This window comes from Nelusetta ayraudi, unplaced genomic scaffold (assembly GCF_046127955.1).
Source record: "Nelusetta ayraudi isolate G7.1 ecotype Tasmania unplaced genomic scaffold, CSIRO-AGI_Nayr_v1 ptg000052l, whole genome shotgun sequence".
NCBI lineage: Eukaryota > Metazoa > Chordata > Actinopteri > Tetraodontiformes > Monacanthidae > Nelusetta > Nelusetta ayraudi.
In genome coordinates, this window is record NW_027466102.1 from 4,431,654 (window position 1) to 4,553,549 (window position 121,896).

General features: G+C 47.1%; 1 protein-coding gene across 3 annotated transcripts; it reads left to right on the forward strand.

The window, feature by feature from the left end:
* Positions 1-19,872: 19,872 nt before the first annotated feature.
* On the forward strand, positions 19,873-121,157 carry gphnb (gephyrin b). Of its 3 annotated transcripts, none has more exons than XM_076037709.1 (25): positions 19,873-20,009; positions 53,483-53,561; positions 65,638-65,695; positions 65,802-65,894; positions 70,007-70,101; positions 70,744-70,810; positions 76,385-76,657; positions 79,830-79,964; positions 98,023-98,064; positions 100,147-100,221; positions 105,977-106,033; positions 109,258-109,300; positions 110,861-110,998; positions 114,077-114,169; positions 115,689-115,744; positions 116,229-116,348; positions 116,439-116,497; positions 116,626-116,779; positions 117,582-117,703; positions 117,812-117,899; positions 118,359-118,432; positions 118,520-118,587; positions 118,732-118,835; positions 119,762-119,858; positions 120,524-121,157. In XM_076037709.1, exons 1-25 carry the CDS (start codon positions 19,946-19,948, stop codon positions 120,655-120,657), a joined length of 2,388 nt encoding a protein of 795 aa, XP_075893824.1. In that variant the 5' UTR covers positions 19,873-19,945; the 3' UTR covers positions 120,658-121,157. The 3 variants fall into 3 exon arrangements, with proteins under 3 accessions (XP_075893824.1, XP_075893825.1, XP_075893826.1); XM_076037710.1 differs by having other exon boundaries at positions 118,520-118,584; XM_076037711.1 differs by lacking the exons at positions 98,023-98,064; positions 100,147-100,221; positions 105,977-106,033 and having other exon boundaries at positions 19,874-20,009; positions 118,520-118,584.
* The last annotated feature ends 739 nt before the right edge of the window (positions 121,158-121,896 follow it).

Sequence of the window (121,896 nt, forward strand, 5' to 3'; positions counted from 1 at the left end):
CCCCGGATCTGATTGGTCGGTTTGTTTGGTTTGCACACTACAAAAAAAAGAACTCCACCAGAGGAGCCTGTTAGCAAAAAGGGCAGATCTCAGAATTGTTATGTGGAGGGGGGAAAAGCAATACAATGTGAGCACGGTGTGACTTCAGCACTTGTCAACACTGTTAGCCTGCTAATCAGGCAAAAATAACACTCCTCGTGACAAAGTAGCCTCTGGCCACAAAGGTCAGCGTTGTGAACGGAAGCGGGTTAAATGTTTGTTTGCGCAGCTCAACCTGCAGCAAGAGACACGAGCTTAGCAGCGTAATAATAGTAAAAAAAAATAAAAAAAAATAAAAAGTCAAGTGGGGTGCTTGACCGCTGCCGCCTCAGTGCACTCTTCACCCTCCTCCAGCTATGGCCATGGGAAAAGTCGCAATTGTTTGATGACTTTAAAGTCCGAATGGGAAACTCGTCTCTCTCTCTCTCTCTCTCTCTCTCTCCCTCTCTCTCTCTCTCTCTCTCTCTCACACACACACACACACACACACACACACACACACACACACACACACACACAATAGCGTGTCGGACCAATTTACGTCCTGGCCATCAGACGCCCGCTGATGGTTAGAGATGAGTTTCTGTGAATAAGTCATGGGATACTCGCAGTCAGGCGGCGCCATAAATCCTGGACCGGACCGCGGCTCGCCCGACCCGTTGCGACTGGGCCGGGTCTCATTCACAACAATTTAACCTGCCTCGTGTTTGATGCAGTGCGGCTCCGCTGCAGGCTCTGTAGCCCCGCTCAAGGTCCAAATCCTCCGCACGTCTCAGCCGGGGTTAAAGGCTACAGTGACACCTGCTGGCCGTCGGCGGACCTGCATTTTTTTTTTTTTCCCCCCTCCCTCCTTCCCCGTGTCTACATTAACCCGTGCGGTGATCTTCGCACTGGTGTGATGATAAAAACGTAGCTCAGTGAGAAAGGCTATATTCATATGGTGATCTGACCATTAGCCTTTGACTCCGGACAAACGGCGGCCCATTACTGAGGTGCGATGGGGGAGGACTAAGCCTTTAAGAGTGGCTTAAAATCTCCCCTAAGACATTAAATCATGCCCTACTTTCCGTCTCTCTCGTCTCTACTTTTGAAAGCGTGGTTGCCTTCCATGAATTACAAGGCCGAGGCGGTCCACCGAGTGGTGTCCTACTCTGGCTGCGATACGTCTTTTTTTCCACTCTTTTTCCTGCCCTTTTTGTCACTCCAACCTCCTCCCCTAACTCACACAGACACACACACTCTCTCTCTGTCGGTCACACACACACACACACACACACACACACACCCTGCCTAATTTCTCACACACTTCCAGGAGGAGAACTGTGTCGAGACCGACTTGTTCTCTCCGCCGCTCAATTTCCACCCCAGCCAGTCCTCTGCCTGCTCATCACAACAACCGCAGGTTTAATAAAATTGATTGCTGAGGAGCAGCAATATTAACTCCAGTGCGTTGTGTGTGTGTGTGTGTGTGTGCACACGTGCCTCTGTGTGTGTGTGTGTGTGTGCTGTCTGTGTGATTCCCTAACTTGTAATGTAAGTACCTAGGTAGTTCAGAGCTATTTCCCCCCTGGGGCCTCTTCATCACTTAAATGTCTTTTGCACTCCCCCATCATCTCTCTGAGCACTCATTTTATCTCCCTCTTTCTGGCGGGCACACACACACACACACACACAGGCTCCCTCCCACCAGGTAAATTAAAGCTATTGGCTCCGAGGCAAAACAGCAATATCAACATGTCATCGTAAGTGTTTTTCAGAATATCAGCAGGATTACATTGACAGAGAGGATTTAATAGTCATACGTGGAGGATCCAGCGAGGGAGCGCGTCGTTTGGAAAGAGAAAGAGCGCCGTTAAAACACTTAATGCCACCGCCCTCTTAATACGGCGCCCCGTCTCCAGCACGCACTCTGCAGCGAAAAGCAGAAGTTCATGCGATTTGACTCGGAGCGGTAACGCTCAGCGCACTGTCACCGCCGTGTCAGTGGGAGAAGGCTTAATGAACGTGGCGTATTGATCCCTCCGCTGGGCCGTGGTGAGGCCTCTGCGTGGTTTGCGCCAAATGGGTGCAGAGTCAGGCCCTAATGCATGACTGCGGACTGCGCGCTGTGCACTTTATTTATTAATAGCACTTCACTCTTGCAATCCCGTCGACTACATGCCATTGATTTATTTACAGACTGCAGAATGGTCACTTTGTTCACGGTGTCATATTGATCTCTCCCATTTGCCTCGCACAAAATTCCTTTTGAAGGGGAAAAAAAAAAAAGAAAGCGAGCACGAGTTGAGGCTAAATATTAACCGCAAAGTAGTTTTACATCAGTCTGTTTGATATCAGTGTAAAAGTGGCACGTGGAAATGTGACGTCATGCAGGTTTGGTTCATTTCCAGATGGCTGCCACGGTGAAGGTGTCTGCTCGGCTGCCGTCAGTGACCCGGTTCCATGAACGCAAGCTCTATTAGGTGCCTTTATGAAATATTAACACAAGGGGGTGCTCTTGTCCTCTGAAAGAACAATCCAACCCGTCGCTGAGGACTTTGTATGGACGCCAAAGGAAGCTCCCTGTTTGGCGAGAAGAACTGGCTACCTGATGTTGGTAGAAAAAAAAAATAAAATAAAGTATAAATAAAAAAAGAGAGGTCCAAGAATACATCAGGACAGGTAGAATATTTGACTGACTCTCGTTGTGTGGAGTATATTAAAAATACACCTATTATCACAATAACATGTATAGTTAAGGTATGTCACGTGCAAAGCAGTGTTTTCGAGAGAATTTGTGTTCAATATTTGCGGTGTTTCCTGTCTAAAATTGCTTTAAATAGTTCCACAGGTCCTTGGAAATCAAACTAGCGTTGCTCTCCATCCGATGCCCAGATCAAATCCATGAACGCAATCTGACTGGATAACCACAGGTTCATGTGAGACTACTCTTATGAAATAGCAGCAAAAAGTGATGGCAATCATAACCTTTCACATTGTTGTTGTTTAAAAAAAAAAAAAAAAAATCCAAGCGGCGCGACATTGCTCGCAAGAGAAAACTCAATCTGAAGTGGATTTAAAGGAGCTGATGTAACACATCTAGTTTCTATGACATTGCAGTTGTTGGTTCTATTTGCGGGGGATCGGCTTTTTAAAGCTCTTAATCTCTGCGGGTTTGAATCTTCCAGAGCCGCCGCGCAAAGTCATCGGGACTGCAACACCGGCAGCGATTATGGCAGGTAAACAACGTGTTGTTTAATAGCGCCAATTATTGACAGCCGCGATGATATCAAAGGGGCGATAATTGCGCGAGGAGGAATGAAGTCCTCGCGCTGACTTCCATTAAGCGGGCGACGCTCGATATTAGGACGCGGCTCGTGATATTGTTTAGAAAATTGCGCGGAGACGTTTTCATTCAATTAAGCCACGAGTGGAACGCGCTTGCCCGCGCGCACATCACCCCCCCCCCCCCCCCCCCCCCCAAAAAAAAACAACCCGGAAGTCTTCTTGGCCTCTGGACGATGCAAACATCAGGCACGTGTCGTTATACCGTGGATGATAAGAACTGGATACCGGACTGGACCTTTTTTCCAGTGGCCACTTGAGGTACTGCAGCTAGTAAAAACAAAATTGCCACTGGGCCCAAAAGGTATTTTCCCCATAGACCGCAAAACAAAAAGAAACGTCTCTAAAACGGCTGACGGGCCGGCTGGGACAGCGGCATCGTGTGAAGTCCTCAAGCGCCGTGAAAAAACTTTTTCGGCGTCCACGCTGGCTGAGCAACTTCAATCAAATGAATTGGCCGCCATAGTGGAGTGCGCGGGTTCTGATCGTTGCACAGCAGAGCGACTTGACCCGGAAAGCAATCAGGAAGCAACTGCTCTCTGCAAAGGTGTGTTGTTGTGAGATGTGTGTTCTGTGTGTATCTATCTAATTTTATTTTTCTGTTTGTTTGTTTATTTATTTATTTATTTATTTATTTATTTATTTTTGCAGGGCAGCTCTGCCGCCACCTCCCTCCCTGCCTCCCCCTTGTCCCCTCCGCGGCCCTCTGCGCTCTCTCCCGGCCGTCGCCAAAGTCGTTCCAATCTAAATGCAAATTTCATCAACCTCCGACTTTAAAAAAAGAGGAGAAGAAGAAGAAGAAGAAGAAGAAGAAGAAGAAGAAGAAGAAGAAGACGAAGACTCATATCGGTATCAAAGCCAAACGTGTCATTGTGCTCGCGTCGTGCGCTGACGCCTCGCTCTTGACAGACGTCTCTCTCTCTCTCTCCGGCGTCGGGAAACCTGCCAGTCTCCTTCACTACTGAGGGGATCTCCGCTCCCTCCTCCTCCTCCCTCACTCCACCCCTTCCCCTTCCTCTTTCCCTTTTCCTATCCTCCATCCTCTCTCAGCAGCCTCGGCCCTCTTTGCTCACTTTGATCCTTCTGTTTTTTGGGGGTATTTTTTGTTGTTGCTGTTTTTCTTGACTCCTTCCTCCCTCCCTCCATCCCTCGCTCCCTCCCTCCTCGGCAGCCTCATGCTTGCCCTCGACTAGCCCTTTATTTCTGGGAGAAGCCCCCTCCAAATAGATCCTCATTAAGTCCCCCATGTGCTGCGTTTCGCATCCCTGAGCCCTCTCGCCACTGCCGCTGCTCTGCATCGCCGGGACTCTGCAGACAAACACGGGCAGTCAACACACACTCCCCCTTCCTCCCCTCCCCTCCCCCCGCTCCCTCCCAAACCCCCCTTCCTCCCTCCCACCCTCCTCCCTTCCACATTCCAACCCCCCCTCCCCCACCGCTGCCACCGCCCCCTGCTCGCTGTGCTTGCAGTCAGGTGTGGGATGGAGGGATGGAGGGAGGAGGCGGGGGGGAGGGAGGGAGGGAGGGGAGGAGAAGCAGAGCACCCCCGGGGAGCGCTGCGCTTCAGGGGTTGTTAACATGCAGGTTGCATATTTCTGAATTGCAGAGCAGCGTTATCTCGCCGCTGCTGGGTCACTGAAGCACTTCCTCGCTCGCCCGCCCGCCCGCCCGCCTCCTTCCTGCATGTGCAATTTGGCACGAGCTCGTCCTGCAATTTTTAATTTTTTTTGAGGGGTTGGGGGGTTGACTTGTGTACGTGCCGGCGCGAGCACGAGCCCGCATGCGAAAATGCATTGCGTGTCATGCAAACGCAAGCCGGTCGTCAACGGCAGGGAAACGGGAGAGTCTGACAGAGAGGAATTCTCGCTCCCGCCCTCTCTCTCTCTCTCTCCCCTCTCTCTCTCTCTCTCTCTCTCTCTCTCTCTCTCTCTCTCTCACATTCTCGCACTGCAGCAAGAAACACTCATCAAACTGCAACGCGCATCTCGCAGAAGCCCTCGGATACAGCAGTGGCAGCAGAGGCAGCAGAGGCAGCAGAGGCAGCCGCTGCCCGGGCCTCCTGTTAACACGCAGACATGACACGGTGACAGCCGGCAGCTTAACACCCTGCTCCCCCAGCTGCCGCCGCTCTCAGGTGGGCCACTAAAGGTCTGGCAGATAAAAGCAGGCACCGCAGGGTGTTGGGAGTCCAACCCCCGGGAGGAGGCGGGGGAGAGGGGGGATGTTGGCGAGTCTCAGCGTAACCGCGCCCCCCCTCCAGGTCCCCAATTTAATACCGGGTGTCCTCCCGCCTGTCAGGTGTGAGCTCGGGACTCAGGCGTGTGCTGTAGGCGCCTCCCCTGCGACCGCTTACGGGCTGCTGGCCATGTTGTGCATGTGGTCACATTGTAAAAGAGCTTCCCCAGCGTATAGCACGTGTCATTGTCCAGATCCAGCTCCGGCAGTCGCCCTCCAAACTGAGCCCCAAGAACCCCGAAATGCACAGCGAACAACCCGGGCTCCCACGCAGCGGCCGTGGTCTCTTGTGCACAATGTCTACTTTGATTCACGTGCAAGCGCGTGTCAAAACTTTAGCTCGGAGCCCCGGGGAAGGTCAGCGGCAGCCGACTCTCTGCGCCATACAGTATGTGCGCAGAGACTTTAGGCTCAGCTTTTCTGTCTGACAACTTTCTACATTTACTCCCTACATTTGTACACAAATATGGAAAAAGAAAATCTTGGAAAAAACATTATTGTTACTTTTGTGTTAAAAAGATGCAAATTCTGATCAATGTAATTCTCTTCTATTATTTATTATTTATTACAGTTGTTGCTTGAAGTTGAGCTATTTGACGGATGCTGTTGTGTAGTTCTATATAAATGTGGATGCTATTTTAGAGTACCTCTGCTTTGGGGTCCCTGTTCAGTACGTTTTCAGCACGGACATTTTTTATTAGAAAATAACATTGGCCATTGTTATTAAAAATGTAAACATAATGTCTCATAACTATTCCTGATTACAGTTTGGTTGTGCCTCAGTTGAAAACTGAATTCATTCATAGTTGCAGAGAGTCACTGAGAGCACCAAAGCTGGTATGATTGAAAATGATTCAGATGTTTATGCAAGATCATTCTGTCACAGATTTTTCATTTTTGCAAAATGATCAATGAATTTATTGTATCACTAATAGCAAAAAAACATTTATATCATTATTTATTTATGTTTCAGTACATTTCAGAACCTGTACTTTCTTACTTTTAGCAGTGGAGTAAAGTTTTTTTAGTTGTTTTTTTTTGCACCTCTGCTCTTCCGACCTCTGCCACAATCCCAGCCATTCTCAGCGTTGCAAGAGTCTCTATCATTATCCAACACTCAATACATTAATGAGAGACTGGCACATCGCCCTCCAAATCCTTCCAGAGCCTGCGAATGTGCAAGCAAAGAGCCAATATTGCAGCTGTGTTTCCGTGGAGGTTCCGTGGAGGTTGATCCCACAGCGTTGGCTGCTGATTGAGGTCAGCAGCATCTGGTGCATTACAGGCACAGCTCAGGAGTTTCGCGCCCGTCGAGGCTTTATTCTCCACTTAAGGCCGCGTGGCGCGACGGGCCTATACATCTCCATCACGTGCCGCGCCGCAAATGAGCCCCCCCCGCCTTTTAACATCTCTGTCACGATCGCAGCCATTTGTCATGGCAGCGGCGCCGGCGTCGCACACGTCGCAGTGTCATTATCCAATAAGGCGGCGTCGCGCAGAGGTCAGAGTTTAGCCGGCGAGTCGCGTGCGCCAGAGGACAGGATCGGGGTAAATGAAGGGGCTGCGTTGTCGCGTGACCGGAATGCGACGTGAGTCCTGTTTGTGTTGCGAAACCTGCGAAGATGCAGCGGCTAGCACCAAAAAAACATACATGTAATGAACGATGAGTCCCAAAAGCTAAAGGAAGATACTGGTTGACAATTCAAGGGTGGATCCTTGACCTGTGTCTGATGTTAAAATAGTATTCACTAGGTCAGACCAGGTTTGGGCAACCTATAATACCTATAATATAAACCTATAATAGGGGAACCTATTGCATGATCAGTTTTCCTTTTAGGTAAAACGTATTTTGTTTCCCTCTTTTTCCAGGATGATTTTCAGATGCAGGTCGAGCTCTCAGACATGGAATGGAAATATGCAATCCGAGTCAATGATAATAAAACATGCATTTCCGTCACTATAGCATACGTGTTGTCAGTGCTTGAAGTCATTCTGCCAGAGGCACAGCTCCATGCTTCTGTCTCAGCTGGCACATCGTTGATCTCTGGCCTCGGCAAACACATTTGTGATGTATTTGCCACATCCAGGCCAGAGCGTTTTTCTCAGAGGACTCCTTTTCAGTCGCTGATGGGGCTTAGTTTTAATCCCTGGGCCTATAACAACACACCAATGGAAAAAAAAAAAAAAATGCTCAGAAAAGGAGTTTTTCAGGGTTCGGGAAGCAAAGGGAAGAATTAAGCAGCTACTTTTTTATATTCATTTTGTATTTGTTGAGAAATAAAATGATCTGCATTTGTCAATCAAGCGCTCGCAACGATTAGGTTTCATTTAAGTACAGAATAAGACTTCATTAATATGGCTTTTCATTTCGTCTTTTCATTTGTGTTGCTTGTGAAAGCTGACTCTTGTAGGATTACATATCAGAGGAGGAAATATTCACGGCTTTCATGTCAGAACTGAGGCAAGTTTGCCATTTTAAGTCTCCTTTTGCACCGACTGCATAGCCTAATGTGGCAGTCAAAACAATCTAAACTGAGAATAAAAACCTACATACAGGCACTCCCATAGATCTGCCCCTGTTAGGGAATAAAGCTTGTTTTCACCCAAAGTAGTCAGGTAGACTTGGGCTCTAGATTTGTTTTTGACACTGCATTGTGTCAGAACAACCAAACCTTCACGTGTTGACATAATGACATATATCCTTTTTTTTTTTTTTGCCTTGTTGGTCGTGACCCATCAAGAATTGCTGAAGAAAAGACAAACTCTACACGATTTATTCTTGTAAGAGTATATCAGCAGTTGTGGTAACACAGTGCAACACATTCGCCAGTCTGCAGCAACCCAGCAACTGTAAGGTCGCTGGCAGAAACTCAAACTGCCTACGACGCTGCGACCCAATCAAAACACCACCAGCACAATGGTCTAGTGCTAGAGTGTCCGCCCTGAGACTGGTAGGTTGTGGGTTTGATGCCTGGCTGTGTCATACCAAAGACTGTAAAAATGGTCCCCATTGCCTTCCCTGCTTGGCACTCAGTATTCGGGATTGGAATTGGGGGGGTTAGATCACCCAATGATTCCTGGGTACAGCACCGCTGCTGCCCACCGCTCCCTCAGGGGATGATGGGTCAAATGTGGAGGACAAATTTCGCTTCCTTCGGGATGCGACAATCAGTCGGACTTTAACTTTTTATTTTTTCAAAACAGTTCCACAACCAACTGGGCTAGAAATGCTGGGCTTAAGGAACCCCAAGAGTCTGTCTTTGCTTTTACTGGATGAGGCTGTAAGCTGTGGATGAAATAAGCTTCTTTACATTATACTCTAACTCAGGACGCGCAACCTCAAAATATACATGGTCAAAAAAAAAAAGGGAGAGTGTGCCTTTAAAATCCAAATGAATTACGCCAACAGTAAATGTTTTAAATACTGCTCCCCCGACCAGAGTGGACGGTTAATATCTTTGCATCGATGGATGATGTATTTTTATTGGTTGCATGTTTTCCTCGCTGCATCTCATCATCTTCTGCATGGCCGGCTCATTTTTCTGACTGGTCCGGCTATGACTCAGTGCTGAGTCCTGCAGTGAAATGGGAGACCATCGAAGGGGGTTGATGGTCAAGGTTGTGCATGGGAGACTGTGGGAGCAAGAGCAGGCTCAAGAGCCGACCCCAGGGGAGTCCCTAATTCCGGGTGGTGTTGTTAAAGGAGGAGGTGGTGGTGGTGGTGGATGGATGGAACGTGGGAGTAACCGCACCCCTGCCTTGGTAACTGGCAGGAAGGCCGGCTGGCTGATTGACAAGTTAACAGGCAGAACAAGAAAGACGAGGTCCACAGATCCAGATTCCCACCTGCTCGCTTTTACGGGCTGGATTCCTGAGCCGTGCACCAGCGCAGCTCGGCCTTCTGCAAGCAGTCGTTAGCCTAATTGCATAATAGCATAGTTGCCTAAGTCATATTTGAACGTTTTCGGAAATCAAGAAAAAAACACATTTTTTTAGCAAGCACATTGGTAAAGTTAGGCAGATATCACAATTTGGCCAAAAAATGACTTTGACAATTATGATATTAGGCTAACAATATGAATCATGATAAATTGCGGTTCTCGATTAATCACGATTAATTGCATCATAGCCATCGGAATCGGAATTGAATTGAATCGTCAGGTACCGAGCGATCCCCGCTCCTAGGTGGAGGGTTATCAGAGAGGTATAATGGGAAGGTTGGAGGGGCGATCCCACATGCAGGAAGGCGGCTTGGCGTGTTCGCCCTGCGTCTGCTGGTTTGCGTCGCAGCTGTGTTTAGGTCCATGTGACACGGGGTGGTGAGGAGGGGGAGGGAGGAAGGGGCGGAGGCACCAGGAGACTGCCAACTGCAAGGAGATGTCCGATCCGGTTAGGCGACGCCGCTGATCCCAGGCCTGGCGACTCTGCTCCCAGGCCCCTGTCAGCTCCGACTCCTCCATGCCCCCCCCCCCCCACCACCACCACCACCTCAACCACTCCTCCTCCCCCTCCGCCGCCCACTGCTAACTCTGCCGCGGAGCTGACAGCTTGGCCCCAGCAGCGCTCTAACCACATTACCTGAGCTCACCGCAGTCATTATCCCGCTCCGGACCCACTGGAGCTTGAAAGTCATTCCAACTTTTCTGCTGGTAAAGGTTAATAGGCGTGCGGACGTGAGATTATATCCCCCAAAGGCCAGGCGGCGTCCGTCAAAATCCAGAAATGCAATTCTTTTCCCGGGAACGGCTTCGGAAGGACAGGTGCTAGGGGGGGTGTTTACTTCCCGACTTCCCTTTTTTTTTTTTTTTTTTTTTTTTTTTTTTTAATGAAATTCAGTTCACGCTTCCATGACTCCCATGTCTGACGTGATAACGAGAGACGGCCACAAGTGTTTGGAGCATTTCTGTACGTCTGAAGGGCATAAATACAGTATCAGTACTGCATCTGGACTCCCGGAGGAGAGAGATTATTGCCTGATGTATTAGAAAATAAATTAGAATCGATGGATTTACAATTAACGTCAAAGGAGTGCTTTAAGCATAGCGTTTTCATTAGCATTAGTACTATTATTAGTAGCTATAGCTCGTGCAGCTTTGTAAATGAATGCATGTTGCGTGCATGTGCATGCATGCACAAGCGTTTCTGTCCAAAATTAGAGGTCGGATAAAAAAAAAAAAAAAACATCAGGAAGAGAAGGCACTCAGCGCATTAATTAAAGAAAAACTGCAAACCTGTCAGAGTTTGAACTTTAATCCCCAAGGTGACAGAGAACTTTGACCAGCAGTTGGACTCGCACTGTTAAAATTAGCTCAGGCAATATTACGGAAGGTTTATCGGCGCATTCCGAATGATCTGTAATATGTCGGCGGGTCATTAACTTAATTAAACTCTTTTATTTAATTCTCTGGGACGGCTTAATAAAGAAAATGGAAAAATGCTCCCCTCCCCTCCCTCCTTCCATCGCCCGCCCGCCACCCTCCCCCCGTGAGAGTGACCTGTGGTGCCGCTTGCTTCGCGTAAAGTTTTATTCCACGTTCTGACAATTTGCCCGCGATTGCATGTCGCTGTCAAGCGGCATTTGTTCAGGACGCGGCGCAGACGCGGCGCGCCGAGCCAGCTGCGCGGCCGCCACCAGCCGCGCTTGCTTACACAAACGTTACATCAGACGCGTCGCCGCGAGTGGAACGAGCGGGCCCTTCACCTTCGCTCTGTCCCTGGTGAAAACAAAAAGGGTTTTTTGGTTTCGGAAATGCCGGCCACGTTTCGCTGGCTTTGTTTCGCTGCGGTCGCCGCGAAAAGAGTCGTGAGGCCCTCGGTTCAGTTACAAAGCGCTATGACATCACACATGAAAGAGAACGAAGGGGCGGGGGGAGGGGGCGAAGCGAGAGGAGGGAGGGGGAGGGGGAGGGGGGGGTACTTCCAGAAGTCCAAGCGGACTGATAATCACCGGCAGGAATCTGGGAGTGCTGAGCCCATTAACAAGAGGAGATTTTTTTTTTTTCTTTTTTTCCCCCTTTTTTTTTGCTTTCAGGGCAGAAAATCTCTATGTTTAACTCGTCTGCATTAGGAGCCAATTACACGGCTGAAAAAAATGACCTGAGGTAGTTTGGTGTCCAAGGTTGTTTGTGCTGACATTCTGCTTTTCAAATGCCACTCTGTTAATTATGCAAATGGCTTACACGACCACCTCCATAAACATATACCCCGGCCCCTTTATGTGTACACAGTCCGGTGTATCCTGCGATTCATTAAAGCAGCCAGCTCTTGTATCAGTGCAATAAAAAAAAGAAAAAAAAAATTGAAATATGAAATGACCCCTCTGGCTGCAGCGAGTCTTCCTCTCCAGTCTCCCTCTCGCAGTCTCAGGCCCTCACTCCTCCTCCTCCTCCTCCTCCCCCTCCTCCCCTGTCCTCTTTTCTTTTTTTTTTCCTTCCTAGTGGTGCAGCTCTTTGCGCAGCGATGCTATGCGACACTGGGCAGCTTTAGAGGAGGCAAGTCCACATTGCATTACTTCGGAGCGCGGAGAAATCCAGTATCAGATGTAATGGGTTTGATTCCAAAGCCCCCCGGGCGACGTTCGGCGCTGCTGTAATGGTGGTGGGAGTCGGCAGAGATCCCGCGCTCATCGGAATGCCTGCCGCGCACGTTCGCGCGCGTGCGAGCCAAGCGAGCCAGCGAGCCTCTCGCAAGCTCCTCGCGCTCCTCCCTTCATTCTCATGTTTGCCTCCTCATTTGTTCCCCTCTCATCTATTCTCTCCCCTATCTCCGTTCCTCTGCATGCACTCGGGTTGGACGATCAGAGGCACCCCCCCCCCCCACCACCACCACCACCACCACCAAACCCTCTCCTCCTCCATCGCTGGCACTTCCCAGTCTACTCCCCAGTGTTGGCCCTAATCACTGATCGCGCCAGCAAGGCTTTTTGTTCCCTGTAGTCATGAATTGTCAGCTGCTTATTCACAGATGGATGATTGTTTTTGTTTTGTTTGCCTGTTTGTTTGTTTGTTTGTTTGTTTTAATTTGTGCATCGCTGGCTTCTTCCCAACAGTTGAGGTCCAGAGTCGGTCTGGCATCCTGACCAAACTGAACAAACCCCCCGCCACTACCCACCCTACAGGTCATAGCATTCAACCAAAAGCCATATGTAACCTCGCCGTCCATCTTGCCAAGCTCCGCTCTGAAGCGTTGCCTGTCAAGTCTTGGCGCTATGCAGTCATCGGGTCGCCCCTTCTAGTTCGGGCACCACCAGATGGCCCCCGGTGCAGCTTGGTGGGTCTAAGGTGGAGCCAAGTGTCTGCCGTTATTGTTCGTGCGCTCTGCCTGCATCTGCGAAAGTAAAAAGGGAAAGTCACAGGACACGAAAAAGCCAGTACAAAAATAGCTAAACCTAATAAAAAAATAAAAAAAACAGTAAGAAATATCCGCTATGCGTGTTTGTGCATGCGCTCGCACACGTCGGTCGTGGGAGGCGTTGGAACAGTTCGGTTCACAATGCACGTTACTTCCGTGTCGCGGCCGAGGACGACGTCACGCTCGCGCTGCTCACTTGTGACAGTAGTCACATACACACACTGCCACCAAATGCCGATTCGTAGCGGGGCTACATTACGGTTTTTGGCCAGTGGGAAAGGGGCTTTTTGCAAGCTTTGCTTAAAGGCTGCAGAGGAAGATTCCGATTGATCGGTTCACACATGATAGAGGTTTGACCAATCACCTTTCAAGTTTTGACTCTGCTTTCCAAACACTTTAGTTGAACCCTTTGCTTCCTTCATTTCCAAAATCAAAGTTAAGTTAAGTCGATCTTTCACATGCGGTTCCAGTCGACACGCGTGCTCTGCCTCAAAAAGATTGAAAGAAGCAAATGAAGCGTTCGTCCCGGAACAAAATGATGCCATACAATGGGGAAGCAGTCTTTCCATGTGTAATACATGTGTGACTCACTCGAACTCGGTCGAATCTGCATCTCACAGCCTCAGCTGGTGTTTCTTTCTAGGATCGGGTCTGGGTCCCCAGCCTGCTGGGGCGGAAGAAAACCCTCGCGGTTCCTGGTTCAACGCATTGCACATTCATGCAAAGATAAATGTGCACCCTTTGCGAGCCTCTCCACGAGTCGGGAGCGCTGAGGGAAAACATGACACAGAAGTAATAAAAAAACACATCCAAAAATATCTCCTGCAATCACTCTTGTTCAATAAATGATGCTCCCTGCGGCGTGTACGCATCGGTATAGAATGCGGTGGATGCGCGGTGCATGCATCCCTATAGCCTGAAGCAGCTGAAACACAGAGCTTACACACGCTTGCGCGTACTTCACGAGTAGCCAGGGAGAGTTGCCATCCGCTGGCCACCTTCCTCCTGTATTTGGAATCCGATCTGAAAATGAGGGGCTTTTCCCGTGTTAGTCACAAAAGAGGCGAAAGCTACATCTGCAGCTGCTTCTGTCTGCCGGGTCTCCCCTTATTATTGTGATGGATGGGGAGGGGAAAGGGAAGAGCGATGGCCCCTGCCTCCTCATCACCTATCCATGAGCAGCGAACAGCTCGGCCCGGCGATGAGGTAATTACACCGTCATTAGAGCTGCGGACTCGCACGCGGGCCGCGCGCGCACGCACGCTCTCTCGCGACCCGCAGACTGCTCCCTACACACCAGATGGGGTCCCGGGTGTCTTCACCCAGTGGCTATCTTCCCCCTCACACATCTCCGCTCCCACTATCTCCTCTCCTCAGTTTTCCGGCGCTGCACCAAAGGGGGAATTCCAGCCTTCCGGGAGGGAAGGGCTTGCCAGTTCTGGACCAGTGTGTGTGAGTGTGTGTGTGTTTGTGTGTGTGCATGCCAATTTGCATACTGGCTCCACCCCATCCTCTCCATCGTTGACAAGCAGCTGTGGATGCTACAGCTATGCCACACAACAGCAAGCAAGTTTTTGCAGGACAGCCCTGAAGAGGAAATTAGTCAGAATCTACTTTTAAAGCTTTTATGATCCGTTTGGCTCGGGCATGGTCAAGCTGTAGGACTGTGCCGGTTTTCTGGAACATACGAGCCATTAGGGAACCCAAGCAAAGTGCAGATTGTTTTCATATCAAGGTTGAAAACGTCTCTCTTTGCCGGTTTGGAATTAATTCAACAAGTTTGAGACGACAGAAAAATATTTTGCCCAAGTAAAAACCAAAGAGGGACAAACAGGGTTTTCATATGACGTAAAGCACTTTAACGTCCGGCGAGATGTACTTCGCCGCTCATGTGAGCTACAACATAAGCATCAGAGCTTTTTAAATGCTTTTTGTACTCGTTCAGAGACCGACGCTTCAACTCTTTAATTCCCGTATGCAGCCGAGACTCAAGGCCGTTTGCGTCAAGCTGGAATTCTTGTTGGCTCTACTTTGGAATGCGGCCATCGTGCTTGTGGCAGCCATTCCACTGGTCCTGATGTTGTGGTGGCAAGTAACGATCATATCACCGCTTATGACAACCAGGTCAAGGACAGTTTTCTTTCCCCACTTGATGCAAGGCTAGATGCAGTCTTCCAGGAGGACTGATGAGCTTCCTTCTCAGCCGCGTGTCTAAATCTCTGCCATTAGGAAGATCAATACAAAAATGACTGTTAGACTTAAGACAATTAAACTTGCTCTGTTTACTTGCTGGCAATTACTGGGCTTACAGCACTTGCACATACACGATTTGAGCTTACTCTCCAACTGATTACAGTACTTCATCGCCGCTTTGCATTAACAAACTCGCACAGCAACTGGATTGCTTGGATTTCACGAGTGGAATCCCGCTTGACCTTCTCAGAAACCCACAAAAGAACTGTTGTTTTTTTTTCTGTGAGGCACAAGAGTGAAAGGCTGCAGCTTCCGAACTCTCTGACAAACCACAGAGGAAGACCAGGAGAAAAAGTCGTAAGCAACTGCTGCTAAAGGAATCTGTGTGGTCACTGCATTATTGGTTTTAGACTTGGGTGACATATTTGCAATAAAAGAAAAAAACAACAAGAAAAAGCCAGCACATCTCATTTCTCTTGACTCCGGACCGGCTTAGGCAGGAGTTACATTAAACACCAGAGCCAGCTATAGGCGAACGAGGCGAACGTCTAGGGCCCCCAAGCCACCAGGGGGACCCAAATCCCCTTGTGGCCCCAAAGCTGCATTTTCAACCTCTTCTGAGGAGAATTAAAATGTCTGTTTGTATCTGTAGCTATCTCATGTGTTTATAACAACCCTTATATGCTTCAAAATAAACCTTGGCTATGAATAAAATAAACTGCAATAATAAGCTGTGGCTGGTGTCTTTACTTTTTTTGTTTGTTTGTTTTTTTTTTGGCATAATTGGATCGTTGGACCGCACTGTCACACAGTTAGTGACATATCGGGCTGGCGACGCCAACAGGTGTGATGGGAATGATTGACAGCTACCATTCATTCCCGGTAGCAAGAGGATGAAAAAAACAAACAAACACCATAATGGCATCAAAAAGGAGTTATCCCAGCGGTGCGGAAACACGGAAGAAAAAGAAAACTGATGAAGAGAAGGGGCAAAGGATAAAGGTAAGTTATTTGTTGGTGATGTGGGCTGGAGAGGTGGAAGTGAAACGCCGTTTTGCCCCCCCCCCCCCCAAGTTTGTTCATTTGTCCTGCTAGCCTACTAGCTAGCGTCGGATAACTGTTAGCTGGCTGGCTAATATTTGTTCGTCATTAACTCGGCTTTTTTGTTTGTTTTATGAAAGTTGGCCGTGTTCTGCCAAGTTAACCTGTCCTGCCATGGGAATGACTGATTGACTCCAGAGCCGTTTATTCAGATTCTAACAGGGAGGGAGGGCATGTTGTTGTAGTCAGTGCTCTGTCATTGTTCAGTGGAAGTTGTCTCTCACATATTAGTATAATATTAATGTTATTTTAGCCTTATTTAGGATTAATTTACTAAGATTAGTGTGTATTGTATAGGCCCATAAATAGAAGTGAAGTGTGCTACATTTATCTTAGTTTTATTACTTTAACTAGTACAGTGTGTAAACTAACGCAAAAAACTCTTAAAAGGGACAATTATGTAAGTGGGTAAAAGCTTTAAAGGGACACTGCAATCACAATGTTTAATATAAAAACAAATTAATTTTAATTTTCCTGCAACATCACTGTAATAATAAAATAGGAATATGCACTCATGATCTATTTTGCTTGATGATCCAATGAGCTTTGTCTTTGCTGGAGCAATTCTAAAATATTTTGGAGCTCCAGACATTGAACCAGAGGGATCTCCTGAACATCCTGACCAGGAAGCTCAAGGACCGTGATGGTCAGGTGGATAATGTGTGTTTTTATTAGGTGTTATTCTTTTAAGTGTTGGTTTGCTTTTATTGTTGCACTTATTGGTTTGTTGGATTTTCTTATTTAAAGTAAACTTTTTTATATGAATACTAAATTTGTTCTATTTATTGACATATAGAGGTTTTTTTTTAATCAGTTGAACTTGCTCGAGTGGCTCAACTTAAGATGTTTAATTTTACCTGTAGCCTGTTTTGCTCATGAATTGTAATAGATTGTGGCATCTTAGTACACCATCTAAAGGGACAGGAATCTCTTCATCACAGTTTGACAAACTAGAGGCCCCCAAACAGCATCTTTCCCCCACGAAGCTAGAGACAGCCCTGTTAAACACTGCAGCGCACTGCAGCTACCGTTCACGATGCACTGCTAATGTTAACTGGTAAAAAAAAATAATAAATAAATAAAAATCAGACTTAAATGTAATATACAGGGTTTTTTTTTTCCCAACCTTAATGGTTCAAAGTCCCCCGCAAGAGCTTTCTGGGAGCTCTTTGCCGGATGGAAACATTGGATAATGTGAAACATTGAGGAAACACTTTACAAGGTTGACTGAGCAGATGACCTTCAATAATTAAATCTCAATCATATAAATTTTGAAGGTAAGAAAAAGTGCTACTTGATGTATGCATAGTTTGTACTAAACCTACGAAGGTGACGTTCCTGTCTTTGGTCAACACAGACTCACTGTTGTATCTAGCAAAAGAAAAAAAAATGGATTGTGGGGTTCCGATAAAGTGTGAAAATTGTGCCAGTTCTTTTAGCCAATGGACACAGATGCAGTGAAACCACCGAGGTAAGCCACTCAAGCTGGAAGAGCTGCCCCCATTTCTTGCCACACTTACTGTTGTGCTCATCTACGCATGTTAATGAATTATGTATATTGATAGATTCCCAACTGAAGCTGGAGGATGGGCATTTGTTTTTCCGAGAGAATAAACAAGGGAAATTACACACCGTGCGAGCGTGCAGCCGGTCTATGAATAGCAGCAGCAGCGTGTCTCTCGCCTGGGGGATGGAGTTGCATTTTTACAGGTCAGACTGCGATCTTCTCCAGAGCCTCCGCCGTTGTGACGGAGCCAACGCGTCTCAGAGCTGCTGCGCCGTGGCTGGCTGCTAACGGAGGGCCACTGAAAGCAGGGCTGCGTGTAGGCTATCCATCTGTCCGTTGCACTCAGGGTTACTGGAGCCCATGCCCAGCTGTCGTGGAGCGAAAGGGGGGTTGCACGAATCGGGGGGCGCGCATACACTGCCGTTGAAAAGTTTGGACCCACTGACTCGTTTTTGCATTAAACTCCATTGTAATAACCAGTTTTATGAAATAAGGATCTTGAGTGCCCTGCGATCATAATGAGTGCACAAAATTCCCTCAAAAGGTACTGAAGAAGTAAGCACATTTTGAGTTGAGTTTGAGTTACCATCCTTGAGAATAAAATATAAAACATCTTGTTTTGCTTACTCTTTTATAGTTTTATAGGCAACAAAGTCCAAGCCATCCCATAATGTGTTCAGCACATCCTCACTGAATGTCCTGCACTAGAAATTTTCTGAGAGCATTCTGTTTGAGTTCAAGGCAGAAAAATGAGTCAGTCACCCCAAACTTGTGTGTGTGCATGTGTGTACATATATATATATATATATATATATATATATATATATATATATATATATATATATATATATATATATATATATATATACGTATATATATATATGTATATATATATATATATATATATATATATGTATATATATATATATATATATATATATATATATATATACATATATATATACATATATACTTCTAAATCAAGTGAATTCTCTGAGCTCCATAACAGAAAGTCTCGACTTTCACAGTGAAATCCAAATGCATGAACCTGATGACCGGTGTTGTAATCCACTGATGTAATTGAGATAATTCTTTTGAGTCATGGAGTAATGTAACGGGATTACTGTGGCAAAAATGGTAATTATATCATAATTACTTTATTGTTACTTCTCTGAAGTATTTTGCAAGCTAGAAATGTCTTATTATCCACAAAATGTCTTGAACTATAGAAAAACAACCGAAAACGCCAGTGATACGCAACGACGCACCAAAACAAGCATGGCGGCGGCAGAAGAAGAAAAAGCAGCGACTGCGTTTGATTGCAGGAAATACAAACATCATTTTGAGTTCATCTCGTCTAAATCAGGGAACAGGGCGCTTTCAACTTCAAAAATATGCACGCTGAACCTCATAAATTGTCGAAAGCCATGTTTACAAGTAAGTCAGCGGTACTTTGTAATTATTTTAACGATATGGGCTGTGCAGAAAGCACCAGGGTTGTACATGAGTTGGTTCTGTGAAGTGTGCAGTTTGTGTTCAGAGGGCAAACATTCATTTATGTGAAGAGGACAGAGGCAATATTTGGAATTTCAAAATTTGCACTTTAATAAAGTTGATTCCAAAGTACAGAGCAACTGTTATTTTAGCTTTTTTTTAAAAAATAAAATAAAATAAAATAAAATAAAATAAAATAAAAAAGTAATTATTAATTGATTACTTACGAAACAAAGTAGTTTAAGAAGTAATTCGATTACTTTTAAAGGAGTAATCAGTAGTTGAATTACTTTTATGGAGTAATCCCAACAACACTGCTGATGACACAGTCACTCGCTCCCTAAAATCTCTCAGGGGAGTTCAATAGCGGCCTCCACGAGACTTCAACGGCGGGATCCAGACCACAATAGTCGTGGCGGGCGGCCAACTGGAGCGAGACGTGCTGGTTTTTGAACGTCTCTCTTCTCTACTCCAGTCGGTGCCCCTGATGATCGCTCGGCATTCCACTCATCTTGTCTGACTCGTCTCTCCCCCCCACCCCCTTCCACTCCTCCCCCCTCCTCTCTGTATGCCAGTCGGCCGCCGCCGCCTCCTCCTCCTCCTCCTCTTCCTCCTGCTCCCCCTCCCCTCCCCGCTCAGTTCGATGCGATCGGCTCTGGGCCCTGCCGCGAGTTCTCGGTGCGGGTGACAGCGCTGCTGAACATGGCGTCAGACGGGATGATTTTAACGAACCACGACCACCAAATCCGGGTCGGAGTCCTGACAGGTAAACGCACAGACTCTTGCTTATTTTCGCTCGCGGTCCGGTGAATTGCTTCCCGCCCGCTGTCAGCCCCGAAATTCTTCATACATGTCGGCTTGGGGTTTTTTTTTTTTTTTTTTTTTTTTTTTTGGCGGTGGCGGCGGCGGCGGCGGCGGCGGCTGCTCTCGGTCTCTGGGCTTGTTGCAGGGAGCATCTCGAAGGCGACGCTGATTTAAAGCCCCCCCCTCCTCTCGTTCTCGTCTGTTTCGCCGGCGTGCATCCATGACAACCCGCGTCTTTTTTTTTTCCCCCCCCCCCACCCCCCTTCTCTCTTTATTTGGTGCCGGTCGAACTTGTTAACGGGGGGGGGGGTGCGCTCTGCGTCGGGCTTTGTGGCGCCTTAACGCGGCTCGTCGAGCCATTTTTCACCTCCGCCGAGGAAGGAGGAGAAGAAGGAGAAGGAGAAAAAAGGAGGAGGAGGAGGAGGAGGAGGAGGTGGAGAAGAGGGGAAGAAGAGGTGCTCAGTTTATGCGCGCTGAATAATTCATGCCGCCACGCACCTCGTCCGCCGGAGCTGCGAAATTAAACAGCTGACCGTGTGTTGTGTCGCCGCCAAAGACGCTCCGGCGCGGCGTTTTTGGTCCTTAAGACTGCGACCACAACCCTCCCCCGACCCACCCCACCACAATCACCACCGACACCGACAGCCCGACTGACCGCGGCCCCCACCACCACCACCACCCCTCCAACCCCCCAGTCACAGTGTCGCTCACGACAGTTGCTGAGGGGCGGATGTGGTGTCGGCAGCGGCGGCAGGAGGCAGGAGGCGGTGGTCGTGATGAGCGCATCCTTGGCCTGTCGGCGGGGGGGGGGGCGTGTGAAAAAAAAAATTGCGTGTTTTGTGAATGACAGTCAGTGACGGTGGATCAGTTTCACGGCTGCTGATCCTTGTGTGTGTGTGTGTGTGTGTGTGTGTGTGTGTGTGTGTGTGTCTTCATATCATCATTATTATTATTATTATCATTATCATCATCATTATTATTATGACTGGTTTGTTTTGGCGGGGCTGATTACACGCGTGCGCGCGCGCACACACACGCGCGGGTAAATCCTCCTGACATTCCTCCAAACGCAGCGCGATGACGGCGCGTCTCTCACTCAGCAGAGGTTGGAGCGGCGCTGCGCTTTGCTGCCGCTGCTGCTGCTGCTGCTGCTGCTGCCGCGGCGGCGGCGGCGGCGGATGGGTGTCAGATCTGGCCTTCCTGTTCTTTTCTTTCTTTCTTTCTTCATCTTCTTCTCCCCTGTCTTATCTGTGCGCGTGTGTGCGCGTGCGTCGCTTATTGCTTTGTCATGTTTCCGATCGTCAGTGGAGGCGCGGGGAGAGTGGAGGGGGTTGGGGGGGGGGGGTTTGTGATTCGACACTCGAGCACCGTCCGTCCGTCGCCTCCGTCCGTCATGACCGGAAAGTAAATGATTTTTTTTTTCCTTTTTTCCCACCGAGGAGGGGGTGCGGGAGGGGGGGGATGCGATGATGCCGGCGCTGGTGCTGGTGCTGGTGGTGGGTGGATGCATGATAAAAAGCTGTCCAGAGGAATACCCTCCGCACTCCAACCACCACCACCCCTCCCTTTCCTCTCTCTTTCACACACACTCTCTCTCTCTCTCTCTCTCTCTCTCTCTCTCTCTCCATCGCTCCGGCCATTCTGTTGCGAGGCTCGCTCGATCAATATTTCATGAAAGCCGCGATCTCTCACATACGGCTTCCCTCCCTCCGTATGGATGTTCGGCGGCGGCGGCGGCGGTGGTGGAGGTGGAGGTGGAGGTGGAGGTGGAGGCGGCCGATGTTTTGTTTGCCGATGGTGGATCGGCCCGAGCAGACCCTCTCCGAAAATCTGCCAGGAAACCCCCACTACCACCACCAGCCTCCTCTTCATCCTCCTCCACCTCCTCCTCCTCCTCCTCCTCCTCCTCCGGATCCCGTTCCCGTGGTGCTGGAGGAAGAGGAGCTGTCCGTGGTGCTGAAATCCAGCGTCGGTCTCACATCAGCGCGGTATTGACCTGAGCGTGTTTATAGCTACTGCGTCGGGAGGATAACCCCCCCCCCACCACCACCACCACCCTCTCTCTCTCGTTCACTCACACACACACACACACACAAAAGAAAGCAAAAAAGTGAGCCCCCCAATAAAGATGCCAAATGTCTTCCCTGTATGTAAATCTGGGTTCTGACGGACGGTGGCTTCATTTGGAGGCTTCCCTAAATTCTGTTTTGTTTTGGGTTTTTTTTACATCATGTGGGCGGCTGTTTGTTTGTTTTTTGTTGTTGTTGTTTTGTCTTGCTGAAGGTCAGACACCGAGCTCCTTTTTTTTTTTGTACCCCAAAAAAAAAACACCACTACATCATTGCCCACGCCACATCGCAGGGGGGGGTTAATTTCCCCATGTGTCATCAGTCACCGGTGTCCCCGGCTGAATCCCAGGCTGGCGTGTCGGTTGACAGATTGGCGTCCACCGCAATTCCCGCATGCATACGGCGATGTTGAGAGGCGTGAGGTCGGTTGGGGGGGGGGCGACCGGGGTAATGTGTGTGTGTGTGGGGGGGGGGGGCTCGACCGACAGGCTTATTTGTCTTTTTTGATGAGTCTTCTGTGTGTGCACGCGGAGGGTTGGCGCTGTCAGGGAGGCAAGGCGTCGGAGGCGCTGCGTTAATGTTTTCACCTGACCCTCAGCCCTTTAAGAGTCCAGTGGTGGGCGGATTACTCATGGCTGCGCTTGAGGCCTTTTTTTTTGGGGGGGGGGGGGGTTGGGGGGGGGGTTGGTGAGATGATCTATTTTGACAGCGAGAGCTCCCCTGCCGTGCTCCGGCGATGAGGAATCCGAGCTCCAGATATTCAGGTTGACTCAGCCTCTCCCGTTCGAAAAAAAAACAAACCCGGAAACTTTTGCCCCCCTCACCCCCCCCCACCCTTCCACCCCGCCCTGCGCCTTGCTCGTTTTTCTTTTCTTTTTCTTTTTTTCGCTGGGTTCTCACGTCCGCTGAGCGCCCGCGCCGTTAGCTTGCGGTCTTTATCGCCGCCGCGTGAGCGGAATGCTAATGGAGTTCCGGGAGCCGTGCTCGCCGGCGTCCTCCTATCCCGCGGGGGGTCAGAGGTCGGCGGCCCCCACTACTGCATTCAGTCACCGGGGAGGAGATGAGACCTTGGCTCACCCTCCTCCATCATTTAGCCCCGCGTCCCTCCCGACAGGTGACAGAGCCCCCCGGGGGGACGTCTCTGTTTAGCCCCCCCGGTCTGCCAAGGATGTGAGATTAGCGTGTCTGTGTGTGTGTGTGTGTGTGTGTGTGTGTGTGTGTGTGTGTGTGCGCGCGCCTTTGCCGCAATGTTTGAATAATAGGCGGGGTCTGTTTGTGAGAGGAGGGGAGCTACTCGAAACAGGATAATTGAGGTGAACACGCCGTCACTTATCGGGGACGTCTCGCCGAGGATACGACCTGTGTTGGGGGCGGCAAGCAAATTACCTGCGTGCAGTGTGTGTGTGTGTGTGGGTGTGTGTGCGTGTTTGTGTTTTAACTGCCTGAGCGCTCGTAGGCCATTTTCTATCCGTCTTGTGTTTCCTCCCGCTGAGTTTTAATTGTCCTGGGTCTCTCCGTCTCTCCGCCTCAGGCGCTGGCTACTTAGCCACACCGCTCGCACGCTCCCCTCTAAACACGTGCGCCGCCGCTAACGCTCGGCGGATGCGAGTTTTGAGTTGGAATTCATTATCTGCCAAAACAACAAAAAAAAAAAAAGGCACAGGGGCGCGCCAAATATAAACTCTGTCTCAAATGCATTAATTCGCCCTCTCGCCGCGATGCCGCATCGCCGGTGACTTTGTCCTTTGTGCAATTAAGTCTCTTCCAAAATTAAAATAAAAACTCCCACGTGAGCTTAAAACGCCGGGCACGCGCGTGTCTCCGTGCGCGCGCCGCCGCGTTTTACCTTTTCGCACGCGCACGTGAGTCTTGCGGCGCTCTTTGTTTTTGCATTAATGCTGATCTCTGGCTAGGAAACGTAGCAAATCCCCCTCTAGTTCCAAATATAGCTGCTAGATGCCTGCCTCCTCTGATTTTAGTGGCTTGCTCCCTCTTGTACGTGTTCATTCAGTGGCTTTTAAATCTGTGCAAAGCCTGCGCATGTGTGTGTGTGTCAGTGTGTGTGTGTGAGTGATCACCCCAGCGTCAGTGTGTGGCAGCCCAACATGCCGGGGCCATGCGTGCTCTTGGATGTGTGTCTTGATTCACAGCCCATACAAAGGCTCATTGATGCCCCACTGCTGCTGAGAGTGTGCTAACTCCAGTCCTTCCTCAAAGACACACACACACACACACACACACACACACACACATGCGCGCTTGGTGACGCGCCTTCAGTGCGGAGCCAAGGTAGCAGAGCTCATCTCTGCGACAGACAGCACATGTTTTTATTCTTTCTTTTTTTTTTTGGTAGGTTTGATTTTTTTTCTGTCTTCACATTCCTCCCGCCCCCCCTCATTTGTCCGTCTTCCTCGGTTGTAACAGCTGAGAAACGGCCCTGGGGTGTGTGGGTGGCTCTCTAAACTTGCACGTCTATCAGAAAGACGTGAATCGACAGGCAGGCTTCCCAAAACAACCGCATTTAGATCACATTCTTAATCCCTTTATTAAGTAGAACAAATCCTGTGACTGCCTGCAGAATGGATGGAGGAAAAAAAACGGCTGGGGGAAAAAAACGACATGAGAATTTAGTGTGATATGCAGTGAGAAAAATCTAGTTGTTTTTTTTAATTATATGTGCAATTCTCCACTTTTTTAAAACTTTTTTTTATGAAAATTAACCATTCTATCTCCGTGCTGACGCAGCAGAACGAATAGGTTTGTCACGTGTGCATGACACATAGAATAGCTAATAGAAGACCAGCAGCATAAATAAGACTGAGTAGATCAAATTTAAATCACAACGCTCAAATCCATCAAAGTGAGCGTCATCGATTTTCTACCTAAAACTCGAGATCGAGATCAGAGCAAGTTTTTCCCAACTCAGCATCGGTGAGAAACGGGCAAACAAACGTTGGTGGCGGCCGCACTTGCAGCCCCTCTCGGTGTCGTGGGTCCACCGAGGAGCATCAGAAGAAGGCGTGTTTCCACTGGTGTCAGCTGTCAAGGGTTACCATTTTGGTACCTGCTCCCTTGGGGTTCCAAGTGTGCTGAGCAGGGACCATAGTGGGGACGTAGCACAGAGCAGGGCACTGATTGGGTAAGAGTTTTGACAAAAGCCGAGTCGGAGTCTTTGACAGAAGACAGAAAACCGCCATTGGATTTTTACATTTACACATATTAAAAACTGAAATGTTGGCGTTTCTGTTCGGTTCGGTGGCCGGAGAAAAAGCTCAAAGAGAGCTGGACGACCCGAGCGACACGCAATGAGAAAGTCTTCCTGAGACGGCCGGCCTGAGATGGTCCAATGGTCCATTGCTGCACCATTGGGAAAGTGTGTCGTCAAACGTACTGTTCCAGAAATCGGTGCTTTGTGATGTCACAAAGGGAAACTGGTGATGATACATCCCCCCCCCCCAAATAGCACTGAATCGGCTATATTTGCCGGAAGCTAAATTTGGGTGTGTTTTTTTTGTTTGTTTTTTTGTTTTGTTTTTACGAAACCCTAACATCAGAATGCTGTGCGGTCGTGTCAACTCTGTTGTCCGCGCTCCGCTGCACGCTCAAAACGGCCCTCCGTGCAAATCCCTTAACAAAATCAATAAAAACAAGTCAACATACTGGAGATTACGGCAAATAATCTGGTAAATCTGCAAAGCCGCAATCAACAGTGCCCGTGGATGCGTTCCATATTTTTTTCTCCCAAGAAGTTAAGTGTGCTGTCGTATACATTTACGTCAAAGGGCCGCCTCGCTAATCCAACCCTTCCTAGTAGCGTTCTGTGACAACAAATCCAACGTGGAGCGTTTGTCTGTGATTACCCGTCACTTTTCCCCCGCCGACGGCCGTCCCGCTCGCTCTCAATCCCTCGCCGCCTTTGGCTAAGTCTGTCGACCAATCAGCCCTCCTCCCAGCGCAGCGCCGTGTCCTGAGCTCGCCTCTCCCCGCCCAGCTTGACATCGCGCTCAAGCAGGGAGCGCCGCACACTGCATGACATTGCGCATCCTGTGGTGTGGTGAACTTTCTGATGTACATGCAGGACGAAGTTACCAGGAAACTCAGGAAAAGGTTTCATATGTATGTGTGTATATACCATATATATGTACTGTATGTGTGTATGTATGTGCACAAACACACGTACACACACACACACACACACAAAAGCACACATTCAAAAGTTTGGGGTCACTGACTCATTTCTGCATTGAACTCCATTATGAGCAGCCTCATGAAATAAACTACTGGAATGCTCTAAGAACATTACTAGGAAAATTAGCAAGGATGTGCTGAACAAGTAGGCTGTTTTAAAGATCCTAAAATATAAACCATCATTCTTTATTCTCTCTTTTATGGTTTAGCACACTCAACCAAGTGTGATTATAATCCAAAACCTTGTTTTAGAAATGTTTCCTTTTTTTTCTTCTTTTCTTTTTTTTTTTTTTAGCAATTTTAAAGCCTTCAACTACTGCAGTGATGGTCGCATATTGCACACTTGATGTTCATTCTCTACAATCACATTCAATTAGACATTCAAGGCAACTATTGTCAAAGCCATCCCATAATGTGTTCAGCACATCCTCACTGATTTTCCTGCACTTGTAATGTTCTTGGAGCATTCTAGTAGATTATGTCATGAAGCTGGAGTTCAATAGAGTTCAATTTGTAAATGAGTATAAATACACATATACATATATGAGTGTACATTTACATACATGTGTGTATATATGTATCTATACATATATTAATGTGTGTGTGTGTGTGTGTGTGTGTGTGTATATATATAAATATATATACACAATCGCATATGTATTAAATACCATCGTACATTGTCTTGTATATCAGTCCGGTATAGTTTGAGACACCCCCCAAATATATATCGGCAAAGCTTCTGCTTCCACAGCGTTAACTCTCCTGTGTGGTCGCCCACAACTTGAGCGTCTCCAACCAAAAAGTGGTTGCGACAACGATTACCCTCTGTGAGCACGTCGCGTTCGCAAAAAACACGCGTTTGTGCACTGTGTACTTGTCCCGGCCACAGATGGGATCATAACGATTTAATCTCCTTTTCCACATAATTTAATCCCTGGAGCCGCTCCCAAAACTCACCTTAACTGCTCAGCCCGCTAAGGAGGATCGCTCGAAAAACAGGAGTCGAGTCAGCAAGGGGCGGCAGGGCCGTGCCAAAAAGTCTTGACCGGAATTAGACGGCGCCGTCATCTGTCACCGGATGGCGTGGCTGCCGTCCAGATTATAGAGCAATCCCTTCTCAGTCTCCTTGTGAATGGCTTGACCTGCTGGATGAATTAAGCATTTTTTTTACAATCAAAGCAAAAGCTGCAGTCGCACATAAAACGTTGTCGTCGTCCTTCATGTCCTGCCATTGTGGAAAAATAGTAACAATGCGGAAGCCTGTGACGTTTGCGTCAAATTAGCGAGCTAATTTGCGAGCTAACGCCGCTAATACCACAGGAGAGCGTTGCACCGTGGACTTGAAGACCCCCACAGCTGGAGAATAATGACATGTGTTGCCATTATCTCTCTGTTATCGATGCCATAAAGTTCAGCCAGGACTGTTGGACTAAAGCCTCGTCCAGCCCCAGTAGTGGATTTTAATTTTACCCCTTCAATTTCTTTGCTGGGGAGAAAGTGTTGAGCGAGAGTGTCAGAGAAAAATGTGCCTCGAAGGTTGTAGGATTTTAAAGATCCTGGAGCACTGCTGTCATTTAGGCGTTTAGTCGAGATGTCTCACTTATTTTTTCCTATTACATTTTTACCCACGACTGGGAGAATTGATGGAGGTGGGTGGTGGGGGGGAGGCTTCCGTAATGTGATGAAAAGTGTGACATCTATTCATGTCAAAATAAGAGTGAATTGGCTTGGACAACAGCCAAAGCCAAGCGGACTTTGATATTCCAAACTGGAATTAAAATGACAAAAATACCTTGAAAAACCCGTCTCCTTCAAACTTAATATTAGAATTGTACTGCCTATATTTGGCTGCTTATCTGTCAAGATGATGAAAAATATATATATACATATATATGTGTATATATATATATATAATGTATATCGGTATATCTATATCTATATGTGGATATAGATAGAAGTTTAAAGAAAGCAATGGAAAAAATACATTAAAAAAGAAGTGAAAAGTTTCTTGTCTAAAGATGCCTCCAAATACTTCAATCAAAAAGCATCAATCTTGTCTCCCTCTTAGCCAGGCATCTGTGAGGCCGAGGCAGCAAGAGGTGGTGCAAAGTACACATAGATGTTACGGTTCACCTATGGTACAGTTGATAGGTGATTTTGGGAGCCAATCAGTGCAGCCCGGGAAACAGTTTCAGTCCCGGTCGTCCTCTGCACTCTGACCCCCAACGATCTGCGTCTGTCTGCAAATGAATCATATCTCATCTGCTAACGGGATGTTCCTGTGGAGACAACAAGTGGGCATCTGTTTGGAAAAGCGTTCAGCAGGGTTTAGAATGGAGACTTTTGGTACAGTGCTGCTAAATACCACCAGCACAAATTTTACACAATCTTAGAGCAACAAATGTCGCAATTGGTTTGTGGGTGATGGTAGTGAAAGAAGTTGTTCTTGGAGACTGTAAAGTGATTCTTAGCCTGATATATCGTGAGTGCTTTGGGTGTCAAACACTTTTTTTGTTGTTGTACCACTGTTGATTCGTTGATCCATAAATGGAAATTAAATTTGTCGCAGTAGCAGCAGGGATGTTCAGTGCAGGACATATAGGACTTTTTTGGTAAAATAAAGACATACAAAACATCTCAACGGTATCTTTGTAAAAGAAAAAATGTCACAGTACATATATTGCAGACAATAGGAGGTAACCGACTGATGGTCGGGGATTCGCCTTTATTCTGAGGACTTTTGGATTCTCAGCCAGGTCCGACCAAAAGTGCAACCTCGTTACGTCGGTACCCAAGCCCAGATAACTGAAAGTGTTGTCATCTCCATTTCATGGAGGTGTTGTCATGATGGCCAGCAGTGTGGTCTCCAGCGCCTCCTCTCGGTAGGGACCCAGTAGTTCACTTCATAGTTTATTCAGTGTGTTTCATGGCTGTTGTGTCTGCGTTCTAAATTAAATTAAATGAATGAATTTCTGCAACCACCCTCCCCTTTCTTCACACGCCCGAGAGGCTTTTTTTTTTTTGGCTGAATACTTCACAGCTTCTGGTCGCCAAAGTTGGACGTCTCACGATTGAAAAGTTGTGGTGATTCTGAGTGTACGTTGTCCTACTAAGGGGAAAATTTGCATACCTTTGGTGATGACGGTACACGTGTGACCACACCCCAAGCAGGAACTGACTGGAGACCACAGCCTGCCCTTGTTGGCGGGACGAAATGCAAGAGAAAAGGACATTTGGCTCTTGCGCTTGTATTCTTTTCATCGACAACCATCCCTCACGTTGTATTTTGTGGGAACGCTTCGATCGGGCCACGGTGCCTGTGACAACCTTGACCCAGCGCCGTGCTGTCGCGTCAGAAAAAAAAGAAAAGAATGTCGAGGGGGTTTGCGACAAAATTGCGGCGAATACACAACGAAGCGCTTTGCGCGTCGCCTTTTTTGTTGCCCGGCTGGAAAGGCACGTGATCCTCTTCGTTTGCATGCAGCAGGACGAGGATTTATCCGTGGGATGGCTGGCTGGCTGGCTGGCTGGCTGGCTGGCTGGGTGGGGCTGGTACTGTAGCAGGAATTTAAACACAGGCTGACCCTCTCTCTGCTGCTTGTTCTCTCTCTCTCTTGCTCTGCATCGCGCACACACACACACACGCAACTGTGACAGTGGACAGCACCGAGGCAGGCGGACCACGTGACCAGAATAGACAATACGGGATCAGGGACACGAAAGCGGAATGAGAATTAAGCCTTCACCGCAAAGGAATTACTTTCAGCGTCGAGTAGCGGAGGGATGGAGCGCGGCCGGACGGGAGGGGTCGACTTCCCTCCCAGCCCCCACCCCCAAAAAAACCCTTTTCTTTTTTCTTTTTTTTTTGCACATACCCCCTTTTGTCCCTATCTCGGTTTTGTTAGCCCACGGAAATAATCCTCCCTCGCTGTAAACACCCTTTAATTTGGGATAGGAGTCAGCAACGGGAAGGCAGACGGCGCTTGGCAGACGGGAAGCCTGCGCTCCTCCTCCAACGCTCTCGTGGGCTCTTGTCGTCTCTCCAGAGGAGAGCTCCACCGGGGCTCCCTGGAAAGCTCGCTTCCCCGGACGTGGATGCAGAGATGGGAAAGAGTCAGCTCGCCACTCGCAGCCTCCTGGCCAAGAGAGCCGCGTCACGCAGTCTGTCGTTTGTTTCCAGGTGATAATCGCAGGAGGCGGCGGAATGTTTTTGTTTTTTGAGCCACGAAAGATTTGCAGTTGATATTTCGGGACCGGGCAAAAGAGTGGGAACGAAAATGATGCTTTTTTTTATTTGGTGTCAGCACTTTTGACAGAAACTCAGTGGTCGGTGTAGAGGTGCAGAGCTTGAAGCTATTGTTTTCTATTTTTGTATGGTGGTGATAAACAGGCACGAGTGTTCTGAAGTGAGTAGGCCCGGTAGCACCTTCGGGCGAACGTGTTATCTGTGGCAAGGTAGCCACTGTATGTCCAATCCTTTAAAATTAACACAGTGTGCAATTTATTCATTGGGCTACCACTACATTTACTACAAACCCCTAGTATCACTTTCCTTCCCTGGCCTACTTCTTTTTGATTGCCATAGTCATCAGATATCCTATGAAGATTTCCATCCATGTTTATTCCAGTCGAAATTTTACACATCTGGGAAACCTTGGGAATCTTTCCTTGGCATCCCATGATTCGCCCATGTCATTTTTGTCCGCGTTTAAAGTCAAAATACCACAGCGCAACCTTAAGAGGTGACGCACGTGTGTCTTGCTAGTGTCAGTATTGGGGGCTTGGGTACATTTGGGTACAGGCGAACCAACTGGTACGTTTTCAGAAACAGTTTTATTCCCCGCATCCGCGCTGTCACAGGCGTTCAGCTGCTTGTGCCACTCGTCTCTGCGACTTACGCTCTTAGCCCGTATTTGGTGGAACAGCAACAGCCTCAGGGTATGGGCAAACATGTGTGAAGGCAGGTGACTTGCCAACGCCTGGGGAGGTGAAATGTGGGCACTGCCAGATGTGACTCACTGCACTGGTCAGTCCATTTTAAGGATCATCCACCCGAACATTTGCGTTGGCGCTTGTGCTCTTTCTGTTTTTGTTGGGGAGCAAAGGTGCACACTTTCTTCCCTACCAGAAGATAATATGAAATCTTACCCTCTGCCTCGTCATTGGCTGTATGTAAAGATGGACCAGAACATCAGCTTTCAAAAGGCAGGCCAACCCGTAATTACCAAAAACTTGCATCCTACCATTTGACCAAAAGGTGCCGCCAAAAATGGTTGAAAAAAGACTTAAAGGTAAAGGAAAGGAGCATTAAATCCAGAGCTTTACAAACCCGTAAAAAAAAAAAATTGGTGGTCTAAAACACAAGTAGAAACATTATTAAATAGGCCCTAATCTCCATTTTGTCCAATTTGGTCAAACTGAGGGCGTGGCTCCAGTTTAGTAGTCAGGTGTGGTGACCTTACCAGTGAGTGAGCAGACATTGGGGGACTCTGGGATCACCCTCACATCCAAATAAGGAAACATCTGGGGTCAAAACAAACTGGAGATGACTCAAGACGGCGCTGACCATGAAACCAGTGCCTGGGCTTCAGAGCAGGGCTTCGCGAACCATTGGGTGGCGTCACGATGACTCTGTTCATCTTTATGTACAGTCAACGTGCCACATTAAAATAAAGCAAAAAAGAGTAGCATCCTGCATACGATAGAAGAAAGAGAGGTCAACTTCAGGTTGCAGTTTGTGATTTCTGTTTTATTCTTACTGCATGGCGGATGGGGGAGAGGAGCTGAGTTCCGAAGACTCCTGTGACAATGAGTCTTTACTTGTTAATAGCATTTCGACAGGTATTGATTGACTCCACTGTGCTCAGGTGCTGCGGCATTTCGCTGTGTCTTTTGGGGAACAAAAGGGTCACCTCACCTTAAGTGGGAACACATTAAAGAAGTATTACAATTATTGGGCTCCGAAGGAAGTTTAGTAACGATGCTTAACACACGGGGTGTTAAAATGTCCTCTGTGACTAGAGGTGCATTTGTAAGCATACACGGGCCGAAGAAAGATTTGCCGTATGCGAAAGAGACCTTTCACCCGTTGATCGGGAATTCGGGATGAGAAGGTGATTGGACAGATTGGCTGTCTCGTTGTTGGGGAGCAGAGGGGAGCAGATCAGATTTCCTCGCCGCCAGTGGGGCCATTTGGTAAAAGGACATGGTTTGCTGCTAGTGAGAGGGGTGACACTTGATGTGCGTCAGGGCCCCGTAGCGAGCTGCGTCACACTGTGATGCTAAACTGAACCTTTTGCCAAAGTCAGTCGGGAGAAGAGAGAAGCCTTGAGTGTCATTCTTCGCTCTTCTCTCAGTGAGGATACGTCACGTCCAGACTTGACACAAGTGACACCTTTGCAGCCACTTACGCATGTTTAGTAAAAGTTTGAAGCTGGAAAACTCTGCTGCCGCGTTTGGGGTTACTATCGTTTCTTTTTCATGTCTTCAACTGATTCTGATTTCTAACTTCTCTCAAATCCACCTGCAGACTGTTCTGCAGTTTTGGAGCATCGTGGCTGAAATAAGCATCGGCACATATTTGTGTTGTACTCCGTGGAACAGAGAAGAGCCAGAGGATCTGAGAGGACTTCCTGGTTCATACAATAAAAGCATCTCTGAGATATAGTCTGGTGCACGTCCAAGGAGTGCTTTAAAAACTATTAAAAGAACTTTAAAATCGATACAAAAACTAACACACAGTAGCAGCCAGTGTAAGGATTTTCAAATAGGCGTTAATGGTCCTGGTCCTAGTGAGAACTCCTGCTGCAAATTTTTGAATCAGTTGTAGCTTCTTGATTGTACGGTATTCTTGGGAAGACCAGAAGGAGAAGGAGACTGTCACTGTCGTCCAGATGGCTGGACTTCTTGCTTGTGGAAAAGCCTGCATCAGTCTCTCTGTGTTGCTCAGAGAGTGAGACTTGTTTGTACACTGCTGTTTATATCTGTATAACATCACTATTTGTTAAAGCGGAGGTGGAGTTTGGAACTGCTAGTAGGTCATCTGTGGCATAAAGCCATGAATGTGTTTTTCAAGGGAGTCAAGGGGTACAAGGAGCAAACATCAAGCTAATTGTTAAAAAAACAAAACAACAACAGTTCTCCTGAATGTCTAACCTAAAACGGAAATTCAGACGATTAAATCACACATAATAAAAACACACTTTTCCCCTGCAAGTCCTGAAAGCACTAAAACCAAAATGATTTGAAGAACCAAAGAATAAAATGCAACTGACCTTGCTGACTTGCACTGCGCTGCATGGCTAGGTTTTGTCATGACCAAAGATGACCTTGAGGGCATCTCGTCTTTCTGTGATCTACCATGACTGGCTTTTTGGCTATGCAGGCCCTGGATGAACTTCACCGACTGACCAACCGACAGACCAAGTGTTTCATTTGAGTTTTTGGTAATACAAAGAAAGACTTAACTGCGCGTACTACTCGGACTTAGCTTTACGCTCTTTGACCTCGTCACTGTCCGTGCAGAATTCCTTCTCGTTAATTTCTGTCTTCCCTAGCAGAGCGCAAGCAGCGGCAGCACAGCCGACCGAGGTATCAGACGATCCTCGCACACCTTTTGCAATTTCCTGCACATGCTTGTGGAGATGTGGCACGGCAGTGCCATCTATGGCCACTTTATGGATGGCCGTCTCTTTGCGCTTGCTGCAGATTTGCCCACACATTTGCACTTTGGTTGTTCCAGCAGACATAATTAAGTAGCTTTTGCACATCAGACTGGGCATACGCGGCCACTGAGGGAGGCAACAGGGGCCTGCATGGGACACTTTTGAAAAATGTAATTTAAAAATCAAACCAGTTGAATCTAGGTCTCCTCATTATTTTACAGAATCCTATTTTTTTTCCCTTTGCATGTGTATTGTTGAGTTCCCCCTCAATATTGCAGCGTCTTCTGCAAGAGAGACGCTTCAGATGATCTTCACTTTAATAATGAAGCATCTTCCAGAATTACTTCTTTCTCAAATTTTACCACATTTGTGACACAGTTTCAGAGATACCGAGGTGGCTTGGCCCCGCTGAGCGACGCCGATACAGATTGTGATAAAAGATGCGGCCGAGGGTTTTTAACTGATGAGTCACTGCGCCAGTCGCCCGCCACTGGATCCCGTGTCCAGGCTTGATGTGTTAATTAGGGCTGCGGGGGGACGAGTGGAAAGGGGGGCGGGCAGGACAAGGGAACCAGTCATTGATTCATCAGGGCTCCTCGTATGCCGCTGTGGTGCGTCCGTCCGCCTTTATCAGTCCACATCTAGTAGGTGTCTAGCGCGGCGCTCTCAGGCTTCACTCATGGGAGGAGGTCACGTGAACTCTGTGCCGACCTGACGGGGTGCTGACACATGGAGCTCCCCATTTATGGCCGATCCCATATAATTATTTGTAATAGGGGACCGCAGGATATTAAAAAAAACAAAAACATAATTTAAAGCTTTGGAGTCATTCTTGCATTTCTTTGAATGTGACAAGATATTCCAGTTCTGGAGTCAGATTTTTAATTGATGTTTAAATCTTATTTGACACACATTTATACATTCTTTCTTTTCGACATTTCTATTTTACTCTATAGTCTGGTGGAAATGTTTTTGGACACCTCATTTCCTCCCGGAGTTTTTCCTGGCCACATTGCTCTGAAGGGCTCAGTTGGTTTTCCTCTGGTTGTACAAAACGCTTTGAGACGCTTTTGGATGTGATTTTAGCGCAAATAAAAGTTCATTGATTGATTAACATTAACACACATGCTGCACGTGGCACTGTTCCGTCCAGCTCAGAACTGGAGAACACATCTAGACTATAAGGTACATTTAGTTTTCTTATTTTGTCTTATTAACAAGAAACAACAAAATAATTCACTCTTGTGTGTGTGCCTATAATGCAGCTGAAACTTTTGTAAAATAAATTCTCTGACAGGGTGTCAGAAAACTTTTCAATTCTTTTTTTTTTTTTTTTCTGGATTTTGAAAAATTAATTTTGAATTTGTAGAAAGACGTTGTCCTAAAAAGACACTCGGTACAACCCCCATCCCAACAAATAAAGAAATCATTAATGAGTCAAGTGTGCGAAAGATTCTTGGTCAACACCTTTCGAGAATTTCATTTCTGAAGAAAGAAAAAAAAAAGGTTTCATTTGCTGCAGTCAATGCGGAGGCTCCAGACTGAGGGCAGAGTGCATCCTGTGCGTCTTGAGTGCCTTTTGGAAGCGGTGAACCCACAAGGCCTTTTCCCACCGCCACCACCGAACCGGTGCCTGCATCTGCGTTCATAATCGGCCGTGATTAAATCAGTCACCGGCCTGCTCACGCGTCCACATTGACATCGCTGCGGCCAATCAATTCCGCATCAGGGCATGATTGAAATCAACTCAGACGAGAGTTACAAGAACTCAGCGGGGGGTGGGAGTTGGGGGAGGGGCGTGAGGTGACACACGTAGCCTTGCGCTGCCCTGCTTCCATCTCACATTTTTATCTCGCGCCGCCCCCCCCTTTATCCGCTATTTTCATCTCCACCTTTGTCGCTTTTTACCTGTCCGCCTGCGAATAACTCACTCCATCTCGGCGGGAGCGTGTCCGTGTGAATAATGGAGGAGGCCGGCTTCGCCCTAACGAGGTGTGTTTGATGGCTGACCTCAACCCTTCTCATCCGTGCCCGTTTGTGTGTGGGTGCGTGCGTGCGCGCGCGCTCCGTCAAGGTGTACTCCCTTTCCGCTCCTCAATTATTCACCGTCAAACCTCTTTCCGCCTCTACCACGAAAACCTTTCAGGTGGCGGCACCTGGGGCTCCAAAGTGTTAATAGACGACGGCGCAGGCGCGGCCGCGGGCACGGGGGAAAAAAAAAAAACACGTCGCCGCAAAAAAAAAAAAAGTTCGGTAAACACACGTAAACGGCGGCGTTTGATTGACGCGGCGCGTTTTTTGTTGGCTTTTTGCATCATTTATGCTCTGGCATCAGGGATGACTGGTGTTTATATGTATTTATATATAAAAAATGTACACGCCCGGCATGGCCGTGTATGTTTGAACGGGACGTTTCTCACTCGATTTCCCCGGTTCCGCTTCGCCGCTCCGCCCGCCTGTTCTTTCGAATGATGTCTTTTTCTTAATATGGCAACAGATTCGCAGAGGGCAAACAGGTACCGGCACTTGTGACGTACACGTGAACGCTTTAGGAATGTGAGACGACGGCAACGCGCGCGCGCAAGCATTGTCTCTCTGGATGCGACAACAGGGATTATGCGACAGGACCAGAGATTTAGACAAATCGGCGAGGGAAAGGCGAGAACTAATCCCGAGCGGCCTTGTCCAAGTTATTTGACAAGGATTTTTGATTTATTTATTTTTTCCAGATTCATCAGGCCAGCCTTAGATGTTTGACTGTTGAACAAAATGAACAGTAAGAGAAAAGTAAGGGGGGGGAAACTATTGATGAATAGATAGTTTAAAAAAGGAAGGTCTTGCGTTTTCTAATTTCTTTAATGGAAAGTCGCATCATTTGATTTAAACAGAGAGAGTAAACAGATAAAATGTTGCTTTGTTATATATGATTAATGAAAACTCCATGCTCATATTTATGGCGATACTAAAACTATGAACTCAATAACTCCGTAAGTGTTGTTTCAAATAGATCAATTTGTGTGCAAAATCTGTAGCTTTCATTTGATTCATCGCTTAAGACTCCAAGTATTGAAGTATTAAGCGACCGTGGAGCAAGTCCAAGAAGGTGTCATTGCTTTACTACAGTGTCAGCGGCGTAGAGGAACCCTGCAAAAGAGCAAAGCCTGTCTCATGGAACGCGGGCCAAGCACAGGAAGTCCAGCCTGCACAAAAATGCCTGAAAATAATGAGCAGATGTGGTTGTTGTGATGCCCGTTTTTACACCATATTTCGTAACAGGAGTGTGAAGCCTCTAACAAATTAGATTCACAGCTGGAGCTGCTGCTGCTGCTGCTGCCGCTGCTGCTGTGGCAGGATAAATGAGGCCTCGCCTAAATCAACTGCCACCAACGAAGAAGAACAAAATGGAGAAGGAATTCCTTCCTGCACCAACATCAGCTAGCCTTGAGACCAAGGACAACTTTTCATCTATCTGTGTGCGTGTGTGTGCGTGCGTGTGTGTGTGTGTGTGTGAGTGTGTGTGTGTGTGTGTGTGTGTGTGGAGCTTCTGTCAGTGGGAAGCTGCAATGTAATTGCTGACGCTGTCCAGAGGATTGAATGTAATGAAGGTAGCTGCTTACAGGCTGCTTCATTAGTACAGCCGGGCCCGGGGCATGCCTTCTGCGTGTGTGTGCGCGCGTGTGCGTGTGAGTCAAGGCAGGTAGAGCTGTGCATCCTGGGAAATAAGAGTGGAATGGGTTGCGCAGGCACACGCGCGCACGGCGCCCTGCTAGCACGTTAGCGGACCCATCAAGGAGCTGTGATGCACGTGGAGCACGCCAGGTTTGTTTTCTCTGCTTGTTTAGAAGAAACAATAAATAACTGTGACATATTAAAGGCATCAATATCCAATAATGCCGATGCTTAGGGGAAAAAATGCACATCAGCGTTTTTATTTTTTTTTAAGTTTTTTTAAGTTTTATTTACCGGAACATTGTTTTGCATATGTAGTCGCACAGTCGCTCGAATCAACGCAGGTTGGAAGTTAGAAACCCATGTGGCGTTCAAGGGACGCGGTTAACTCGCACATACACAAAATCCGCTCATGGTCAGGGTTGAGTGCGCAGTGTGAACAATGTGGGCATCGGGTCTTCAGGGAAAAAGGTTTTGTTTATCAAAAACAGCTAAATGGAAAAAAAAAAAAACATATGGGTTCCGATGAATCTATGTATTCACCAACGTGTGAAGGTGAGGTATAATTTTGGAGGACGTTGGTGAACTTTCGGTCTTGTTCAGGACGGCCAGTGAGATTGGGTTTAACAGGTGAATTGGCCAAAATGTTGGACGAGCCCTTCAAGGTGGATCAAGGGTTCCTGTTCATCTCAGAGAGGACACTGGCCACAGGTGGGCAGCTTGTGTTTCTATTCGCCTCTGTGCTTTTCAATTGTCAACCAATTTTTTTTTTTTTTTTTTTTTTTTTCAAAGTCCAGTCGGGAGTGAAGCACAACAAATGTTTGCCCACTGAGAAAAAGGTTTCAGTGCTGTTCTTCAAATTAAAAGATAAAGTAGCAAGGTAGCAAGCAGCTTCTTGCTTTTTGTCGCTGCCTCATCTCTCTGAACCACCTCTTCACCAAAAGAAGCCGTTTGGATATGGAATCCATGGAAAATTTAGAAGCTAAGATCAATGGAAATGACTCTTTGAGTTTGAGTCAGCAAACATACAAAGACGTTCAGGGGTCGTAGCACAATTGTTCAGAAAGTGAGACAAATCTTCCAACGTCGCCCGTTTTGTTTTATTTTTATTTAGTTTTGTTTGTTCAGCGTGCAGGGAGTTCCACTTTTTTTTTTTTTTTCCCCGGGCGCTACAGTTCCACTCCCCCCCCCCCCCCCCCCCCGCCCCCCCGCCCCCGCCCCGCCGCCGCTTTTGTCTCGCTCATTTCACGACGATTGCCGACACAATATGCCAAAGCCGCGGCTTTGCTGATGGGGCTTTTTGTCTTTCCTTTCGAGAAGTGCCGCTGGCATGAAATGGGATTTGCCACGGCAAAGGGGGAAGTGGGACCGGTCACGAGCGGTCGCGGGGGGGGCCCGAGCCCCGGCGGAGCGGACGAGATGTTAGCGCCGCCGCCGTGGCCTTACGGGAACCCGGCGGAGATCCGTTCGGATCGATGGATACCACGGCGATGCTCCCGGCGGCGAATCGTTCATCCCAGGATCTGCATCTGCCTCACTCATCAAATTATCTCCCTACATCAGCTCGTCCGCCAAAGTTAAGTTTGATCGGAAAACCGGCGATTGATCTGATGAGGTCTTTTTTTTTTTTTTTTTTTTTTTTCTTTTGGCAAGGCTAACCTTGCCATGGTAAGACACACCGTGACACTATGGCCTCAGATCTTTCGCCAGTCCCCCCTTTTTGTCCTTCGCTCCGACCGAGGGATCACAGAGAAGGCAGGGAGAACATTAAGCTCCTTCTATGAAGGCCAATCAATACCCAATCTGATTAGGCCTCGGCACATACGTTTCGCTACGTCTCCTAAAAGCCAACAGACAAAGGACCCCCCCCCCACCCCCCGGGTTGCTAATGTTAGGCCATCTTTCCTGCAACACTTCTGTCCTCCTGATGGAGCCGAGTCACGTGAGCGAGTCGGTTATTTATTTATTTATTTATTTTTGTTTTGTTTTGTTTTTTTCTTTCCTGATGCAAATTGCACGGGCTTTGCACCCGGATGCAAACATGAAAACGCAGCTAAACCGTAGTTGCACCGGCGCAGCTCCGGCTTTCCCTGCATCAGCAGCTTGCGGAGGATAAGTGGGAAGAAGCAGGAGGAGGAGAGGGAGGAGGAAGAGTGGGGAGGAAGGGGGCTTGAGGGATGAAGGGATGTGCAGGTTCGGACGGAGGGGGGAGGCGGCGGGGGGAGGGGCAGGGGGGGTGTGACTGCAGGTATCAGAAACGTGGAGCCGCACTTACGCCGGTGTAAGCGCTTTTTTATTGAAATCGATGGAGACGCTTTCAGGCTCACTTTGGCTTCTGACGAGAGGACGGCGGCCCGGCTAACGAGCGGAGCTGCTTCATGATGACGTGATGGGATGCGAGGAGTATGCCGTTTCAAGGTGCCACATTGTACCCACCTTCAAAACTTAAAAAAAAAAAAACAACACTCTGCTGATGTATTTTTCTATTTAAAACTATCACTTTTAGCTTCCCCCTGCCGCTGCCGCTGCCTTGTTTGACCTTCCACGTGTTTTGGAAAGGACAAAAAAAGAAAGGCGGTTCTCGGAGGGAGGAAAAGCACCTGGCTGAAGGTGGCACCGCTAACCTAGGAGGGGTGTCAGTACCCTTTGTGACATCACACAGGGCTGATTTACGCAATCAGATCTTTCCACGGCCACTGTCTGAGAGGTGGAGCGAGCGCTGGAACTCGGGAATCGTCTTTCCCCCTTTTTGCAGAGTTAATTGGAAGACCCGACACCCATTCCTTGCCATTGTTTGATGGATTCAAGTTATTTTCCGAGCTGCGAAACCCAAAAAGTCACATCTGGAAAGCAAATAAAGCCGCGGAGAGAGAGAGTTTTACATCTGTGGACGAAAAATCCTCCAGCTGTTTTTTTTTTTTTTTCTCCCTGCTGCAGACCTGCTTCCCGATTAACAGCGCCAGACTCAATAAGCACTGGCGCTAATTAATCCCTTATCAAACCTCTTATCTCTTCCCTCTCCCTTTTATTAAAATGGAGCAATGTATAAATCATTTGCATACATTGTGTGCTCCAGGCAGTAATGGGAAATGACTGCACAAGTGCCCAACTTCAGTTCCTCTGTTCTTACACTTCGCCGCTTTGACTGGGCTATATTTTTGAAATGGTGATGCTGTATTTGATGAGAATTGTGCTCTGTATGCAAGCGAGAATGCGAAGCTGTGGCTTTTTTTTTCCCCCTTTTTTTTTTTTTTTTACACAGAACTAGTTATTTTGCCAGTGACCAAAACGACAATACACCATGACGTTACACCAGCAGCACAGCGATCAGCATGATGTCTCCACATTCTTACAACAGGGATCCAATTGACCAAACCCCAGATTTGCAAACGTTTTGAAATTACTTTCTATCTGACTCCTCAAAATAAGTAAGGGGGTATTTAGTTTTTGGATGAAATATTGAAACCCACCTGCAAATGCCTTTCCGAGCGAACTTAATTTGACCCCCTCAAAACCATTTAATGTTTCAGCACACACATGAATCGACCACTGGATGTTCCTCTTCCACGGTGGTTTGTCGTCCTTTTCATCGCACTCTTCACACTCGGACATCACGAGACGACGCCCGACCAAAAAAAATCACATGACACAGCGTCATCAAGACGTTGACATTTTTCGTTTTCGCACACCCGGCACTGTATTTTGAGATGAATAAATGACCATTGCACGCTCGCTTTGGTGATTTGACGTCGCATTCTCGCTCTCCCCCGAAGGTGTTGCCTCAAACACTTGTGCAAAAATGGTTTCAGTCGTGGGCTGACTGGTGTGTCGAGTGGCGTTTTATGCGGCTTTTATGGGGTCCTGCAGCAGACTGAATGGCCGCACTCATGCGCACTGCATATATGCTCAGAAAACACTCATTTAGCTTGTTTATGTAAACAGCTGTTGGAAATGCCATGGAGAGCTGGCTCGCCTCGGGCCCTCTGCCATGGAAAATGTCATGCAGTGAGGGGGCAGGGGGTGGTGGACGGGGGGGGGCGGGCACACACCTGCCCATCCTTGCTGTGCTGCACATGCATGTGTATGTGCATGTGCACATGCCCTCCTCCTTGGCTATACCACAATTCCCAGTCGGGCTGCAATAGCATTCATCATGCAAGCTGCCTTTAGAAACAGACAGAGGCAGGAAGGAATAGACTGCAAATACTTAGGTACTGTCTATACTTGGGTAGATTTTGTCTCTTTATTCTTGACTTTTTTCTTTTTACTCCCTACATTTTTTCAACTGTCTACTCCTTACATTGGAAAAAAAACATTCTTGTTACTTTTGTGATTAATAGTGTTTTAAAGATGTAATTCTGTTCAAAGTAATTCACTTGTTATGTAGAAAATAACAATGGTCACTGTTGTAAGTGTGAACCTCCAATAATGGCTCACTGGTCACAACTATGACAGCTTACAGTCTGGTTGTCCTGCAGCTGAAAAAAGAAAAAAACGCTATGAAATTGAGAGCAGCAAAGCTGTTAAAACGTATCCAGATGCTCATGCAAGACCTCTGGTCTGCTCAGTCCTCATTTTTTTTTTTTGTCAGAAATTTTTGCACGATTAATATTGGTTCATGAATAGCAAAAAAAAAAATGCATAAAAACATTTTTATTTTTACATTTCAGAAACGGTACTTTCTTACTTTCACTTGAGTAAAGGAGTTGAATTGGTACTTTCTTTTTCACAAAAGTATCCACACTTTTACTTGAGTACAGAATGGGAATACTTTTGCCACCTCTGGAAACAGAGCTCGCTATACTGAGATTTCTTTTTACAAATAATATTTACCGCGTCAACGGGCCCGATCCAGTCTCATCGATGGCACTGAAGAGCGTTGAGAAAAAGATGTGTGAACATGTATGGCTGAGTTGGCCAGTCGATGTATTTGAGCTCTAGGGGGAGATCCCAGCCATGGTGGGGGAAATAAGATGAAAGCAGTGGGCCAAGCAGTGAGAGCGGTGTATGCCATATTCAAGGTCCCTGTATTTCCCCGGTGCGGTAAATTGTCTCTGGAACTTTTTTTTTTCTCCGTGGCTTCATTAGTAAGTGTCTTTTCAATATTTATGGCCGCGTTAATAAAACATCAATACAAGAGGGCTTCGCACGGAGAGCTGCGGGGCTGCTGGGGAGCCGCAGTCTCGGGCTTTTCGCAGCTATTCAGATGATGAAGAGTAGTTCAGGTGAGTGCCACGCAGAGTGCGAGGAGTGACTGAGAGTGGGCGCGAGCGGGGCGGAATGGCGGCGAGCGGACGCGGCATGCTGTCTGTTGGACGCTGCGGCGCTGAAAGAAAAAAAAAGTTGAGGCCATATCTGCGGCCAAAGCTATTTATGTATCGCTGTATTTATTTATTTACTTATTTATTTATTGCTCCGATTGGTCACCGCCGAGCTGACTTTGCGTGGGTGTCTTCCTTGATGGTGCGCGCGTGCCTGCGTCTGCGCCGCCTTATCACTTGCTGACTAAGTATGCTGCTTCAGCCGCTCATGTTTTATTTATTCCGGAGGAAAATGACAGTAAGAGCAGGCGGGGGTGAAAGCTCGGGGTCAGCATCTTTCCTCCTCCCTCCATGACTTAGTGCACATACAGTGACTGCAAATAATGACTGGGCTCATTTATAGCTCCTCCAGAAGCTATTTTATTTTAGTAATTAGCGAAGCATTGGCTAGCATGTGGCTAAAAACAATCAACGAGTCTATGTTTTCTTCTGCTGTGCATAATTGCATATAGAGCAGGTTCACACACCATGCAACTGCATTCAACTGCTTCCACTCCACGTTTTCATTCTGCACTTTGCCCGGGGAACATCTGAAGAACCTACTCCCCTCCTCGCCTGTGGCGGCGCTGCAATGAAGAATTAACTGAGGGGTGGGACAACACAAACACGGAAGAAGAAACCATGCTCTGTTATTGGTTAATGCAGGACATCCTTCCGTACAGGGACCCTGGGATCCAATATGTCGGCCCATTCATTTCAGTTCAACTTGGAGTAGCTCGCCCCAGCGCGCACACACCAAAAGAGTTTTTGGCTGCATGGTTGCTAATACATTATGCTGCCCATAACGCATGTGCCATAGTGTTACTTCATCAGCCAATCAGAACGAGCCGAGTGAGACACAGCGCGTACAGCACCGTGACGTCACACTGGGAATAAACTCTGGAACCCTGGGAATTTCCTGGGCTTTTTTTTCCATTTTATGAATTAAAAGTCCGTGACTTAAAAATCGACAATAGAAAGATTAATCATGAACCTCATTTCAGGTCGGAGGCGTCCTGTCAACCCTTGTGTTGGGTTGGCGATGTTAGATCTACTTTGTTTCCTGGAGTCAACTGAAGTCTAAAACACGTGTGATTGTGTTACAATTTTTGATTTCCCAGTTGAAGGTGTACGCGCAGGTACATCACAGCCATTGCCAAAAGTGTAGCCATAATGAAAGTACGGCCATTAGCGTTTGCAGCGCAGCTTCCTGCTACTGCATGCTAATAAAGCGAAACCAGCTTTGGCTTTAAACCAAATGTATATACAATATAAAGTGCCAAATGCAGGATTATTATCCCAGCCTTTGGAGTGTCCTTGGACATGGCATCAGTCAAAACACGCGTGTTTTGCGGAGGATGGTTGGATCCAAAGTCATCTATTCTGGTCTGTTGGAACCGACTCATTTTGCCACCTTTCCAACGCACTGGGCCGTCTTTCAACATCAGCAGCCCATGCCCTTCGCATTAACGGTGCAACGTTTGCGCCGCGGCCATTTCTCAGCCGCCCGTCAACGGCAGCTGTGCAGGCGGCGAGGTGTCAATACAATCTCGACGGTTTTGGTCTCGACGATTCATCTTGTGAATCTGCCGAGTCATCGCCGGCTGAAAAACGTAAACACGCCGAGATCGGGATATCGAGGTGGCCGTTTTTAAGCTCGCGGTTGAGTTCTGATTCTGTGTCTCCCTTGAAGGATTCCCTATATATACATACACACACACGCATGTATATGTAATACAAATCTGTGTGTTAAAGCAGGAGGTGATCAGCAGCTTGTCTGTCCTGCCTGGATGCACCACGACCTGTCACCCATCCTCCCTCCTCCTCCTCCTCCCGCCACTGTGTCTCACCACCACCACCCACCCCCACCTCCCTCCAGAACCCTCCCATCTCTCTGCTTTCAGAGCACTCCCCTCCCTCTCATCCAGTGCGAATTGCTCCCTTAATCCTGTCAGGGTTCTGCCCCGGCTCAGCCTCCCTCGGCTCTGCGCCGTCCATCCTCCGTCCTCCCGCCTCTCTCCCTCCTTCCTTCCTTCTCCTCCTCCTCCTGCTTGAGCCGGACTAGGATGGAGCAGCCTGTGCTCTCCAGGGAAATGTCGGGAGGAAGGAGTTGGCCAAGTCAGGGGAGGCGGGGAGGGGGGGGCGGGGGATGGACCCTCGCTGCCTGAATGGGACACAGCTGCGAAGAAGCGAGGCCTTGCTGCCTTTCTGTCACTGCACATCTGGTGTGTGTGTGTGTGTGTGTTGGAGGGGTGGGGGTGGGGGGCACGTTATGCTGTTTTGTCCTTGGCTGGGCACGCCTGCCGCATTTTGGCCCCGGCGCCGCTGGAGTGGGTTCGGATTGGTAGCAGCAGCTCTGGCCCGCTGCTGCACCCTTGCGGGTGAGCCGGGCCTCTTTCTCACCAGCAAAGCTTATTGAAGCCACGGAGCAATTATTTCATAAAAAACATTCAAACAGTAATTCACATCTGATCACCATTCATTCCACATTTGCACCAGTCCAAAAAAAAAGTCTTACGTTATGTCACTTAGCTTGAGATCCTACTCGTCCTGTTTTTATTATGATGATTTGTTATTTATTTGTTCTTCGCGGGATGGGGCGGGAGCAGTTCCTCTCCGTGGCAGTGTTTCTTCAATGGGCTGGCTTGGCAGCATTAGCAGGTGGAGTGTCGCCGCACTCCTTGGCGCTTACGTAACTCTACCCCAATTTAGATCTGACTTCAAATAAATGAAAATCAAGCCGCTGGTTGGCTCCTCTCCCCGCAGATATAAATAGCATTCTCAAATCTTATCTAGAAACAGTGTTGTAGAGTGTGTGTGTGTGTGTGTGTGTGTGTGGTGGGGGTGGTGGGAGGGGCTTTGAAATGCAGCCACAACGATTAGGATCCCATTGTTCCGCTCCGCACACACATACACACACACACACACACACACCCTCACACGCGCATTCTCCCGGCTGCTTACAGTAAGCCCGAGGATCTGTGTGTGTGTGTGTGAGTGTGTGTGTGTGTGCATGTGTGTGCGCGGGCCCCTTCACGTGTGCGCACTCAGCCGCGCCAGGGTGCGACAGCGATAGTGGCTAATGGCAGGATCAAGCGTGCATGTGCGGCGTCGTGGGTTTGAGAGTTTTGCGAGTAATTGGTGTGTGTGTATGTGTGTGTGTGTGTGTGTGTGTGTGTGTGTGTGTGTGTGTGTGTGTGTGTGTGTTTGTTGCTGCTGGGTGTGTCTTTGATGATGGATGTTGCGCCTCCGCTTCTTACCCCGCTGCTCCTCTCGGAATTAACAAGGTTGCTAAGATACAGAGGGGCTTAAATTAGATTAGGTTATCTGCCGTTATTGCCGTTACTATATTTTGCCCCGGCAGCCGCGATGCCTTTATTAATTTGGAAATTTACCCTAGCGTGGAATGCAGATGCCGCCATCCGCCGCCCTCCATCCCCTCCCCTTCTCCCTCCCTTTCTTTTTTCCTGAAAAGTAGCAGGGGTTTAGGACCGAAAAGCCCCCCTCCGCCCCCGCCCACCACTCCCTAGTCAGATGTCTTCCCCGCCCCGTTACATTCTGGAGGCGGGACCACACCTCCATTCATCATTAAGCCTGTTTAATCCAAGGCCCGGGGCAAAGTGCTTCCTCTTGACACGGCGGAAAGCCAGAGAAATAGACGCCCAGGGCCCAGGGGGTGTCACTCTGGGGTTGAGGCCCGCCCCGTACCCCCCCACACACACCAGCGAGTACTTCCTCGACGGGAAAAGCCCCCCCCGAAGGATCATTGGCTCCTCTGCCAAAAGGAGGGAGAACAGCGTGTGGTCTGCTCGGATGGGGAAAATTGTTCTTTAATATGAATCTCTGGATGGGATTTCACATGTTTCTGGTACATGAACCAATGTTCATCCATCCATCCATCCATCCATCCATCCATCCATCCATCGTTATCACTGCTAATCCTGCTCTCAGGATCGCCGATGTGCCAGAGCATATACTCGCTATTCTCACACCTTCCTGCGTCATTTCTCAACAAAGAAAATTTAAAAAAGTACAAAAAAAAATGTTTAAGTTTTTATCTCAGCAGGAAAAAATCTAAGTAAATTTGCTGCATTTGGTCGAATGCATATTCCTTTCTTACTACTAGAACTAGAAGTATGGACTTCCAACCGTATCAATATTGGCTTTTTGATGGACGGACTAATTGCAGATAAGTCTTGTTCATATTTGGAGTAGATCAGACTCCTGATGACTCCTGGCACTCAGCCTTTGCTCCGGGGTTTTGTGTGAAACTGCTGATTCAGGTGCGCGAGGCCGCGTTTTGTGTGCATAGGCGTGTTTAAGTACCTTGGAAGGAGAGGCGTCAGTGTTTGTGTGTGTGTGTGTGTGTGTGTGTGTGTGTGTGTGTGCGTGAGCGCGCGCGTGTCCATGAGTCTCGGCAAACTGTGTTGGCTGTGTGTTTGTTAGAGGCCTATTAGTGCGGGATCCCCGGGAGATAATGAGGTCTGACTGCTTTATGTTCTGGAAATGATTGAGTGGAGCGTAGTAACAGTTTAGAAAACCCCTCCGTCGGTGGCTGACAGACTGACAGCACGTAGCTTTCCGGCTCAGAGAACAAGCCCCGGCTTCTCTACTATACGTGGAGAACATCCAGTCTGCACAAGACCCAAAGTTCTGGCCCACAGCTTGTCTTTGATAGCATCAAAAAAAAAACTTCCTTCTAAACTTGATGCTTTTGTCTGGCCTCCCAGATACAGTAGTCAGAGTGGGAGATAAACAAGGTGACCTTGGGACAGGGAAAAGACACCAAGCTGGGGAGGTTGTCACTAACCTAGGCAAAGTAATAGCTATCATTATTATTATTAGTCAAATTTCAGCGCCCTTAATGATGTCACATAAGACTAGTTTCTCAAACTTTTTTTAGAGAACTAAAAAAGTAAGGGCGGACTATTTCAAATCCTTTTTGGGCTTTACTGATAGCCTGAGACAGACATTGGTTGGAAAACATTGATAAAGTGGTAAGGTGGTACTAAATATGGCACATTTAAATGTTCAGTGTGTAATATTTGGCTTGATTTATGATTTTTCTATTGGTGAAAGCTTAATACACTGCCCATAAATACATTAATAAAAGTGCATAATCATAGTACAATTAAAGTAATTTGGTTTTCAAACCCTTAGAACTGTTATCATAAAAGAACTGCCATCTTGCGCCGCCATATTTCTAAGGAAGCCTGGTGGGGACAATCCAGCCGCCTGATAGCACTTATCGTATTTCATCCTCAAATAAACCAAAAAAGAAGATGACAGATGAGGTATCCAGGTTTGGGTGCGCAGGAAACCGTAGCTCACAGGCAAGCTCAGGAGGGGGAAAGAGAGTGAAAGGCACTGCAATCTAAAAATTTAACCACTTGATAGCACTTCTTCAAAATTTCCAAATATTACACACTTAACCTTTGATTAGTGTCTGGCTTGAGACTCGGGGTCCTGGGCTTGGTTCCCGGACAGATCACACCCACATCGCAGCATTAAGGGGCCATCCTTAAGTATTTTCTTTTTGTCTGTCCCCAAGCATGTCTAGACGGGTATCAAACCAAAAGGAAAAACTGTGCCAAACTAAATTTGCATATCAAATCACTGCAGTACAAACACAAATTTAACAAAATTGTCATATACATGCCCATGCGAGTGTTATCGGTGTTGTGGTATCGGCACGTATTTTACATGTATAAGTAGAGTACTCAACCCCGGTATTTCGATATTACCTCATATTTTGATTTGAAACTGCGCAAATACCTAAAGTTTCAAATATTTCTCGTCATAACTATAGTCTAATCACATCACAAAAAAATGCACGCAGCTAACATAGGCAAACTGTTCCTTTTAGGGCCAAATCTGTGTTTGAGTAACTCTGTTTTACAGCGTTTCATCGCACAAACAGCCGCAGAGGAAAAGAGGAGCTTCAGACTTGATGTGTTTTATCGTTTTCCCTCTTTACCAATAACTCCCCGTGTGATTTTTTTTTTGCCTATTCACTCCGACTCGCTATTGACTTTTTCTTACTTCCTCCTCGATCAGCTCTCTTTCCTTTGGCCTTCTTGATGTCGTCCCCAGTGTCGTGATCTCTCTCGCTCTGCTGTGGCTCAGCGATTAACCCTCGAGAGCGTGGAAATGGTATTTGTGTACGGGTTGTGTGTTGTTGTGTTGCAGTGCATAATGCCTCTGAAGTTCAGGCCTCCTGCTCTCCTCCCACTGCTGTAGCCTGGGGACCTCCAGACTGCATCACACACGCACACATACACACACTGGTGGAGCCAAATATGAGATGATGGGAGTCAATAGTCATTCACTCAAGTTTAACTTTTGGTACATTTACTATACAAACAGTCAAATTGGCTGTATCTGATTTATGTTTATGTATTTTTTTTTTGTTTCGTTTTTGAAGATGTTCTTCCAACATGTGTAGCCCAGTTTGTGTGAGTACTTCTCGTCGAAGGGCAATCCTGACCGACTTTTCTAAAACCTGGAAAACATCAAAACATCAAAACATCAAACAAAACAATTACCCCTGAACATTTGTACGTTTTTGCACAACTTCTTGACTGAAGATCAGTTTTTGTTGTTGTTTTTGTTTACTATTTCACAACTCCACCCTCATAGAGGTAAATACATGTCATTCAACAAAAGCAGCTCTCTCCAAACACCTGAAACTATTGGCTGGCGTTCCCTGGATGAAACACATGTTGTTGTACTTTTATGCCATAAACTGTAAAAGAAATACAAGCATGAAATCGATAGATAGATAGATAGATAGATAGATAGATAGATAGATAGATAGATATTATTTGGATCTCCAAATTGGGAAGTTTCAGGTCGTAGCACCGTCTGCCCTCTGACAGCTCAGCCGTCCGTCTCCATGCAGTTTTCCCGCCGCATACAAGCGCTGACCTTTCGCTCGCTGTGCAGCGTGTTCGCTGTCAGTGAGTGGCAACCCCGCCGTCTCTGCGTGGTGCAGTCGGCGTTTCCACCGAAACCGGACTGACCGAAACCGCGCTTTTTTTGAACGCATTCCTCGGGGTGGATTTTTTTTTTTCCTTTTCTTTTTTTTTTTTTAAGCGTCGCCTGCCCAGATTGGTGTAACTGCCGAAACCGAACTTCTTTTGGAAGCGCTGATGTCACAGCTCTAAACCCCTCCCCCACCCTGCAACCTGAGTTTGCCGTGAGGTGCAGACGACCACTCGTGACAACAACAACCACGTCGGGCAACGGACTTGTTACCGCAAACGACAGTGAACAATAAAACACGGTGCTCGTGGATCCATCGTGGATTGTGTGCAAAGTGAAAATAAACACACCGAAAATTTGCAATTTGCAAACCTCGTGTTTTACTTTTTATTAATTCAAAAATGTTAGCAAACTTTTACTGGCACGACTCCCAGTCAATCTTTGCATCGACCTTTTAAGGCTTTGTGTTCTAAAGTAACTCGAGGCAGAAGTTCAACTCTGTCGTTTATCCACACCGTCTTTTCACCAGCGGTCTTTCTTTCTGTTCATGGTGATGCTAATTTTGTTAGCGAGCTACTGCCTCTTTAAACACGACGTGCTTCAGGCGTTCTTCTCCTTCCTCCACCTTCAGGGAGTAAACTTGCTGCGCCACACCAGGCTTTGGCGTAGGTACTACATTGTTTTCAGTCGTTTCCAGCGTATCCGTGTAAAGGAGATTATTTTTTTTTGAATACAGCTTTGCGTAAACATGTTGGGGTTTTTTTAGCGCGGTTTCAAAAAATTCCGACTCCGTGTAAACGGCCCCTCAGCGTGCTGCGTGTTGGTGGATCACCAGGGCTGCGAGTGAACGAATACGGGGGGAGGGGTCCACCTGTCGAGGGGTGGGCGGAGCCTAAAAGCTTTGGGGGGGAGAAGCTCCACGACTTCCCGTACTTCCCCGCCTCCACCCCTCCACCACCCTCCTTGTCTCAGCCCCCGCATTAATATTCCTTTGAAGCTGGCTGCTTCAACCATCTCCCTCTCCTCCCTCTCCTCCCTCTCCTCCCCCTCTCCACCCTCACCCCTTCCTCCTTCCCTGCCTCTTTTTGCCCTCCCCCTGCCCCCTCCTCTGATTTTTTTTTTCTGGCGCTCCTGTCTGTCAAAAAAAAAGTCTCTTTCGTGACTTTCCCCCCGCACACCGGCAAGGGGGGGGGGGCTTTGGTTGCCATCAGTCAGGAGTTCCCCCTGTTGCACGCTCGTGCACGTGCGGAGTGGTGGTGGTGGGCACCGATGTCTTTGACAGAGCATGTTGATTGGTTCAGAACGGTTGCTGCCTCTTGTAGGAGAGTGGAGCAGCTATTTTTAGATCAAGGGGGTGTGGGGGGGAGGAGAGGGGGGGCGCGTGGTGTTGGGGGGTAGCGGGGAGAGAAAGACTGAGGAGGGTTCACTGGGCGCGCGCGTGTGTGTGTGTGTGTGTGTGTGTGTGCGAGCCAGCGTGCACGTTTAAGGAATACTGCAGTCTTTTAAAGGAAATTCCCCCCCCCCCCCTTTTTATTTTAAACGTTGCCGCTACGGCAGCGTGCACGTGCTCCTCCTGCAGCAGGACGCCTCCTCTTCCCCCCCCCCCCCTCTTCATGCCTCTTTCTTCCCCCTCCTCCACCCTCCCCGAGCCGGCTCGGTGTGCAAATGTCAGCACTCTCCCCGTTTATTTGCCCGGAGCCCGGAGCCGCGTCCGCGCGCCCTCTGTTTACCTCCGCCGCCTTTCTCCCCTCTTTCACCCAAATCCCACCTCTCCACCCCCCTCTTCTCCACCTGCGAAAATCCCTGATTCTCTCCACCTCGGGCCCCGGGCTGCCGTGGCCGCGCGCTCACACTCGCCTGCCGCCCTCTTCCTCCTCTCCTTCCTCCTCTTCCTTTCACGGATCACGGCACTTCGCCGAGGTATCATCATGACATTTCCAGTCCCGTCCATAACCAGTGAATCACAGTTTTTTTTTCTCTCTCTCTCTCTCTCTCTCTTTCGGGGTCGGGGTGTGGTAGTGGGAATACGTTCGCAACACCCCCCCACCACCACCACCACCACCACCACCCTCCTCTCCCTCCTCCGATATCGCCACCTTCGTATTCTACCTCACCCCATCTCCATCTGTCCGTCTCCGTCACCTCCTCACTTCGTTTTTGTTTTTTTAGTTTTTTTTTTTTTTGCCGCACTCATTTCTTTGTCTCGCGCCATCCGTCACCGTATCCGTCTGTGATTGCCGCGATGAGTCATGTGGCGCGTTCGCACCTGCTCCGCAGCCGGGGAGTGAGAGGCTGGCGGCGGCGGCGGCGGCTTCACGTCGGCTCGCAGCCGTCGGAAAGTGTGTCAGCGGGAAGGCGGCCGCAGCTCGGTGTCGTTTCGCGGTGTGACTGAAAGGGAACTAACGCGGGTGGACTGTTTTTAAAGTTCATTTTACGCACACAATTTCCTTATTGGGCAAATAAGACAAAAAAAAAAAGACAGAAAAGCCCAAACTATGAACTACACCGCTGTTTGGTCATGCAGTCGGCCTCCTTGCCCTTGTTGACCGGTGTGGAGAGTGTCAGGTGGTGGTGCGCGAGCTGGTTCTTGAGCTGAGACCAGGCTGCTACCAGGTACCAGTGGCCGCTGAGTGTGCGCGCCACGCGCCGCGTTCAAAATCACCCGCTGTAAATCCACCTTTCATCCCCAGCAAGTCGCCTTTGCCGCGTCCACGTGCACTAAATGCGCCAAACTGCTGCTGCTGCCTCCACCACGTGTCTGATAAGCAATTTGTGTTAACAAGCAAACATTTTTAGCTAATCAAGTGGCCGGTGAGAGTACATACAGCGTTGACGTCCAAACAATCAGCTGGTTATTGAGCCACGACTGGAGCTCTGTCATTCATTTTTTTTTTGTTGTGACAGGCTACTCAGATGTTTGTTTTTTTACCGTCCTGTGTTGTTGTTCACTTCTTAAGGTTCAATATGTAACATTTTTGAAAAGTAATCTATTTGTATCAAAGTTCTGTTTTGTTTTTTTTAACCTAAAAGTTTGATGAAGTAAGGAGGCTCTAATCGCGGTTTTGTGATTTTACATAAACATAAATATTTGTTCTTTTTCGAGATGCAACTAAACTCTTACACACCGGGCTTCTCAGTTCGTTCCTCGTGTAATGCAGCGTTATCAGAACCTGTGATTTATTGAGTGTCGGGTGTGAAATGTCTGTCCAATGCTAGTGGCACTACCGTCAGGCCAAACACCTCTTAGGTCTCCTGGTTTGGAGACCATCATCGATGTTCTCCTGGTTTGTGTGTTCAGTTCACACACAAACCAATTTGGCATATTTCATCAATTCTCAGTAAGCTCAGTTTCCCACTTTGAATCAATAAAGTCACTTCCCCTGAAAATGGGAGGTTACTTGATTTCCAAGGAGGCAAATATTACGTTTTAACTCATTTTTAAAAAAAAAAATGTGATAGACTCTTTCTGTTGTTTCAAATGTGAGCAACTGTGATTACGGGAGAACCTCTTTACGACATACAAGTCTGCATGCTAATTCCTTCCTTTGTCTTGTTTTTCAGTGAGTGACAGCTGTTTTCGAAACCTGGCAGAGGACCGCAGTGGCATCAACCTCAAAGATCTCGTCCATGACCCCTCACTGTAAGCGTTGTTATCATAATATTTATTTCATGACACCAACCTGATACCAGAGTCCTTCAACTCACCTTACATCTATTTACACTGCGCGTCACACACATGCTCTCTGCCTGCGTGCAAGCGTGCGTGTTTGCTTGTTTTTTGTTGTTTTTTTTTCCGCCAAAGTGTAACTAGGGAGCTAAAAATATCTCTTCGACGCAACATGCACGAGCTCCGTGTTGCCCTGTGGAGAGAAATTCCCAGCGCGCACGGCAACATCAAAGGAGCTGCGGCACCGTTCGGTTTAGAGCCAACGCACGCCAGCCGCAAGAAGTCATTATTTGCTCTCAGTCTTCCACTTTTATATTCGAGAATATTTATGTACAAGATATGTGAGCACAAAGACGTTACCCTTAATTTTTCAGTGAAAACAAAACCAAAAAAAAATCAGCTCTTTAAGATGGCAATCTCTGTGTTTAGAGACTGTTAACTGCTGATGTTGGGACTCAAGTCTTGGCTGACAGTTGTACTGTATCTCACTCCAGTGGTGGCTTTCACTCATGGCTCAGTCCACGCACTTCTTTTTTTTTTTCCTCCTCAAACTGTTGAAACTTTTCCTTCATTAGTTTCTCTCCCTCTTTATTTGGGTTTTGCCATTTTAGAACAGGAAAGTGAGCAGGACACCCAAATTCACTTCTGGAATGCTTGACATGATCCATGATTTGAATATGATCAGCTTTAAAAAAAATTAAATCGGCTCATTAAGAATTCAGTTTCACGCACGCCCATACTCATGAGATTGATGTTCCTGCTTTTGTCAGTACTACTGTATGCGGTGTGACTGACTGCTTTTTAATATATATAGCACGAACAGCACTAACTTACAGCTTCCAGCTTTGCTTTTCACTGAAAATGTATCATTTAGAAAAGTTCTAAAAAAAAAATATATAAAAAAAAAAAGAAGAAATTAGAACCGATGAACCTAAGAACTTGCATCTCTGCAATATTTTTTGTTCACTGATTATGTAAACTAGAAATTGAAAATTCTAAAGCTCCGACATGTTGCCTCGTGTCCATTCAGCCATTCGTAAAAAGAATGTTCCTGGGATGAAAGGCTGAATATATAGAGGCCTCTTTGCGTGTCGCTCCGTGCGCTAAACAATGGCTGTTTCAGCCTCGGGAGCCAGACGGAGGGCCGGCGCTCTGCGTGACGGATTGCGTTATGTCACTGATCGGTGTAATTTTTCAATTCGCCGTAACTGGGCGCCTTCTCCCAGTGCGACCTCATCTGCCCCCCCCCCTTGACCGAAGACGCTACCAACTGTGAACCCACCACCACCACCACCCCGACATGAACACTCAGACACGCTTCTCCGCGCATCAGCAGCCGTTCTCCACGCTTGCCATTGATTTGTCTCGGCCGTGGCCCGGCTCCTCTGTCACAATATCACACCAGTCAACGTCGCTGCCGAGGGAGCGTCCGACTGATCCGCGCTTGTCACGTCCTCTTTGCCGTGTTTATTCGGAGGCCGAGGCGTAATGCGTGTGTCGAGCCGGCGCGACGCCGAGCGGCGGGAGCGGAAGGTGGGGGGGGGGGGGGTTCGTGCCGCGTCATGTGCGTCACGCCGGGACGGAGAGTGATCAGGGATCCACGCCATGCGGTGGTGCCCCGCGGGGGCGTCGGAAAATTCGTTTCGCGGTTGTTGTTTTTTCCACTAAAATTTCCACGCGTTGGTTCCAGCGCGGTGGCGACAATTATACGCGGTTAGCGTCGGTTTCATTAGGTCCAGTGTTGTTACAGCCAGTCAGCAAATCTCACGGCAGCAACTGGCCGCGTTTAGCTCCGTAGACGACCGGCTCCAATCATAAAGTGAGAATCAGGACGGGAAGAAGTGCCTGGCGGTGTGGTTTGCTGGGAAATTCCATGTGTAGGGTTCACTCCAGCAGGGGCGGAGCTATGTGGTGGCCAGTGGTGCCATGACACCCCCCCCCCAGTGGCGGTGGGGGATTATTATTTCCACGCTACAGCCTCTCAAGTTTTATTTGTATTGATTGATGTACAGCGGCTTTGTTTTTTGTTTTTTTACATGTATTTCTGACTTGATAATTGGACTCAGGTTTGTTCTTGGGGAAACAAGACAGGAAATTAAAACCTAAACTAAATCTTTAAGCTAGCTGAAACTTTAATCTAACCCTGACCATAGGACAGTAGGAACAAACTGACGTAGGTTTATCATCAATATCAACATTGGTGAAGATTTTTCTGTTCTCTAATTCATAGGTCATCTGTCATAAGGTCACACTGAAAACATTTAATAAATAGAAACGACAATAATAAAAAGTCACATAGACATTTCAGGTATCGACTTATTGCCACTCCTATGGGAGTCATGATCTCACCCTGTGGCCACCCCAAGGAAACATTTCTGTCTCCGCCCCTGCCGTCGAGCAGCAGTTGTGCGAAGGAAGATGCCGTGTTGACGTCAGAGGTCAGAGGTCAGAGGTCAGACGGAGCAGACGGAGTAGGAGGAACCTCGGAGCAGCGTGTGTACTACGTGAACTATTCGGCCTCTTTGCTAGCTACGCGGTACTCGCTAACTGAGCCTAATGAAGTGGCCGGCGAGCGTGGGTTACAAACTCATATGGCAGCAAAACAGTAGAGTACAAAACAGTGGGGTTTTTGTGTCGGGTTTCCAAAGTCAAAAAGCATGAAAATCTTCCCAAACACACACAAGGTTTGGGTTATTATCCAGACGTTCTGGTGCCTGGGTGCTTCACAGCCGCTGCCCACTGCTCCTCAGGACAGAATGTCACTGTACATCATGTGTGTGCGTCCAACAGAATTTATTCTATGTTTTCTATTCTGTGTTCTTTTTTTTTTGTTTACCTATTTCTTTTTACCTTCCATTGCAAAACTTTATTTGTTTGAAATGATGATTTCTAGCTTTCCATTCAGGATTCAGATTCCAATAAGCGTCAGGATCTTCCAATGATAAAATTCAGTAAATTAAAATAATTAGCAGCACTGCAGATTGTGATGTCATAGCCCACTACGCCCTATGGCTTCTACCGCACTACACCCCCGACCCCGGTACCTTCAAACGCCCGTCACCTGCGCACGCACTTCCTCCCACCTCCCGCTCCCCACCTCCCGGCTCCAGGGAGGAAAGTAATCACACTCCATCTTCAATATGCAGCAGCAGCGACGACGCTCAAAATGAGCAGTCGAGCGACGTTAGCGCACCTGCTGTGAGTCCCGGCAGCGTTCATTTCCTTCGCCATCGCATTGGCTGCGGTTTTTGCGACGCGCGGCCCCGGGTTTACCGCCGAGGTCTGCGTCATGCGCAGCGAGTCTCGCGCCTCTGCTTGCAGTTTCCTCACGTTCTCGTCTGCTGCTGTCGGGCAAGGGGAAGGAGAGCCAGCGCCGTCGCTGCAGCGCAGGGAAGAGACAGCCTTCTCTTGGTGGGGACGGGAGGGTTTCGGGTTTTTTTTTCCCGCTCCCAGAGAAGATGCAAAGCAGTGCGGCAGCGGCCAGCGACATTTTTTGACGCTCCCCGCTGGTGGTGAAGGCCTCTGAGTTAACGCGAACGTGCTCATTTAGGTGTGAAATAGTGGAGCAGTCCCGTAGCTGCCGTGGCCGTAAACACCTTGTTTGGAATATTAGTCTAATCGGACTGAGGGACTCGGTCTATAGTTGCACTAGTGAACATTCTAACTAACTTAACAGGTTAAAGGTTGTGTTGTGAGGTGTGGGTTTTTTTGTTTTTTTTTCATTTGATCAATTTATTTGTATTTTTCCCATTTAGATGCGTCTTTTTAGCAATTTTCATTAAAGGAAAAAAAATATGAAATATATCTTCACAACACATCCATTTTTTTCCTTTCCTTGTTACAGTAAGTACAAACGAACAAATAAGAGATGATGATGATGATGATGAAACCACATGTACTATTCAGACAGGTAACAGTATAAGAAAAGTATCCTCCCTCCATGAAGAGAAGAAGTGTTTAGCTCGTTGTAGTTAACACACAGTTGATTGAATGAAAGAAAGCAGTGTTGGGTTCACAGGACAGATGTTGTCCTCACATTAGATGACATTAAGTCTAATTCTGGTTCCAGTTTAACCTCCATAATGATCCTGGCCACGTCCGTTCCAGGTCGTTTGCACTCGACTCACTGTCCCAAATGCTCTTCAGGTGTGATCAGGTTCAGATCTTAATTGACCCTGTGTGAGTTCCAACCTGATGTTTTCCAATTTCACATGGTCCGTGTGCAGTGATAAGCAAGTGTTAAGCAGCGATACAGGATATTTGATGGATGGATGGATAGAAGGAAAACAGTCCTTAAGTAAAGCATAGAAAACACACATATGTTGTTGCCAACAAATGTTGTCTGTATATCGTTAGCCTAATAGCATAGTTACCAAAGTCATATTTGAACGTTTTCGGGAAAAACACGAAAAAACACATTTTCTAGCAATCACATTGGTAAAGTTAGGCAGATATCACAATTTGGCCCAAAAATGTCTTGGGCAGTTATGCTAATAGGCTAACAGTACTGATTTTTGCGATGAAGTCAAGTTTGACCTTGCAAGTTTCTGTTCCTGTTTAATGGCCATTGCGGAGTGATTTCAGAAACTGCCAGGTTTGTAGCAGTGTGCGCATCCTTGGCAGCCTCTTGAGTCGGCTGTAGAAAGTGGGACTCGGAGACCCCACCCCCACCACCACCGTTCAGAAAAGGCAGATGTATGCAAAATGTATGCAGTGCAAGTATCCAAAAGGGGATTCTAATCATATCCGTTACTTAATGACTTGAAATTGTTGCCCTTTCATCTCTGAGAATCGGCCCACCTGCCTTGAAATCACTTCCAAATGACACCGACCAGAGGTGTGAGGACACCACCGAGGATAATACCAATCTTGCAGATCCTTTCCCTGATAACCTCTCGCTCTGCGCTTTAGCGTGACCCAGGGCCACGTTAAATAAAACTCCTCCTCGTCCATCTGTAATGCGGAAGAGAAAAGTTCAATCAGCTAAAGCTGTTCAATTTGACCACAAAAGGCTGCCGTCTCGCAGATGAAAGTGCCAGCTGGCTGCGCTTCCATCAAGCACGGCGGCCCTTTTTTACGTGGCGAGGGAGCCCCAAGGTCTCCACCATGGCACCAAGATTCCCCACGTCAAAAGTAGCCAGAGTGATATCGTGAGGTCATTCCCTGAAATGAGGATCTGGCCCGACTGAAAGAAGATGATGATATATGTTTCGGGGGCTTCTGAACACTTGCAGAGGATCTCTGGTGGCCTAGTGTTATTTTAGCTTGTCCCTGCTGCTCTTTCAGTCTTTACTGTGAATGTTGCTTTTTCCGTTTGCGCCGTCTTGGGTAAGCTTTGCCACTTTTACGTTTCACTGCACATCCGGCATGAGCGTGTGACGAATAAAGTTCTTGAATCTTGAATCTTGAATCTTGAACCCTGAATCGTGAATCAACAGAAGGAGGGTAACGGATAAAGTTGAGGCTGTCACACTGTCACAACACCTTAGTTGCTCTTCAGGTACATCGTAACACACATAAATTCTGAAAGATGAACCCCTCTGCTTCTGCGTTTCTTAACTCAGTTCATCTCATTTGCTGTCGTGGCTTCTCCTGGGTCGCCAGGGTTTCTGCTGGAGCCCATCCCAGCTGTCTTGGGGTGAAGGCGGGGTTCCATCCCGGACGAGTGGCCGGTTTATCACAGCACCGCAAAGAGACAAACAGCCATTTGCACTCGCGCATGTCTTTGGACTGTGGGAGGAGGCTGGAGAACCTGGAGAGAACCCCCACAGGGAGAACGTGCACACTCCACACAGAAAGGCCCCCCAGTCCGGGGAGTTAAACCCCCAACCTCTTTGCTGTGAGGTGATGGTGATAACCACAGCGCCACCTCTGCTTTTTCTCCTCGTATTTTTCATTTTCCCTTTTTTTTTCACCCACTTGTCACAGCAAAAGTGCTTAAATGAGGTCACCTTTTACAGGTTTTTATGCCATGCAGCCCTTTTGTGGGCAACTGTGACTCTGCACATCATTACTTTTTTGTTACGACTTTCACTTTGTGAGATTTAACGACTAAATAATCATTCAAAAAGCAGGTTTAAAATTGGGTCAGACTAGACAAATTTTTATTGACTTCATCCTAAACCCTTTCAAACATGGAACAGCTACTTATGTTGTCCGAGAATTTTCTTGTCAAATTTGTTTGGGTTTTTTTTGCCACAGCATTTTTACAGATTTTATTCTTCTTTTTTTGCCCTTCTTTTAATCTGTTTGAATAAATAAAATAAACCCAATGAAATTCAAAATGAGACCTTCAGGGAATTGTGATGAGAAGTAAAAATGTAAGTAATTGGTCCCTTGTTTTTCAAGGTACAACACGTATCCTCACCTGAGGGCTCGTTATGTGATGTGAGTGTTACAACAGTGGTTGAGCAAAAACCTTTGCTAAACTTAAACCTGCGTAAAATAATCTTGCGTTTTAATCATGAAAAGTTGAGTTGCGTTTTTAAAGAAGGTGTGGTGACACGTTGAGAACTGAGTGATGGATCATGCACTGGTTTATTGGAAGCAGGTGAGCTCAAGAGGACTTGATTTTACTTGTCCTACAAGTTCTTATGAGTTGGAAGCCTCCTTGGCTACGACTTTAAGCAAAGTCTTTCTTGGTATTTAGAGCCCATGCTAAATATTTTAAGCCTAAAAAAGAAATTGCTCGCACCACTAACGTCCACTGACTCACTGTGGCCTGAGCTCCTCTAGGACGTGTTGGACCACACGGTGGAGCCGGTGGCTCCGTCAGGCTGACCGCTCGGGACGCCGCGGCCTCAACGTGCCAACGCAGGTGTGACGGACACACACAGACAGAGGCAGGAAGCGAGCGAGTCGGGGGGAGGAGGAGGAGGAAGTACATGAACGCTAATCGCAGTCGCACCCGCTTACACACACACAGGCGCTGTCCATCAGTCTTTCCACTGGACATGTTCAGAGGTGCATCTAGAGGGGGAAATACATACAAGCGGTGGACAAAGCCAGGACAGTTGAGAAAGTGCTGACCTAATTTTTTTTTATTTTTTTTTTTGCATGATGTTCAACATGTTATTTGATCACCTATGCACAGTTATACGTTTTTACCGTATCATTGTGGCACCAACACGATAACCACGGTCATACCTGGCAGTGCTTACACCAGTCGTTCGGCCTCTTCTGCCAGGGAACATGAACGTCTGATGACATTTTTTTGGGGGGGGGGTATTTTGGAAGGAAAATTATGTAAAAAAAAAAAAAAAAAAGAAAAAGAAAGAAAAAAGAAAAAATGTCCTTGTGATGGTTCTTCTTGAATAGGTCTTGCTGGAGGCCTCACATCAAACACAACTGTACTGTACAAAATTAAAAGAGGAGGGAAAAAACTGAGGGACATCGAATTCATGTGAAAGGTATTTTAATAGAAGCCCGTCTGACAGCAAGTGTACACTTTTAATGGGCAGTATGTTAAGCTTTTACCAATATAAAAATCATAAATCAAGCCAAATTTAACACACTGGCCCTTTAAATTAACCAACAACAGAAGAACATGCACGAGTAGTTTTGGCGTCCTCAGTATGAGTCAGTGCTTCTGGTGCAAAATCATAAATTTTTTTGCATGCATGTGCGTGTGTGTGTGTGTGTGTGTGTGTGTGTGTGTGTGTGTGTGTGTGTGTGTGTGTGCTTAGGAACCTCCCTCTGAGGCTGTTTAGCCAACTCTCAGCCCGCTGCCCTCCAGCAGCTTGTACCGTAACCACCCTTGTCAATGTTTTTTTTTCTTACAAATTGCCACAGCCAAGAATAGCCAGAAGTCAATCGGGCCAGGGGTGACAGTGGAACCAATTTCACAGCAAGGCGACAGCTGACCATGTCATTCAATGTAGACCCTGTTGCAGCTGTAGACGGCAACTACAGATAAAGATTTGTGAAATGGTAAAAAAAAAAAAAAAAAAAAAACAGATCAGCATTAATTTGACGTGGTGATTCGACGCAGACTGTCTGAAATGGTTTAGAAGGAGATTCCTGATTGGTCACACCAACTGGACACAAGAAATCAGTTGCAATGCAATGCAATCCCCACAAAAACAAACTGGGAATCGAACCAAGGAGCATCTTGCCGCAACGCGACACTGTCCAGCCTCGTTAAGCTACCTGCAGCTGACAGCGAGAGAAAAGCTCACAATGTAAGACGAACATTACGTTGCTTGGATTGCTCACAGATGTCAACACTCGTGTTTGGGGAAGAAAAAAAAACAACAACCCACAAACAATTAAAAATGTCGGTTTTTGATACATACAGTAGCGCATCTGAGGTGGGTTTTAGACAGAAGAAACTGAATCGGGGGGAGGCCGTCGAAAAACAAAGACGCGTCTCAGCCGTCGGTAGTTTCCGTCCGTAAATAAGTAAAACGTGCTGGAGTGTTTCTGTGGATGTGCGCGCCTGCCTTGTCGTCGTTGTTGTTGCTTCGCGAGCTGTGAGTGGAACGGCGAGAGTGCGAGCTCCTCCACGGAGCACTCAGAGCTCTCAGCGCAGCGGGGGGGGGGGTTGAAGAGGTGGGCCCGTCCTCATCCTCATCCTCATCCTCATCCTCCCTCCTTTCTTCCTCCCATCCTTCGAACCCCAGCTAACAGCTAGCATGCCGAGAGGTCACCCCCCCCCACCCCCCCACCACCACCACCACCACCACCCCTGTGACAGCTTTCCCCCACCCGACATGCGGACGGACGGACGGAGCGCCAGCTTGGCTGTAATTGACTCGGCTCCGTGCTGCTACCGGAGATGGCCGAGTCCCCCCCCCCCTCCCGTCAGGGAGGACGGGGGTTGGGCGTAGAATGGGAGAGGTGGGAGATTGAGTGCCTTGTACAAAAGAGCTTGTATTATTAATGAAATCACCCCGGCAGATGGGTCTTATCTTGGAAGTGTCCCACCGCTGCCGAGATTTGCAGCTGGCCCGCACGTGCGCGAGGGTGCACGCACCCTTCTTCTTTTTTATTCTCCCCCACCTCCCCCTCCTGTTAAGTGTGGCCCCTCGCAGCCTGTCACTCCATTTACTCACTCCTTCCACTCGGCGCCCATCTCTCTCTCTCTCTCTCTCTCTCTCTCTCTCTCTCTCTCTCTCTGGTCTATTCTTTTTATCCTTCCTCTTCCTCTCTTGCACTCGTCTTTTATTCATACAAGGATTTGGCCGAGGCGTCCAGGCTTTCAGGCCAAAATAAACCGGCGCCGTGCCCCCCCGCCCCACCTCCCCGAACCCTGCCTCACCACCACCACGACCACACCTCCGCCTCCCCCCGTGCCTCTTTACCCTCTCCCTGTGCTTTCTCTTCTTGTCTTTTTTTTTTTTTTTTATATATATATATAATTTTCCTGTGAGAGTTTGTCCACACCTCACGCCAAAAGCCTTTATTCCTGTCCTGAGAGTTTGAATAAGAGCTTTATTTGTCACAGCAAGCTACGTTAGCATTAGCACGCGTGCGTGACCCTGTACCGTTCTTTAAGAACTCAAACTCTGTAAAGAAGCACTTTATTTGTGCCCCGGGGGGGGGACTCTTGAGAGGCAAGTCAAGCAGCATGTGGCCGTCTATGGACCAAGTCACTTTTTCCGCTGTAGTGCCCTCTCGTACCTCATGACCTGGAGCTGAGAGCCCTGCAGGTCCGTGCCCTGGAAGTCACTGGAGGTCCCTCGTGGGGTAAAGGGCAAATAGAAGTTAAGTCGGAAAGTTAAGTTACGTTACGTTCAAACAGAATCTGGATCACGGCAAAAGTTTGTGATATGAACGTGAACATTTTGTGTGAGTTAAAAACGCCGATCACGAAGAAACAGAAATGCGTTCTTTCTAATTTGGGCAACCGAGGCTGTGTCTTTGGAGTAACTTACGACGCAAACAGCAGCTGTTTGTTTTTGCTCTTCCTTTCGACACGTTTTGATACCTGGAGGAACGCCGGCGTCACGAGATGAACTGAGAGCCTCCCGCCTGTTTCCCGTCGAACTCTCTGCAAGGTCTGGGCTCGCTTGTCCCGCGATGCCAAACGCATTTTGTCCTGCCGATCGTGACAAAACGTCAAGCTGCGAGTCCCATCAAGCGGGAGCCCCTCTGCGTCAGCGAGCCAGCGAGTGAGCGCGCGCGCGCGCGCGAGCAGCAGCAGCAGCAGTGGCACGCAAACGCGCGCGCGGCAGCGCACGCATGAATGAACACGGCATATTGGATATTCAAAAGCGTCCAGTCAACAACATATTGCTGCCTTGGCACAGAAATGGCATCCCCTGTAGTTATAAAAGGGAGAGAAAAAAAAAAGGAAAAGAAAAAAGAACACACAAACATTCACCGGCTCGTACAAAAGTCTCTCCCTCTCTCTCTCACACACACACACACACCCACACACACACAATGAACAACTCACCAACTCGAGGCTTCGGGCGGGAGGGGTTGCCTAGGAAACGGTGGGGAAGGAACCCTGGTTATTTGTGTTGAGCATATTTTCATTTGGGCTGAAACAGAGAGGCATAAAAACCCCAGGAGAGGCAGAGAGGTGATTTGTCCTGACAGCTCCTTTACTCTCCCGAGGTGTAACACAGACACGCGCGCGCGCGCGCGCACACCCGCACGCGCGCACACACACACACACACACACACACACACGTAACTGGAAGAACGCACATGCTCGAACACAACAGCACACACTCGTACGCGCGCGCACGCACACGCACGGATAGTGAATCTCACCGCCCCGTCCGAACGCATCAGGAGAAGTTAAATCACTCATGCCATCGCGGGAATGTCAGCAGGGGGGTGTGCGCGTACGTGCGCGTGTTCGGATGTTTTATTATTATTATTATTATTATTGATTTATTTTTGCGTGTGTACGGCTACGCAGGTTAGGATGCCCCGAGTGGCCCCGGCATGTGCAATGTTTCGTGACAAAAAAAAAAGTGCTTCTTAAGTGATTATCCCCGACTTTTCTGCCTCTTTTGTCAGACTCAGACAGCTTCCCTCCGACTTTCACGCTCTTTTGCCTCTTCTGCGTGCTTTTTGCTGCAGCGGTTTGCGCGCACGCACGTGTGCCAGTGCGTGCGTGCGTGCGCGCGCGTGTGTGTGTGTGTGTGTGTGTGTGTGTGTGTGTGTGTGCCGTTGTATGCCTGCTCCGCTGCACATCTCGAGCTGTGTTGCTAAGCTGCGTCTTCAGGTTTGTTGCAGATCTTTGTGTGCGCATATAAATACATATAAATATATACATACACACACACACACACACACACACACACACACACACACACACACACACACACATACAGCGCACATGCATCTGCAGACTTCTGAGACTTTTCTCGTGATAGTTTCACCGGCGGAGGTTTGCGATAACTCTCGAGCGGATGTGTCTGAGTGAGAGGGGTATCATGGCATTTTAGCGTCTGACGCAGAGGGTGAGGGTGAGGGTGGGGGTGGTGGGGAGGGGGAGGGGTGGGGCGGAGGAACATGATGCATTAGTGTCCCAAAAATAGCACTGCTTAAAAAGAGGGAGAGAGAGAGAGAGAGAGAGAGAGAGAGAGAGAGAGAGAGAGAGAGAGAAGAAGGGGTTATGTAAGGGGTGTCTGCGCAGTCTTCACCTTGAGCCTCGGGTTGGGTCTTCTGCGGGGTGTCGTACCCGCTGCGGCCACCGGAGGTCACCGTGGCTCGCCGTTTTGCCGGAGCTTCCCCGTGCTGGGGGGAAAAAAAAAAGAAAAAAAAAAAAAAACTCCTCTCAGAAGGGGACGTTCAAGGGCATCCTCTCCCCTTTTCTCTCGCCGCATCACCTCTCCGTCTCTATCGTCCCGCTCTTTCTCACGCACGTCTTCATTTATCTCTTCGCCCTCCCTTTCCCGCACGGGTCCCAGGTGGGGGGGGGGATTCCCGAACGTAGATCTGTTTGATCCACATCAGGGCCGCCGCGCTTGCTAGTTTGTTTCACGGAGGCGGAGGTGAGACCGCGATAGCCACCCAATCCATCCACCCGTCTGAGGTTCTGCCGGTGCCGTAAAAGTGACTTACGAGTGAACAACTGCTCTCTCCGCAGGTTGGGGGGGATGATCTCGGCCTACAAGATAGTGCCCGACGAGATAGACGAGATCAAGGTAACGTCACCCCGTTTGTCGCGTCCCCCTCTCTCTCTTTTCCAACAACGGTGACCGGTTGAGCCGCACGGCCTCTTGTGAACCTGTGCCTCATGTGAACCGACAGGAGACCCTAGTGGACTGGTGCGATGAGAAGGAGCTCAACCTCATTTTAACCACGGGAGGCACCGGCTTCGCCCCAAGAGACGTCACACCAGAGGTGAGTTTTGAAGAGCAAATGCCCCCAAGAGCATCTATCTATCTATCTATCTATCTATCTATCTATCTATCTATCCATCTATCTATCTATCTATCTATCCATCTATCCATCTATCCATCTATCTATCTACAGTATCTGTGTCTTAACATACTTTTGGCAGCAAACAATCTCCAAAGTCAAGTTTTATTGTTCGCACAAGTTTGAAAAAGATCTCCCTTGCTGCTGCTTTACTCGGGAGAAGCTCATCCTGTAATAAATTTGTTTTTTCTTTCGTTTTTTTCGTTTGTTTTTTTGTCGTTTTTTTTTTTTTGTTGTTGTTGTGCTGATCACACACGTGCGCGCTCCGGCACTGATTAACATACAGTGTAATTAGCCCCAGAGTCGCGTGGGAAATAAAGAGGCAGAATTTAGATCTTTATTGACCTTTTTTTTCTTCTTCTTTTTTCGGGGGGGCGGGGGGGGGATTGGATTGCTCAAGTGAGCCGCTCTGCGATAATTTGCGGCACATGCTGGCGCGTCTCCCACTGATGGAAGACGAGGGGCTCAGAGACGCACAATATACCTACTGGGATTTTATAATGTAGCAATAAATTGTGACTACGTTGTGTTGAAGTGAAACAACACATCTGACCTTTCAAAACCGTTTTTTAATTCACATCCACGGCGACGACAGATTCGCGGCGAGCGTTTACACCTCGCTAATCCTCCCCTCTGCGGCCGCACTCGCCTTTTTTTGCGCGTCCGTCTCGAGGACACCCCACTTTGCTCTCGGGCCGTCCTCGATGAACTCATCAACACCTCGCCGCTATCGTTGACTACGCCTCCCGGAGATAAGGCCCGTTTTGAGTTTTACACCGCCGCTTTGCCTCCGCTACTTGCTCTGGGCTGACCACTGCGCGCACACACACACACACACACACACACACACACACACACCCGCGCGAAAGCAATTTAGCAGGGGGATGAGCTGTGGTTCTCAGCAGTATCAGCGGCCCTCATCAATCACGGTGGACAGCAGCCTTCCTGGAAGAGGGAAGACACGTAGACACTGTAGTCGGTGATAATGCCCGCTATCTGATTCAGCCCAGTGTGCCGCAGACAAGGATATCTCTCTGTCTGCCTGCCTGCCTGCCTGCCTGCCTGCGTGTGCGTGTGTGTGTGTGTGTGTGTGTGTGTGTGTTTTAAGGCTGTGCACACAACCTGCGTGTGTGTTTTCCATCCCAGACGAAAGGCGGGACACCAGTAACAGATTGCGAGGCTCCCCGTTTTGTACATGCAGAAAATATCACTTTGCCTCCGACCCGCCCGTCAGGGCTGGTTTTCTTTTAATCAATCTGTGATTGATTGCGCCTGCGTTCAGGTCAGTTATTGCATAATTAATCACAAGTGACTCCAAAACCGATTCACAGGTACAGTCCTGCACGGTGGCCGCCAACCGGTCCGACGTCGTGAGTGAAGCTCCTCCCGTGTTTGAAAAAAATTCAAAGCCACGTTTCGGCCAAACGAGCCGGCGTTTAAGTGCTGTTCTTGGAAGTGCCGTGAAGCTTCACCGCTTCAGCTGGAGCTCCTAAAGAAAAGTTGTGGCTGTGAAATTGTCGGCACGGGAGTCGCATGTGGTGCACGCGAATGACGAGAACCGTAAATGTTTTCATGAGGCTTCTATGTCTGCGGTGTGTGACGCACTTGCACTTTTAATGACTTCATTTGATTTCGAAGAGACCAGTACATACAGGATGTAATGTAAATACTAGCAAATTGGCGAGGATGCAAAATTTCACCTGTATTTATTCCGTGATCAAAAAATGATTGACTAAACAATGTCCATCCGTCCGTCTATTTTCAATAGCCGCTGGTTGCAGCACTCAGGGCCACGGGGGTCTGATGGAGCCTCTCCCAGCTGTCATAGGACGAAGGCAGGGTGACACCCTGGACAAGTTGTCACGTCATCAAACAGAGACATGCGCACCTACGGTCAATTTAGAGTTCCCAATTCACCTCACGTGCATGTTTTTGGACTGTGGGAGGAAGCCGGAGAACCCGGAGAGAACCCACGAACACACAGGGAGAACATGGAAACTAAATAATATATCCGTTTAGGGTTGTCCCGATCTAGCATACGTGACGTATTGAGGCGAAGGGTTTCCGTCCGGCCGCACGTCTCCGCATTTGTAAACAAGACTGTATGTCGGCCATGCGGCCATTCTACGAGTTGGAGGGCGGATACAGACCCGCCGCGAAATGCAAAGTCTGCACGCTAATGCTTTCACGTGGTGGCAGAGCGACGGAGCTTCCTTTGACGCAACTAATTTAATTCGGTTTCTCAAGGAACACGCAGCAGAATATAAGGAATTCACCGCTGCTGCCGAATCAAAAGCTGGTTTGACGCAGCAGATGCTGCTTGCAGGCATTTCCGCATATAAAGTTTCCCCCCCCTGCTTATTTTTCTTCCTCCTAAATAACGTGAAGATAACATTGAAAAACCTGATGCATTGATTCCTCTCGTTCTTTTTTTTTTTAACTCCTGATGACACATTTCAAATGCACTTCCTGTCAAATCGAATAAACACGCCTGCCTCCGCTCCACCCGACGCATCGCGAGCCCCGCATCCGCCTTCGCTCTCCGCGGCGCTCCTTCCCCTCCTCCCTCCTCCCACCACCCTCCTCCTCCTCACCTCTCCTCCCTTCCCTCCGTCTCCTCCCATCGACGTCTCCTGGGTGCGAGCCCACGATGCTCATCAGCGGCTCCTCTTGTCTTTGAAGTCTTCCCTCTCCTCGTTCCCTTGCTAATAGTGCGTTTGAAGTGTCACTCCGTTCAAGGGCACCCAACACACACACACACACACACACACACACAGCTGGAGTCGGAGGCACTATCTTCCACGCTGTATGCGTGTCGAGATATGTGCTGTATGGAAGCGCAGGGCCATGGATGTTATATTGGCTGTTACACAGGCATACAATCACCGGCCGCTTTATTAGCTACCACGAGAGGTGATCAGCCAACTGTGCAGGTGTTGACGTGGCGAGGATCACTGGCTGAAGGTCAAAGCCAGCGTCAGAGCTAATAGGAAGAGGAAAGAGGATCCAGGTGGCTCTGCAGGGTTGGGAAAATGTTCCGTTGAGGTCAGGGGTCAGAGGTCAGAGCGGGCCGACCGGCAGGAAGTGAAGGCAGCGGGAACGCAGATAGGAGCCACATCGTCGCAGCCCGCAAATTAACCTTGAAGCAGCGCGCCGGGGTCCGCTATGCTAGGTCACCACTGCCTGATGCAGTGGCCGCTGAGTGCGTGTCGCCAAGATGGGGTGCCGTGACCGCTTGTGGAAACCCACAGCTGCGGATTGGATTAGATTGAACTTTATTGATCCCAAATTGGGAAACTACACTGTTGCAGCAGGTCAAAAAAAAAAGCAAAACCATACAAAAAGTGAAAATAGAAGAATAAAAATAAACTATACAGTAGTTACAGTTTACAGTTAAGAGTAGTTAAACTATACAGTCAAGATATACAATAAAATATAAAAAAATCCAATCCGTCTATGCACAACAAGCACCAGGGGCAGAGATAAGCCAGGCTTTATAACCCATTTGTGCATTATTTCCCATTGAGTCCAGTTAAAAAGTCCAGAATGCTGTGAGAGTTGTACAAGGTGATGGCTCTCGGTAGGAAGGATCTTCTGATACCAAAGGGAGAGAAAAAATATATATATTTATTTTTTCCGCTCCGACTGGCTACACGGTCAGTTTCATCGATATAAATATACATTTAAATATTAAATGATCAAATTAGACTTTCTCTCCAAACTCCTCCAGCACTCTTTGTCTGCTATCCAATAAGAAAAAAAAAAAAAAAACCCTCATGTCCGCATTTGGTCATTTAACTTTGTAATGTGGTTTTCTTACGGTGTCGTGCAGGGGGGAGAAAAATGTCAACACCTGCCTCATTACCGGAGCCTTTCTCACTATTTTTAGCCGCAAAAAAATGCAGACGCTAATCTGCCGGCATTAAGCGCGCCGCATTTGCATAAATCACCGCCGTAAATACTCGAGACGGACACACGCTTCATTAGACTATGATCCTCCTAACGACCCTCCTCCCCGTCTCTCTTCTCCACAGGCCACTAAGGAGGTGATAGAGCGCGAAGCTCCGGGGATGTCTCTCGCCATGCTGATGGGATCCCTCAACGTCACGCCGCTGGGCATGCTCTCCAGGTCCGGGCGCCGTTCAGCCTCACGCGACGCGAGAAAAAAGAGCGACTTTATTATTATTAATCGTTGCATCGTCAATCTGCTACTTAACCTCGTCGCCTCGTTTTCCATCAAGATTTTCGCTCCTCGGCAAATGATGAGGCGCTTTTTTTAAAACGTTGTTTAATAGCATTTGGTTTGTCGGTTAATGTATCGTCGAGCCTTGTTGCTGGCCCGGCTGCCCTTCATGCACTGTGGTGAGGGTCAGTGGGCTTTAAAACAGTGGTTCTCAACTGGCGGACTCTCAGGACCCACATTTCTTTCCTTATGATGAAGTCAAGACCCACATTTATTCCACAAAAATAAAAACACTGTCCCACTTTCTATCATTTCTAGTGAACTGAATTGAATTTAATCGTGTGTCAAGCAAAACAAATGGCCAACATGGTCTCTATTAACATGTATATATATTTTAAAACCCCTTGGAACTGCCCACAAAGCCACGACCCAATCAAATGAGCTCCACGACCCACCAGTTGAGAAGCGCTGTTTTAAAAAAAGAAGTGTCTAAAACGTTTAAGGAAAAGGTGGATGTAACCAATGTATGCTAATATCACTGAGCAACTCGCGTGTATGTGTGTGTGTGTGTGTGTGTGTGTGTTACAGACCCGTCTGCGGTATCAGAGGAAAAACGCTCATCATTAACCTCCCAGGAAGCAAGAAAGGCTCACAGGTAAGAGGCAAGCAACAACAAAAACAGGTTAACATTCACCCCGATGAGTCGGACGCCGACAACACGTCGCACAGTGTGACAGGTTCCGTATTTGTGGCCACTCGAGTGTCTTCCAATAAAACCTCTATTGTTGTATTTCCATATTTGTGTTGAAAGAGGCACTTGGTATTTGTTTTCTGCAAATGTTTTTATTATTTTTAGTTCTAACGTCATAACATTACAGGGCACTTGAAATACTTGAATACATAAATCATAGGGAGTTAAAGGGGATGTAAGCCAACGGTTTGTCTTTAGCAGTGTTTCAGTTTTAGGCTAAGCACATTCTTCACTCTTTCCCTTTAATTTGTCCCCAAAAAAAAAAAAAAAATAGCATACTTGAGGAAGTTTAAAAACCACCTCAGCGAGGTCACTGCACTGAACCAAAACACTTGAAAACTCCTCATGTAACCAGCAGCTTGAAAACAGTCCATGTTTCTTTGTTATCATCATAGTTATCGCTCCCGCAAGTTGTACTGGTCGTTTTGGAAAAGTCAGTTCTCTTATCTACCGCCGCTACTACTTATGATGTCAGTGATAACAATAATAGTAACCAGGGCTGCACCAATACCACCCTTTGACAGAACGAGTAGAGTGACAGTACTTGCTTTTCAGAACTGCAAGGACTTAATAAGGCCATTACACATCGTAGAATTGATTTGATTTCTTTGTTTTATTTCTCCGCAGATGTTGTCAGTTGAACAACATACTTGATTTTTTTTCGACAACATGGGTGACTGTCAAGTCTCACTGCTGCACTAACACAAATTCAATCAAATTGTTATATAGATACATATGCGACTGGTATCCGTGTTATCGTGGTATCGCTCGTATTTCACGAGTACGAGTAGAGTACTCAACCCTGGCCTATCGGTACCAATACCCGGTACTGGTATCGGTATCAGTCCATCCCTAATAATAATAGCACATTTATGGAAATGACCATATATGCTTCCTCACAGCTTAAAGCAGACCTGGGCAAAGTACGGCCCGCTGCGTGTCTCTGTCCGGCCCGCGTGAGGCCAGTCATAAATAACGCGATCTACCCGTCGATCGGGAAGGTAGTGAGGCTCGATCGCACGGAGTGAGAGAGAGAGAGAGAGAGAAAGAGAGAGAGAGAGAGAGAGAGAGAGACGCGGAGATACTTCCGCGATTTCCCCCCACCCCACCCCACCCTGTCAACAAAACTTCCGTGGCCCTCCGACACGATTCAGGTCTGTCACGTGGCCCGTTGCAAAAAACAATTGCCCGCCCCTGCCCTCAAGGGTGAACGCTACATCTTAGCGGCCTGTTTGCCAGCGTAGCAGCACGCGCAGCGTCGCTGTGTTGCCAACGTTAATGAGGCGGTCGTTGCACGTAGCGCGTCTGTGAGGAGGCGCAATAATGTTTATCACTCGCTAATTGCAATCGTCAATGGACTTTGGCGTAAAATAGATCTGTGCGCCGCCACCTGGTACGTATAAATGTTTTTCCGTGTGTGTAGCTTGTATAGCTTCTGTCCTCTCCCCTCTCCCCTCGCCCCCACCTCGCCTCCCATCTGTCTCCCGCTCCGCCGTGCTGACCCGCACATCTGTCTCTGTCTCGTTACATCGCCCGCTTCCCCTGATCGATTTTGGTATTTCTCCTAATCAATTACTCCACCTCTCCCCCAGCCGCTGCCATATTAGTGTCTTCCTCATCAACCCCCATCCCCTGTCCCTGTTAAAGGTAACGGCACTGGCTGCCTATCGTGGGTTTTTGTTTTGTTTTTTATTATTATTAGAGGCGACGCTCATCATAAAGATATAAGGGGAAGCTCAAACGAGGCGGCGGTACAAAGGCTTGTCAGCCAGAGTGTCAGCGGGCCGTGTTTTAGCACCGTGTTTTATCTCCTCGGCTAAACAGGACGATAAAGGCCAAGAATAATCTGCACGCTGCTCAGACGGGGAAACGGCGCAAACACAGCCCTGTTCAGTTCAGACCTTTGCTGCTTCGTATTTAAGAGCTAAGTGTGTAATATTTGGAGATTTTTAAGAAGAAACTGCGACATCAACTTTGTACATTTTAGAGTGCAGCGTCTTTCACCTTTGTCCCCTTAGGGACTCCCTAAACCCCTGTCTCCCAAGCTTGCCAGTGAACTACGGTGCAAGACAATTGATCAAATATATTCTCATATAAGAACAATTTCAAGGGTCGGAAAACCAAATTACTTTTATTGAACTGCAAGTATACATTTTTATTTGTATTTATGGGCAGTATGTTAAGCTTTTGCCAATATGAATCTCATAAATTGAGCCACATTTTACACACTTGATCTTTAAACCACGTCGTCACTGCTCAGAGCTGCAGCGTCAACTTCCTGTGTTGAACTCAGGATTTGATCGGAGAACACGCTCTTTTTTTAAAAGTTGCCACCTTTAGATTGCAACAGGACTAAGACAACAAAATACTTATCATGTTGTTGTGTCACAAGTCCAGGTATCAAACTATGTGCGTTTAGTTTAGGGTTTGTTTGTTTTTTTTTGTCTTGTCTCATGACTTCCTGTTTTATTTTGAAACCCTGTTTCCTTGTGTCAGTTAAGATGCCCTTCCCCTTGTGTGTTTCCCGCCATGTCCGATTAGTCCCCCCCCGGCCCCCGCCTTTGATTTGTGTTCACCTCTTCCCCACTTGTGTTTACAGTAGGTAGCCCACGTCTCCCGTTGTCCTGTGCCACTTTGTCGCTGGAGAGCCAGCACTTCCTTCGCTCTGTCACGTAAATCGTCTCTTGTATTTTTGCCTTGTTTGTCAGTGAAGTTTTGTTGCTACTTTGTACCTTTTTGATAGTGTTTCCTCCTTGGCGGGATTTTGAGTTTTGTAGAATAATTGTTTGCGTTTTTCCTCTTCAAAGTGATTTTTAGCTTGAACTTTTTCTCATCGTAGTTTTGTTTTTGTTCCTCGTTGATCATTTTGTTAATAAGTATTCTTTCATTTGGAAATTTGCTTGAAGTCGGGCTCCTGGGCTCACTTTCTCGTCCTGTCCTGACACGTGTAGATTGAGAGCAATTGAATGCACTGCTTTTTGTTGCTCCGATGTCCTTGTTGTCTGCACCACCACTTTTGCAAGGTGACATCACCAAGAGCCGATAATCTGAACTAACCTGTGGCAGTGATCATTTAATCTCACTGCGGTGTCAGCGGCCCTGTGGAGGCTGCAAAGAGGACTAGGATTGTTTTGGCGACTCACCTCCGGTTTCCTTTGCTGAACATGCACGAGGTTCATCAGGCTACGTAGGAGAGGAACCCACATTTTCAGTTTTTGGATTTTATTTACCAGATTATCTATGACACCAAAACAGCTAAATTGAATTAGTCTAACTATCTCGAAACTGGCTTTTTAGCACAGTCACAAACATAATGTGATTATGTTTTTGTTGCAGTTCACTCCTGTGGCCTGTCGTGCTAAAGGAAGTGTCAATGTGTGAAATGTGAAATTACGTCGCCCGTCTCTCCTGTCCTCAGTTTCACCTCCGTAGCCTTTTTTTTTTAACCTTTCTCGTCTCTCAGCGTCTTTTTTTGCTTTTTTTTTTTTGCCGCTCATCGAGAATCTGTGTCCCTCTCCTTCCTCCGTCTCCAGATTCAGTTCTCTCCCTTCTTTCTACTCTCTTTCTTCTCCACTGTCTGTCATCTTCTGAGCTCCTCTCCTACCGGAGCAGCATGGCCTCCTGCTCCTCCTCCGTCCCCGTCTACAACTCGTGTTTCCTCGGCTGCACACCCAGGGATTCCGTCCCTTTAGTGTTCTCGACAGGTCCTCGCCACTTGGACAAAACAGAGTATGAGAGAGGAGGGAGAGGGATGGAGGAGGAGAAGGAAAAGAAAGGGGGTGGGGGGGGGAACCACTCCTGACACACCTGCAAAATTTCCCCGGCACTCAGTGAGAGCAGCACGGAACAAGTGGAGGGAAGGAGGGAATTTCCTCCAGGGCCTTTGACAACAACCACACTCCTTTTTGTTCACCCTCCCCAATCCTTCCTCCACTTCAGCTTCCACATCTTCGAGGAACACAAAGCCACCTTCCTAAAAACACTCACACACACACACACACACACACACACACACACACACACAAGGAAGTTAAGTGAAGAGTGAAGAGTCTGCTTTGACGGCTCTGGGATGTGCGAGAGCGAAGGCGCGGGGTGGAAAGGTTAGCTCGCGGCTAACCAGCAGCTTCCAAGATTTACCCAGTTCTGTCTCTTCATCTTCCATCCACCCTGCCTTCTCTTTTCTTTTTTTTCCCTTCTTTCATTGTCTGCTCTCAGCGCTGGGAGATCAGTCAGTCATGCTTGAGTTCCTCGCGTGAATTCCGGGGATTAAAATTCAGTGGAATCAAGATTAACATCATCCCAAGTGGCTAAATCCAGGGGTTAATCGGGGGGTGCGCTGTGACGTGTGCACGCACGCACATCGCAGCGGACGCGGAAGTGCAAAGGTTGTTCCCTGAGAGCCTGTTCGCCAGCCGGCGCAAACACTCCTAAGTGTGGAGCTCGCGGTTAATAATGCATCCTGGTCTTGCCTAAAATACACAGCCAGATAAATAATTTGGCAGATTAGCTCTTGTCTTGGGAATGAGGAGAGTGGAGCGTTTAGCATAGCTGAGGAGCCCACAGGCACACTGACACACAAGACAGCGACAACCCGGAGAGGCGAGGCCAGTCAGGCTGTGGAGGTGCGCAGGGTAGTTTCACAAATGGCCAGAGGGAGGCGCTGTGAGCCGCTGATGGAATCCTGGGCTGAGACGATAGACAGAGCTGGGTTAATGTTGTAGTAAATAAAAGTGATTTTTTTTCATGCTATGGCCCCCCAAACAGCGCTAGCTTTCCCTGCGAGACATGTTTTGCTACCAGACAATGCAGCGAAATATGTAAAGAAACATGAACTTTTAGAATATTTTAATTGCTTCTATTTGCTATTCAGTAATTAAAATCTTTTCTTACCTTCTCTCGGATTTTCTGCTACACCAGTGCTCACTGGTGTAGGCCGCTGTGGCCCCACTTTGAAAGCCACTTATATACAGTCTTGTTACTATAATACAATTAGAGTGGGACCATCCCTACCTGATGCAGGCTTGTGTTGTGTTGTTGGAAGTCGTTCCTCTGTCCTGCTGTCTGTAGCTCCATGTGATTTTTACTGGCAAACCAGTTAAACATTGGAATAACCTTACAATTGTTAAACCAATATGTTGAATATGTGTCGTATCAATTATTCATAATTTTCAAACTGCATGCTTTAGGAAAACACTGTACGGACAGAAAATAGCTGGTCTACCCTTAAATTTAAAATTTTCTTCAGAAGCATCCAGCAACTTGAAAGTGATAATGATTCCACACAACGTCTTCAGTTTCTAATGTAACACTTTAAAAATGCATCATGTTGAAACTATAGCATTTTTTTTTTTTCTGCTCTGCACTCCATGCGCCAGGGAACTTCGGGAAGCTGTGCAGTGAATCAAATATGCTGTGCCTCCGCTATTCATTTTAGCGTGAACAAAGTGTTTGGTTTTGTTTGCTTGTTTGTCCGTCCAGGAGTGCTTTCAGTTCATCCTGCCGGCGCTGCCCCACGCCATCGACCTGCTGCGGGACGCCGTGGTGAAGGTGAAGGAGGCGGCGGACGAGCTGGAGGACCTGCCGTCGCCGCCCCCGCCCCTCTCACCGCCGCCCAACAGCTCGCCGCGCCGGCAGACGGAGGACAAGGGCGTGCAGTGCGAGGAGGAGGACGAGGAGAAGAAGGACAGCGGCGTGGCGTCCACAGAGGACAGCTCCTCCTCCCACATCACAGCCGCGTCCATCGCCGCCAAGGTAAACCAGTCGGCGGCGGCGGCGGCGGCGGCGGCGGCGGCGGTGCCGAGGAGGACCCCCATGACCCCCTTGACCTCATCCATGTCAAAAACCATCTTCAATGTGTGTGCATCACCACCACTACGTGCATTGGTCAGAGGGGACACACTTATAAATACACACACACACACACTCCTGATCAAAAAATCTTAAGACCAGTTAAGAATTAGCATTTTTGCACTGCTGGATCTAAAAAATGTTTTCAGTAGAGCTTCAAAATGCAAGAAGAAGAAATGGGAGCAAGAGACCAAAACATTTTAAGCAGGCATTTTATTGGAGACAACAATTTAACTGAAATAGGCTGTTTATCAGCTGTTCAGAAGTTTAAGACCATAGCATAAAGAACCCCGAAACCCCCTCAAAACAGAAATTAAAAGGGTCAAAAAACTACTCAGTAGCTCCACCATTCTTATTGATCACTCCAAAAAATGTCTTTCTGCATGCCTGATGCGAGCGTGTCTAGAAGGCTAGTGGCCAGGCCAAGGCCAAGTGGTGGAGATGGCTTCACGAAGGGCATCCACTGTCTGGAGCTGATGTCCATTTTTGTAAACGCATTCGTCCTCAAATGTTCTCAATTGGATTTACCGTAGATCAGAGGAACACCCGGATGGTCCAAAAGAGTGGCGTTATTCTCCTGGAAGAAGTCCTTTGTCAGGCGTTGTGCATTGTGAACTGCAACATTGTCCTGTTGAAAAAGCCAGTCATCAGCACACAGACGAGGGTCCTCGGTCATGAGGGATGCCCGCTGCAACATCTCCACGTAGCCAGCTGCTGCTTGGAAGCCCCTGCACAACCTGAAGCTCCATTGTTCCACTGAAGGAAAAGGCACCCCAGATCATGATGGTGCCCCTCCACTGTGCCATGTAGAGAACATCTCAGGTGGCATCTCCTTGTCAGGCCAGTGATGTTGGAAGCCATCAGGACCACCAAGGTTACATTTTTTTCTCATCAGAGAATAAGATTTTCTTCCACCTTTCAGTGTCCCATGTCTGGTGCTCCCTTGCAAAGTCCAAACGGGCAATTTTGTGGCTTTGAAGGAGACGTGGCCCTTGAGGATGTTTTTTTGTTTTTGAAGCCCTTCCCTCGCTGATGCCGTCTGATGGTTATTGGGCTGCAGTCAGCACCAGTAATGGCCTTAATTTGGGTTGAGGATCGTACCGTGTCTTGACGGACAGCCATTTGGATCCTCCAGGTCATCGCCGGTGAATTTATTTTTGGTCTACCACTTGACTTTTTAGTTCCGTAACCCCCAGGATCTTTGAAAAAAATTCAAAATGACTCTCTTACTGTGTCCAATCTCAGCAGTGATGGCACGTTATGAGAGGCCTTGCTGATGCAGCCCAACAATCCTACCACGTTCAAAGACAGTGAGCTATTTTGCCTTTGCCTTCTGGAGATCTTGACCAGAGTGATTACTTGACAGAAAATGACATGGAATCCAAATTTTTGCACAGATTTGTGCTTTTAAAGGCTGTGGTCTTAAAAAAATGTATCAGGAGTGTGTATATATATATGTATATACATGTGTATACACACGTATATATGTGCATTAATATGGATCGCTCAATTTCCCAAAAAAGATAATAATTCAAAGTTGAATTGTCCATTCTGCTCAGCTGACAATGCATTATCTTTTTTTATTTGGTCATGCACCATTTTCCCCCATGTGAGCCTGATGCAACCAAAGGGCTGCTGGATGCTGAAGCTGCTTTACAGATAAGACTGTCTGGTCTAACAGTGGTTATCTCGAAAGTAGACTTCTTTTTAAAAGTCCACTGTGTAAAATTTGGCTTGATTTTAGATTTTTTTTATAAGAATATTAATAGAGCAAGGGTCTTGCTCCAAGTTAGCTGCCATCTACCAGTGCCCTACATACGAAGCGCGCTGTCAGGTGGGCTTCCTGTAACACCACTTTAACAAGGTGATTGAAAGATCACCTCTCAATCAAAAACATTTTTCTTTATGTTTAGAGTGAAAAAAGGGGTTGACACATTTTCCTGTAGGCTACAAACAATGTAGATATGCGGGTATTTTTTTCAATTGGTGTTTTATGTGCATCAGCGTGGTGCAGGACAGCGGTGAGGCTTTGCAGGTTTTGACGGAGGAGTTCTAGTTGGAGGCGGGTCGGATCAGCTGTGAACCCTCAGACACATGATGACAGATGACGGAAACTGAGAGGGACAGGACGCACGGTGGACTCAATACGCGTGTGGATGACACTTGGTGGAGAAAGCGAGGAGCAGATAGGGAAGAATCTGGGGGAGGTGGAGGCGGTGCAGGCAGGCTGCAGCAGGTGGAGGAGAGTGTCAGGCGGGATGTGTGATAAAAGAGTGTCGGCAAGAGCGAAAGGAAAGGCGTGGAAAACAATGGTGGAGGCTGTGATGCTGTGTGATTTAGAGTCTTGGCGCTGAGGAAAAGACGGGTAGCAAACATGAAAACGCTAAGCTTCTCTTTGGGGGTGACCGGGAACGATGCAGGCTGCGATCAGGAAGGAGTTCGTCAGAGGGCTGTGAGATGCTCCGGAGTTAAAGCCAGAGACTGAGATGGTTTTGTAGAGAGGAGAGAACTTATCGGTAGAGGGATGGTGAGGTTGGATCTGGCAGGCAGGAGAGGAGATGAATGGATGTCGTGAAAGTTGACGTGGAGTCAGGATGTACGATTGGATGGAGGTGGTGATTAGCTGTGGTCATAGTCAGTGGGAATGTGGGTAATCAAGAGAAGCAGCAGCGCGGTTAGAACATTAAACAACAACATTAAACACATGTAATTAAAAAAAAAAAGCAACAAAAGCCACCCATCCCTGTGTGCATCTTCGCTGTGCAGTCAACCGTCTCTCCACCTCCGTCATCCTGTCCCACCTTGTCCAACTCTGTCCTGCAGCATGGACGCCTGCCACCCCACCTTCATTGTCCAGTCAAAGATCAGCGTCGGTAAGAGTCCTCATCACACCCCTACCACCTCCACCCGCCCCCCATATTTTTTTTTTTCACTGTCACCATCTCGTAATGCTGCTCCCCCTCCATCTCTTAAGTCAACGCCCCGTCCTCCCCAGGCGGACGTCCCGGGCGACGGCGGGCGTCGCGGGTGTTCTTGCGTGGGCGCTCTGAGCTGAGCGCGCCTTGTGTGTTCTCAGATCCCAGACTCCATCAACTCTCGGGGTGTGCAGGTCTTGCCCAGGGACACGGCCTCCCTCAGCACCACGCCGTCAGAGTCACCGCGTGCCCAGGCCACCTCTCGCCTCTCCACCGCCTCCTGTCCCACACCCAAAGTGAGTACCGGGGAAAAACAGACACGCTCGAAAGCCTCCTGAAGGTAACGTTCCTGTTCTACAGTGCGGCGTAGCCACAAATCAAAGGCTATGTCAAAAGGTAAAATCTAATAGGGTCGTGGCCAGTGTGCAAATACTCATCACTGTTCGGGGGCGGGACTTCCTGATTGTTGCTCAATACCAATCTAAATTTCATTTAGATTGCAGGAGGCCTATATGATAACCTGACAATATTTCATGGATGCAAGCCATGACAGTCTACGTAACAACAAATAGCCCCCCCCACACAAGCTTCGCTTGGCAAAAAAAATTGTGAACAGTATTTAAAAAATTAATATTTGACAATCTTAAAGGTATTTTAGTGACCATTTGTGACAATAATATTCCCCTTTTTTTTTTAGCTTTTTGAAAAAATACGTGCACCTGAATCAATAACCAGGTTAATGGGGGGGCCGGACTGCCCCAGAGTCCTTTGTATTTCGCACGCTGGTCATTGCGCTTGTGTAGCGTTTACTGTAACATGCAGACGATCGCGCGGGAGTGTCGAATGTTTAGCAAATGTTGAAAAATTCAGTATTGTTTCACTAGCGAAAAGCGTTGAATAGCGGCTAATCACAAAAAAGCCCTCCTTCTGCTCTTGTAAAAATAACCTTTCTGATTTTATCACATTACGTCCAAGATTTCACACTACTTTTTTATATTCACTCATCTTCAGTTAAAAACAAACATGTTTGCCTCATGTACACCATGTTCTACTACTTGGACATCTGTAGTGCTAAACTAGAATACTCGGTTTAATCACAGTCCATTTCTGTTTTGTCTGTCATATATTTGTGTTTGTGTGTGTGCGTGTGTGTCTGCTTTAGGTTGTTGTGCAGTTCATGTCTCTTTGTTTTATCTGGGTGATTGTGTGTGTGTGTGTGTGTGTGTGTGTGTTTTTTGTTCCTGTTTTCTGGAGGCAGCAGGTTGTGGGTCACATGCATGAACATAAACACCTACAAAGTCGTTCATTTCCAGTTTTAATATAACCTTTAAAATGAACTCAAATCAAAATGAAATTCATTTTTGTCCCTCAAAAAAAAGCAAGTGACTATTTCATTTCCGCTTAGCTCACACACATATTCCCGATTCCGCAGCAGCAACAACTTGGTTATGTATGAAATGTCCAAGTGTTTTTCACCGCTTTCTCCCGCAGGTGTTTAAAAATACAGCTTGTTGTCAACTGTTGTGTCTCCTGTGTCTTCTCTCTCTCTCTCTCTCTCTCTCTCTCTCTCTCTCGCCGTCCCTCCCTCTCTCTCTCTCTCTCTTTCTCTCTCTCTCTCCCTCACCTCATCTGTCAGTGTCGCGTCTCCCGAACAGCAGGCAGGTGCTGCAGAAGCAGGATGAGGTGGTTGCCATGGGAACAGAAGGGACGGGGTGGGCGGGTGCACGGGCGGGTCATGAGACGGTGGAAGCGGAGAAGCCTTTTGTTGTGGTGCCGAGCGACCCTGTAAACTGGCTGCAGACTGGACGCAGGGATTTGTGCGAGTGTGTGGCCGAGCTGCGGGTGAAGACGGTGGCCGTCCACGTGTTTGCCAACTGAGATTAGCATTTCTAATTAGTGATTCCCGATATTGACTTTTTTTACCGATATCCTGATATTGTCCAACTCCTAATTTCCAATACCGATATCAACCGATATCAACCGATACCGATATACGCGGTCGTGGAATTAACACATTGTAGCTAATTTGTATTGTGATGTCCCGCTGGATGTCCCGCATTATGTTGTCAGTAACAAACAAGCTATTTTGTTAGCAGCCAGCCACCACTGAAACCACTCTGCTGAAACACACGCGTCGCTTGCTGTTATGCTTTGATGCGGTTTGATGACATCATCAAGCGTAGTAGAGACGAGTAAAGTATTGTTATTTACTATTTCGTAATACCAGGAAATTCGAGGAATCCATTCTTTGGAATGACTACTGAATTCAGGAGACATTTTAAAAGTCTTATTTTATAATATTTTTTCCTGATACCGATATTTTCCAATATTAATTTTTAATGCCTTCATCGGCCCATAATATCAGGAGGCTGACAATATCAGACTTCCCTATTTCTAATTTGGGTATTCTTGCATGGATTTTCTACTCTGAAGGGCTTCACACACGAGAGGCCTTGGCTCATAACACGGAAATGTTCATGTTTACGCTGACAATCAATTTTGTGGAAGGCGCGAGTTTGTACAATATTTGTTTTGAAAGGACAAACTGACAAAGCAGAAGTTCTCATCATGCTTGCAAAGAGTCTCTGGCCCAGGGATGGGCAAACTTTTTGACGGGTGGGGCCACAATGGGTTCTAAAATGGGACAGAGGGGCCAGAGCAGCAGCAGATGGACGGAGTGTTTTGGTGACCCACCTCATAGGAGGAAAAAATATATCATGGGCAATGTGGAAAACATGTGCTATCATGTCAGTTGAAAGTGAACAAAAGCAAAAACAAAATGTATGTTTTTGAATCCGCACATTATTTAGCTCTTTGTTGAAATCCTCTTAAAACACTGAAAAATGGATGAAATACAGCAATTTTATTTTTTGCTTACTCTGAATATAATCTCCTCAAGGTCGGCGGGCCGGATTAAAAAGTTTAACAGGCTGCATATGGCCTCTGGGCCGTAGTTTGCCCACGCCTGTTCTGGCCACACCCCCTTCTACAAGTTAGAGCTGGAATCAGAAGTTTTTAGCCCCTAGAAAGATGAAGTTCTTTCAGTTAGGGTCGACGTCAGCAGGACTGTCCATACAGTTTGGTTTGTCTTGCAGTTTGAAAATTGCCCCTTCCAACCCTTTGAGATGCACCATCTCATTTTCAAGAGGGTCCAAACATATGAACAAACAAGAACAAGTTGAATTAAACAAACAAACAAACAAAACCAAAAGGAAGAGCACTGTTGAGATTGAGAAGACTTCAAAACAATAACAACCATAAGAAGGCCACAAGGGGGAACACTGAGACTGTGTAAACAGTAAATAATAAATAATATAACCAATTCAACAAACCAGGGTTGCTGTAATTTCAATAAAACAAGCACAGGTGAGAAGACAAATGACGAAATTGATCTGATATGAGACGATAGATTCTTCCAGTCTGATGATTCTCTGAACTTGTCTGCTGAAAGATTTTTTTGAAATTGGGGACAGAAAAATAAGGATAGGCTAAATGTCTGTGTGTGCATGTGCTGACACATGCACACACACGCACCCATGCACAATGAGATTGTCAACCGTTGCCGTTTTTGTCGTCCGTAAAAAGTTCACAATTGTTTGCTTTAGTTCATATAAAAAAGCACATACACGCTTTGCACTTGGTTCTTCTCATTCTCCTTTGCCAAAAAAGCAACAAAAAAAAAAAGGAGTTGGTCCACATTATGAACAAATGCGGTCGGCACGTAAAGGCCCTCGGTCCTGACCTTGACCTCTTGACCTTGACATTCTTTCCCCCTAAAGCAAAACCAAAGTAACGCCCTGTAACGGAGCAAACAAAACAACGTCGGGCCTCTGAACCGATGCCGCACCTGACCTTTATCTTGACCTCACCCCCTCTGCCCGCCTCCCCCACAGTCCTCCCTAATCCAATCCTGTGGCCATTGTCAGGAGAACCTTGGATTGAGGTGTTTTCTTGACCTCGGCTCGTGCAAGGCCGTAAATAATTAGTCACTCGGGGTGTTAGAGCCGCACTTGTCCTCTCCTCGTTCCCGTCTCCGTCTCCATCGGAGCCTCTTCCTCCCGTTGACCCAGTTTTTTCAGGGGCAAGACAGCGCATCAAAATCACACGTTGCGCGAGTGTTGAGCGGCCACGCTAAAGGTAAAGCCTCTCTGCTTGTTAGGATTCGGACGCGGGACTGTTTTTTTTTTTTTTCTCCCCCCCCCTTCCCAGCGACAAGCTGCCATATGTTCGCCAAAATTCCCGGTACGCGAGCGGCTGCTGACAGTATGTACACAACATCCCATAGGGCCAAAAGTGGCCCGGTGCTTGTTGATGCATTTCACGTGTGTCCGTGGGCTGTTTGAATTTGCTGCCTGGGTCTTTTTTTCTTTCTGTCTTTTGAGAGGAGATTTCACCAAGCAGGACTTTTTAATCCCGTCGCCACAAGAGCAGCACTTCCAGCTCCCTTCTCATTTGCGATGTCAGTCACAGGTGTCATTGCGAAGGAGTACTTGTTAGCGAGCGGAAAAAGGTGTAGTTAAGCGCTCACAATTACGATACATTTGCGTTGCGAGGGCAGCTTTTCGTCAATGCCGTCGACCAGTGGCGACTGTCAGGAATCGGTAGAAGTCAGTCGCACATGATGTGATGAGGGATCACAGGAGAAGCAAAGCAAAGATGCGGTGCCATATACCAGAACATTCGGGACATTTGGGTGTATAAACACACAAACAAACAGGGAAAGAGCCAGAGAGAGGCAGAGAGGAGTTGTTGTCAAGTCAAGATGGACAATTATACAAAATACAGTAGCTCTGAATGGGAGCAAACAACAGCTGAGCAGAAGCGCTTGTCGACCGTCGTGGAGAAATGCGTGTCTGGTGTGAACAGGAGGGCTGCAGCTTGCGATTTTGGTGGGTGCTTCAGCATTTTGTCCCTTTTACTAACCCGTAGTCAGTCCTTTGGCCAATTTCTGGTAAGAAATACTTTACATTATGGGGTTAAAACTGCCTTGAAATGCAAAATAAAAGGATTTTACACATGCAATTCAAACCGCGATTAATCGCAGTTAACTATGAAGATTCTGCGATTAATCGCAATTTTTTAAAAATTAATTGTTTGACAGCCCTAATACATATATGTATATACATACAATTATATGTATATATTCCATATGATAAGCAATTTGAAAGGAAAAACAAACAAAAAATATAATATGGTATATTGGTTCATCAAACATTGACATTTATATTTCATTGCTACGCAAGCTAGATATCAGGCTAACTAATTCATTGCTTTGGTTTGAATGCAAAAAACATCAACATTACTTTTTTGGAACTATATTCCCAATCAACAACGGGCTTTATAAAGAAAAAAAACTGCTAAAAAGACATTCACTGTTATTTGACATGCCCACTAAAAGGCTCAAAAAAAGGCCACATCTAAATCAGAGCCACTGACTAATTACGCAATTTATAGCAGCGTCTGGCACCAGTCGGCTCCTAGCAAGAAGGCCCTGGATTGGACTCGGAGCGAGTTCTCCGCGTCCCTGCGTGGGTTCTCTCTGGTGCTCTGCTCCAACTTCCTCCCACAGTCCAGGAATTTGCATGTTTGCTAAATTGGCAAAAATCTGCATTGTCTGTAGGTGTGAGTGATGAGTCTTAATGCACGATTATCTCGGTGCCGTACATCCAAACCAACCCCGCGTTCGCTGCCGCTCTGTCCGAGCAGAAAGTGGATCGACGGATCTAATTTGGATTTCGCTGTTGTAGTCGTCAATAGTTGCCCCCGTCTTTAGTCGGAGCCGTAAGTGTGTGAAATCCAGGCTGGGCTTGAAAGCATAAAGCTGGAATAATCAGCAGACACTCCTTCCTTTCTTTTGTCCAAATCATGGTTTGCAGAGTCAACAGGTTTGGAATCACACATGGCACAGAAACGCACAGCAAATTGGGATACACAAAGTTATCCTTCAGGGAGAACAGTGACTCTCTCTGCTCTGGATCCTCCTCACACTGTGCGCCGCCCGCAACCGCAGACACACAAAAAGGATTAGAAAGCGAGCCGCACCACAATCATTCAGGCAACCAGATTTTCCTGCACTGTCACAATGAATCTTATTCGTTCACACACACGCACACACACACACCCTCTCTCTCTCTCTCTCACGCACACACACACACAGAACACAGCGCAACACGTACAGCAGACACACACACACATGCCCGGAGAAGGAGGGAAGCTGTACCCTTCCACTCTTGTGAGCATTTAGTACAGTTACGTAATGGCGAGTTTGAATTAATGAAGCATATGGGAGATGGGGGCTTTGACTCAGAGGATGGTTGACAGCGTGCGTGTGCGCGCCCACATCTGATGAAACATCATCGCCGCTCGCGAGGCGGACGGCGAACGTGAAGTTCGGCGGGCAACGGGGGGGGGGGGAATGTTTGCCGTGCAATCCCGCCCGGTTTCGCCTCCCCTGACATTTGAGCGGAGTCGCGGGAAGTCCAGCGTTTGAGCTGGTGTCGCAGACGCGCGACAGTGAGCCAGCTGGCTCGTCCAGCAGAGGTGGGTTGAAGAAATGCAGCTGGAAATCTCCCCTCGTCACCCAATTATGTTCGTATTCATCCGCCTTCATCTGTGCGTTCTTTATTCCCATTGAGCTCTTTCTCAGTCCCCCGCTGCGCTTGACCTTTTGCCCGACTGAACCGCTACGCTCTAAATCACGGCTCTGACGGGGGGGAGGGCAGAACTTGTGCGAGGACCGAGCAGGAATGTGTGAAAGTCCAAACTAGTCGTGGCTCCAGGGAGCAACTTTGTATGCATTTGACTTCAGTGAGTCAAGTGTAGTATAAGATGGAAGTGGAGAGGAGTATAAGATACGTTTGTTTAATTTTATTTAAAAAAAAAAAAAAAATGTTTTGTGTCTGTAGCAGAAACTAAATTCCTGAAGAAAAGTTAGGGAATAGAAGAATTTTTAAAAAATTGATTAACACATTCAAGGTTTTACACTTAGTTGTTAATCGTCAAACTGAAACTGAAACACTAAAATGTTCAGCGTTATCAACAGTTCTTCTGGAAACTTGACACTTTGAGTATTGCCATACAAACTTCATGATTTGAGGCCAAGGACGACTCTCTTTCTGTTTTTCAGTTTCATTCTGTTGACTTGTCATTGTGTTGCGTCAATATAACGGAGATTGCTTTCTCTTGTCAACAAATCAATTTCAGTTGATGTAACAGAAGATTTTGACCCCCTTGACCTTGTTGGTGTCATCACAGCGCCCTGAATTCTACGGTGGCCCCTGAAGTGCAAAACACAAGAGCCAATCACCAGACGTTGACAGTAAATTTAAAGAAAATGCAAAAAACAACAAACCTGGAAATGTTTTAACTCGTTTTAATTCTTCCGTCACCGTCTTCATGGTGAAAGCAACCTGAGGAGCGCGGCTGTTGTTCCGTTGTGGTGAATGTTGTGTTTTAGACCGCTATCAACTCGGTCCACGTCTGTGTTGTCTTTGAATATCGAATCCCCTTCGCGCGGCGCCTCGGACGAAAGTCCTCCGCGTGCTGGCTTCACTTGCAAGGCGATGCGGCCTCATTTCGGTTTCTGCCGCGCTGATGGACGTCCTTGGAGTCGCGGCCAAGGCTTCTGTAAATCACCAACCTCTTTCTGCACTCCAACGTGGGGAGCGACCCGTCGTGCACGGGTGCACTTTCACCCTCTCCGTTACCCGATGACCTTTTCTGCTGACATATTGCCTGGAGCCCGTGTATAGCGAGCATGAGCTGCAGTCCACGCACCTCCCAGTCCTCACCTCGTGACTTGGAGCATCCGGTGTGCAGACCCAGAACCTGCTCTGAGTAAAACAGACATCACTGCATTGTGGATGATCTGTATCCTGATCGCAGCATCGTCTCAGAAAGGGACGGCGTCATCAAGCGATAAGACGGAGGGGAAATAATGATTTATGCTCTGGTGGTATGCGCGAGCGCCGCTCCAATATCTGGCGGCTGCGGTGTGACCGATCGATCGTCTACAGTCTGTGTGGAAGGGAAGGTGGCTGCGTGTGTGTGGTCCAGACGTTCCGCTATGAAGTATGCATTGGTGTATTCTCCTGTGTTGCATTTGCACGGGAAAATATGCCTTCGTGATGCCTTCAAGGGCAGTGAGGCTGCTCTCAAGTTAGTGAAAAACACTCCCGGCCAGGTTTTCAGTCCTGTTGTGAAGCTGCTCCCTTTGCTCATTGGGAAAGAAAGAAGAAAGAAAAAGAAAAAAGGAAAAGAAAGAGCACATCGTGGGATCTTTAAGTGTCATTTTTTTTAAATGAAAATGATCGTGTCTCCAACTCCAAATGTTTGCAAGATGTCGCTTTGACTGCCAGCCTCATAAATGAATAAAACGTAACTCATGTTTTTGGGAATGTTTTAAATTTGCAAATTCCCACATCAGTTAGTGGAGACTGGATGCGCTGTGTGAAAGTGAAAGTGTGACGTTCACCATGGCCTTTGCCGTCGCCCAAAGGCATCGCAGCTTTGGGTAGAAGTGCCTCCCGTCAGCCAGTCGGTCGGCTTCTAGGAATCTTCACGTCGGTGTCCAGGTTGATTATTGTTGTTTTGGAGGGGAGCGACGACTCGTCATCCTATTTTTCTTTTTTTTTTTTTTCTTGCTTTTGTTTCATTTTTCAAACCGAGACGGACGGAGCAATTTTTTTCCTTAGGTGTCGTCAACGTCCTTTCGCCTGCAGACAGAGTGGTTGTTCTTCTCCTGGCGGAAGCTCTGAACGGATGTTTCTTTTTTTTGTTGTGTTGCCATCAATATTGTGTGCTTGCTGTGTCGTCGTTCCTCGCATTTATTGAAACGAAAGTGCTGAAAATGCCTGTTTTTTTTCCACTCTTCGTGCGTATGTGTGTGTGTGTGTGTGTGTGTGTGTGTGTGTGTGTGTGTGTGTGTTTATGCACGGCGCGAGCATTTACGCGAGGCCGCGGTGCGTCACGGTACCTCCTCTCGCGCGACAAGACTCACAAAAGTGGCTCCTCATCCCGCGCCGGTGGTCCCGCCGGAGGATTTATCACAGCGAGGGTGAGGACGGGGGGTGAGAGCGGAAGAGGGGACGAACATGCAGTGGGAGTGATGGAGGGATGGAGGGAGAGAGAGAGAGGGGGGGGGGGGGGGGGGTGCTAATGATTCGGAGATGACAAAGGGATTGAAAGGCGAGTGGGAGGAGGTGGCAAATGTACCGCAAATTGAAATAAATATAAACGGCGTCCACGTGTTAACCGCCCCCCCCCCCCCCCCCACACACACACACACACACACACACACACACACACACACTTCACCTCCAATCGGTGTGAGAACGACAGAAGGTGAGAAAGACGTGAGAGAGGGTGACGCGGGGGGGTGGGGGGGGGGGGGGGCACATGCTGACACAGGCGTCAGGCATGGACCATAAAGGACAGGGCTGTGTGCACAGCTCCATGTCCTCCTCCTCTTCCTCCTCCTCCTCTTCCTCTTCCTCCTCCTCCTCCGTCGCCGTTCTCTTGCTCCTCATCTCTCACCATCTCTCACCCTCTCTCTCTCTCTCTCTCTCTCTCTCTCTCTCTCTCTCTCTCTCTCGCTAGCTCCCCCGTCCAACAGTTATGGAAGTGTGTGCGCGCGCGTGTGTAAAATAAATAAATAAATAAATAAATAAATAGTGGGCGAGAGTGCGCATGTTCTCGTGTGCATGTGCCGGGGAGTTCATTCTTGCTCCGACTCCAGGCGGAAGATGGTAAGTATCGTCTCTCCTCCTCCCGCGTGTCACAGAGAATGTTTTTGTTTACGGGTTTGCGGCGTGCGTGCGTGCGTGCGTGCGAGTTTGCAGATGTGATATTTTGTATCCGTTTAATAAGGTTTTTGTGTTCATTTAGCTGAGGGGAAATGCAATGCGGGTGGGTGCGCCGCGTGCGCACTGTGTTTTGACCGTTTTGCGCTCTGTTTACATGTTTGCTCTCCAGCGCGCGTGTGTCCGTGTGTGCTCCTGGTGTGTGGCTAACGAGGACGGCTGCGCCTGGAGGAGGCAGTTGTCAGGTCGCGGACGTGTTTCGGGGTAAAGGAAGGGGGGGGGGTGACTAATGTAGCAACGGGACGGCTGAAGAGCTCAGGCTAGCAGGGGGAGGATTGCACGACGCTTGATGCTTGCACTGCACTGGAGTGATGCGCACGCAGTGTTTCCAGGCTCTGGGAACTTGACTGGATTTGGTACAGTGGACTGTGTGTTTATGTTTATATGCCCTGGGTAATGCTTTTATTCCATGGTGACCAAAGGGAAGATGAGCGACCACGACTGTGGAAGCTGATCTGAATAACCTGAATAATCTGAATAAAGTTCCACATCCAATGTACCTGTCCACTTCCTCCTAGACAAATGTGTAATCCATTTTTCACCGTCCCAAAAATCCATAAAGAAATAAGTCATTCAAGTGCAAAGCTCCATCTGATTAGAACAATCAATCCATCACCTGTTGATTGTTTTTTTTACCTTTAGAACAAATTTTATTTTCCCTCCCACTTAATAATAATAAGCCGTTCTTGTCTCTGATATCATTTCTTTGCTTCATTCATTTCATTTATTATTTTCTCTAAACCGCAGCGGCATTCTGTTGCTCCGGATGTCTCATCAAGATGTTGTGTTGTCATGGGGACATGCGTTTGCGTATTGCCATGTGTGTATATATGTATGTATATAGAAGTTGGAGAGCTGTGTTTCATTGCGATCAAGGATGAGCCGATACCACATTTTTACAGAATGAGTACAGTACAAGTAATTGCTTTTCAGTACTCAACAATTCAAAATACCGAGTACTTTGATTTTTTTTTTGTAGTTCTCCACAGATCTCATTCCTCAGCATGTCTTTCTAGAACGTGGTGACTGTCACAAGTATCGCTGCAGCACAAACATCAATGTGACACCCGACACCAGTATCGGTATCGCATCCAATGCCCGATACTGGTATCGATATCGCTGCATCCCTAATTGTAATGTATGTCTGTTGTCATGTGGGACCACCTCGATAACGAGATGTTGCATCTCAAGGGGCTTCGCTAAATTAAATTGCAATTGAAATTGAATTAAAGAGGTGAGAAAGTAAAGGCAGCGCAGGGCCGCCAGGACTGATCGGCCACACAAAACGCTTCTCCGTCCGCGACGGGAGGCCTTTTTTTCCTCGTTCGACCGCCGCACGCTCTCGCCTCAAAGTGAAAAGACGCCGCACAGAGATTTTTTATTTCCCAGTCCCCGCAGCCGCCATGCGCTTGGCTGCAGCCGCCAGCAGGGCAGCTGGGCTGGAGGCAGCGCGGGGCAGCGAGTGGGTTGAGTGTGAAGTGTGAAAACCAGCGCCTCCGGAATCCTTTTTGGAAACAGCTGACGAGGAGAAGCGGCAGGACATTGATGTATCTGCGGAGACTGTCCCGATGTGTCGGGTGCGGCGATAAAGCCTCAGCCTAATTGATGCCGAGCACGAGGCGTGCACGGAATAGATTAGCAGCCGGGGCCGGGCGATGCCTTTTTTTTTTTTTTTTTTTGCTTTTTGTTTGCATCTGTCAGTTGTTCAGCGCCATTTTCTAACCTCAACATTTGTTTTGTTTTGGGTTTTTTTTTCCTGAGTGTTGAATGTTCAATGTCTATAATCGATTCTTGTATCTGGAGCTGTTGAGAAGGAGCAGCTGTGACTGAACAGTCCCGGTAGGACAGGGTCGGTCAGAGTGTCCTCTCGTGTCAAACTGTCCTTTACTGAGATTGCTGCTGAAGGCTGCTTCATCCAGAGCGAACCAACCTGCATGGCAGCAGAATCCCAAAGGAGGGGGAAAATAATGTGGGTGTTGGAAAGCAAGTAATTGGCTATGTTATAAAATGAACTGAAAAAGAAAGTCAAATGAATACCATAGAAATACAAATAAACAAGCCACGCGGTGTCATTTTGTGGTGAGCTTGCCGCCAACTGTTCAGTCTTTTCCCTTTGTTGCACCAGGTTAAGTCAGCTTCTGGCTTGACTCAAACTCCAGATTGTTCTGAAAAAAAAAATCCACCAGAACTTCAAAGAATCATGCAGTTGCAATATAACTTCCCATGCTGACAATGGCAATGATTGATAGCAGTAACGTCAACAGTAACGTCATAAAAAAAAAGTTAAAAGAGCGTCCTGGGTAGTTGTATCTGTGCTATCTGTGGTTGTATCTTCTATCAGGAGACAGAACACTCATCATTATTTTTGAATGGAGAATTCAGAGAGAGAGCAAAGGTGGCACATGTCCCGACCCCTTATTTATGAACAGCCAATCACATGCGTTGTCCTCGGCGAACTAGCAAAGTGATCTGCCACTCATGTTGTTTTAGATGTTGATGACACACAGGCTAGACATAGAACGTCCCTATGTGAGCTGGTCAATGCTGGTTTCCTATACATCAGGTAGCCAAAGAATTAGCCAGCATATGCATTACCTTCATATATATATATATATATATATATTTACATATATATACACACACATATATATATATATATATATATATATATATATATATATATATATATATATATACACATATATATGTTGTATGGATATATACATACATGTACACACACATACACCATACAGTATATATATACACATAGATACATATATGTATACACATATATGTATACATACATATACATACAAATATATATATATATATATATAGTACACAATTCATGCCCATTTCACATTGGCCGATTTGTTTCCAGGAAACAAATGATAAAAGCCTGAACATGGTAAAGGCCCCGTAAGGACATGTTGGGACGTGCTTCTCTGATTAGAATCTTAATTACACAACAACAATATTAACAATGGCTTTCGATAACTGGAAGGAACTGCATTCCGCTTTCGATTTGGGAGATATTCGAGCTAATGTCAGCCACTGATTTGAGCGAAATGCACCATATATTCTGTGTGTTGCGTTGTGTTGCACAGAGCAGGTTCCAGTACAGCAAAGAGCAGAAGCGTCCTTTTGTCTCTGATTAAAACACAGACATTCTGCCCCTTCCCCTGGCTTTATTTGGCTGGCAGAATCCATCAACCATTTGGGTCAGATGGCTTGAGGCTTTAAGACAAAAATCACTTTAGATGTGTCCACCGTGTGTATTCATGTGCATCGGCCACAGAAAGTGCGCCGCTCGCCGTCCTCGTTTTGCTCCGACGGATGTATTTGAAACGCAAAAAAAGAGACATGCTGAGACATGTGGGTTTATTTTTTTTTTTTTTCATTTGTTTGTTTGTTTTTTGCCATCATCACACGACGCATCGTCAGCACCGCGCGGCGTCGTTCGTCTGCATGTGTGAAGTTTGCACGCGTCGTATGCAATATTATAGTTGTCTCGAGTTACTCACGCCCGCTGACTCCGAGAGTCTGCCTCAAGGGCGACGGGCAGAGAATGGAACGAGTACAAGAGAGCTTTGAATAAGTGGGGGAAAATAGAGAGACGACCAGTCAGACGGGCAGAGCACAGTTGGGGGTGGGAGGGCAGACAGACAGTGAATTAAAAAAAAAAAAAAAAAAAAAAAAGTCCACGAGACAGAACAGATGAGACAGTTTGAATAGCTGCACTTAGCATGATCATTGGCCACTGATGGAAAGAGGCAGGAAACTGTTGAGTAGCACAAGAGGGATCAGTCAAATCGCCTCTTCGCTCCATCATCATCACCACGTATCTGTTAAGAGATCCAACTGATGTGCCAGCTGGAACGGGTGCCAGATCCGCCAGTTTTGATTTTGTCTTTTCATCTCGCAGACTCTTCTCGTCCGTCGCATTCAGAAGCATTTATTCGCTGCCAGCTGAACAAGCTAGCAACAGCTTGAGGCTTCGTGTCTGGTTGCAGGCGGAGTGAGTGGCACTGGTGGACGTACATTCCAGTAAACTGTCGCCAGATCTGAGTCGGGAGCAAAGTGACAACATAATTTCTCTTTTTCAGTGTTGCTTTGTTCTATTTTAAAATTCTATCCAACGAGACCGTCGCCGCTCTCGCTCTTTAGCGGCGACTGTTAGCGGCATGCGGTCGCTTCTTGCGTTTCTCGCTGTTTTTCCATGTGAAAGGACAAGGTTGCTCAAGTATAAGACCCGCTGAATTCCCAGTCACTCACTGATGCCATGGACGAAGTTAGTGATTGATGGCCGTCAGTGTTAAATGAGAGACCAGGCCCGGGATTAGCAGGTAGCCGTATGCTAATTTTTTACCAATATATAAAGAATAATTCAAGCCAAATTTTACACGCTGGACCTTTTAAACTGCATTTGTTCATATACCAGGGTCGCCGGGATGTTTTGCTGAAGCCTATCTCAGTCGTCATTGGCTGAAGGCGGGGTCACACCCTGGATAAGTCACCCGTTTTATCGCAGGGCCACGTGGAAACACAAACAACCATTGGCTTTCACGCGCATTCACTCGTACGACCAAATTAGTTCCTTCCTGCGAACTTCTTGCAGTGACGCAAGACGTTGCTAACCACGCTAGGAAACTGCCAAAATGTAAAAAAAAAATCGGAACCAGGCGCTGGCGGTGGCGGAAACAGAAAATAGAATATGGCTCTGATGAAAATGTAAAGCTGCTCCAAAATGTGGGCCGGTCGAGGTACATTTTGAGTCTGTTCAGTCAGAACTTCTTGAGATCGTGAGTCACGCTGCGTTGGAGAAATACACCGTCCTCCGACGCGTCATGTATGGCTGCGAGTATTGGCTGCAACTGGCGTCTTCGCAATTTGCACGGTTTCATTTTGTGTTTGCGATTAACGACAAGTCTTCGAGAGGCGACAGATGCACAAAGGACGGGAAATTTTGCCGACTGCGAAGGAACCCGGCCGCCCGCCCCCACCTTTCCGGCTAACTTGAAACGGGAGAGCTCCTCTTGGTCTCGCTCCCAGACGCAAGTTGGCGAATGCGAGGCGGCGCCAAGACGGAGATTATTTTGTCTGTCACCTCTCGCGCCGCCTGAAGCAGGCTGCCGACGGGTTCCTCAGGGTTTTGTATTGTCACACCGTTGTGGGTTTTATTTTTGGCCACAAGAACAGCGATCAATACTTTTCAGTGGCAGTTTCACACTGAGGATGACACATTACAGTGAAATTTAAGACACAGATGATAAAATGCAATTTCTCCCGTTAAGCGGCTGTGTTGGATTGCTTTGTATGCAGCAGTAAACCATTCCTTTTATCCCATTCAGCTGTACTTTTTGCTGTCGTTCTAAATGAATTTGTCTTTCCAAAGGGACCGCAGCCTTTTGAATTCGTATCTGGGCTGATGTGTGTTAAACATCATTCACTCTTTATCGCCATTCATGAAATGATGCGGCTCAACGACTTTTGAAACCCCCTCCAAAATGTGGAATCTCCCCCTCCGAGGCCGTTCTGATCGCCGTCCAACAGCTCCTGGCTGCGGCCGTCCGTTCGGCAGCCACTTCCCTGTTGGACACGCTGAGGAGAAATTTGGCTCTTTCCTCTCGTCCTGCTTGTCACCCACTTGAAAACCTGCTGACTTCGTACTTCGCACATCAACCTACGGATTGTTCTGGAGGCGTTCAGTCGCTGTTTAAAAATCAAAATTTTTTTTTCCGCGCAGCATTTTGGAATGCGGCTGATGCGGACGCGTCCATCGTTTAAAAGGAAAACGTGAACTGCAATCACGTGCGCGTACAGCTGATGCGACGATGTAGTAGACAGGTTACAGGTTGAGACTGGGTTCAGCTTCAGAAAGTTGGCCCAAGATCCATCAACAGCTCTTGTTGTTCCCATCGAAGATGACGGATCAACGTTGCATTTTCATTGTTGCATCATGTAATTATTATGGACTGCATGCATGAAAGGACAACGGCCATAACTTTGACTGGGTATACTTGAGGTTGTATCTCCATCGTCGGTGTCCATCATGCAAACGGTGAGTTTCATCAAAGCAACTACTGCGACTCTACGGGGGATGAGCTGTCCATCTCCCTGGTAATCCTACTTTAAAAAGGCCATTACATAACCTGAAAAATGCCGCCGCTCCATGAGCAAAGGTCAGGTATTACCTCATGACTTCAGAAATAATTTACAGTGCGCTCAGCTTTTAATGCCGCCCAGTATTTGCCCCCAGAATGAATGCGATATTTTTAGAATTGGATTTTCCGGCAATAACTTTGTCCGTGGGGCCAAAGCCGCTCAGCAAAACCACGGCCAAAGTAGATGGCTGTTTCAATATTTTTTAATCTAAATTAACAAAATGCTGATTAGCTGCTGCCTTGCGTAGTGAGTAAAAGTTTTTTTTACATATTAAAAGGACAAATTTTAAAGTTCCAGTTTTGGCCTGATTTAGGTTCTACTGGTGAAGGTTATATTAATAAAAGTGTATACTCACAGTACAATAAAAGTAATTTGGTTTACCTACCCATAGAACATTTTCTTGGTTATATATAAGAATATATAGATACAGAATATATAGTGCAAGGGTCTCGCTCCCAGTTAGCTGCCATCTGGTACAACCATATTTCTCAGGAAGCCCGGTGTGAACAATCCAGCTCACCTGACAGCGTGTTTTGTTTTCAAGGTAAATGCTTGCGTCCTCAAATAAACCAACAAAGAAGAAGGTGGACATGGTATCCAGGTTTGTGTGGCCAGGCCACTGGAGTTGACTGGCAAGCATGGGAGAGGGAGGGTGAGCAAATGAGCTCTCTATCAAGCAATGTAAAACTTGACCACTAGATGGCCGAATTTTACACACTGTACCTTGAAGCCAAGAATACCAAGGACGGATGTTTGACAATCCAAGGACAACCTGAGTCGTTTGCAATGTACATAGTCAAATAAGGACAGGACCTGTGAAGTATGGGGACATGTGCAAGAATTGCATCTTCTTAGGGGGAAAAAAAAAAAAGATGGAGAAGAAGAGATTAATAAAAGCACTTTCTTTCACTTCTTTAGACACCTTCATAAACTACAATTTAGCCTTTCATGTTCCTTCTGTGTGGAGGGACGGCACTGTAAAATAAACTTGTTGGCACAAAACAACCTGCGCTTACATGCACGCTTACACGTGTTTGGGAAAAAAGAATTTAACCATTTTATTTTGCTTATGCTCCTCCCGTTTCACATATGTGTTTGAATGATGCTGGCAGTTTGTCTCTTCGGCTCTAAAATGCATCAACGGGACAAATCTTTACAATCTTGAGGTGGGAATTTGACCACCACGAGGAATGTCACGCGGGACAAACAGCTCGAGCACGAACAAAATGCTGCTCTTCCTTTTGATGGTGTAAAGAAAAAAAAAATGCAGTTCTTGAATCCTAAGATTTTTCTGAGGTCGTATTTTGTGTTGGAGAATAGCGATGCCATTGAGACTCAGATATTGGCCATGGTCACCATAGGTGGTGATGGTGATGGTGATGACGATGCTGACGATGCTGACGATGACTATGATGGTGGTGGGGATGATAATACTGATGACGATGGTGATGATGATGACGATGACTATGATGATATCGATGGTGACGATGATGACGATGACTGTGATGGTGATGGTGATGATAATGATGACGATAGTGGTGATGATGATGACGATGGTGATGATAAGGGTGATGATGATGACGATGACTATGATGGTAATGATGTTGATCATGATGATGATGACGGTGGTGATGGTGATAGTGATGATGATGATGACGGTGACTATGATGGTGATGGTGATGATAATGACGGTGATAATGATGACGATGACTATGATGGTGATGATGATGATGATGACGATGGTGATGTGATGATGATAGTGACGATGACTATGATGGTGATGATGATGATGATGACAATGGTGATGATAATGGTGATGATGACTATGATGGTGATGATGATGACGATGACAATGATGGTGATGATGATGATCACTCAGCAGGAACAATGTTCCCTGAGCACAGGTCCGCTTGTCTGTGAACCTCCTGTTGATGCTGCGCTGCTCCACTCCTACTGATGTGCAACGTTCCCCGTGAGACCCCTCTCTCCTGCCGTTCCGGCGTGCAACTCCTACCTGCTGTCCTCACCTGTCCTGTCCTGTCCTGTCCTGTCCTGTCCTGTCCTGTCCTGTTCTTCCCGTCGCTGCCCGTCATGCCCCTTGGCTGCACTCGGCGACAGTCACACAGAGACCTGTCACGCAGGTGTCCTCCCGACAGACAGAGGGCGACGTGCGCGCTTCCCCCTTTGCCTCAGTCTCTGTGTGCCTCTGTCCCCCTCCCCCGCCCCTCCTCTCCCCCCCGCGCTCGACCTGGCTTTGGCTCTGTTAACCCTCTTCTCTTCTTCCTCCCTTGCCCCCTCCTCTCTTTCTCTCTCTCTCTCATGGCACCAGGCGCGGCTCCCCTCCTGTTCATCCACCCTAAGCATTGCTGAGGTACTCCTGCATGGGTTCTGATGCATCGTCCATCGATCATTGCATCACCCTCCCCTCCCCAGCTGCACTCTTTAATGCCTGCCTGGCATGACTGCTTTTCTCCCCAAAACGTCCCACCGTGTCCTTCGTTCCGCTGCCCTCCTGCTGATGTTCCAACCTGTCTGTTTTTTGTGTGGATGTTTTTTCCTCTTTTTTGTGTTTTGTCTCGGATTTTGTCGTGCAGTCTAAAAAGAAAACGTCCCACACACCTGCACCCCCAACTCCCCCCCCCCCATCCCGTCCAAAGTATCCTGTATCTAACCCTCACCACCTTCCAAAACACAGAAAACCTCCCATCCAGCGTTTCAACCTCTGTGACGTGAGGTTGAACGATGCTTGAATTGTGTATTGAATGAAAGTGGTATTGCTTGTACAAACAATACGTGTTTCTTTTTCCCCCTCTGTGTACACACCTCAGTTCTGTTGACGTTCTTGCACACAGCAGCTTGTGAGTTTTTTGTTTGTTTGTTTTTTATTTCGGGTTTAAAAGAGGGTTTTCGGTAAATGTGCCGAGGCCTTTGCAGCTTTCCTCGCGCTTGTTCTTCCGGTCGCGGCCCAGCAACTCTGATCAGGAAGTGATAAAGACACGAGCTTCATGCAGGGTCATGGAGGAGGGCTGATATGTCACAATGTGGCATCAGAATCTATTTAGTACCTTTGATAGCACAGCGATGACTTCTGGGAGGAGCTTAAAAAAGGGGATATGAGGGATGTGTTGTTTTTAGATTAGATTAGATTAGATTGAACTTTATTGATCCCAAATTGGGAAACTACAGTGTTGCAGCAGTCAAAAAAAATATAAAAAGTGAAAATAGAAGAATAAAAATAAACTATACTGTAGTTAAAGTTTAAAGTTGACAATAAAGTAGTTACAGTTTACAGTTAACACTTAATTAAGTTAACACTATACCTAACAAAGTGAGGTTAACACCTAACTGGTAAACGTGTTGATTTAAGTTGATGGGTTAACAATTAAGTTAATTATATCATCCCGTGACACAATTAATTTGACTTTTTAGAAAGCACATTTTCAGTTAACTTGCTGAAGTGGCTATAATATCACAGCTACTACCTAAATATGGCCTCTCTCCAAAAGTCTAGTCTAGTCAAATGTGCTGTTATGTGTTTTAAGAATAACCATAACAAATACTAGTAACAGTATGTAGTGTATGTAATAAGATTTCACAGAGCAAGTGGAGAGTGGTTTTCATGTTGAGCAGGCCATAAATGAATGAAGTTCATCATGTCATTTAGGACAATTACCTCGTGTCAAGATCAGCCACTGCGTCAACACGCCAGCGAGTGATTATCATCCATTTTAACACGTGTAGAATCATTAACGGCCTGATCTGACCTGATTGGTTCAGCGCCGCTCTGCTCCCCAGAAGTAATTGTATAATCCCGGCACTGAACTCACCTGATGTGAAGTACAGTGCCGAGCAGGTGACCGTAAGTGGCTCAAACAGGCGCCGTCACCTCCTCCGCGCCCTCGATGCTCGTGTGTCGTCCAACAGAGGCTCTGGGTTCGGCCGGCGGGGGTCAAGCGCTGAGCCGGCGGGGTTCACTACTTAACTGCCAGCCTGCGCCCTCACTAACAGACGCCCCTCCCCGCGGCACACTGCTGGGGTTTCACTTCCTCATCCATCTTTGGTTTAGTCGTGTCGCTGATGGTTTAGTAATGTTTTCTAATGAGTCACTGCTGCACCCTCTTGTTTTGAAAATTCCTTTGGTGCAATTGGTGAGTTTGTGTGTGTATGCGTGCACGTGTGTGTGTGTGTGTGTGACAGAGAGAACTCAACTCTGATTTAGTCTGAGCATGTGCGTGTTTTTTTTTTTGTTTGCAAGACAAAGAGCTGTTGGACTCTGCTGGGTTTTTTTTAAAGGCTGGCGAAACTGAAGTGGGTCACTCTGGCTTGTTTGGGCCTGTGTGTGTGTGTGTGTGTGTGTGTGTGTGTGTGTGTGTGTGTTTGTGTGTGTGTGTTGGGGCGGGGGGGCGGGGCTCGACGGCGAGTGACTGTCCTGTGACTTCCCCCTTCCACCCAGGCCTCACGGAGAGAATTCAGGGCTCACCTGGATGAGGTCATCACGCTCAAGCCAAGGTACTCTACCTTGGACCAGGTAAACCCACTTTTCCCTTCTACCAGCATGCTGTCCACCGGCAACCGACACCAGCACCGCCACCGCACGAGGGGCGCACGCCCGCACCACCCACACTGGCAGGGAGACGGCTGACCTGGGAGAGGCACCTCATTGTGATAGAGCCATCTAGATAAGGATATGTAGAAAACAAATGGTAATGTGTTAAAAAAAAAAAAGAAATTTGCTGCAATTAAATGAGCGAAATTCAGACCCAAATTGAGGGGTTCTGTGTAAAAATATTATATACTTCCCAAGCAGCCACGATGGAAGCTTAAATAACCACTGGAGTATTAATCAAGTAGTAGTAGTAGTCGTAGTAGTTTTGGATGCGAGGCCTCTCTTCCTGAGGTTCTCAGTGCCTCTCTCTGCTCAGCTGAAATACGGCGTGTCCTTCAAGACACACCGATGATGGGAGTTTGCCTGGCAGTTTGAAAGGTCTAACGGTTTTCCCCCACACCCACCCTCCTCCTCCACCAAAACCTTCCACAAAAACAAAAGCACATTGTTGTCGTAGACGAGAAACCTTGGGTGTTGATCGGCTTTTTTTTTTTTTTTTTTTTCTATTATCGCTCTTCGTCAAATAATTAGTCGGGGGTTTATTTAGAAAAAAAGAAGAAGAAGAATTTACATGAGCCGCTTCTTTCCATACAGTGTATGTACTGTAGACGCAGGTCACTCTACGGCGATACTCCTCCACCTGGCGAACAGGGGGCGACGTGTCCGTCGTTGGGGGTTTGGGTTTTAGACGGTGTGGTGCTACACGAGGAAAACGCCAGGCAGGGTTTGTTTTCTGAAATGTAATTAAAGGTCCCATGTTGTTCAAAATTCCCCCTGCGCTTTTTGCGTCTCCTGCCTTTTCAGCTTTTCAGCCGGCGTGCGTTCATGACGCCGCAAAGGTTCTTCATAAGTCACGCCTTACATCTCGCCAGTGAGCTACATGTGCTATGCACAGCAGATCTGCACCTCCACTGGAATTGAAAACCAAGGGTAACAATATGGGACCTTTAAATGTCCAAATTAAAGACCGTAAGGAGCGTTTTTTTTTTTTGTTTGTTTTTTTTTTTTTTCTTTTTCTTTTGGATGCCGCCCTGCCCTGTATCAGCAGACGCGTCAGGTCGTACGCAGCAGTCTTCTCTTCCTCCACATCGCCTCCACCTCTCTCGCTCTCACCCTCTCGTCATTCATACTTCATCTGGAGTGACTGCTGATTGGTGCGTGAGTGGCCGGTGACGCAACAACCGCTCCAGCTGCCCTTCTTTGCCGAGGTGGACGCAGCCAGCTGAACCGGCTCTCTCTGTTCCCCACTGGGCCCGCTGCAGGCCCACCTAACAACCCCCCTACCCCACTCTACACTCTCCCCCCATTTTGCATAATTTGTCTGACAGCCCCTTTTTGTTTTGTGCTGACATCAGCACCGCCCGCACTTGGATTCACATTATATCTTGATGCATCTCTGCAGCCAAACCGCTTATTGATCCCCCCCACGCCCACCGCCCACCCCCGCCCTGGCCCGACAATCGATAAGCCCCCAGAGCCACGCATCTCGCTGACATGTCCGCACTCAACCGCCCTGTGTCCGCAGACGACGGCAAATCCCACTCACCAGCCCGCTGATCTCCATGATTAGCGCTTCTTTGGCTTGAGTCCACAATTTATAACGTGTGTGTGTGTGTGTGTGTGTGTGTGTGTGTGTGTGTGTGTGTGTGTGTGTGTGTGTGTGTGTATGTGTGTGCGCGTGTGCGCCTATGTGCAGTGGCGCCACTCACAATTTTGGGCCCTATGATTAAAAATCAGTTTTAGGCGCCCCCTCCCACACACTGTGTCTCAATTCAGGGTCTGCATCCTTCGAAGGAAACGTCCTCTGTTGGAAGGCGGGTCCTTCGGAGGACCTGGCCGAGAAGGACGAACCCAAACCCGCCTCCCCGGTGACCACATGGGACGGTCTAGCCTTCGGCGTATTTGCTGGTTGCTTCACCGCCGTCCTCTCCTGCTGGCCAACCCCAGAAGTGACGTTTTTATAGCATCAAGCTAACCATTGATTCGCCATCCAACTCTGGCGTTGGATGTTCAAATAAATAAAAACCCTACGGTTAAAATTGAAAATGAAATTTGAATACTTAGATTTATATGTGGTGTCTTTGTCAGTCGATGCCGCAATTTCAGCTGACGGATCCCAGGATGCTTTGCAGCAGCACGCAAAGCATCCTGGGATACGGGAGGCCACGAAGGATAGTAGCGGTGCTAAAAGGGCTAAAAGGAGGATGCATTTGAAGGACGCATTTGGAGCGTCCTCTAAATTTTTGTGAATTGTGATAGGCCTTTGCGCAGTGTTCTGGCCTTCAAATGCATTCTTCAAAGGATGCAGACCCTGGATTGAGACAAAGCCCCTGTGTGTGTGTGTGTGTGTGTGTGTGTGTGTGTGTGTGTGTGTGTGTGTGTGTGTCATGATGTCGCCATTGTAACAAGTGAGAGTGTCCAAATCTTTCTTATCTTGCCATTTTGTTGGATCAGTTTTTGCTCTTTAATTGATTTTAACAGTGTGTGTGTGTGTGTGTGTGTGTGTGTGTGTGTGGCATTTCTCACACGCTCATTATTCTCTCCGAACACGTTCTCAGGGTTGGAGGGTGGCGGGCGGCAGGGTTATGTGTGGGGGGAGGGGAGGGGGGGGGGTTGACTTGAGTGTGAGACTGGTTGACTGCTTGCATTTCTATTTTTTATTTTAATGTATTTATTTCTTTATTTGGAATTTTGTCGCCCAGACCCTGACCTTCCATGCTGCTTTGGCCCCCATTCTCACCTCCCTCACCCCCACCCTCCCTCACACCCCCACCTCCCTACTCACTGTCTTCACCTCCATACGCGGCCCCTCCCACGGCTTCCTTGGATGATGATTTATTTTAATAAGTTGTGTTTCAGTTGGTCGTACATTTATTAGATTTTTTTTTTTTTTTTTTAAACCATTTTGATTTGAAACTAGTGGCATCCCTTCACGCTGCGTCAGGTTTTTTTGTTTTTTGTTTTTTCCAGCTGACTTTGAGTTAATGGTGATGTGTTTCCGCTGTGTCGACCGCCAACCACAGGGCAGACTAGCAACAAACTGAATAAGGAAGTTAAAAACTTGTGATTCATCCTTGGTTGTGAAGTGAATTCTTCGGTGGATTGATGTCAGTCTTATGCATCAGCTCTATAACTATTCATATATATGTATTTTAAAATATGCTTCTCTTTTTTTTGCACTTGTTTGCAGTTGTGTTTTCAAGGCTAATCGTGTTTTTGCTTCTTACTGTCTGCAAGTTTGATCTGTGTCCTCCTGTGGCCTTTTCTTGGCTCCCCCGATCCCAACCTTTGTCCCCTCCTCTCTGTCTACCTTTGCCCATCCATCCAATCTCCACCTCTCTGTGCTAGGGGGCCCTCGAGTGGTGGCACAGATCTCTGAGCAACCACAGCTGCCACCCTCGAATGGCCCCACTGTGCCCAATAAAGTGTCAGATATAACCAAAACGGCAAGATTTGAGATTTTAATCTCCAAGTTCATCATTGGGCACAAAAGTTTAGGTCCATTTTACATTTACAGTTGCCTTAACTTTTGATATGTGCTGTAATGCGGATTCGCTGTAGTTCGAAACAATAGTCAGTATCTACATTTTGCGTTTTTTTTCTCCCCTTTGTCGTTATCAACACAGTTTTGCTATAAATAAGCATCTGAACCGTCGATCGTCTGTCTTAAGTACAACAACGGTCACAGCAGGTTTGTGTTTTTCTTATTGTCAACAAATCTAAACAAGCACACAGGGACTGTGATCCTTTCAACTGATATTGCAAATATCAAAATATCAAATATCATCCATTTTCAATACCTGCTTCTTCCTGAGCTCAGGGTCACGGGGGTCTGCTGGATCTTCTCCCAGCTATTATAGGGCAAAGGCAGGGTGACACCCTGGACAAGTGGCCAGTTCATCGCAGGGCAACATAGAGACAAATGACCATTCACACTCACATACACACCTACAAACAGTTTAGAGTTCCCAATTCCCAACCTCACATGGATGTTTTTGAACTGTGGAAGGAAGCCGGAGAACCCGGAGAGAACCCACACAGGAAGGTGCGCCACCGTGTCACTATCAAAATATCTTTTTTGAAATATTCAGATTGATTTGGACTTGAGCAAAGAGTCCAATTTTTAAAGCAATTGAAAAGAAGCAACTTTCTCCTGCTGCTGTCTCCACAGCCGCGTGTGGACAAAATGTATCCAACTTGTCATTTTGTCAATCAAATTTTTTTAATTTTAGATCAATTAACTCATCGTCTTCATTGTTATTGCCCAATGGTTGTCTTGTCTGCTAATTGGCTATTCTAGTTTTTTAACCGCTACCACTAACTTTACACGCGCAAAGGCTTCTTTTTGTTAATGCTCAGCACTTTCCGTAGCAGTTTGTGTATAACTAGTTTTAAATGAAACAATCGTCATTGTTTCTTCAATGTCACTCCACTTCTTGAGCACTGTATGTTTTGGTCAACAGTCCCAGAACATAGGCCAAAAACTTCACATGCGGTCATGTGGAACACAAAACACGGCTCCCGGTGCAACACAACATTGTATTTAACAGCTTTTCACAACAACGGAGCTCCGTAGCATCGTTAGCGGGCCAAATTAGCAGCTATCGCATTTTTTCATTCGCTTTTCATGCCTGGGATTTGTTGACTTAAAGAAAAACTCTCTGTTCTCATTTTGATTGCGAAAAAGCAACCGAGTGGCTCTGAAACCTCTCAATACAAAAAGAAGAAGATTTTTTTTTCGTTCATTTAGCTCAATATATGAGCATCCGTCTACTTTAAACTAATGTCTCGTTTTCTGTGCGATTCAAATTCTTTGCGTCTCCCCATGCCTGGTGTTCTACGCTGGGCCTCCAGTAGGGGCCGCCATTGGGATGTGTCTCAATTCATGGTCAGCATCCTTCGAAGCCTGTATTTGAAGGCCAGTTACATCACAACACCGCTCAAGGGCCTGTCCTTTTAGCCGATTCGAAGGATGCACCGCTACTATCCTTCGCGGCCTCCTGTATCCCAGGATGCTTTGCGTGCTGCTGCAAAGCATCCTGGGATCCTGGGAAGTCAGCTGAAGTGACGGCATCTACTGGCAAAGATACAACACATAAATTTAAGTATTAAAATTTCACATAAAATATGAAGTTTTTACCGTAGGGTTTTTAATTATTTGAACATCCAACGCCTTATATGTTAAACCAAAACCCCAAAATTCAGTTAAAATATGTGACTCTTAATGCCGAGTAATGGTTAGCTTGATGCTATAAAAACGTCACTTCCGGGGTTGGCCAGCCGGAGGGAACGGCAGCGAAGCAACCAGGAAATACGCCGAAGGCCAGACCGTCCCATGTGGTTACTGGGGAGGCGGGTTTGGGTTCGTCCTCCGGAGGACCCAACCAACGAAGGCTGCAGACCCTGAATATGAGACACAGTCAATGTCCCGCAAACAGCCTCCTTAGAGCTCCTCCTCTCCTGTTCTTTCTCTGTCTGTCTGTCTGTCTGTCTGTCTCTCTTTGTTCCTTCCCAATGTAGGGTTTTGTCTGTGGATGCCTGTCCGTTCGTGCTCCCGTCCGTCCTTCTGTCTGTCCCTCTGTCCGTCCCGTCCGTCCGTCTGTCTGTCTGTCCGTGATGTTGCGGTTGCCGAGACAGATGCACTGACGCCTGTGATTCAATGCTTTATCTCCACTAGCTCCAGTGTAGGTTGGAGGGGCTTAAAGATGATCGCAGGAGGACCTTCAGCTCTCGAGTAACTATCCCGCTCCCCCCCACCCCATCCCCTTTCTCCCCGCCCCACCCCCACCCTCCTCCTCCCCTCCTCTCTGCCTCCTTCCCACCCCACCCCCACCACCAGCGAGGAGCGCGTCCAACAAGCGCCTCGCTCTTGGCCCTACCCCACCTCCCTCCCCCTCCACCCCTCTCCCAGTTCTTCCCTCTGGCTCTCACTCACCCTCTTCCTCCTGTGTGTCCGCCACTCGTCCTCCTCCTTCCTCCAGACTGTCCTTCACTCTCACGTCTCTCCGTCCTGGACCACCCCTACCCCTCCCCATCTACCTGTCCGTCCGACTCTGTCTCCGGTTAACATGCTCCGCTTCCAGTAGCTCTGTCTGGTGTGCTGGATGTCTGTTCAGTAGATGCCATCAGGCTGTTTTTTAAGTGGTCTTTTTATATCGTTTCTGTTCTTTCTTTTCCCCCCACCACTTTTCTGCTGTGTCTCGGCTCTTGTAGTTTTAGTGAAGTCCGTCCAGTTTGTCGCTTCCTGTTTTCTTTTGTTGGTTGTTTGTTTGTTTTTCTTCTTTTCTGGGTTTTGGAACCACATCATGCTGACCCACCATCCCCCCCATACTCCCTGTATCCCCTGCCTGCCCTTCTTCGATCTCTTCTCCGTCCTTCCATCCTTCCTTCTCCAGCACCATCCCACCCGCCACCCGTCATTTCCGATCCTCTCACCTTTTTTGGCTGTTTGGTGCCCTGTGGTGTCACGGTGCTAGCCCAGTTAGCATGGCATTACGGGAGAAAGAGGCGGACGGGTGACTGGGTGGGTTAGTAGAGACCTTCACCTCCACCACGGGTGCTCTGGCTCTCCATACACCAACTTAGCTTGACCACGCCAGGGCACAGCGGCCATCCAAACACAAGCAGTTGCAACAGGAGGAAAGCAGCGCAGGCCGGCACGAGGGAAGATAAGGAGAGCTAAACAATGAAACACTCGACAGACCAAAACGCATAGCCGATGGTTTAAAAAACAAGAAAGAAACTCTGTGCACTTCTTTTTAGAATTTGTGAATCTACTGTCGGCGCCAAGTTGGTCCCTGGAGGTTGAGCTTCCTAAAACAAAGCTTCTTCTTAATGTTCCTTCTATTCTGCTGGCATGTAGCGTTAGTACATTTTTGTTTTTTTAATTTGGTTGATGGCTTTCTATAAATACCAAGAAGAAATTGGCCAATCACCAGGAGTTAAGTCACGCCACGCAGATGAAAGGCAGGAATACCCGAATGTCCATGTGCTACATCCACCCCGCTGTGCCTTCTGCATACGCCGCACAGCAGATTGAATCGTCTGCAAATGTGTTATGCCTCTTTATGGAACATTGTGATTTCCTTTTTCAGCCACGTGAACAGACCAACCGCTGTTCCATCTTCTCTTCTGGTTTTCGTTGCGGTGTAATCTCTGCCACCTCCAGCTGTTTGGATGGCCATTTTAGGAAGCTACACAACCATTCATTAGTTCGGGGGCCACTGACCCAGTTCAGCATTAAACAGCATTTTAACCAGTTTTATGAAATAATGATACTGAACGCTCCACGATCATTACGAGTGCAGGAAAATCAGTCAAGATGTGCTTTAACAAGTATTGGGACCATTTCAGTTTCAACATTTAAAACCGCTTCAACCGTCTACTCAAAAGTGATTGATAGAATTCTAAGTGTGCAGAATTTTGTGTGAACACATTAAAAGTAGACTGTTTCAGAAGAGCCTAAATTATAAATTATGATGCGTAGTTTATTCCACTCACAGCAAATCGTGATTAATTTACAAAGTTTTGTTTTAGAAATGTTTCCATTTTTGGCAATTGTAAAGCCTTCAACTTGTGTCATGATGGCCGCATATCGCACACTTTTTATTAATTCCCTAAAATCACAATTAGACATTCAAGGCAACAACTATCAAAGCCATCCCATAATGTGTTCAGCGCGTTCTTACTGGTTTTTGTGCCCTAGTAATGTTCTGAGAGCTTTCCAGTCGATTATTTCATGAAGCTGCTTATAATGGAGCATTGAGAACTCTTGGATAATCGTTAGCGTCCGAACAGTCTAGAAGCAGAACGGCCCTGACCCAAAATCCTTGGGTATCTTAAGCTGTGCGTGTGCTCTGCGTGCAGGCCGGCGACAACAAGAAAACTCAACTGTCTGATAAAAGGCTGTTGAAACTCATTCATTAGCCGAGGCTTGAATCAAGATCATTTGCTTGGGGTGGTGGGGTGGGGGGGGGGGGGAGAAAACTGTTAATCTAATTTATTTTTTTCCCCTCTGTGATTTTGATTGAATGAAAAAAGGGGGAAATGGCAGTTAGATTCCGAGCGCAAGAGCCTAATTTCAACCAATTTCTCCTCATTTCCCAACTTTTCCTGCTCCGAAAATACGGCTATCATTTTCCCCTTTCATTCCGGCGAGCCTCTCCGTCCTCCAATCAGCGCCGACGTGAGCAGTGGAGGCTGCCAAGACCCTCTTGCAACCCTGGTTTCCCTCCCCTCTCGCCATTGATTTGACAGTGGCCTTCGCTCACTCCGCAGCCCGCAGTTTGCCTCCGTCATCCACCCTCGGGTGGTTTGGGGAAGCTCAGCCCAGGCTTCACCCCACTCCTCTTCTTCTCCTGCCCAATTGTTGCCACATCATCTGAACAGCCGCCCCTCCCCCGTATCTCTCGACTCAACACGTGCTTAATCGTCGCCGCCGCATTTTTCGACGTCACAATGTAGCAGCACAGTGGACGCGTCTCGTGACGACCGCGTGGTTCCGATTCTGTCGCTCTGTTTGTTGTCGCCTTTGTCCTACGAACTCCTCCTCCTCCTCCTCCCTCTCTCAAAGTGGCCCGAGAGCGACGGTGAGACGTCGTCCGCGCACCGTTTTTCGTCAGTACGACTCGTCACCACAGCTAGCATATAACAATAAAATAAAATAATAAATGCGAGGAGATGCATCCATCTCCCCCACCAACACCTCCTTCCCGCCGCCGCCCCTCCTCCCCCCCCCCGCCAGCGAGCAGGACAAAGTGCACGGTGTTAGTGTGACACGGCTCTCGACGGTGCTTCTGACTGTTGTATCAACAGCTTCTCATCTCAAGCATGTCAACGACGGAGCAGCCCAGCTCGATGTCAAATTACCACTGCCTCTGCTTTCTCTTCCAAACCCCAACCCCACCTACTCTTTTCTTCTTCGAACCTCCGCCCCGACCCCACCTCCTCCACCTTCAGGTGCAGTCACGATGCAGCAGCAAAGAAAATATACTAAGTTCAAGTGAGTACTAAGTTTCCGTTTTGCGTACATAGATTTAAAAAAAAAAAAATTTGACGAGGCTGTTCTGGTCTGGGTTTATCCTGCTGCTGCTGCTGCTGCTGGTGGTGTGTGTGTGTGTGTGTGTGTGTGTGATGTTTTGCCAGGGGTTGTTAAGCCCCATGTTAAGCATCGGAATATGCTGCCGAAGCATAAGTGTGTGTTTAAAGAGAGAGAAAAAAGGGGGGGGGGGGGGGTAAATTGGGTCAAGGGAAATCAAAGCGCAGCACCTATTCTTTTGCCGCGAGGCAGAGCAAGAGCCACGCAGCGCCAGAGACAAAGCCTGGAGGCGGGTGGGGTAGGAGTGTATGTGACGTGCCGGGGTGTAGCTAATATGCAGATTACATATTAGTTACACCGCGCTTTGTTTCTTTTTGCCGTCGGAGTTATTAGAGAGGTATTATTAGACCGTTGTGGTCTGCTGCGGATCAATGAGCCATTTCAATGCAAATCTCCCTTTACCGTGTTTTAATGACGCCTTGGTGGCACTGTACAGTACCTGTACAGTGGGGGAAAGCGAGGAACGAAAACTTTGACTCGTGACGGTGAATTGGCCATAAGTCCATCCTTGACTCCATGCCAAATACACGGTTTGGAAAATGGGCTCTCTGTGATGTCACAGAGAGCGCCGGTACCCGACCCGTGGTGAGGACAGCAGTCCCAGCGTGACTGTTGAAACAGGTCATCATTGATGCACTGTTCCAGTAGAGCGTCAAGAAGTATGAAGAAGAATAGCTTCAAGTACTATTACTGGTATTCTGGGTTATATTATGGATTACTTTAAGGGTATGCAAAAAGATTTGATTGCACGCAATTTAAGTATTGTATGTTGTAACCGAAACAAACCATTCATTCAATCATTCATAGGTTTAGACAGTGATGACTTTTAATGCGGGTGCAGATCATTTTTTTCTTTTGTTGTTTTTTCCTGACAATTACAAACCCAATGTTGTGAGATCAGTATAACTTTTTTTTTGGGGGGGGTCTTCGTGTATTTGTTGTTTTCCAATTTGAAGGACAACACTGACTCAAGAGAGAGACTTTAGTTTCCTTCTCATGTGAGCCCTTGACGGTTCACCTCGTCTTTTCTGTCCCCGCACCATTAACGTTATCTCACGAACTGCTGCAATGAGTAATATATGCCAATGGGAAAAATACATTTTAAAAGAAGTGATAGGGCTCGTCCTAATATGTAAAATGTTATCTAAATGTCTAAAGTCCAAATTCACTGTTTTCAACGTATCCTCCTGCGCGTACGATTTTAAAGGCACAAAAATTAATAATTATCTAACTTCCGGTTTAATGGTGATCATTTATGGGAGAAATTAGATAGAAAATATGTTGGACAAATTTTGAAATGAACAGGTATAGCACATAAATAGCTATGCATTCTGAAATGTTAAAATCTCCTCCTGTGGAACATAAAAAATCAGGAAAAAGAAATGAGGAGCGCTGTAAATGTGACACAAGTCGGACCTGACAGCCGTGACATGCATGAAAGTGTTGCTAATGTGTCTTTTCCAGGTCACAGTGCAGTGGACATCACCAAGGTGCCCCGGAGGCACCGCATGTCTCCCTTCCCACTCACCTCCATGGACAAGGCCTTCATCACTGTGCTGGAGATGACCGCTGTCCTGGGCACCGAGATCATCAACTACAGAGGTGAGGAGGGCGGCTGTTGACTGTGCTCGGCAGGAAGGATTCTAAGCCTCTCTTTAGAAAAAATAAATAAAAAAAAAATAGTGGTAGTATAGTAAAAAGGTTTGTAGTATCGAAAATCGTATCGAAAATCAATCAATCACTCCCATCAATCATAATCAATTACTTTTCCAAATACCCTATCGAAGAAAACACTAGTTTGCAATGCTTGCCAAACACTGTGGCGTAGCAGTGTTGTCTTGTGTGGAAAGAATAAACCTAAAGGAATTTGGGCAGTGTTTGTTTTCCTCTCACGAGAATCTGGATAATATTTTTTGTAAAATGAGTTTGTGTAGGAAGGCTTCATGAGAGGATGCTGAAATTTAAGGCAGCTTTCATTTGAATGAACGCAGCTTTCATGAAAGTTTGTCATTTAAAACACAATAAAATCTATTTAAGATTTGGGGCTTCTATAACAATGTTTTTCTTTTACTATTATCTACATATATGGGACCCCTAATGTTTATTGTTTATTAATATGGATCCCCATTAGGTGCAGTAGAGCTGCAACTACTCTTCCTTGGGGTACATAAAAAAAAGTTTCTTACATAAACAAAAGACATGAAACAAAATAGGATTCAAAAGTATATTTAAAAAAAAAAAGCATAAAAATTGAAAAAAAAATTAAAGATGTTCCTAAATGGATGTTCAAATGATGTGTACTGTAGTCTGAAGGATATTTTTTATCAGGCTTGTGATGTTTTGCTTCACTGCTTTGGTCGATGACATCGTGATCTTGTCTGAAATGTGTCAGTGAAGGACAGTTTTACTAAAATGTTCAACAGCTCAGCAGTTCAAAAGCAATTCAAGCAATGTGTCCAGTCATCTGGAACATTCCCCCCTTTAGTGCATGTTCACTTGCTGTTGCTTCTCGCCTTTCCCCCCATCCTGCCCCCTGGTGGCTCTAGTTAGCCTTCTGGCAGAGTGGGGAGGGTGATGGAGGGGTGGGGAACTTCAGGGGAAACACACGCTCTCTAATCCATCTCCGAGGGCACGGTCAGACGGACCCGGGGGCCATGAAAAGCCTTGTGGGCGCACATGACTTCCAGGTCAATGGTGGCAGGAGGGGCGCCGGTTCTTTTCCCCACATGTAAAGTGATGTTCCATGTTCCAGGAGTGGGGAGCAGGTCTCGGGATCAACGTGAGGGCGTCAGGGTGAAGGAGGGAAAAGGGAACTATGAGGTTATGAAACATTCAGGAGGCCGGCGGGCAGCCGCACCGCCTCCCCTGCTGGATTAGTAAAAGCGTGAATGTGTGTGAATGCGAGCGTTGCAGTGATACAGTGGTGGAAATGCCCGATCGTTTTAGAGCGCTGCAGCAGGTCAGCTTAGCTTTGTGCTAATTTGTGTCGATTTAGTAGAATAATATTTTCCGAAATTTTATGGCCCTAAATTTCCAAGGAGAATTTCTTTCATTGCAATACGCGTGTTCCCCTTCTGCACGCGCACGTCAAGCCTGGATGTCTTAATCTTTTAATAGAATACAAATACAGCAACTTGAAGTCAGACAAGGCAAGTCAAATGAGGAGGCTCCGCCGTGTCATTCTAAACAAGCCTGCAGGAACGTTCATAGTTTGGCCTTCGAAGGAGAGAACATTTTGATTTTTGATTGAGGTGGCAGTTTGTCGCACAAAGTCCAGCCTTAAGTTTGATACACCGTATATGCGAGCCATTTCAATCAGTTCTCTTAAAAAAAAATATTCTCTCCGTTGTGAGAATGCCATGTGTTATGTCGATCCACTCATTTGAGGATGACATCTCTGTTTGGAACCTGGGCAGATATTCATGTGGCTTTTCCCAGTGGAGCTCATCCAAAATCAGAGATACATACATTTTGAAATCAAACAAGATCTTTGCCTTGGACGTCACTTCCAGGATCCAGATGTTTAACTTGGAACAGGAAACGGAGCCACGAAATGACGATTCTGAAAGATGCGAAAGTGATTCGCCCACACGGTCGTCAGCACGCCCCGTTCTGCATTTTTCACATTAATCTGAGTCATTTGGAGTTTGAGGAGAAGATAATTTGGGCAAAGTGATGAGACATCGCCTTCATCAAGCCAACATGACACAGTTCTTTTGAAAAGCCGGACGCCACCGCACTCTGAGCGACTCTTTTTGTTTGTTTGTTTGTTTGTTTGTTTGTTTCTTCGTCCGATTAAAACGCTTGCTTTGCTCTGGCAACCAGCCTCCCTTTTTCAATCCTATTTTTGAACCGCGCCTCAGCTTCAGCACACAGTTTTAACGAGCTGTTAGAATAATGACTTGGAAGCTCGGAACTTGGTGTCGGCTGCGAAAGACACACCGGAATATCTCGGATGACATGCTGTGTAAGACTTGGACAACAGGCACGTGTGTGTGTGTGTGTGTGTGTGTGTGTGTGTGTGTTGCTCCGTCAGGGATGCATTATTTACAACAGCTCGTTATGAGCGCCATGTCATAAGCCTGTGCGCGCGTGGGCGTTTTTGCATGCATTCATGCATATCGCTCCTTCTCCCCGACTGACTATCGGGAGCTCAGATCTTCGTATTAACGCCCACACGATGATAGCATAAAGGCACAGAGCGGCGCTATATATAGCCGCACAGCAGCTTAAGGTATTTTAGTGCTAGGATTTCTCTCCTCCGCCCACTCGCCCTGTCTTCTCCTGTCTTTCTCATATCGCCCTCTCTCTCTCTCTCTCTCTCTCTCTCTCTCTCTCTCCCTCTCACTCTCCCCGAGCCATTGTTCTTCCTACGACAGAGTCTTTTTTTTTTCGTAAATTGTCTGGCTGGTGCCAGTTGTTGTTGCGCGCACGTGGCTTCGGTCACGCGCGCGCCCGGTCGCCTCTTAAATGTGTCGCGAGTTCAAAAGAAAACGTGAAATGCGAAGAACGAGACGGCGTGCGTTCGCTCTTGCTCAGGTGGTGAGTCAATGTGCAGAGGTTGTGATGCATGCACACACGCGCACACCTGCAGCATATATGCCTCTGTGTATGTCCGTCTGAGTCTCACTCACTGTCCTCCTCCTCCTCCTCCCACTCTTCCTCCTCCTGGCCCATCAGATGGGATGGGTCGAGTCCTGGCTCAGGACGTTTATGCCAAAGACAACCTCCCGCCCTTCCCGGCCTCCGTCAAGGACGGCTATGCTGTGAGAGGTACGAGCTGTAACTGCAACTGTTCGCAAGTATGTGCTGCGTCTCGCGCACTTGTGTTTCCTGTTTTCCAAAAATAAGACTAATGTTTTGTTTGGTTTGGTTTGGTTTGGTTTGGTTTTGTTTGGTTTTGTCTTAATGGGCAATAATCGAGCACAGCTGTGTGATTTAGTGTTATTTAGGGAAACTTTCAGCTAGTAGTGCAATCAATGAAAGAAATTCATTTTAAGTTCCATAGAACATAAAGTGAAAAAAGATAATGTCCCATATTGCTATGGAAATTTTAAATGGGCAGTCCAAAAATAGTTGTTGCCAATGAAATAAAGGCATTCCTGCGTTTAAGGGGATCAGGGGTTAAAGGTCAAGGCTCATCGCACTAAATCATCAGGTGTCAAACTCAAACACACAGTGAACCAAAATTTAAAACTTGGACAAAGTCACGGGCCGTCATTGATCTTCCACCCGATAGAACAGTGAACTTATTCATAAGGACCCAAACAAGATTTTCTTCAACTTGATTATGTAAGCAAAAAAGCAAAAAAAAAAAAAAAAAAAAAAAAGCTTAATATTTTACAGAAGTGACTATGAATATGTGAATATTTCATTTGCAGCCTTCTGATTTCTTTTTCAACAGTAACCTTTTTCCACAAAATAAACCAATTAGTTAATAATAATCTAATTCAATTGAACGTCCTGCCCTGATTGACGCACTAAAATACCAGCAGAGCATTTTGGGATTTGCAGTATTAGAGGTAGATGTGCTGTATAATACCGGCTCTAGTGGTGATTTTGTCATTATATTTGCCTCACAGGCTAAATATAATGACACGGCCAGAGTTTGACACCTATGTTCTAAATCATCAAGAAAGTTTGATGCTTTTTTTTTTTTGCAAGTAGTTCGCAACGGGCCAAAAAAAAAAGAAAGACTTTTGATTTCCAAGTCTCTCAATAGTCTCACTTTTGCTTTCGCCTAAGCAGAGGCCTCCAAACTAATTTGACCAGTTTCTCTCCCCTCCTCTCCTCTCTTCCTTGAGTGACCCAACTTTAACCTGGCAGAGACGACCAGGGTGGTGGGGATGAGAGAGGGGAGTCCTGCGGGAGGCGCTGCGGAGATCCTCTAAATCCACTGAAATAGAAAATAGTTTGCCGCACTGCATGACGGGAGGTGAAGGCGCCCTGTAGCCGTTCCACACGCGCAGATATGACGAGAGATAAGAGAAGTTAAGCCGGGGCCCTGCTGCCAGTGCCGACTTTGCCTGTGATGCACTCACAGCGGAGGCACAGCCTCAGTGAGGCAGTAAAGCTGCTAGTGCCCAAAACTCTGAAAGCTGCAGCAGTCTGCGATTTTCAGATGCACTGTAACGTTTTGGCAAATCGCTGACGCACTAATGCTGCCGTCATTTGACTGAAGTTTCAATGAAAGATGATCCTAGTAACCGTGTATTGACTTGAGTCGAGACGTGTTTTTAATCTTTCAAATCTGTTTTGTTCTCTCTTTTTTTCCTCCATGTTTTCATCTTAGCGGCCGATGGCCCGGGTGACCGCTTCATTATTGGAGAGTCTCAAGCGGGGGAGCAGGTCAGCGCCCGGAGTGACACTCACACACAGGCACAACTTTGAGACAACTTTTGTCCTCTGCCGAGGATGACAAGAGCTTCACCTTAATGAATGGCTGCTGCCATAGAAACCACACCACTCTCAAAACAAACAGACGTCGGTTTTCATTTCTTTCCTGTTAGTCCTTCAAGTATATTTCAGTTTGACGAAGTTTTGAAAATGCTTTTTAGACTCAGAATTCACGTCGTCAGTGTTTTCTTTCCAGAAACGTCTCTTCTAGCCTTTCAGTCTTATCATTTCTTTACCGGTTCCGAAGTGATTTTTTTCATTTATATTTTTCTACTTCAAATCAAAGAAAATCATCGATAGATTAATGGATGACAAGCAGCTCCAGCTTCTTTAAAAAAAAAAAAAAAAACTATTTGATGTTCATGCTGGCCTCATTGCGTTTCAGGATTATCATTTTGATGACACGATTTTGTCATTTGTGGCTGTGTGCATGCAGCCCACCCACACAGTGATGCCGGGCCAGGTGATGAGGGTGACGACGGGCGCTCCAATCCCTTGCGGTGCTGATGCTGTTGTCCAGGTCGAAGACACCGAGTTGCTCCGAGAGTCTGAGGACGTGAGTCCGGCTTTTCCCGCCTGAAACCATCAACGGGAGAAAAAGAAACAGCGGCTTCTCCTTGATGAGTTTGATTGTTTTTTCTTCTAGGGCACAGAGGAGCTGGAAGTACGAATCCTAGTACAGGCTCGTCCAGGGCAGGACATCAGGTTGGTGCATTGTGTCGATTTGTGTCCTGCGTTGTGGGACCAAGTTCCAAAAATACACAATAAAAGCTTGAGGCTTTTGCTACTTTCAAAAATTTTCCCCTTTTTCATTCTCTCTCCTCCCACCTCAGGCCCATCGGTCACGACATCAAGCGCGGGGAGTGCGTGCTGGCTAAAGGGACCCACATGGGCCCCTCTGAGATCGGCCTCCTGGCCACTGTGGGCGTCACAGAGGTGGAGGTCCAGAAATTCCCTGTGGTGGCCGTAATGTCCACAGGAAATGAGGTAGGAAGCGGAAAATAACATTAAAGACATGAGGAAACGATAGAGCCGACGACGTCCATTTCACACTGGTTTATTTTTTACGCGTTCACGAAACGTTCAGCCTCAATGATAGTGGTACCTTTTTGCAGTTAGCAGCATTGTCTCCCTTTAGACGCAGGAATTGTGTGACGTGTGCACTTTCCAAGGCCTCGTTCACACTGCCAGCCAAAATCTAATTTTTTTGTTGATCTTTTGTAGTCTGAACAGTCACAAACCACATAAAATCCGATTTTGTTTTTGCAAAACGGATTACTACAGCAACCTGTCAGATGGGTCAATAATGTGGCCCAGTCTGAACAGAGCCAGATCCCATTTGGACACCTGCTAAAAAACAGTGTGGACAGTCGGCCCTAAGAATCGCATTTGAGAAGGAATCGGATTTGAATCGGATTCGCCTGCAGTCTGAACGCAGCCCAAGTGACTAATCTCTGCGTGGCAGGTCGGTTGAGCTTGACAGAAATTCAAAAACGCAACATGTTTTTGTTTTTTCTTTTCTTCACACTCGACGGCGGCGGCGGCCGGGAGAAAAACGTATCAGTTATTTTGCAGAACGGAGGCGCTTGACCCTCTCCCCTCCTCTCTGCCGCACCATCGTTTCTTAACGCCAGACTCTGTGCCACCCGGCGAGGCGCTAATAATATCTCATGAATAATATTGAAACAGAGCCTGGGCTTTATTTACACCAACAAACAGGACGGCGACTGAATACATCAGGGGCGTTTGCTGTGGTTTCAACCTTCCAATCCCGCGTCTGTTGCCACAGCTGCTGAACCCAGAGGATGACCTCCATCCCGGGAAGATCAGGGACAGCAACCGCTCCACACTGCTGGCCACCATCCAGGAGCACGGTTACCCCACCATCAACCTGGGCATCGTGGGCGACAAGTACGACTCACCGCCGCTCTGCGCGGCTACCTCTGGGGTTTTTTTACTTAGCGATTGTGTTCGTAGTTCAGTGTTTTATTTAATTATTTTTTTACTTTTGCCCCACAGCCCTGATGACCTTCTCAGCGCGCTGAATGAAGGCATCAGCCGTGCTGATGTCATCATCACCTCAGGAGGGGTGTCCATGGGGGAGAAGGTATGACCGGGATAGTGGCGTCGGATAATAAATGCAACCAAAGGGAGGCCTTTGGATTCACAAAATTTCAACCTTAAACTCGAAATGAAAACTAAAAATCTCCTTCTTGTAATCCTTTTTTCTCTTATTGTGGCCCTAATCCTCTTTCATAGAACTGATTTCTAATAGGTCCACTTCAAGCAATAACAACTATAATAAATGATAAGTGAATGACTTTGAACAGAATTTGCTAGACATGATTGCTACCATAGACGCCTTAATGATTCTGATCAAGTCTTTTGCTTGTGCAGTGCGCATGATTTTAGCTCTACTTTACATACATTTGAAACTTTATATTTCCACTGTTGAGTGCTGAAAGCCACAAGTCCTAGTTTGACCCCAGCTTTTGCTGCATCATGTCCCTCAGGAATCAGTTTGAGGGGCTTTCTAATGTCGTCTCAACACTTCCTTTCTTTTCAGGACTACCTTAAACAGGTGCTGGATATCGATCTCCACGCCCAAATCCATTTTGGTCGAGTTTTTATGAAACCAGGGTAAAGGAACTGAGCAATTTCATTTAATATTCACAATTGGGAGGCCTCCCTTGGTATTCACCGAGTGTCTTCTTCTGTCACTTGCAGTCTCCCCACAACATTTGCCACCTTGGACATGGACGGTGCTCGCAAACTAATCTTTGCCCTCCCAGGTAGTGTGTGAAGTTGAGAGATAGAGGGATTCACGCCGATGCTCCTGCAGAGATGTTACTCATGGTTGTCTCCTTCTTTTTTTCTCCCCCCCCCCCCCCACCCCCCTACTTCCCCCCTCCCCCGCTGTGTCCACCGCTTTGTCCCAGGAAACCCCGTGTCCGCCGTCGTCACTTGTAATCTTTTTGTCATCCCTGCCTTGAGGAAGATGCAGGGCATTTTGGACCCTAGACCCACCATCATTAAAGCGAGGGTAGGATGTAGAGGGGAACTTTGGCGAGACTGTGACTCGAGTAACGTGACGTCCGGCAGCTCTTTGCGGCGCCGAGCGCGTCAACCGGTGAAACGGCTTTGTTTTTTTTGTTTTTTTGCACGAGCAGCTTTTGGTCTTCCAGGTACCAAACCGTTTTGCCTCCTTCTCGGTCAAAGTGGGAGGACTGTTTCAAGGAGCACAAAGACGACAAGGAGACAATTTCTCTTTGCATGTGTTCTAATGCATTTTGAATGTAAAATTGTAGTCCTATTTCATTGTCTCCTTGATTCTGATTTTTTTTTTTTTGCCTCGGCGCTGTGGCGAGGCAGAGAAATGAATCACAGGTCCCGCTGACGCCTCCTCCCCTGGTCATGAAAATTCACCATTGTAGAGAAACGGGGGAGAAAACAAAATAATTCATAAACAGCGAGTGATCGCAGCAGGTGTCCTCAACTAGCGTCATCAAGAAAGACGTCTGGTCCCCTGTCAAGGGTGCAGCTCCACGAGCTTACATCATCTACTGCAATAGAGCAGTCAAGTTGAGGGCATTGCTGCCACCTAGTGGTGGCTTTGACACATGGCAAAGAAACTCAGACTAAAGTCTCCATACTTCTTGGAATATTTATTCCAATTTCAGTTTGCTTGTATCAACCAGGACAAATCTTCAGTGAGAAGAAAAGAAACATAAGAATCCTCCAGTCCTGGTGTTTATGTATTTGCTTCACTATAATGGGGACATTCAGAAACTAGCTAAAGAATTTTGCTCCTTGCAATCAAATTCTCTCTAATTACATTAATTTGAAATTGAGGCTAAAAATTAAAAAAAAAAAAAAAGAGGCGTGACGCTATGTTTAGCAGTAAGAAACCAACTTAACACGTGTTACTGTGTACCACATGGTTTTCATATTATGATCTCCCTCCCTTAGTTGTCATGTGATGTAAAGTTGGACCCTCGCCCTGAATACCATCGCTGCATTCTGACATGGCATCACCAGGAGCCTCTGCCGTGGGCACAGAGCACAGGTACCAAAAAAAATCCAGTCAGCACCGCCTAGTGGTTGCAGTATTGTTCGTTTGTTGCATTAATTCAATTTTTAAGTGTGTTTGCCTCTTTTTTTTATTTCTGTAGGATACTCTAAATGAGCAAAGTTAACCGAATGCATTGGCAAAAAAAAAAAATAAATTCAATCCTCCTGTAAAGACGAAGGCTGATGACCTTTATCAGGAAAATTATTCTATATTAAGTACTGTTGGTATTCTGTAAAATCACACTGGATGAAGACAGTACAACTGACAAACATTATCATTGGTGTGCTTTGGTTAGATTCTTTGGCCTCAGTCGTCTTTTTATATATGCCTGATTGGTAGTTTAGGGGGGCTCGTTTGCAATCATCGAGTTCATTCGCACAAAATATTTCGAGGCTGCAAGGTCTAGAATATTAACGATAAACACAGAATTTCAACAGAGCTATCTGAGAGCATTTGAAAAATAAATCTACAACAATGACCCTGAGTGTTTGCTTCTATATTTTATTTTAGAGAGAGTGTCACTCAGACTTTGACCCTATGAAAAGCTTACAGAATACGTCATTTGACATTTGACAGTACACTTGGAAGGGTGCTAGCGGTTGCCGCCGTACGCTGTCCACTTTCCCACCTTGTCCTTCCCCTCCTGTCTCTCCCTGCAGGGAACCAGGTGAGCAGCAGGCTTATGAGCATGCGCAGTGCTAACGGGCTCCTGATGCTACCTCCAAAAACAGAGCAATACGTGGAGCTGCACAAGGGCGAGGTGGTCGACGTCATGGTCATCGGCCGGCTATGATGTCACCGCGGCGGGATGACGCGTCGGCCTCACATAGCGTTGCGGTTGGATGGGGTGGTTCACGGTGCATGTCCACATATCATTGACTATTCTGTAATATGCAACGGCACAGCTAGTTTTTATTGATTTGGATAACGTTGAGGTATAGTCAACATCTTGATCACCACCTAGATACATATGAAAAAAAAAATAATTTAAAAAAGATTATAGTATTTCAAACAAAGAAAATATAACTTTTAATGAAAAAAAATCTAATTATAAAAAAGAGATTTATTCTGTAATATATTATTATAATTATTCTTATTATTATTATCATTATTCTTATTATTATCATTATTATATTAAGGCAACTTTGTTCCTTTCATTGCAATTGCTTTGTGTGTTCAATGCTAGACCTTATCTATAGCAGTAGCATTTTAATAGACAGCTGTAGGTGCCTGCCAGGACAAAAAAAAAAAAGAAAATTATTATTTTCTCATCTTTAGTGGAAAAAAAAATAATCTGTTTTTTGAAAATGAAAACATTGAGGAAGACTCCAGATTTCCCACGGTGCTCATCTAAGAGGAAGAAGGGGGCACATCGATACCGCTTCCTCTTTTTGAGTGCCCATCAAGGTGACACTTCTGTTTTTCTCTCATTAGTATGCATCATAATGGCTTCACAAAGAGCTTTGCTTGTTGTTTATCTTGTGAGTCTTGTTTATGTGCGCAGTGCCAAATGCCTGGGCAGGGAAGAGGCGATGTTGGGATGGGGAGGTGGCCGGGGGGGGGGGGAGGGCACGCCCCAGTCTGCCCAGCCCTGAAGCTTCCTTATATTCACGGTGACCGGGTTTTAAACTCTGCCCCGAACACACCGCCCCCCCCCCCCCCCCCCCCCCCCATCCCCCCAGCCCCTCCCAAAGGGCGAGTCGAACCTGGGGAAGAATAATCTTTTATTTGATCGAGTATTTAAGATTAAAAAAAATACAATAATTATAATAATAATAAAGAAAGAAAAGAAACAGCTTCTTTAAGTGCTGACAGCCTTTTTAACCAACTTCACAAAAAATGTACAGAGAAAAAAAAAATGAGAATCATATTGTACAGATATATGTGACCAGCACTCCTAAGGAAATTATTAAGCAATGAGGAGACATTGAACAACGCTGTACTATAACATTTTCTGTAATGATATGAAACTGATGAAAGAGACTAAGATAATAAAAATCCTTGATCATTATATAAAAAATGTTCTTGTTGG

What these genes read in the sequence shown, in the direction of transcription:
- gphnb (XM_076037709.1), top strand. Translation starts at nt 19,946, where the DNA reads ATGGCGTCAGACGGGATGATTTTAACGAACCACGACCACCAAATCCGG. An exon ending in CGAGATCATCAACTACAGAG is followed by an intron (nt 110,999 to 114,076) that starts GTGAGGAGGGCG and finishes CTGGCCCATCAG; the next exon opens with ATGGGATGGGTCGAGTCCTG. An exon ending in CGAGTTTTTATGAAACCAGG is followed by an intron (nt 118,433 to 118,519) that starts GTAAAGGAACTG and finishes TGTCACTTGCAG; the next exon opens with TCTCCCCACAACATTTGCCA.